The sequence below is a fragment of the Leucopleurus acutus genome (assembly GCF_964270905.1).
Source record: "Leucopleurus acutus genome assembly, chromosome: 19".
Classification (NCBI taxonomy): Eukaryota; Metazoa; Chordata; class Mammalia; order Artiodactyla; family Delphinidae; genus Leucopleurus; species Leucopleurus acutus.
The window spans coordinates 16270767-16412909 of record NC_139161.1 but is presented as its reverse complement, the minus strand read 5'-3'; the positions used below and the strand labels follow the sequence as shown (position 1 = coordinate 16412909).

The window sequence follows — 142143 nt, the reverse complement described above, 5'->3', positions numbered from 1 at the left end:
ATGTGTCCGGTGAGGTGCAGGACTGTGGGGTGGGCAGACGACCAGGGCCTTGCATGCTGGAATCTAGAGTTGCTCCAGTAAGAATGAGAGAGATGTTGGTCCTGATGCCATGTCTCTGTGGGTTGGGTTTTTGTCCTGGGACTGCCAAATTTGGGGAGACTTTAGGGCTCAGACATAAGTTGGTGTGAGTGTGTGAATATGTGTGGAGGAGACCATGGAGATGGAATTCATTTGAGTCATTTTGGTTTGATCCAAATTAGTTTTGATTTGGTCCAGAGTATTAGTTCAATGTTTATTAGTAATTAGCTCCAACTCAGCCCAGGCCCCAGGGACTGGCTGTCAGGCTGTGTAATTGCTTCCCTGCCAGGAAAAAAGAGAATGGGGCTTCAATGTTTGGTAAATACTGGGTTGGGGAAGAGAAATGGAATATTTTTCTCTTCAGTCCATCAGTTTCATTATTCTCAACTGCTGTCCCAGTGGATTCTGCATCCCCTAGACATCCTTGAAAATTCTGCCACATTTGGTATGGCTAGGGACAGGAGAAGAAATGCTGGGAGGGGTACCTGGGAGAGAGTCTAAGCCCTTCTCAGAGGAAAGTCAGCCATATCTGGATGGGCAGCGGGACTGCACCAGTCATGTAAATCCAGCCGTCTCTGACTTACTGCTCCGGCCCCAGTTTCTACCCTACTTTTCCCTACTTTTCCCCTACTTTCTGCCTTTAGCAGAAATCCATGAGCCTTCCCTTTCGGGGGCTCCAGAGACTTCATTTCCAGGTCTCCCTCTTGCTCCCTGCCCAGCAGCATCAACACTGGAGCCAATGCTGAATCTCCCCACTCCCTGGCCCCTCCAGCCCCATATGCACCAGGGGCCAGTCTTGGGAACTGCAGGAAGGGTAGGGAAAGCATGCAGGGTCTGTTGACATGAGTGAGTCACTCTGAGTGGGAGTAGATGACGAGGAGAATATGACTCAGGGAAGGGAATACAGTGTGGGTGAAGGCAAGGGGTTTGCACATTCTTACCTGCTCAAGGAAATATGGAAACTCAGGGGTGTTGGAGTGGGGGTACCCACTGATGGCTTGACATTCTCAGGTCTCTCTTGAGGTCACTCGTGTATATGGCATTGTCTTCCTGATCTTGTCCCATCTGCATTCTTTGGTGCTTCCCTGTGTATTTTGTCTTCATCTCTTTAGTCCTTCTTAGTCAGTGAGGTTGGTGAACCGAAGTCTCAGGGAATCTGTAGCCAATGACCCCCAAGCTACTGAACTGGGTGCACATCCATCAGAAGAAGATGGAGCTAGTGGCCAGTGTCCTGGCCTGAGTTCTGGAGCAGAGTCTGCCATGGAAAAAGACTCTTAAGGGTCTGTCTTAGTCACTGGACATAGCAATAGCCTGTCTGGGCCTCTCTTTTTGGAAAATAGGGCTAGGAATATTATCTTGGCTGCTATAAGATGTTGCCTTCCTTCTGTGGCCAGCACCTTGAAAGGAGCAGCAGGACAAAATAAACTGAAGAGGCCAAACTATACAAGGAAAAAGAGCAGGGGGTATTGCCACAAGCCACGCAGGACTGGCAATCACCTGCCTCAGGGCCTTTGCACATGCCATTCCCTTCAAATGGAAGGCTCCCCTCCCACCCCCAATATATCTGGGTGGCCAATTCCCTTACCTCTTTTAAATATTTGTTCATATTTCACCTTCTCAGTAAGGCTTCACTGATCACACTATTTTAAAATGTCACCCCACACCCAGCATTTTCTATCCTCCTTTTCTACTTTATTTTTTCCCCATTATTACTTATCACCATCTAACATGCTGTATCTTATACTTATTTCTTATGTTTATTGGATACCTCCTTCCACTAGAATGCAGGGTTCACAAGGGTAGGGATTTTTGTCGGTTTTAGTCATGGCAGTATCTCCTGTATCTAGAAAAGCACCTGGCATGAAGAAAGTGCTCCATAAATCTTAGTTGAATTAGTGAATTAACAAAGACAATTCTGAGTGCTCTTAGGACAAGTTATATGCCCAGCAGTGAGTTACCCACTGTAGGAGATGAAGTGGACAAGGTCTCAGAATGGGATTTGGGAGAGCTGGGCTTGAGCCCCAGCCCTGTTCCCCACCAGCAGTAAAGAGAAGATAAGGCAGCTCCCCGCATCCTCCCAAGTAGCTGTGAAACTCAGGCCCTGCGATGGAAGTAAAAGCATGTTGTAAATTATAAAGGGCTGCCTCTCATGGCCCCTCTCATTCTGGCGCTACCATTTTGTCTGGGGCTTAGTGATGGTGTCGTCAGGTGAGGATGGTGTAATTAGAGATTTCTTGGGGGAAGTGAGTCTTGAGCTGGGCTCTAAATGTACAGGGAACAACAGTGGCAAAGGCCAAGGGGAACAAGCCATTTGGGGTGGGAGAGCAGCAGGGCCTCTATGGAGATCGTTTCTTTTAAAGTCTTTTTTTAAAAAATATTTATTTATTTATTATTTTATTTATTTATTTTGGCTGCGCTGGGTCTTCGTTGTGGCATCTGAACTTCTTAGTTGCGGCATGCGGACTCTTAGTTGTGGCATGCGGACTCTTAGTTGTGGCATGCATGTGGGATCTAGTTCCCCGACCAGGGATCAAACCCGGACCCCCTGCATTGGGAGCGCGGATTCTTACCCACTGGACCAGTGATGCTAATTCAAGATGCAGGGGACTAGGGTAGCTTCTGCTGGGGCCACAACTTCTAAGGCTGGTTGCCCTGGCTGAGCTGTGTTCTACTTAAGGCATGCTTGTTACCAGGAACTGTAACTCACTGACTGCCTGGGTGTGTTGCTGTTTGGCAAAGAAAACAGGCAGCCTCAGGGCAGCAGAGATGGGCCTCAGAGGCTGAGCTGGAAGGTCTGAGACTCCAGCCCTTCTCCTGGGGCCCAGCAGACTATTCACTTTGCACAGAGCTATTTTAACTGCCCCTGCCTTCTCCCTGTGTTACAGCTTTTTGGTTGCGGTCCCCATTCCTGACCATGGTTTCTGTGTGTCTCAGTGATGTTCTCAAGAGAGAGCATTTCTGGTGCCCTTGAATCAGACTGTGGATGAAGCAGTCACTCGTCCACCGCTCATCCAAGCCCCTGTGGCCTGGAGGGGGGCGAAGTCACATGGCACATGGCTGGCGGGCGTATGGCTTCCCCTTTCATGTCAGGGGGCAGGGAGAATTGATTTAGAAAGGCAGTCGGGCAGAGAAGGCCAAGTGGCTGGGGCTGAGTACAAGTCCTCAATACCACTTTGCAGGCAGGGCTCCCAGGGTAGATCCTGGGAAAAGGAAACAGGGCCCTTCCCAGAGTGACCCTGCCTGAACTTTAAGCTTTACCTTCATTGTCGCATTACTCACTCACGAACCCTCAATGTCTACCTCTGCCCTGCCCACTTCTGCCCATGCCATCTCCCCGCCGGGCTCTTCTCCATTGATTGAAATCCACCCATCCTTCAAAGCCCAGTTCTGCCCCATGTCCTGCCAGAATACTTCCTTAGTCTCTCCGTCCCCTTGATCCCACCCCTGCTCTCCTTCCCTCTTACGGCTCTTCAAGAATGATGAAGCAGAAGAGGAATTGGATAGGAATTCGGGTCCTAGCTTGCTGTGTGATTTTGTCCAAACATTTTACCTTGTCTGGGTTTCTTCACTCAACTGGGGAGGTTGAACCAGATCAATGACTTTCAGTCTATCTTTTTCCACCCACGAGTGCACGTGCTTGCCTCTCCCTCTGGCTACTCCAGGACTACTCCAGGGGCTGTAGTAACACAAACCCTTATCCCCCTCTCCAAAAAGCTCATCAGAACGATGACCAAAAATGGCATTGCAGGGATGCCCTCGCATCTGTCCTAACTTACATCACAACATTCAAAGCTTTTGCACCTGATATTTAGGAATGATTTACTGAGCACCTGGGTCACTGTCTTGAGAAACTCCAGGCTTCCCAGGTCTCTCCACTCAGGGGCTAAGATGCTCTGATTCTGGCTTTCTGGGTGTGCCCAAGCACTGGTCTACTCAGGGAGAAGCAAAGCTGGGCCAGGGCCTGGTGTCCAGTGTGCATGCCCTTCACTGCCAGGGACCCCATTGCCACCCATTTCCCCCATTGCCACCTCCCCCTGCCTGAACCCCAGACTATGGCCAATGGCAGGGATAGTGGGTCAAACGTCCAGATTCCTCCTCTGGGCTCGAGCAGATCCAGCTCAACGTGCTCCCCAGCCCTGCTCCCTGGGGCTCTGAGCTGCCTTTTTCCATATCTCCACGTCCCTTTCTCTGGTCTCCAGTGAAGACTGCCATACAGGGAGACTGATTTACCACGCCTTGCAAAAGTTGAGAGATGATAATAGACCCCCTGCGGACGACAGGATGGGGCAAAGGCTGGCATGGAGAAGGCAGACTGCACAGAGGCTCCCACCCTGGCACTGAGCACTGCGGGCTGCGCTGGCTCCCACACTTCAGAGACACCCTCATCAAGGTCATTCCTACCTCTGGGTGAACAAGCCAGGCTCAAGGGCACTGCTGGCTTGCGCTGCGGGGGCCTCTAGGCAGCACAGAGGGCCTCCCTGGCGAACCCAGGTTGGAAATTTTTCCTGCTCTAGGCACAGTCCAGCACTGATTTCAGAGCCTGCATGTGTGCCTGCAGGTGCAGGGTGCCCTGTTCCGATGGAACTTAAAGCCCCAGGAAGGAGGAAGAAAAGTACACTTACTAGGACCTGGGGGGTAATGGTGACTCCTTCAGGCATCACCTCATTCGTTCCTCACTTCCCTACAGCCCTGAGCTGCAGGCAGCACTATTCTCTATATTTACAGGGACATCCTTCTATATTTACAGGGACATCTCTATATTTATGAGGGACATTGCCTACAACCCAGAGACATCAAGCAGCTGGCCCAGGGTAACACAGCTGGCCAGAGGCAGTGCAGGAATTCTGCCAGGCCCATTGCCCAAACCAGGGTGAGAAAAGCCAGGAACTGGAACCCCGTTTAGGGTGGACAGAACGGGGCATGTTTCTTCCTTCCCTTGCCCTGGGTGGGGGTGAAGACCCTCTTCCTGCACCAGCTCCCACTTGCCTCTCTTGAGACCCCAGCCAGGGCAATATCTTTTCTGTTCAAGAAGGAAGAGAATCCTCATCTCCTGAAGGCAGAAATCAATAATTTACGAACTACGGCTCCAGCCAGAGCAGAGAATGATTTCTTTTAAATGCTTCTTAAAACACAATATTAACAAGTCTTCTAATGGGTGAAAATATTTGAATTAGGGGAAATGAATGTTTTACGAGTTGGCTGGGGAGCAATCCCCGGAGATGGGCATGTGGGGAGGCAGGAGACAGTCTTGGATCGGGACTGGCTGAGCTATCCTGGGGCTCCAGGCCTGAAGCCACAACTCAAAGGGCAGAGCAGGTTCAGAATCAGGCCCAGCAAAGGGCCCCAAATGGCCTCCATCCCTGACATTTGTTAGGTGGTGGCCACGGGTGTCCAGGTCTAAAACTACTGCAGATTTTAAATTCTGGCTTCTTGGGACCTCCTCCCCTAGAATGGTCCTCCAGACCTTCCCGCCCAGGTGGCTGTAGGCAGAGTCACGCTTTATGGAATACTGTGTTACGTTCAACATATATTACTCTCCCGGCGTCACTGTGCAGCCGAGTATACTGCCCTGCCCTGCTGACTGCGGCTTTGCCGATAGATTGTAGCTCATCCAAGCAGAGGTCTTAACTGTGCTTGCTTGGATGGCTTGGCCTCTTGGGCTCCAGCCCTGCACCCTGAGAAGAGCATGCCTCGTGCAGCCACTGCTCCTTCAACCTGGGTCCCGGGACGAGAGACAGGTGGGGCAGAGCTGAATCCCACCACAGCCGGCCTGCAGACTCATGAGCTCATTGTTATAAGACGCTGAGATCTGGGGGGTGGTGTGTCACAGAATCAGCATCATCACAGAAAAGTGAATACACCTTCCCAGCCCCTCTGCCTCCACCCCCTTGTTGAAGAAGTATCTCCTTGCCCCTTTGTCCAGGCCCCCCATTGTCAGATGCATTCCCTTGGAAGAGTACCCACTTTCCTCCCAGACATGCTCCTACCAAAGAGGGCAAAGCAAGTTCCCCCAACTTTTTCCATTATGAAAGCCCTTTTACATCATCAACCCATGTCTCAGACCCCCAAGGTTCAGCAGTTTTATTTTGGTCACCATCAATTGGGACCAGATTGGGGGGAGGGACACAGTGTTAAAAAGGCAACTCTGAATTTGTTACCCTTTAAAATTGATTTGTTTTTATCCAATATAGCAGCAGTTTACAAACATTTGAAAATCAGTACACAAACAGGAAAGCTGTAGTATTTATTCTGTCATTGTTTGATACACTACAGATTTGTGGATTCTTTGCAATCTGAGACTCCGAGGTACCGGGAAAAAACGTGAATTTTACTGTAACATAGACCACTCACCAGCAAGCCCCTTAAACACTCTGGTTTTCAGTTTTCTCTTCTGTAAAATGGTGAGAAGCACACCTGTGCTATAGGGTTTTCCTAAATATTACGTTTGTGAAAACATTAGTGGCAAAGCACTTGGCAGACATGGGAGGCGCTTGGCTAATCTTCTTTCTGTTCCGTCTTTGCTGCTTATTTAGCCCTGTGACCTCGGGCCAGATTTAGAGCCAGCTGTGGGCCTCAGTTTTCTCATCTGCAGAAGGGGGAGCACATACTTATCTCCAAGTATTATTGGGAGGATGATCCAGAGTTCTGAATGTAAATGAACGTGGTGCACAGTAGGCACTAAACTCGTTTTCCTCTTTCTTTCTTCTTTGCCATCCCCACATATCTTTTTTCATGACTGTGTGCAAGTCACACCTTCTCCAAACAGCTTTCCCAAGACCCCCACTCTGCCCCGGAGCCTCCTTTAAGACAAAGCTCTTCTCCAGGAATGCATTCATCACAAGCTAAAGACCCAATAGCTGATGTCAGTAACAGAGAAGTCCTAATCACAAATTGATTTAAGACCCTGTTTACACCCCTTAACCATGATCATGTGTTCCTTTGACCTGCAGTCCTGAACCTTAATTAAAGCAATTAAGCGCGGGGCAGTGAGTGACAGTCTGGATTTCTCAGCCCTCTGCCAATTTCACACTTGCCTCCGCTACCCGAGGCCAGACTGGGTCAGCCCAGCTACACCTGGTGTTCATAACGTGGCCAGGCTCTCACCTAAGTGAGTTGATCACTCTTCAAAAGGGAACTGGAAATAGAATCTCACCAGGCAGGCACAAAACAAGGCAAGAGGAGTGTTTTGCTGAAGCAGGGACCACGCGACTTTTTTTTTTTTTTTTTTTTTAGCACAGACCTCCTATTTTCACATCAGTAACTGGGCCACAGTGACCTACATCAGCCTCCTAGGGGCTAAGATATGTTCTCCTCTCCCACATGTCCTCACTAATATCCTCTTACCCCGAACTTTGCTCTCTGTTCTGAGGACAGAGGCAGGATATTAATATTACTAATAGTTAGGATTGGCTCCGCATTCATTTGTGCCAGGCATGGCACTGAAATGTAGTTCAAAGTGTGGTGGCTAAGAGCTCCATTTCTGGGCTTGAGTCCCAACTCTGCTGTGTGACCTTGGACAAATTACTTAACCTCTCTGAGTCTCGGTTTTCTCATAAATCAAATGAGGCAGTAATAGCACTGGCATTTAGGGCTGTTGTGGGGGCAAAAGGAAGTAATGCTTATAAAGTGCTCGGTGCAGTGACTGGCACATCAGAAGAGCTCAAGATTTGTCAGATACCATTATACTTTGATGACGAAATGACTTCTCCCAATAACCTATGGACTAGCTGAACTTACACCTCTTTTACACACGAGGAAATGGAGACTCAGGGACGTTAAGTAACCTGCCCAAAGTCACACAGCAAGTAAGAGGCGCTGAGCCCAGCTCTGTGTGGCTTCAACCCTTGCTCACAGCCCTGGGAAGCCAGTCTGTGTCAACGAAGGAACAAATGCCTCCTGGGTGTCCAAGGTGGGATCCCATCTGAGAGCCCCATCTGGGGAAAAGCAGTCGGGCCGTGAAAAGACTGAGTTCAGAGCCACAGACCTCGGGGTTGACAACAAGCTCCATGCCTCACTGGCTCCAGGCCTTCACAAGTTCTTGGCATTACTCAGCCTCAACTTCCTCCTCTGTACAATGGGTGTGAACGCCTGCCTGTGGTGGTGATCGGTACACGCACACTGGGGGCAAGGTGGTGCAGCACAGTGCGTGGCACAGAGTGGATGCTCATGAAATGTGAGCTCCTCTTTCTGCTCCACTAAGGGTTTTGGAGTTGAGAGTCCCTGCAGTCACACCTCAGCCAGGCCACCTCCCACCCTGCTGATACATGGTGCTGGTCTTAAGTGAGACTGCAGTCCATCAGTTCCCGGACACTTCTGTGCTGAACGTTCACACAGCACAAGCTCGACTGTGGGTGACACTCTACCAGCTCTCTGGGTGACCTTGGCGAATTACTACTCTGTGTGACTCAGTTTCCCCACCTGTCCCATAAATGGTTTGGCCTAGATTGGGGGCCCAGTCAGCACATCTTGGATGGTGGGCTGCATCGGAATCATCTAGAAAAATATTTTAAAATACAAATTCCTGGCCCCATCCTCTGGAAGATCTGCTTCACTAGGGGGGGAGGGGGCCGGGGAAACTGTATTTTACTTTTTAAAAATTTTATTTATTTACTTTATTTATTGGCTGCATTGGGTCTTCGTTGCTGCACGCAGGCTTTTCTCTCCAGTTGCGGCGAGCAAGGGCTACTCTTCATTGCAGTGCGTGGGCTTCTCACTGCGGTGGCTTCTCTTGCTGTGGAGCACGGGCTCTAGGCGCGCGAGCTTCAGTAGTTGTGGCGCACAGTCTCTAGAAAACAGACTCAGTAGTTGTGGCTCGCGGGCTCTAGAGCACAGGCTCAGTAGTTGTGGTGCACGGGCTTAGTTGCTCCGCGGCATGTGGGATCTTCCCAGACCAGGGATCGAACCCGTGTACCCTGCATTGGCAGGCAGATTCTTAACCACTGCGCCACCAGAGAAGTCCCTATTTTTTTACTTTTTATTTTATTTTTTAAAGATGAAAGGGTGTTTTTTTAATGAAGTATAGCTGATTTACAATGTTGTGTTAGTTTCAGGTGTACAGCAGAGTGATTCAGTTATACATACCTATGTATCTTTTTTTTTCAGATTCTTTTCCCTCATAGATTATTATAAAATATTGAGTAGAGTTCCCAGGAATCTGTATTTTTAAATGTTTCCCCCCAGTGATTCTGTTGCTCAGTCAGGCATGGGAACCATCAGCCTAGTTTCTAAACTCCTTGTGGCTCCCCCAGGCTGCTGTTCCAAGCAGGGGCCACGCTGCCTCTCTGTGTGCTCCCCTCCCTCTGGTGCCACCCTGCACCCCAGCCTGGGCTGGCTGGTGAAGCAAGGGATTAGGACATGATGGTTGGAAGGAGGAATGACTTTCCAGGTCAAACAGGAACTTTGCCAGATGCCTTGGGGCAATCACATGCTCCCTGGGAACTGTTCCCATTTTCTACTGGGGATGAGGTACTTCTCAGCTGGGAAAATCCACGCCCATGTGGTTAGATTCCCTTCATTCCCCGCAGACCATCCCACCCCAGACACACATACCAAGGAATCGAATCTATCCAGGCCTTGACTTTGCCCTTGCTTTGAAACAGCTGGGGGTTTGGAATTTGCTAGGGCTGGGGTGGTGGGAGGGGCAGCTAGACTTTTTCATTAATTTCCGAGAGGTGGGTGGGGTCCCACGGGAAATGTTTTGGTTTTTTTTTTGCTTTTGCTTTTGAGAGTAATGGGCACCAACCATCAGAGTGGGGTTTTTTTTGTTGTTTTTTTTTTAATATTTATTTATTTGGCTGCGCCGGGTCTTAGCTGCCACATGGTAACGTAGGATCTTTAGTTGGCATGCGGGCTCTTTTAGTTGTGGCGTGAGGGATCTAGTTCCCTGACCAAGAATCGAACCCACGCCCCCTGCTTTGGGAGTGTGGAGTCTTAACCACTCGACCACCAGGGAAGACCCCAGAGTGGCCTTTGAAATAAGAAGACCAACACATGATGAGCAAGAAATAAGGGTCAATCATGACAGGAAAGCTGTTAGACTATGGAAAGAACTGGGTTTGGTTTTGTTTTCAATGATTTTATTTGTTAGAATCAGAACAAAATCCCAAACTTACAAAAACGGTTTCCTCTGAAAAGTGCCACCTTCAGGTCACACACTTAGGCCCGCCCCACAGGCAGCCACCACTCCACTTTCTTACAGATCCTTCCAGAGACGGTCTATGTCAATCAGTGCACGTAGGAGGAAATTACTCTTGTTCTCCCAGAAAAGGTAACATGTTATACACATCCTTTTGCCCCTTGATGTTTCCAGTTTACTTGTCTTGAAAATCTTTCCAGATTGGCACAGAGGAGCCACATTTTTTAAACAGTTTTGAGACAGTTGCTGGTATTCCATATTATGGACAATTCATTTAGTAAATCCTCTATTAACAATTTAAATCATTTTCTAACCTTTTGTTTTACAAGAGGTGCTTCAACACAACAGCCCTGCAAGTACCCACTTCTATGCTTAATCTGTGAGATAAATATTTGGGAGCAGAATTTCTGGGTCAGAGGGCATATGAATTTTTAATTTTGTTAGGGTCAAATTGCCTTCTTCAGAGATTGTACCAATTTACACTCTTTTATATAGCAATATAAAAGCGTGTTAACAAATATTGTTTATCTTTGCTGATTTGATAGGTGAAAAAAAGTGCTGTCTCCTTGTAGCCTAATTTGCTTTTCTTTCATGAGCAAAGTTGAGCATCTTTTCATGTGTCTGAGAGCTGTTTGTTCTTCCTTCCTTGTGAACTGTCTGTTTATACTCTTCACTTGCTAACTTTGCATCTGGAGTGCCGTTCCTTTTTCTTATGGATTTGGAGGAATCTTTACATATTAAGAAAACAACCCCTTTGCCTGGTGCTAAGAGATGCCAGCTTGTTGTTTGCTTGTGGTGTTCTTTCCCATGGCAGAAATTCTTGACTTTTATGTAGTCCAACTTATCAACCTTCTCTTTATGACTTCTAGGTATTGTATCACATTTTAAAGTTCTTCCTACCTCCAAGTTAACGTTTAAAATCTCAATATTATTTTTCTGGTGTCATTTTCTTTTTTTCTGTTTACGCCTTTGATGGGTATGACATTTATTTTAGTATAAGGTGTGAGACAGGGATCTAATTTTTTTTCCAGTTGTTCCATGCTATATAATAAACAATCCATCTCATCTCCAGTAATTTGAAACACGATCTTCACCACGTACAAAATTGCTGCTGCTGTCTGTTTTCCTGATAGAGTTGCGTTATTTTTTTCTGTTCCATTGATCTGTTTGTCTATTTATGTTGTTTTACTCACCATAGCTTTACACTGTTTTAAATATCCCGTCGGTATGAGCCCCCTCACTGTTCTCTTTTAGGTTTCTGCCTATTCTTGCTTGGTGACTTTTCTGTATAAACTTTAGAAAGAGCTTGACTGATTCGCAAAAGGAAGATGTTTCAGTGGTGGTGTGGGTGGTACGCCGCTTGCCCCCTCTGGTCCTGACATGGAGCGCCCAGCAGAGAAGACGCGATGGTGCCGGGCAGTTACGTGTGACTCCTTTTTCCTTTCTCTCCCTTACTCAGGTAAGGCTTTCTGGAGGAAGAGGAGGGGTAGCAGAGAATCTCAGAGCAAGGGATAAAAGAGGCCTCCTGGCACCACTTTCTGGGGAAGAAGAGACAGACCCAGAAGAGGCTTCTTGGAAGAGGAACCAAAATCAAAGCTGCAGAGAGGGTTCCTTGCGGAGATTGGAAAGGAGTGGGTGGGTGAGGAGCTCAAGGCCAGCTGGGAGGCCCTTGCCTGGCCGGGGCTGGCCTGGAATTGATGAAAGGTGTGGTCAGAGAGAGGCAGTCAGCCTATGAGTTAAGAGGCTGGCCTTCAGTGAGCCAGCTGCCCAGGCTGCCTGGAAGATGGGCAGAAATGGAACGGAAGCCAGAAACCCCAATGGCCTCTCCAGGCCTGTTGGCTCCCAGAGGCCCTGTCTCATGTTCCTTCTGGTGACACAGGGCCCCTCCCTCCAGGGGAACCATGACATGGGGTTTTGACTTGACTGCTGTGACCAGGTGGGTACAGTTACTCATGGAGAGGGATCAGGAGCTGGATTTTGAGAGCCTGTGATGGGGTTGTGTGTCCTGGGCTACAACAGAAGCACCTCGAGGGGATGTTGCAGTTTTATGAGAAGCTGTGATTCTCTAGACCAAAGAAGGCAGCAGGAGCTCAGTCCTGGGAGCAGGGGGTGTGGAGTCGGAATGCACCACGATGGGGAGATGGCTAGCACCGGGGAGAGAAGGGAGGCTGATGAGCCTGAGCTTGGGTCCCAATCACAGCCCTATCTTCTTCCGGGAAAGGATGGATGAGGAAGGAAATGAGTGCATGGGTGGAAATGAGCCCAGATGGTTCTCTGTCTGCCCAAGGCTTCACTCATTCCCAACCAGAGGAATTCTCACTCCGGGAAGTCCTCCCAGGGTGAGGACCCCCTCTGCCCCGAGCAGGCTGGTATACACTGCTGTAGACATGTGCAATGAGCTGCATTTGCCCCGCTGCAGCGGCCTCCTTCATAGCCCCTGTCCAGAGTGGCTGGGACCATCTCCTGCCTCTATCCATCCTAAAGCTGGCTCTTCTCTCTGCTCGCTTCTGGGCTAGGCTGGGCTGGGAGTAGAGTCCTTCCCTAGTCTCTCCCTGCCTGTAGCCAGAGTGAACCTTTAAAACACAAAATGGATCATTTCACTCCTCTGTCCTCAACCTTCCAACAGCTTCTCATCACTTTTAGAATAAAATCCAAGTGCTTCACCAGGGCCCACAGCAGAGGCTGTCTGTGCTCACTGAAGCCTCCGTCCTCCCCTTGGTCCTACACGCAGAGCTGCAGCCTTCCTCAGCCTCCTTGCACAGTGGGGGATGGGGGAGGATGGGGGCATGCAACTGGTTTTTGCCAATGGAATTCGAGGGGAGGTGACACGTGTGGCCCCCCCGGCTGAGGCAGTTGAGAGGGGTGTGCCCTCTCCCCCCTTTCCCCATCTGCCAGCTAGATATGGGGGATCCAATGAGGACTCTGAGAAGTTGATAGAGCCCCAAGATAGGAGGCACCTGGATCCCTGGGCGTGTGGAAGAAACACCCTCTACCCCAACTCTGATGACAGTAACTGAGCTGTTGCCCAAGCCAAAAAAAATGAACGTTTATTGTGTTTAGCCATTAAAACTTGGGTTACTATGTGTTACAGCAGCTGGCTTACCCTGACTCGCACAAGACCCGACACGGTCTGGCCCCCTCTGCACTCACCCGCTTCTCTCCCTCTCCCTCACTCTGTCCTGGCCACCGGCCTTCCTGCTGCTCCTCAGACACTCCAAGCTCATGCCCACTGCAGTGCCTTTGCCATGCATTGTTCCCTCCTCCTGGAATGTTCTTCTCCCAAAGGTTTTTTTAAATAAATTTTTAAAAAATTTATTTTTATTTATTTAGTTTTGGCTGCGTTGGGTCTTTGTTGTTGCATGCAGGCTTTCTCTAGTTGTGGCGAGCGGGGGCTACTCTTCATTCCGGTGCACAGGCTTCTCATTGCGGTGGCTTCTCTCGTTGTGGAGCACGGGCTCTAGGTGCGTGGGCTTCAGTTGTTGTTTCTGAACAAATATCACCTCCTCAGAGAGAGACAACCCCTGGTTACCCTTTTAAAGCAGCTCCGCCATCACTCTGCATCCCCTGACTCTGCTCTATTTTTCTCAGAGGAGTTATCGTTACTTGACATTCATTATCTATCTCCTCCTGTGTCTGTCTGTCCCTGGTGCCTAGAACAGTGACTGGCACATGGTTAAGTACTTAATCAATAGTCTTCGAGTGGAGAAATGAACAGTCTTCTCTCTGATTCTTTATGTATTTCATTCTCCGTTTTCTCATCCATAGAATAGGGGGTGCATGTTGAGGAGGACGATGCAGGTTAAGTGTGCGGCACAGAGACTACACACGGATGCCCCAGGAAGTGCAGTTTCTAGTGTCCTTAGGGATATAGAAGGCAGAGGCTGCAGAAAGAAAAGTTTGAATGGTGTGATGGCACCTGCCCTCCCAAGAGAGGGAGTGGGGCTGAGCCAGCAAGCTCGGGATCCTTGGCTCGGCCGCCAGCTGCCAACACTGACAGGCACGTGGAGCTTCACCAGTGCAGGTAATTGAACTAATGGAGTGAGCTGATGGGAAGGAGGGAGGTTTAGGCTGCACTTTAGGCGATAAGCCACAGAGTTGGCATCTGAGAGGCTGTAGCCACAGGTGGAAGGAATTCACCTGCCAGCCTTTCCAGCCTGCAGGGTGGTGACCCAGGGGCTCTTGCACTTGTGACCTGAGGGAGATGGACAACTTCAAGATTGCCCTCTGGTTGTTGGAGATGGAGATGGGCTTTCAAAGAGAGAATAGCACAGGTGAAGGCATGGAGTTGTGAAATAACAGAATAACGGAGTGCTTGCCAGTTAGGATGGTGAGAGGAAGGTGTCATTGGTGGCCCTAGGATGGTGGGTGGAGTCAGGAACTGACCTCAGAAAAGCCATGTGGGGAGGGCTGAGCGCTAGACTAGGAGCCAGGAGACCTGCCTTTCAAATCCCAGGTCCTCCATGAACCATGGATCCTTGAGCAGGTAATTTACTTCCTCTGTGCTTCAGTTTCCTCATCTGTTGAACTGAAGATAGAGCCCCTTACATGAGGCGAGGTGGAGAAGGAGGGGGTGCCTGTGCAGCTTGAAAATTGCAGAGTGTTTGGTTACTTGGACTGAGAGGTAGACAGGAACAGCTGAGACATTCTCCTGGGGCAGCTGTGGTGAGAGGGCTAAGGGTCAACCGGGAAATGACTTTGCTGAGAAGAGAGAGGGAGAGAACAGAGAGAGGAAACCCAAAATGGGCTGCAGCGGGGAGGAGAGGAGCTGGAAGCAGTTCCAGCAGGCGACCAGATGTGGCCAGTGGACAAGATTGCTGGTGTCTCATGACAGAGTCCGTCCAGCCGCTTTCTGTGGAAGCAGTGAGAGTGCAGACTGGGTCCCTGTGCCTGTCGGTAGGCTGTGCATCAACACCCTGGTGTCCCGCCATCTAGGTACATGGTAGGACTGCGTCCTCCATGCCTTTGAAGCGCTGCGTGACCACGTGACTGGCTTTGGGCAATGACAAGTGTGTGGACATGAGAGCATCACTTCCAGGTGGAAGCTTGAAGAGCTAAGTATGACTCCCCACGGAGGCGGACTCCATCAGCCCCCCACCCATACCCCCTGGACCTTTCTTTTACCTGCAGCGTCTGCATCTCGGTGCCTGAGCACTTTCTCTAGACTCCAAAAGACAGTCTGCCTGCATTCTCAACAGGCCCGAGCGCCCGGAAGTTACAAACCACCCCCCCCATCAGCCCCCATCAGTGACTGGGGAGTTGAGGTGTAAATACCCCAGCTCTCTCACCCCTCAGGTGGGTCACCCTTAGCAGGCAGGTTCCTCACCACACGCTTGGGATTTCCCATTGGGATTAAGTTCGTTCACCCACAGTGGCAGCTGGCTTCCTTTCCCTGCTGCATTTTCCCACTCCACACCAGTGTTCCGTGCACCTCCCAAATAAACTCTGTCTATGCATGTCTTTGTTCCTGGGTCTGTTTCTGGAAGGCCATGTTCCTCTTTCCTGCTGTCATGACAACCCCCCGAACAAGGAGAGAGTGGCTGCTTTGTCATGCCAGGCCTCGGGGCGCAGATAACTAGAAGCAGAGCCCCCAGTGGACTGACCGTGGACAGGCTTCAGGAGTAAGAAACCCAGGGGCCGCCATTTGTGCCTCTCACCCGCTATCCTCTCGGGTAAAAAGTTCAAATTCCTGGCAGGAAGAATCTGGCTGGCTAGCTCCAGTCAGATGTCCTCCTTTGCTCCAATTAGCTAAATCCAGGAGTGGGGAAGAAGCTGGGGCACTCTGGGGCCAGGCCTGAGGGTGGCCAGTTCCTGGAGAATGGGGAGGTGTGAGTCTGCCATCCACTCACACCTCCTCTCCGAAGGTCTTGCTGTTCATTTCTCCAGAGAGCAGGGGTCTCTGTCACTGAATTCAACCCTCACTGAGGTTCTAATTGATGTGTCCCAGGCACCAGGTGCCACAGAGACAATCCTCACACCCCTTGTTAAGACAAGGGGGGGTCCACCAACCACAGCATTGATCTGACTGAGCTAATCAGCGCAGTTGCACGTGGACAGAAAGTGCTAGAAGTTTCCTTCATCTGCTCCCCAGGTTCCTACATGGAAGGCTTCAGGTTTGTCAAAAATTCCAGAGCTGATTTTCATTGACTCATCATATTAAGATTCTGTCAGTGGAGGGGATTCCCTGGCGGTCCAGTGGCTAGAACTCGGCGCTTTCACTGCTGGGGCCCAGGTTCAATCCCTGGTCAGGGAACTAAGATCCCGCAAGCTGCGCAGTGAGGCCAAAAAAAAAAAAGAAAAAAGAGATTCCATCAGTGGAGTTTTTCCTGGAGACGGAGGCCTGCCCTTTGACTCAGCTGTGGAGCTGCCCACAGTGTTCCCTCAGCTCTGTCTCTCCCCCCACCGCCCCTCCTCTCCCTGGGGACTCCCTCTGGGTGCCTCCAGGCCCAAATATCCTCCTGCTCTTGGAGGGAGCCTGGCCAGAGGCCCTGTTGTTATTTTCACTCCTGTTCTCATAACAGTCCCTGTGGAAGGAAAGAAAAATGTCACCTAGATAAAGACACAGAGCATAAAGAAGAAGAAGACCGAAGAGCGACATGACATTTGGGAAAGTTTAGATAAGAATGGCCTGGGCAGGGCTGAGCTTGAGGGGAGGAAGGTCAGAGCCTGGGGGAATGGGGACGTCAGACGAATGACAGGGTGACAGGAGCTGTCTGGCCCTGGGTTCCTCTTTCATAATGATCAGAGATTGCTCCCTGAGCTCTGCCAGAGCGCTTGCTATATGCTAAGAAGCTTCCATTCATTGTCACATTTAATCCACATGACGACCCTAGGAGGGTGTTACTATTATTCATTCAGGGGATGATGGGGAAACTGAGGCTCAGGGAGGTAAAGGAACTTTCCCAGGGTCCCCTATCCAGCCTGGACACTGTCTGACATCCATCTGACACCAAATCTTACCCACCAAGGCCCTGAGCTACCAGGACCCCTCTGGTTTTCAGGTTCAGAGTAACTGAGATGTCTGAGATAGTAAAAAGCTTAACCTAAGCAGGTGAGACTTGCTTAGCGAGCAGTCCTCGTGCTCCTGGAGAATAGGGTGGCAAACTGGAAAGAAACTAGCTTGCAAGTCAGAAATAACAGTGTCCACCCTGGCTCTGCCTCTTACTATCATGTTACCTTGAGTAACTTACTGTACTATGGTGAGCCTCAGTTTTCTCATCTGTGAATGGACTCATAATACCTACTCTGTAGGGTGTGCTATCTGGCCCAGCTCAGGTACTCAGTAAGTGGGAAGATTGTCCCTACGTTATGGCTTCCTCGGCATCTTCTTCTCCAGCGTGCAGGGTTTCAGAGCCTCAGTACAGCCCCGATGACCTTTTCGCAGAACTTTCTGGTGGGGAGCCAGCTGCACACACACACAAGCCACCCCCTCCCCCTGGTACAGACCCATCTCTGCTCCAGCTTCTAGAAAAGGGGAGGGAGGGGACTTAACGGCTCAAGTAGCCAAACCACTGGCTGGGCAGAAATGCAGCCGGCCTCAGCGGTGACTAGAACCAGGGCCTCTGGGGCCACCAGGCCTCACTCCTACTGTCTTATCTCTGATCCCCTGGGTGTCGCCTCCTGCTCAGACACCTCCTCCCACGCTGCTGTTCCAAGGCCTAAGACTCCACTGAGGACCAAAGCTCTTCTCTCCAATTCCAGTTACAAACACACAAACAAGGAAAGACTCCAACTGGCCAGACTTGGGTTACCCATCACCTTCTCGACCAATCACTGAGACCCAGAAGCAGAAAAGGACCATGAATGCCCAGGCTTTGATCAGGTGATCACACCCAGACCAATCATTTTTAGCAAGATGGCCACTCCCATGCAGATCCCCTAATTAGAGCAGGAATGGACAGTTCTCTGTCCAGAAAAAAAAAGGGGATGAAAGGTTCTGGACAAATTAACACATGTCTTGTATTTTTCAAATCCGAGTTCTCTCTGCTTCTAATCATTTCCATCCAATACTGAAATTTACATCCTGCCACCTCCTGTCCCCTACCCTGGTGCTCAGGTCTCTGCTTTCTGCTCGCTGGGCACAGCTAGCCTGAACCAGCCTGGATGAAAAACCTGACAGGTTTTCCTGAGTTCAAAGAAGTCCTCCCTTCCTTTCAAGTGTTTTCAACGCCTTCCCTCCTCCGCTGTTTTAGCAATTTCACTATTGGAGATTCAACGCCTTCCGTCCTCCGCTGTTTTAGCAATTTCACTATTGGAGATTCACTTTTTAGCTTAATAGGGCTTGTTCCCATTAAAATGCACATCCTCTGTGAGCAGGCACTCGCTGTCTGAACAATTATCTCTGATTTAGTGCTAGAGGTTTTTTTCGCTTCTCCCTATTTGGGCAGGGGAAAGGAGAGAGAGAGCGTGAGAGGACTTGCCTGAGGCTGGAGAAGGGAAGAGATCGGATGCAGAATGAGGAAGCTGACCACTCTCCTGATTCCACGAGTCTATCCTAGGCGAGTCCAGGTGCCTGTCTGGAAGCCTTGGCCATTCCTATTTCATCTTGGAGAAGTAGCAGCTATTTTTCCTTTTTCCCCCTCTCTCCCAAGTTTAAATTTATTTATTTACACCTTTCAGTCTTGAGATAATTGTACCTTCACGTGCAATTGTAAGAATTAATACAGAGGAATCCCACGTGCCCTTTGCTCAGTTCTCCCCAATGGTAACATCTTGCAAAAGCATACAAGAATATCACAACCAGGATACTGACATTGCTACAGGCAAGACACTGAACATCTCCATCACCACGAGGATCTTCATGTTGTTATTTCATAGCCACATCTACTTCCCTTTCCACCCTACTCTCTCTTTAATGGGTGTCAACCACTATTCTGTATTCATCTCTATAATTTTGTCATTTCAAGAATGTTATAAATGGAATCATACAGTGTGTAACCTTTGGGGATTGGCTTTTTTTCACTGAGCGTAATTTTCTCTGGAGATTCACCCAGGTTGTTGTGTGTATCAGTAGTTCATTCCTTTTGATTGCCTAGTATTTCATGGTAGGATATGCCACAGTTTAACCATTTCCCTTTGAAGGACAACTAGGTGGTTTCCAGTTTGGGGCTATTATAATTAAAGTTGCTGTGAACATTTGTGTATCCGCTTTTGTGTGAACATGTCTTCATTTCTCTATGCAAAGGAGCTGGGACTAATTATTCCAAAATGATTTTTTAAGTTACATATATACAATATACATTATTTACATTGGATATATTATTTATATTATGCAATTATTTTGGAAGAATTTTAGATTTACAGGAAAGTTGCAAGGATAATATAAACAGTTCCCTTATGCCCCTCATTCAATTTCCCCAAATATTAACACCTTCCATTACCATGATACATTGTCACAACAAAGAAATGGCATTGGTACACTACTATTAGTAGTATTTGGATTTAGTATTTATTTGGATTTCACCAGGTTTTCCACTCATATCCTTCTTTCTGTTCCAGGAGCCAATCTTGGATCCCATACTGCATTTAGTCATGGTTTAGTTTTATGGTTTTTGCACTAAGGCCTCAGGGATGTGGCAGAAAGCTCCTGTGGAGGTGAGGTGGGGAGATGAGGGAGGCTTTAAAAAAAAACTATGGTATAATTTACATCCGGTAAAATTCAGCCTTTATAGTGTACATGTCTTTGAGTCTTGATAAATGCACACAATCATGTAATCATCACCACAATCATGACACAGAACATTTCCATCACCCCCCAAAATTCCCACCTGCCCCTTCATAGTCAACCCTTCCCCCATCTTCAGCCCAGACAATCACTGATCCATCCCTACAGTTTTGCCTTTTCCAGAAAGTCACATAAATAGACTCACACGACATGTAGTTTTTTGGGGTCTGGTTTCTTTCACTTAGTAAGATGCACTTGAGATTCATCCATGTTGTTGCGTGAATCAAAACTTCATTTCAGGACTTCCCTGGCGGTCCAGTGGTGAAGACTTCACCTTCCAACGCAAGGGGTGCGGGTTCAATCCCTGGTCGGGGAGCTAAGATCCCACACGCCTCGCCGCCAAAAAACCAAAAACATAAAAGAGAAGCAATATTGTAATGAATTCAATAAAGACTTTAAAACTGGTCCACATGAAAAAAAAATCTTAAAAAAAAAAAAGACTTCATTTCTTTTTACTGCTGAGCATGGGTATCCCATTGCATGGATATGCCAGTTTGCTTATCCATTTACCAGTTGAAAGATCTTTGGGGGGCTTTTTGATGATTATGAATAACGCCTCTATAAACATTCATGCACAGGTTTTTGTATGTATATAATTTTCATTTCCCTTGGGTAAATACCTATGAGCTGGATCGCTGGGTTGTATGGTGAGCGTATGTTTAACTTCATAAGAAACTGACAAATTGTTTTCAAAAGTGTCTGTACCATTTTGCATTCCCCAAAAGCAACGCATGTGAGTTCCAGTTGCTTCACTCAGCCAGGCTTTGGTATTGTCCAGTTATTATTATTGTTGTTGTTGTTATTTTAGCCATTCTTTTTGGTGTGAGTCAAGAATTTTATAGCCCTTCTTTCTGTCTCTGCTGCCCCCCTCTCCCTGCCATGGGTACCAGAGAGGAGGGGGTGTGGTCACAATCCGGAGAATGCAATTATTTTGGAAGAATTTTAGATTTACAGAAAAGTTGCAAGGATAATATAAACAGTCCCCAGAGCCAGAGAAACAGAGGACTGGCTCTCAGAATTCCCCTGGACACTAGAAAGTTCAGGACTGCAGTTTTTAGGAAGGCATGACCATCAGCAAGTATGTCAAGGAGAATCAGGACAAGGGCTGAGGTGGGAGGGGCACTAGGGCACAAGGCTGGCAGTGAAGGGCCTGGGAGCATCAGTACAGAGTGGCAGGACCTGGAAGACCTAGCCTGTCCACTCAGGGCTTGCTGGTAGAGGGAAAGGGTCTCCTGGGGCCCAGGGTAGGCCCCACGGTCTCAGCACCCTCCCACTGCCCTCCGAGCCTCCCAGCCATTTCCTACAGAGAGAACTGAAATCTCCTGGGATCCCAACCGGCTTGAGAGGGAGAGGGAGGGAGCCTGGGAACCAGAAGCCTGGCTTGGGGCCCAGTTGTGTGACACCTGAATCTTGGGGAAGGTGGCTGAGGGGCCAGGCCACTGGAGCCTCCCAGGACAGCTGGGGACAGGGAGGGGCAGCTCAAGTTTCATCACTGCTTGGTGTGTTACCTGGGCCCTGACTGGGCAACAGAATAATGCCAGGTCCTGGCCCCTGAGGGGTGATACCTTTCACCAAGAAACTGCCGTCCTTCCACGCTCCACAGGGACTACTCTGGCCCCGACTTTGGGTCCTGTGGCCTAGAAGTAAAGAGACCAGATTTAAGTCAGGTCCCAGGACATAAGCCTAGACACTCAGCTCTGGAGGGGATATGTGGGGTGTATATGCGCCTCTGTGCCACATGCGTCTGCAGCATGCAGAGGGTGTCATGTGGGGGATGAGTAGCCTCCAAATATTTGCTTTCAGTTTATTAGCTGTGTGACCTTGGACAAGCAACTTAACCTCTTTGGGTCTAGGTTTCCCTAACTTTTGACTCAAAGGTTTGGTGATTTTCAAATTTCACTGAATATCAGCGTCACCTGGGATTTTTAAATTAACTACAGATTTCTGGGCTCCACCACAGACTTAATGACTCAGCATCTCTGGGTGTTTAACAGGTTCCTCAGGTGGGTTTTTCTGTGGCCAGCGAGGCACTGATATCTCTAGAAGCACAGCCCAGTAGTCCAGTAAGTTCAGCCTCGGGCAACCTCTGTCGAGAAAAAAAAAAAAAAAAAAAAGGTCATGAAGAACCTAGGGGCAGGACGGCAATAAAGACGCAGACCTACTAGAGAATGGACTTGAGGACACGGGGAGGGGGAAGGGTAAGCTGGGACGAAGTGAGAGAGTGGCATGGACATATATACAGTACCAAATGTAAAATAGATAGCTAGTGGGAAGCAGCCGCACAGCACAGGGAGATCAGCTCGGTGCTTTGTGACCCCCTAGAGGGGTGGGATAGGGAGGGTGGGGGGGAGGGAGACGCAAGAGGGAAGAGATATGGGGACATATGTATATGTATAACTGATTTACTTTGTTGTAAAGCAGAAACTAACACACCATTGTAAAGCAATTATACTCCAATAAAGATGTTAAAAAAAAAGAAGAAGAAGTTATGGAGGCCGGTCCAGAGAGAGAGAGGAGCCGGAGAAGGGGAGCCAATCAGAGACCAGGAAGGAGGAGGAGCCAGAGGGAGAGCCAATCAGAGACCAGGAAGGAGGAGGAGCCAGAGGGGGAGCCAGTCAGGAGAAGCAGATGCTTCAGGACTGGGTTTTGATGGGGAAGGAAGATTTAGTCTGTGTAGAGAGACAGCTGGGCTAGGAGCCCAGGAAGAGAAGTTTCTGAGAAGAGAAGCCAAAGTAGTTTGGCTGTTACTGTCTGGGTGTGGCTTCTCGCATCACGAGACAGTAAGAAGGGGACCACCTCTGGGTTTCAGGAGGAGAAGGACAGGAAAGGGCGGGCAAGGGGGCACCTTCCTTGTCTGCTTGGAGACTCTGAGCAAGTCTAGGAGAAGCTGCCTCTGCCTGGAAGGACACTGTAAACCCTGCAAACCCCGAATAGCTCCTGGGGCATAAATGGCTGCTTGGACCCTGGCCAGCCACCCCCTCTGTACCTGACTCGGTTTGGAGGACCCAAGAGTCCTGGTTTGCTGCTTCCTGGCTTCGTGACTATGGGCAAGTCCCTGAAGCTTTCTGACTCCGTTGCCTCATGTGTAAAATGGGGATAATAATTACAACTGCCCTACCCCTCATGGCATTACTGCGGGCATCACCTACGATGAGGGAGGCAGTAGCGCTGTGGGACCGGCAGCCTGGGAGTGGGCACTATTGGAACCCTGGGAAGGAAAGGATTGGCCTCGCTCCTGTGCCCCGTAATTGGAATGTCCGTGCTTAAAATAAAATCACACAGGCCAACTCCTTGTAAATTGTTATACAGTTACAGATCATCTCCCCTTGATGCCCCACAATTACTATATGAATTTGGTGTGATCCTTCCACTTAAAAATATTTGGGCCCATGGAAAATATACAGTATTTTGTGAGTGTGTGTGTATGTGTGTGGTTCATTTCACATAAAGAGTGTCACAATGTCGTATCATTCAGCAAAATGCTTCTTTTAACTCAAGATTTTATGTCTGAGATCTAATTAGGTCACATCCTTTTATCCGACGTGTAGCATTTCACTGCGTTTCTCTCCCACATGCTGTTTGGCCTGATCGCAGAGCTTTCTTGTGCCTTTTCTTGTCTCAGGGCAGCCAGATGGGCTGCCTTTAGCCAAGCCCAGCAGGGTCAGTAAGAAGCCGGAGGCTGTCGAGGAAGCCTGAGGGTGAGTCGTCACCTCCGAGCCTGGAGAGAGCATCCTCTGTGCCTGACCCTGCTGGTTCATCCACAGCCAGCGGGAAGGAGAGCGAGAGTGAGCTAGAGAGAGAGAAAGAGAGAGGGAGGGAAATAGAGCTGAGGCCCCTGCTGCCAGAGAAGACCTTGGGTGGCCATCCTCCCATTGTAATAGCACTGCCCCCTACCCCTTCAGACGAGGGTCAGGGACCTTTGTCCGGAATCAGGGCAGGGGACATACTTTGTAAGACCCAGTGCAAAATAAAAATGCAGGACACCTGTTTAAAAAGTATGAAGACTGCATTGACCCAAAGGCAGCCTCCTTCTAAGTGTGGAGCCCTGTGTGACCCTATGGAAGTGCTGCCTGAAACCGTCCCCCAGGGTGTTGGGAAGAGGGAAATTACTGTCATTTCTGAAGTGCTCGGGGACTTTGAGCGCGATCACACGGAACCATGGCAGCCACTGCTCCGAACAGGTTGGGAAGAAGCTCTGATTTGCTGGAACAAATAGACGCCTCAACAAAAAAGAGGCCTCCATCCCCGGGACGGAGGCTGGGGAGCAGAGAGGGTGCAGAGCCAGCTGGTAAGTCAGAAGGCCCGGGCACAGATCCTCCCTCTGTCCCTGTTGCGCTGAATGACTGTGGGTTTGTTGCTCAGCTTCTCTGTGCCTCAGTTTCTCTATCTGTGATATGGTGTCCATTAGGCAGGATTGCTTTGAGGATTAATCCTAACACTCTACCGAGAGCCTCAGAAGAGTGCCCGGCGTGTGGTGAGTACTTAGTCAGTGTTAGGCACTCTTTCCTAGAAAAACAGAATTGGGGGTGGGGTGGACAAAGACGGAGGGAGCCCTGGATTTGGAGTGAGGAGCCCTGGGTTCCACCCTCAGCTCTACTACTGACCACTGTTGACCAAAGGCAGGCCACCCTCCCTTCTGAGTCTCACTAAAATCCAAGGGGTGTGTGTGTGTGTGTGTGTGTGTGTGTGTGTGTGTGTGTGTGTGTGTGTGTAGGGGGGTGACATGTCCCTTCCAGCTTTATCATTCTGTTTCCAAGGGAGCCTACCACTCCCTCTCATTGGTTTATTCAGTTATTTATTTTTCTTCTAGATTTAAGAAGTTCTTCCTCTTATCTGACTGCAAATCTTTCTGCTTTGGTTAAAGTCCGTTTCTCCTTGTTCTGCCCTTCATGTGAAAACAACTGGTCAGTGACCCATTTTATAGACTAAGAAACTGAGGCACATGAGCCATCTGCTCTCCAGATGGAATAATCCCAGTCCCTGTCTTTGATTTCTCCTTTCATTGGCCCTTCACTGCATCCCCTCCCCAGGAACCTCCACCTCGTCCCACATTTAGAGACGCACACAGGTCGCTCCTGTGAGCCAGGCACCGAGCTACATCCCTCCCTGCGTCTTCCTGTTCAGTCCCTCCTCTGTAAGGAAGCAGATCTTGTTCTCATGTTTATAGCTAGAGAAGCAGGCTCCTGGAGCCTGGACTGAGAGGGTCCTTTGTGGATGACTTCTAAGACCCCCTAATGCTGTGAGGCTGAGCCCCCGTCCTGTGGGGCCCATCCTTCCCTGGAGAAAGTCTTCCCCTCAGCAGTCATGATGGAAGTTGTCCCTGCTAAACCCACCCTTGGGCACGCGCAGCTCTGGGCATGCCAGCTGCAGCTGTGGCCCCTTCGCTGACACTCAGGAAGACCCATGAGAATGCAGACATCTGTGAGAGACCTTGTCGGGGGAAATCCTCAAATCCGGGCTTCTCTCCACAAACCAGGTCAGGGCCCCCATCAGCTCCAGCACTATTACAATGCAGTTTGAATATTTATCGGTGGGGATTGTTTAACGTACATCTCCCCCTAAAATACAACTCTTGGTTGTATTGGGTCAGGGGGCTTGGCTCGTTCACAGATGCCTGGCGTGTGGAAGTGCTCAGTAAGTGTTCCACAGGTGAGCAAAGGATCCACTGTGATTTCTTTAAACTTCTGGTAAGTGTTGGCTTTTCACTCTTACTAACAAACTCCTAGAGGCACAGCTCTGACAGGATCCCTATGACCTCATACCCATTTAGAAAAGCGCTGTTTCTGTATCACGTTGTGATGATACATTCATTTGGTCAGTATGTACTGAGCACCTACTAAGAGCCGGGGCCCCGGGGAGAGAGCAGGAAACTAGCCAATGTCCCTGACCACATGGAGGTCACATCCTAGTGCGGAGACTTTTAAAAAGCAAACACCACTCACGGCTACGCGATAGGGTTAGGCAATGCTTTATGCTATGGAGAAAAATCAAACTGGGAAAGAAGACAGGAGAGGGGTGGGGTGGATGGGGTCCTATTTTAGACCGAAGGGTCCATGAAACCCTGCAGAAGAGCTGGTATTTGAATCAAAGCTGCCACTGAGAGTGAATCAGGGGATTTGGAGCCTCCCAGGTGGCCAGGAGGATTCCAAAAGAATTCCTTGGAGTCTCAGGCTCCTGCATGAGCCAGTGGGGACACACTCTGCTCACCATCAAAGTGAATTAGAAACTCATCCGGCTCAGAGCCTGTGCCAGAGTCATCCAGACAGCAGTGGCCTCTTTCAAAGAAAAGAGTTTACCGAAAAAGAGGGCAGCATGGCATCCTGATGAGGACCGGGGGCTTTAGAGTGTTAGGCAGAAACATGTTGAAATCCCAGCTCCAACAAGATTAAGTTTCATGTCTTAATCGCCCTGTGCCTCGATTTCTTCATCTGCGAATGGGGCTAACAATAGTGTCCCCCACCACAGGGTTGCTTGTTCAGAGAACTAACCTGGGTAAAGCGCTTAGCATTCTCTTCGCTCCCGGTGAGGCTCTTCTCACTCATTCATTCCACAATTCTCCCACCTCCTAGTTGCCAGGTACTAGGTACTAGGCTACCCAGAGGAGAGACACTTGAGCTGTCCAAAGGTGGGACAGAGGGAACACCCATCCAAGAGGCAGAGCCCTGGGCTTTAGGCTGCCATTCCTACCTGAATGAACTTGGCCACGTTGCTTTGTCTCATTGGGCCTTAGTTTCCCTGACTTGGCAATCACTAGGTAGTCAGTGGTGAGGCCTGCCACCTCCAAGGACCCACCACATTGGCCAAGGCCCCTCATGGGGACGTGGAAGGAGCAGCCTACACAGGGAGCAGAGGGTCCGAACATACCTTCACAGGAATAGGGCATACGGGGCATGTTCAGCAGCACTGAAGGTGTCGGGAGTTTCGAGGGAAGCTCCTGAAGGAGAAAGCCACCGGGGAGGTAGCCAGCGGGGTCAGATTGAGGAAGAGGACCTCACGGGGGAGAAGGGACTTGTCTCATTTCTTCCCAAGTCCTGTTTTCCCTTCTGGTTCTGGGAGTACTTATCAAGCGTATTTTGGGGCTCCCATACTTTGGGCACGCCCTCTCCTCCTTTCCAGCCCCCTCTCCTCGGAGTGCCTCATTCCCTGGTACTGTCCCCTTCTGATTCCTCCTCCTTCCCTCCACATCAAAACTTACCCATCCTGTGTACCTCTCCCTCAGGGCTATGGGGAACTAGGCTCTAAATAGTGTTCATTCACTTATTCAAAAATCTTCCCACGAGTTTTGTGCCAGGAACTCTTTGGGCACTGATAACATAGTAGTGAACAAAACGAACAAAACCCCTGCCCTCTGGGAGCTTGCATTCTAAAAAGTTAAGGGACAATAATGATGTAGTGCAGCATCTTGTTAAAATTCGGTCTCATTCAGTAGCTCTGGGGTGGGGCCTGAGAGTGGTCCAGTGTTGCTGGACCACAATTTGAGTGGCAAGGGTTTATGTGTTATCCCTTGCAGGGGGATTAAAAACTGGAAGAGAACTCCCTGAGATGAAATGATGGCGTTCTCCCTGGAAGAGAATTCCCTTATCCAAAGGAATGGCTATCTAATAGTGGAGCCCTGGATTTGTATAAGTGGTGGTAGGCAGGTACCTGAGGACATATGGCGGCTATTGGCCTGACCTTATGGGTGGCTGCTTTCTTTGCCTGTGTAAAAGGCTGGCTCAGCTTTCCAGCTCTGGCTCTTTAGGTCCCCACTGCTCTTGTTCAGCGAGGTTGTGGGTGAGAACATCTGGAAGGGATTCCCTGGAACTGGAGGGAATTTCCAGGCAAATGAGGCTCTGTCACCCCAGCTGGGAACACCCACCCCTGCCATCTGCTCCAGACATCATTACAGAGTCTGTGTGAGAGGAATCCGGCCGTTTCCAGCCCCTCCAAGGGAACATGCGTGTCCTGCCTGGGGCACATCAGCAGACTGCCCCTGCTGCTGCTGCGGCCCTGCTGGGAGCCCGGGTTCCTGAGCGCATGAAGCAGGTCCCTTTCCTTTCTCCCTTTCTCTGCAGGGAAGTAAGGTGCCTTGGAATTCCAGAGATGCTCTGAGTGTCTTTCCAAGAATAGTGATGGAGGGAGAGGCTGCCCTGGTTGTCAGAAGCAGTGCCGTCAGGCCAGAATTTTCTCATCCTCATGAGGCAATGTTGGTCTGACACCCTCTGTGCTCTGCCTTATGCGACACCTCAGTAATACCCACTTCTGTGTGCGGGTGGCCCTGTGTAGCAGGGGCTTTACAGCTTGACCTCATTTGATCTGCTGGAAGCTCTGTGAAACTGTTCTTATTCTCACCTTCATACAGATAGGGACGTGGCATCTCAGAGAGATCAGGTTACCCACAGGAAGTGGCAGAGCCAAGATGTGAACCCAAAGTCATCCAACGCCAAGGCCCAGTGTTAACCCCTCGGCCATATTGCCTCCCTACATGTTCCGAGAGCAGGTGCTGCCCCAGAGGGACGGCAGGGCTGGGTGGGAACTCACCGAGCTGAAAGTCTAGCCTCTCCCTCTCCTCCAGCCCCACGGGCAGCTCCTTGCCCAGGGCTATGGGTGGCTGTATCCACCACATTTGTCACATGCATCTGCAAGAGACGAGGCAGCACTTGTTAATGAGAGTGACAAATGACTGTCCTCAAGCCTGGGAGTTACTCAGCACCAGAGATGGGTCTCCAATTGTGACGTCTTCATTAATAGCACATATTAGAGCAGAACGCCTAACCCAAACCAGGAGGCCCAGGTACGCATTCGGGAACTCCCAGGGGACTCCAGGGATGCTTGCCCGGTCACAGGGCAGCAGGGTGGGGGAGCCAGGGCTTGGGGTCTGCTCTCATGGAGGGAGTCTGAGACTGCAGTGTCTCTACCCTCCATCCCCAAGCCCCACCGCCATCAGAGGATATGGGGGGGGGAGTGAGTACCATATTGATGCTAAAGTTGTTATTTTCTTATATTCCCCTCCCACCACCACCACTGTCTTCCACTCCTTCCTCCTAGCATGGATGCCTCTGGCCCGGGAGCCCTGTGCTGAGCCGGCAGGTGGATTAACAAGCCTTGATGTGTAGAACTTGTGCCCAACCACGGTGAAACAGAACCTCCTGCCCCTCCCAGCTGGCTGGGACCATAAGACTAAACAGGCAACACAATCGCTCTGTCTTCACCTGCTCCGCTGCCCTCTTTGTCTGCTGTGCCCTCAGCTTTAAACCTGAGCCGGGCAAGTGTGATCAGGGAGAGAGGGCTCCGTGACCACGATTGGCCGGAGATTAGGGGCCCCTGAGGAAGGGCCTTTGTTTCTGTATTTTGGTTTCACAGCTTGGGGAGATTGGAGATAGAGTGCATTCCCTTGAGCAGACTGGCTGTGAAGGTTCTATAAAAGCCAGGCAGCCTCTTGCCTATAAATGGAGGACAGACATTGTCATTTTATGGGGCTGAATCATCTCCCCTGTGGGGGAGGGAAAAGAAGACAGGCCTAAACTCCCCCCTCCGAATGAGGCAGCTGTTGGGGTAGGGAACAGGGTCTCGAGATGTTTGGAGATGGGTCCTGGCAGTGGACTGGCTGTGTGTCTCCAGGCCGGTGAGCCACCTCTCTGGGCCTCAGATCCCAGAGGGAGGAATGAGGGAGTGATTTCGGAAGATGAGGGCGCAGGGTGTTGGTGAGAGACGTAAGAGTGACTGGGGAGGTGGCTGCAGGTTGGAGGGAAGAAGGAAGGGGGACTGGGAAGTAGGTGGCGGGAGAGACAGGACAGGCTCAAGTGTGCTGTTCGCAGAGACTGGAGGGCCCCCTTCCACTGGCCTCCTCCTCTATCTCCTGATTCTTCCTCGTAGCCTGGGTGCTGCCGTGCTGAGTTGGCAGATGGGTTGAGTACAGGACTTGTGCCAGCCACTGTGAAACAGACGCCACAGGCCTCCAAAATCCTGCCCATCTCCCTGCCCATGCAGCCCTCCCCCACCCCACAAGGGGGACTACTCAACCTCCATCTGCAGGGTTGCCCCCTCTCCAGGCTTTGCTTCTGACCCTGTTCCCAGATTGAGGGTCAGAGGGTCCATAGATTCAAAATCAAGTCACCTCTTACCTTCTTTTTTCCATTGAAACCTGACCTTCATCCTGGGCCTGGTTCCAGGCATGGGTTTGGATCCCAGCTCTACAGCCTTTAGGTCTACAACTACCTTCTGCCCTGAGTCCCATCTCCCTCTTTTGTAAAATGATTATAATAATAATGCCTCCCTCCTAGGGCTCTTGAAGGATTAAATGAGAAAACCAGAGGTCCCAGCAAAACGCCCAGACACGGTAGGAGTTCCTCTCCCGCACCTCTCCTGATCAGCTCCTTGGGTTACGTGGCTAAGTGTGCTTGTTTATAAAGGCCTGGCCAGGCAGCGCACAGCTAAGGTGCACGGAGAGGTTCCCCGCTGCCGCTGTCAGCAATAAGGGTGAGAGCGTGCCACGGGCTGTCACTTACTGACTGCTGTAGACGGCCAGACCCATGCCCTGCAAAACTGTAATCCCCACATCAAGCTCTCAAGGAGGGTTTTATTATCCCTGCTTTGGAGATGAGGAAACAGAAGTTCTATCTTCTTAAACACCCTGCCCAGGTCCCAGGGCTAGTGAGAGGTGGAGCCTGGATTCGAATCCAGCCCCCATTTCCAAGCTGGCTGAGCTCTCTCCATCACCTCACTCTGTGAGACAGTGTCACTCAAGCGATGGGTGGCTGAAGGCTGATGGGCCCAGGTGAGGAACATCGATGGTAGAAGCAAAGTACCCCAATGTCAAGGCCAGGGCTGTGAGGAATGCCCAGGTGAACAGAGACCAAGGGCAGGGCAAAGGGCCCCTGGGACCCAAGATCAGATCCTGGACTGGATCAGAAAACAAGCAGACAGAAACCCAAGCAAAACAACACCTGGGGACACAGCCGTGACCGTGGGAGCAAAGAAGCATGGGGAGGCCTCTGTGGTGGGCCGCGGTGGTCAGTGGGTGCTCAGGGTGGGGGGCTTATGCGATTCCTTCTAGACACATTTGTCCAATCTGACAGCGGCCAGCAGGAAAAACTATTTAATCTACAAAAGCCCCGTGTATAGATATGACCCACCAATGTTTCAGGGAGCCCCCAATCTCTTCGTGTTTCCAAACAAAGCTATTTCTCCCAGAATCCCACAAAATGGCCAGGTACTTGGGCAGACTCGCCCAAGGTCAAAGACACTATTCCAGGTATGAATTTGATTGTTAACCAGGTGGTGCTCGAAGAGGCTCAGAAATCAAGGTGGGAGGGCTTCCCTGGTGGCGCAGTGGTTGAGAGTCCGCCTGCCGATGCAGGGGACACGGGTTCGTGTCCCGGTCTGGGAAGATCCCACATGCCGCAGAGCGGCTGGGCCCGTGAGCCATGGCCGCTGAGCCTGCGTGTCCGGAGCCTGTGCTCCGCAACAGGAGAGGCCACAACAGTGAGAGGCCCACATACCGCAAAAAAAAAAAAAAAAAAGAAATCAAGGTGAGAAAAACTCCCTGGTTGTTATTACTCAGTACAGCCCGGGAGGAAGAAAGAGCTCTTTGTGGAGCAATGAAAGGGATCCACATAGAGGCAAGCCCCTGCCCTCCTGAGCAGAAATCATCTTTTCCATCACCAGCTTCTGCTGTGCACGGCCCAACCTCATTGTTCCCCTGCATTCCGCCAGGGGCGAGAAGAATACAGTTGGATAACATTGCTTTCTCAGTGCAAGTGCAGGTATTTCTACACAAGGACCTGAATGTAGATCTATTCTAGCCATCTAAATATTACTGAGAAATATTCTGACAAATAATTTCTTTAAAGGTACTGCTGTTCCCCTCCACTCTTTTTGTTGTTTATCTTTTTTTTTTCTCCTCCAGGCAAGGGTATAATTCTCCACCACAATTTGCATTATAAAGCCACAACAACATTGAATTGAAATGTAGCAGTGGAGGCCTGGTAGGCAGAGATGGCATGTGGCAAGAGCATAAATCCAGGTGGCCACCAGCACATACGGCTCCTCCAGACCTGGCCTGCCATGGTCACGGTCATGCCCCCCCCCCCACCCCGCTTCCTGGTCGTTCTCCTCCCCCTCTGTCCACCCCAACCCTCTGTCCATCCCACCACTCTGTCCTCCTCCTCTGTCTGTCTCAGCACCACAGCTATGGTGGTGAGTCAAGGAGACCTCTTTCCACACCGGGGGTGGTGGGGCAGGATACTTAATAAGGATGTTTCTGGGAGCGCTGGGTGGCGGGCGGTATAAGGCTGATGGGACCAGTTGAGGAGCACTGATTTGGGAAGGGGAGCACCCAAATAGTCAAGGCCAGGGCTGCAAGGCAATAAAAGAGGCATCTCAACTCTTTGAGGGCTTATGTTCTGGCTAAGTAGGCAAGACGAGCTTTTCAATGTGTCACCGAGGCTGTGGGCTCCGTGCAGAAGGCAGTGACAGTAAGAGAAGCTTGTTGGGCTGATGAATGTGGGCGAGCTGGTGAAACACACAGCTGCCCTACCGCGGTGGGTGGGCCTGGTGGTGGGTAACTTGTCCCCAAGGTGGCTGCCGCCTACACCCTCCTTTTCTATGGATATGTGCCATTCTCCCATCTGCACCTCTTGAAGCTGAGCTCTCCTTAGTGATTTGCTTGACCTGTAAAATGTGGCAGAGACGACGCTCAGGATTTCTCACCAAGATACCGAGAATCTTGCAGCTCCTGTCTGAGCCTCTAGGGACTTGCAGCCTTAAGCTGCTGTGTGAGACCAATTTCCCCGAGGCTGCCATGCAGTGAGGAAGTCCAAGGTGCCACGTGGAGAGACTGAGCCAGGCCACCTCCATAGGTTCCAGCTCCCAGCCCTCTGAGTCACCTGAACTGCAGCCACGAACACCCTGGAGCGGCGATGAACCATTCCCTCTGTGCCCTGTCCAGCTGTCTAAATTCCTGACCCACAGAACTGTGAGACATGATAACCATAAATTGTTTCTTCAAGCCACTGAGTTTTTGGATTGTGTGTCATGCATCAATAAATAAGAACCTGGGCAGGGGGTATGTGTGTAAGTGCCAAGTATGTCTGTCGACCCAACCATCCCTCTTTAAGACAGTACCCAGGACTTCCCTAGTGGTCCAGTGGCTAAGACTCTGCATTCCCAATGCAGGGGCCCAGGTTCCATCCCTGGTCGGGGAACTAGATCCCATGTGCCACAACTAAGAGTTCACATGCCGCAACTAAAAAAAGATCCCGTGTGCCACAACTAAGACCCAGTGCAGCCAAATAAGTAAATAAATAAAATATTTAAAAAAAAAAAAAAAGACTGTACCCATCTCCTCTGCTCCCCCAGACCTCCACCGCCATGGCCCTCATAAGCCTTGGAACTCCCACCCCCAGGACCAATCCCGATTCCTACCAAATTTCCTTCTAGAAGCCCAGTTTGAGAATTAATTTGCTGCTTGGGGAAGAGGTAGGAAACACTGGGGGAATGGCAAGGATTCCGTGTGGCCTGTCTCTAAGGTAGTCCTGATGGACTGGCCGGTGGGACGGGAAGCAGTGGGAGTCTCGTGTGCACAGTGGCTATGTGATTCCTCGATGGAAATGATTCCTCAAATGAAAGCTCGTTCTTGCCTCCCCTCCAGAACTCCTGTCCAGTGTTTCCAGCCCTCAGCTGGACTCCTCAGCACCTCCCTCAAGTCCCTCAGACCCAGCACACCCCAAACCAGAGCTTTCTCTAAACGCACCCTTAAGGCTATTTCCCACCCTGCCCCATTTCTGGAGGGAAGCAGACGTCACTGGGCCCATCCAGGTGTGGGCAGCCAAACCTCCAGGGACAGGACCTGCCCAGCGAGAGCTGGGGCCAGCAAGAGTTTTCTCACATGGCTGGAAGTTAGTTCTAGGGACCCCAAGGCGGGGGTGGAGGGAGGCTTCTGGCTATGGGCCAAAGTGGGAAGACTTGTGGCTAAGGAGCTGGGCAGAACCCAGACAAGGTCATAGGGTTCCTCCTGGAGAGGAAAGGGGTCCTGAGGCTGTGTCCTGGGGGCTGGGAGATGCCCACAGGCAGCTACCAAGGCCGTCTCCAGTCTTAGGATCCCCTCTGCCCTTTCGGCCTCCTTCCCTCCCACTGCTTCCGGAGCAGCCATCAGGAAACGCTGTGGCTGCCTACTTTCAGGGTTCCTCACACCCCTCCTGTCCTTTCCATCCCCCCGTCAGACCCCGGTTCAGCTTGTCATTGCCTCATCCCTCGCTCTGGTCTCCCTCTGGTCCCCTGTCCCCCACCCCCCCTCCAGCCCAGCCATCCCCACCCCGAAGTCACTCTTCTGAAGCTCCGTCTCCTCACAGCACCCCCCTGCTAAACCTCCAGTCGCTTCTTACTGCCGGTGGGATGAAGCCCCTCGGTGGCCCAGTGGTCCCAGAGCCTTGACCACTGCCTGTCCTTCAAAGGGTCCCCACATGAGCTCCTGGCTTCTGCCACTCTGGGCTCCCTCTGGGCTCCTGACCCCCTCTGTGCAGTAGGCCCCTGCCTTTGCAGACCCTAAGCCTGCCGGGTCTTCAGGTCTACGGTCTGGTCTGGTAGCCAGGTTCCCTGCACCCCCACGGCTGTTGAACGCTTGGAGCTGTCTAGTGTGGTTGAGGAACTAAATTTTTAATTTCATTTACATCAATTTAAGTTTTAAAAACGGATGGTGGATTCAGTTATTGGAAAACTTTTAAGTACGTTTGGAACAATTTGGGTATGTGAACCTACTTTTTCAACTGTACATTTAACGAAATCCAAACGCAGATCTAATGTATCCAGTGAAACACACTTGTGTCTGAATTTAGCATCTACGTTGGGATGTGCTGTAAGTGTAATATACACGTTGGACTTTGAAGATTTTGTACAAAATTTAAAAAGAATAAAGTATCTCAATTTTTAAAATTGATTCCAAATGAGATGATCGTATTTAGGGTATACTGAGTTGATACAGAGAGCAAAGAGAAAAAAATCTTTGGTTTCATCGTTTTTTTAACTTTTAATCTGTGGCTACTAGAACACTTAAAATTATCTATGTGGCTCGAAGTCTATTTCTGTCGGACGACACTTATGTAAGCCCTGATCTAGCGCTTGATTGACAGCTTCAGCCCCGCCCAGTCTCATCCTCCCCTACAACCTCAGGCTCAAATGCCAGCGCCCTTGGGTTTACGGATGGCCCGCACCTGGCATGCTGATCTCAGTAGGACACACACGTTTGCAAAGAACATGCGTGCATTCATGAGGTGGTGTGCACGTGTGTCCCTACCCACGTGTATGTGTGTGCATGTGTGCATCGAGACCTCTCCACGTTTTCAGTGTGTAAACACCCGGGAGGGCCCCCTGCATGAAGGCGTTCCCAGGTCAGTGTCTGGATGGGAGCCCAGTGCCTATGGGGAGTTGATATGGGGACAAGGCCTTGGGCGTGAAGCCTCAGGCTGCTTGTCCACCCCCGGGGGACGCTGGAACAGACAGCATTTCCTTGGCAAGCTGATGAGAATGTCGTGTAGGAGAGAACCCAACCGCCGCCCTGAAAGCAAGATAGATGACAGCTCCTTCTCGCCCCTCGCCAATGAAGCCCGTCACTCTATCACTGGAGAGGAAATTAAATTGGTCTGGCACAGTCTGCTGTTCCCAAAGCCAATTCGGTCATTGCTGTGTAGTGCGTTATGCACTTCTGGGTGGCGTCTAATTGATCATTTGGTTTACAGATAAATTTCCAGGGTACAGCCTGTGGCACTAACCACACCGTAGGAAACCAGGAGGATGTCCTTGTTCTAAAGATATGACACAACCCCGCCCTCCATCGTCCATTCATCCACCCATCCATTCATCCTCTGAGTCACTCAGTTATTCAGCCAATACATATGGAGCACCCACTGTGCAGTGGGCAGCGTGTAAAATAAAAAGAACTGTGAGGTGAGAGTCTGGAAAATCAGATTCCAACACCAGCCCTTGGGTAGGTCTCCACGCTCTTGAAGCCTCAGTTCTCCTCTGTAAAATGAGGGGGTTGGACTAAAGATCTCAAGGCCCCTTCCAGCTCTGGCACGTCAGGGATCAGGGCCGATTTTCTGGGCAGAGATTTCTCACTTCCAGGTAGAGCCCAGGGGCTGCTTCGACACTATAGTGGGATGAGGGGGACACAGAAGGATGCCAGGGTCATGGGCATCACTAACCCCCACAGGCTGAAAGCCTGATTTACAAGAATGGGGGGACCCAGAAATATAGAAGGTTTAGCTCAAGGGGGTATTTGTGTGTTTGGTTGTGGTACCTCAGGGATTTGCAGGCACCAGGCGGAGTAGCAGTGGCTTAGTGTGTTTGGGCTGCTATAACAAAGATACTACATTCTGGGTGACTTAAACAACAAACATTTATTTCTCAGTTTTGGAGGCTGGGAAGTCCAGGATCAAGTTACCAGAAAATTCTGTGTCACAGACGATGGTCTTCTTGCTGTGTCTTCACTTGGTGGAAGGAGTGAGGGAGCTCTCTGAGGTCTCTTTGATAGGGGCACTAATCCCATTCATGAGGGTTCCACCCTCGTGACCTAATCACCTCCTAGAGGCCCCACCTCCTAATACCACCACATTGGGGACTCGGTTTCAACACATGAATTTTGCGGGGGAGGACGCATACATTCAGTCTAGAGCAAGCAGACTCTGGCATTAGTATTTTGGAGACTATGGCTTGTCTTGTGATGTGCCGTAGCCCCTGGAGCACATAGGGTTGCTGGAAGCCCTTTCTGGTTCCTAACCACTTCCACAGGCAGCCTGTGTCTTTGGGCAATTCCAAGGCTCCCCTTTCTTGCACCAAATAAGTTTTCACCATTTCCTGCCCTGTCTTCCCTGCTTCCCTTCCACCCTGGGCTGGTTTGGTTTCAGGGTCTGCTTCTCAGTGCTCCACATGTTGGCCGGAAAGCCCAGCCCTGGCGCTCTGAGGCATCTCGACCAGCTGGCTGTCCCCGGCTCCCAGGACCCATTCCAAGCCCTCCTAGGAATCCTTTGCCTCAGCCTGGCTGATTGGTGCAGATTAACGGAGACGTGCTGATCTGGTTACTGAGGGCGCTAAATTTCCACCACGAAAGTCAGACAAGGCAGAAGCTTTCTCAGATCCCTGTCTGCGTACCATCAGTCTTCGTAATGAAGGTGCCTGATTGCAGGCTGGCTTTTAGGAGGGCGGAAGCACAGGGACAAGGACGGGGAGAGGCGAGATTTGTCGCTGAGCTTTGCCTGCTACGATCCTGCCCGCAAAGAGCAATTTCCTCGGGCTCCTCCTCCAACATTCAAAACCTGTCAGAAAACCCCTAAACCAAAACCACAACGATGATGGCATGTTGGAACAACCCGAATTCAGAAAAAAAGGTGGGAGGAAAAGCGGGTGTTGAGAGTATCCATACTCACCTCCCAGAAAAATATCTCCCCCCAGCTAACCTCCTCTCTTCTGTAATTTAGACCATGAAGGGGCTCTGATTTCTGCTGTGTCCCCTGAGCCTAGCACAGTGCCTGACATGTCATAGATGTTCAATAAATATCATTGAATAAATGGATTTCTAGCCCTAGGATTACACTGAGATTTCTTGGTCATAAACCAATTCAGAAGTGGCTGACGGCATCATCTATTCATTCAATGAGCATTTGTTAGGCAGCTCCAGGCTCCTGACACTGTGCCAGGTGTTGGAGACTGGGATGACTAGACAATAAACCAGTCAACAATAACAGTAAGCTCCCATCCTGCACCGAGCCCTGTGCGGGGCTCTGGACATAGAGAAGTGAGCAGGACAGATATCCCCACCTCCACGGAGCTCAAATGTTCCCCTCCACAGGAGACAGACAATAACTAAGTACATAATTAATAAGCAAGATGATCCTAGATTGTGTAGGTGCTGTAAAGGAAATCTGTAAGTGTTGTGATAGAGAGCAGCTGGACAGGGGCAATCTAGGGACGGGCTCTCTAGGACCTGAAGACTGAGGAGAAAGAACCAGGAAAGAGCATAGCAAGTGCAAAGGCCCTGGGCTGGAAACAGCTCAGTGGGTTTGAGGAACAGAAAGGAGGTCAGCACAGTAGGAGTGCAGGACTGAGGGGACAGCAGGGCAAAATGAGGTTGGACAAGTCGTTGCTCTCCAGTGGGAAAGGCAGACAAGCAAACACTCAGAAAAGAATGGTGGATGTGGCAATGGAGGGGGGGGAATGTAAAGAGAAGCCCTGAACTCAGCCTGGAGGAGATAACATTGGCACCAAGTCTTGAGACTTCACCCCCCACATCTCTCTCCAGTCCAGTGTGGCCTTCCATCCTTCTATCTTCATGGACCTTGTTCCAAATCCCTCCCTTTGCTTGCTAGGAGCAGGGTGCCCTGGAGTGGTGTCAGCTGCACCCTGCTCCAGCCCAGCGGAACATCCTCTGAATGATTTCCCTGCGCTGAATCTCCTCCCAGTCTCTTCCACTGTTGCAGAAAACTGCTGGAGTTACCTGGGGCGAGCAAGTTTGGCAGATGTACTGCGTGGGGTGATATCGCCAGCATGGCGAGTCTCTTCCTTTCATCTCCCTGGTCTCCCTGGAGGTTTTACTATCATTGAGCCTAGCACCTAGCAAATAGCTCCTTTTATCTGGCTGGCTTTCAACTTGAGACACCCTCTCCAGGGGCCTTGCTTGGCAACAGCACTCTTTGGAACTACCGTCCTCAGAGTAGGGTATGCCAGGTGCTTGAGTAATGATAATAATAATAATAATAAATGATGTAATAAAAACTGTATCATCAGCTCCCCACTTATTAGGGTCTGGGCATGCCAAGCACTCTGCTAAATACTTTTCATGTAATTCTCACTACCACCTTATAAGGCAGGTGTTGGTATGAGGCTCAGAGAGGTTAAGTAACTTGATCAGGTTGCACAGCAAACAAGAGCTGGAATTGACATTAGACCTAGGGAGGTCCAGTTCCACAAACACTTCCTATTGGTTCCAAGCTGGCTGCATCGGAATCATCAGGGGAGCTTGTTGGAACTTAAGATTTCTGGTCCCTCATGCTCAGAAATTCTGATTCTGTAGGTTAGGAGTAGGGCTCAGGAATCTGGTTTTATTCGTTGGTGTTTTTTTTTTTTTAAGCAGGTTCCCTCAGGAGATTCAGATACAAGGCCAGGTGTATACAGGTACACCTCCTGTAGCTGTCCACTTAATCTTCATCTTCATGAGTAGAAGGCAGAGAGAGGAAGTGGGTTGGGGGAGGGGGGGTGTCCCTGAGGGGCACATCTGACTCCGCGGCCCCTAGCTGTCCTTTCTCCAGTCAAGAGCCAGAAACCAAACCCTTCTCAAGCTCACCTCTTTCTCCCGCAGTGAGGAACAGTAGGGAGAACACTGTTGAGAACAGATCGAATAGAAGGGCTTTCAGGGATCACAGGAGGGACTTGGGGAAGGGTATCTAAAGCTGGGAGCCAGGCAGGTAAAAGGCATGAGAGAAGGTGGTGAGGTGATCTGTGGGGTCACTGGTCTACCACAGTGATGGTAGACCAGCATGACTTTTCAATCACCGAAAACATTTTTTTAATAATTTTTTTTTTTTTGTCGCGTGTGCGCGGCACGCAGGATCTTGGTTCCCCAACCGGGGATCAAACCCACGCCCCCTGCGGCAGAAGCGCAGAGTCTTAACCACTGGCCCTCCAGGGCAGTCCCTGAACAAATTTTTATTAAGCAGCAGTATGAACTAATACGTCACTGGAAAGGTGTCGTACGGCAGAGAGGAGCATAAACGCTATCCTTGCCCCAAGCCTCCATCCCAGCGCCTAGCATTTTTTTGGTCCATATTAATCTTCCTAGACAATTTTGTCACAAGAATAAAGATCTTCAAGTCTAGTGGGAGGGCAAGTGCAACATCAGGAATAGCAGAAATGACTATTGGGACCAAATAAAATTAAGTGTTAACACATGGGACTGCATGGATGGACCTTGGGGACACTATGCTAAGTGAAACAAGCCAGTCGCAGACAAATACTCCATGATTCACACTTACAAGGTACTTAGAGTAGTCAAATTCGCAGAGACAGAAAGTAGAATGGTGGTTACCAGGTGCTGGGGTGGGGGAGGGAGAATGGAGAGTTGTTTAATGGGTAGAGTACCAGTTCTGCAAGATGAAAAAAGTGCTGGAGGTTGATTGTATAACAATGTGAATGTACTTAACACTACTAAACTGTACACTTCAACATGGTTAAGGTGGTAAATTTCATGTTATGTGTATTCTACCCCAATTAAAACAATTTTCAAAAATTTTTATATAAAAATAGTTGTGTTACATTGTGTGTGGGGACGGTAGAGGTTGTTAGTTTCCCTCCAATATCCATTCACCCCTTTTCTTTTTCTTTTCGGCTGCACCACACAGCTGAGGGTCTTAGTTCCCCGACCAAGGATTGAACCCAAGCCCCAGCAGTGAAAGAACCAAGTCCTAACTGCTGGACAGCCAAGGAATTCCCTTTCTCCCCTTTCCTAATGGAAAGAAATTTTAGGGAATTCCCTGGTGGCGCAGTTGAGAATCGGCCTGCCAATCCAGGGGACACCAATTCGAGCCCCGGTCCGGGAAGATCCCACATGGCGTGGAGCAACTAAGCCCGTGAGCCACAACTACTGAGCCCACGTGCCGCAACTACTGAAGCCCGCGTGCCTAGAGCCCGCGCACCACAACAAAGAGTAGTCCCTGCTCGCCACAACTAGAGAAAGCCCGCGCACAGCAACGAAGACCCAATGCAGCCAAAAATAAAAATTAATTAATTTTAAAAAAAGAAAAGAAATTTTAGCTGGGTGCAAGGTCACCCAGAATAAATATTACATTTCCCAACATCCTTTGCAGGCAGGTGTGGCCATGTGACTAAGTTCTGGCCAATGGATATAAGTGGAAGGGTCCTTTGGGAGCCTCTTGGACTTCTTTAAGAGATTGCACCAGTGCACCCTTTACCCCTCCTCTTTGTCCCTTCCTCCACTGGCTGCCAGGAGCATGGGGGCTGCCATATTGGAGCGTGAAGTTGGGAGTCATGAGCGCATGGAGCTCACACCTGGTAGAGCAATAGGGTGTGAAGCCCTGGAATGAAAACAGCATATCAACCTGGATCTATCGGCACCGACTTCTGCATGAGAAATAGACTTTCATCTCCTTCGAGCCGCTGCTTTTTTTTTTTTTTTTTTGTCATTTGTACTCAAACTTCATCCTAATAAAGAGAAGGGTAGAATGAAAGATGGTGGGAACAGAAAGGACCATGAGGGTTAGAACATTCAAGGAAGGCTGTATGGGTGAGGTTGGACCTGAGCTTTCCTGATGGATAACGAACGGGCTGCAAGATGAGTAAGGTCTGGTCCACATCCTCAAGGAGCTGCCTGAGTAGTGGAGGGAACGGACATTTATACCTTATCTATAGTCAGGGCCACTGCAATCAGCTGACATTCGAGGAACACTTGCCATGTGTCGGGTCACATGCATGAACTTTTATATTTAATCTTCACAACAGTCCTATGGTGTCAGTACTGTTATTATTATCTCCGTTTTTTCAGGAGGAAACAGCTGGTGGAGGTTAGGCAGCTCATGAAGGTTGTACAGAGCAGTGGCAGAGCAGGGATGGTGACCCAGGCGGTTTGATCCTTAACCACGTAACTAGGCAGAGTATAAAGGAACTCAACAGAAGGAGGATTCATGGTCATTTGTAGGGATTTGGAAAACTCTATGCAGGTGGTGACATTTTTTCTGAGCCTTGAACGGGGCATGGTGGGGAGGGGCACTCTAGACTGTGGACACAGCAGAGGCAGCGGCGTGGCAGGGAGCTAGTGAGGGGTGCAGTGGGAGACGAGGCTGGAAAAGGGCTCCTCCTCCAAAGGGCTGGAAGGAAGCCGTCTCATGGGCCTGAGAGTATTCCCAGCAGAAAGGCTTGAATTATAGAAGACTTGGACCTGGGATGATGGGTCTTCCCATGATTATTTTTTAAAAACCAAATTTGGGAATCCCCTGGTGGTCTGGTGGTTAACACTCCATGCTCCCAGTGCAGGGGACCCAGGTTCAATCCCTGGTCAGGGAAGTAGATCCCGCATGCCACAACCACATGCTGCAGCTAAGACCCGGTGAGCCAAATAAATAAATAAATAAATAAATATTTTTAAAAAGCCTAATTTTTCTTGTGAAGAAAGAACTGGACAGGTGCGACGGGGAGTAAAGCACGTGAATTTCTGTCTGGATAATTAGTACTCGATGGCTTGATTCGCATGGCAGGCAGAGGAACTGGGAAAGGCTTTTTTAAAAGCAGAATTGAAAACTGCTTACAAATGTCCATGGAGAGTTCCAGGCCATGGATTCTGAAAACTAAAGTATTTCCAGAGAGGCTAAGGGAGGGGCCAGAGTTAATTTAAGCAGAGATTGATAATAGTTTGTTTGACAGAAGGCACCCATCTGTACTCAGGGGTTGGGGGTACTTTAAATCTTGCTCCAAATGAGATTTTATTTTAAATTTAAGGGACAAAAGGAAGGAGTTTGATAAGCATTTGTATCATTGTTTTAATGTTGCTGCTTTATGAAGAAAAATCTAATTACAAATAGAAATGTGTGAGTTGTGGTAGCCCCTGAGGAATAACCCACCCCCTGACTTATGCTCTTTGGGGGTGTCTACTTGATTTGGGGAATGGTGGCCAAAGAGAAATTAACCAGCCCCTCCAGGGCACAGTCCTGCCTCGCCAATGCCACGCCCATATCAGGAAGAGAAAATGGGTGGCAGGATGGGGGGTGGGAAAGAGAGTTTGAGTGAGGGAGGCGTCGGACTGGGGAGAAGCCTGCCCTGCAGATGGGTGGGAATCAACAGCCCCTACCCCCCCACCCCGCCAATGGGAGAAACTTTAGGTTCTGCAAAGTGCTTTTATTTTCTGTGATCACAACTTTCCTGTGGAATAGGAACAGCATCCACAAAGTGGCATTATCCTCGTTTTGCAACAACGTGAATCCCGGAGAAGTGATGTGGTCTCTCCAGGTGGTGCAGGAATGACCCCCAATGTCAGGGAGGGGGATGTGGGTGCAGGCGTCTGAGCAGAGGACTCATGACTGACAGAAGTGGTACGTGATCCAACCCCATCTGGATTGTGGGAGGGAAGGGGTCAGGCAGGGACTGAAGCCTGGGGGAGCTTCCTCATCCCAGTGTCTTTCTCATGCCCCTCACCCGCCCTGGGCACCCGCCTGCACCCAGTGGACAGACAACCCCCTTCCTCCAGGGGACTGTGCCCGGCTGCCCACGCAGAACCATTATATCATAGCATTTGCAGCCAAGCTCCCTGTCTCCACATGCATCGTTCTCATTTTTCTTTTTTAAAACATCAGAATGAAATTTTATTTTAAAAAAATCAATACCCATGACATAACCCACGGCAGATAAATCAGAGAAGCTTATGTTTCACGGTCTGAGTGCCTTTTGCAAGGATTCCCCAGTGTCCCTTCCACTCCCTTGCCAGAAACTTTCTGTCATGGGGTCTCCGATGAAGCCAGCCCCACCCTCCGGTCTTGCCAGCAGCTTTGCTCAGCAAGTTTTCTCTCCTCTCATTATACCTCTGTTCCCCAACCTGGCTGATTCCCCCCAGCCCCAGGCAGGCCAGCCTCCTACAGACTCACGCCCCTCAGCCTCAGTTCACCAGCCTCTCCAGCAGTCCCGCCCATCACTGCCTTCAACACCTGCTGCGGTGTCACCTCCTCCAAGAAGCAGGCACTTTGGAGTCAACAGCCTCTGGTCTCCTCTCACTCCCTGTGTGATCTTGGGTCCACAGCATAACCTCCCTGAACCTCAGGACCTCAGTTACCTCAAGGGTAAAAATGTGGATACCGGCACCTCTTTCATGGTATTTTTGAGCTAAGAAAATTACCTAGGGTATGTAACAGCCCTTAGTACGTGCTCAGCACTAGTAAGCTCTCTGTAACGCCTGATTCCTTTCTCTGGGCCTATCTGCGCCCTGCTCCTTCATCCCACCTCTCTGGGCACTTAAACGCAAGAGTTTATCCTGGGAACAAGCATCCTACCCTTTCCCCCTCGGTTTGGTGCATCCACGGTGGTGGGCACTGAGCTCCCCTCTAGATGGTCAGAGCTGGAGTTCTGTCTGTCATGAGCACACAGTGCCTGCCCTAGGGAGATGGGACCAGAAAGGCAGAGGAAGGAAAGGAGGGAGAAGGGAAGGGAAAGAAGGAAGGGGGAAAGGCAAAAGAAAGGATAGAGGGAGGAGAAAGAAAGGATTCTTTCCTTTCCTCCCTGGGAGCAGGGAGGAAAGGAAGGAATCCTTTATCAGCAATAGACGTCTGGTGAATCCCACAGTGACTGGTACAGAACAGGGGCTTGAAGCACTTTGAATTGGATGGGTAGATGGATGTGGTTAGATGGAGGGAAAGAAGAGAAGGAGGGAGGAGGGAGGTAGGAGGAGGTGGGAAGGAGGAGGGAAGGAGGGAAGGAAGAGAGAAGGAGAGAATGTGGCATTAGTCTGTGTTCCCCTGGTCTGGAGCCCCCTTCCTGTCCAGCTCTGCTCTCCCTTGAGGCAAGATGGGGCTTCCAGGTACGAGACCTTCTCTCCAGAGGCCCTGTGCTGCCCAGTAGAATCAGAAATGCCCCACGGCCAGGTGCAGCGAGGGGCCAGGGACAGCAGCTGCCAGACACAGGTCTGGCTGGTGAAAGACGCTTTCGCCTTCCTCCTCGGCTTTCCAGCTAGCCCGCAGCTCTCCATCCTGGGACCGTACTGAGGGGCAGGCCTGTTTAGCATGCATGGGGCCTCCGGCCTGGCTGTAGGTGGGGAGGGAAGCAGGCCGAGAGCCCTCTGGAGATACTGGGCTTGTAAAGGCCTGTCTGGATGGATGGATAGTCAGCTGCAGCATGTGCATGGCAGGCAGGGGCTGGGAGCCAGCCCAGGCCTCCGTGGAGTGCCGGAGTCCGCGCTCACCTGGAAATCTCCAGGAGAACCTTTCCAACTGGATTCCATGGAACTCTTCAAGATGAGGAGAGGGAGGAAGGGAAATCCTGTCTCTAACCCCTCCCCAGACGTTCACAATGAAGTGAGTACAGTAAAGGGTCTGAGGAGTCCCATAGCAAGGGAGACTGTTTAATTTGAACTCTTTGCTTCCCAAACCTTTTCCATCATGGAAACATTTTTTTCCCCCTGCGGGCACTGAATTTACATCTTGAAGATACTACAGTTTGTAGGATGCAGTTTGGAAATGCTGAGGTGGCCTGGGGAATAGAATTTTGGCGCTGGACTTACTGAAAGGATCATTGAGGTCCCTCTGGAAAACTCCTACCTATCCATTGAAACCCACTTCAGATGCCCTCAGGTTCTCTGTGGTGTTTCTCTACTCCCCGCTCAGGGAGAATTAACCAGTGTGTGCCCCATGATGCTCACATACCACTTTACTCTGTTCCTTTTTTTTTTTTTTTTTTTGTGGTACTCGGGCCTCTCACTGTTGTGGCCTCTCCCGCTGCGGAGCACAGGCTCCGGACGCACAGGCTCAGTGGCCACGGCTCACGGGCCCAGCCGCTCCGCGCACGTGGGATCCTCCCCGACCGGGGCACGAACCCGTGTCCCCTGCATCGGCAGGTGGACTCTCAACCACTGCGCCACCAGGGAAGCCCTGGAGTGGGTACTTTTTGTACTGATGCCTGGAGGTGGGAACAGGGCAGAACGGAAGTGCCAGAGGTAGTTTCCTTTTAGGGAGCTTAGCATCGAGTTACCCCAGACATGCTTCTGGACCTTTTCTAGGGCTCAGCAGCTGGGAGGGATCCTGCAGGGGCAGATGATCAGGTGTCAGCCTGGGGTAGGGCAGCAGGATGGGGTGAGGGGAGGAGTATTAAGGGAAAGAGGACTGGGCTTGCAGAAGAGCCACGTGCCTTTGGTGAAGGAGTAGGGCAACAGGACACCCATGTCTCTGGAGGAATCATACCCTCACACCCCCACTAGGATAACGCTGAGACACGCATCCCACACAGGCTCCCCAGTTTCCTCCGTGGGCTTAAGCTCCAGTCACCACTGGGGTTACGTGCTCAGCTTCCTTCCCCACTCCCCTACTAGAGCTTCCTGGGATCACCCCCCAAATAAACTACCTGCTCTAAATCCTTAGCCCAGGGTCTGCCTCTGGGAAAACCCACCCTAAGACAGTGTAAATTTTGCAATCTATCTGGAGGATGATTTGGCAATAATCAAAATTATACATTTGGCAAGTATCAAAATTATAAATGCACACGTTCATGGGCCATAGACATGAAATCTATCCTGTAGATATACTCTTATAAATGCCAAAAGATTTATGAACAAGGTTATTTTTTGGCTGCTGATAAGAGCCAAAGATGAGAAACATCTAGATGTCCATCACTGGGGACAAGATAAGTAGACCATGGTTCATCTAACACATGGAATATTATGCAGACAGGAAAAGGAATGAATGGGGACAATCTTTATGGGCTGATTTGGAACAATCTCCAAGATAAATTAAGTGGAAGGAAGCAAGGTACAGAAAATCATGTTTGTATGAAACAAAATCATGTTTGAAACAAAAAGAATATACAGCCATAATTGCTTGTTTATGTAGATAGACAGGCGATCTCTGTCAGGAAACTGATAACCATGGAGCCTCTGGAAAGAGGAATTAGGAGGCTGAGAGCAGGGAAGGGAAGGAAATTTTCAGGCTATATCCTGTGCACCTTTTGATTTCTGCATCATGTGCAAGCTCTGTGGTAGCTATTAAATATATATATATATATATATATATATATATATACACACACATACAATTTAAAATAATTGTAAAGAATAACCATATACCTGGATGCCTGATCACAGAGTTTTGCTATAATGATCAACCCAACTTTAGCTCGTCTCAGGAAAGTTGAACCCATGGCCAGCGGCGTTCAACCTTCCTTTTCTCATTTAGCTTTCCCAGAAGGTGGTTCTGCGTCATTAGTCCACGTTTCTAAATAAGGAAAGTAGGCCTGAGTCCAGTCTTCCCCCAAGATACCGAGAGTCCAAGCCGTCCTTCCCCTACCCCTTACCTGGGATGACAGAAGCTTCCTAAAGCTTCCTGACACAGGGAAGTGTGCAGCCCTTCCTTTATTGAGCTGTTTGCAATGCAGAGTGCCCTCTTTGGAGAGGATGAGGAGAGGCAGGGGGCTAGATGAAACGACCTCTCCACGTGGGCTCCTTGTGGGCAGACGCCATGTTCTATTTCTATATTCCAGAGGCTTGCTGCAGCACTTGGTACATTTGTTGAGTGGATGGATGGATGGATGTCTTTTTGCCCCAGAATTCCAGGTATGGAGGAACAAAGGGGGAAAGGACCCCCTCCTTCCAGCTCCTAGGATCCTAGGTCAGTAAGCAGAGCTCTGGAGTTGAAAACATTCTGCTTAAAATTCCAGTTTTGCGGGCTTCCCTTGTGGCGCAGTGGTTGGGAATCCGCCTGCCAATGCAGGGGACATGGTTTCGAGCCCTGGCCTGGGAAAAGCCCACATGCCGCAGAGCAACTAAGCCCGTGTGCCACATCTACTGAGCGTGCGCTCTAGAGCCCGCAAGCCACAACTACTGAGCCCACGTGCCACAACTACTGAAGCCCATGTGCCTAGAGCCCATGCTCCGCAACAAGAGAAGCCACCACAATGAGAAGCCCACGCACCGCAACAAAGAGTAGCCCCCGCTCACCGTAACTAGAGAAACCCAGCGCGCAGCAACGAAGACCCAACTCAGCCAAAAATTCAATATAAAAATAAATAGATAAATAAATAAAATTTAAAAAAAAATTCCAGTTTTGCTCCTCTGGCTGCCATGTGACCTTAGGTTACTCTCTTCACCTGAGCCTCAGTTTCCTTATCTATGCAATGTGCAGTGGACCCAGAGTCCTCCTCTGCAGAGGATTAAATAAGATTCTGTCCAGGTGCCCCCAGTGTGTCTGGCACAGAGTGGGCTCTGCTAGGTGTTTGCTCTCCTCGCCCCCCCCCCCCCATTTTGGCAGAAGAACAACCAGCACCAAGACCAGACGTTGTTGCCTCTGCCTGCATCAATCACTCTCATGTCAAGGGGGTCCTCCTTCTGTCTAACTGACCCATCCTACTATAACCCAAGTCTGCAGCCTCCTGTACTGTGGTCCATGGGCAAGAGTGAAAGCTGTCAGCATGGTCCCCACAGTAGGCTTTTCCAGATCTGAAGGCACAAAGAAAGTCAAGGTTGAGTCTTGCTGACTGGGGGCGCAGCAGCCCCAGCCCCTCCTGCTTGGCCCGTCTGTTTTAACTTCTCTACTTCCTCCTGGGCTCAAGGACTCTTCGCACAAGGTCAGCTGAGGATTGCCCAGGGTTCCAGGGCGCAGCGCCTGCCCCTTCTGCACCCCACTCCCTTCCCCTCCACCCAAGCAATCAGCAAATAGCTCAGATTCCCAGAGCTGGGAGATTGAACCCGGGCATGGAGCTGATGAGCTGCATTTTACAATAAATCTCCGCAATTAGACCCTTGCAAACATCTTCACTGTCGCTTCCCTGATATACGGCAGGGAATGAGCTTAATGTCCCTGGCAACCAATTCTTGGACTAAAAATAGTTAGCTTGTGGGTTCACCTTTCCTTGTTTAACATTCTGTCTCTGCTGGGGCCATGGAGGGAGTGAGACTGGGGTCTGGGTCCTTCCCTGGAGCTGGGCCGGGTGTCAAGGGTTAACCCAGTTTTAACCAATGTGACTGCCAAGGAATTAGCCAGCAGGGCAGGGGCGGGGCCGCCTTCTTTGACGGAGGGGAGCCAGGCTGAGCTGTTTTATTTTAAGCGTGCAGGCTTTTTGAGCAGGCAGCTACCTTCCCAGAGGACTCGTTAGTTGGCCTTCTGAAATACCACCTCTTCCTACACCATCACACTCCCACGCACCCCCCAGCAGACACCACCATTCAGTGGACCAAGAAGGGGTTCTAATCCGCTGTGTCACCTTGGCCTGGTGCCTTCTCTCCGGTTTGCTGTTTCCTCATTTGCAGAAGGAGGGATTAAATGAATCCATCTGTTTATGTATTGGATTTTCAGATATCGTGGAGTCACGGTTTCCAGTATTTTGTCCCAAATGTCCTCAGAAACATCAAGCTCCTGAAATGCCAACACCTCAACGTGCAAACTCCCTCAGGGACCATCAGGCAGATTGCACTAATTTTTCCCCTGGAGGGAGAAAAACAAAACAACTTTAACATTACCTTTAAAGTCCTGTCCAGAGCTAAAAATTCTAAAATCCCTCTGTCTTAGAGCCACTTGCCAACAGTAAAACACCAACTATCCCCATAAAACAGCTTGTTCGTGAAGTCTTATCAGTCAGTCACATCTTAGTATAAATCAGCCTATAAAGTCCTTTCCTGGAAGAGGAGGAGCATGGAGTCTTGGGGTCCCTCATGGGGCTGTTAGGATACTGAAAGCCTCGCCTGGCTCCCCACCACCCCATATGAGAAGCCCCCATGTGGAAGCCAGGGGCCTCCACCAGCTGTGGCCCCAGCCCACCTGTCTAACCTCAGGACCTCCCAGTCACGCTCTGCTCCAGTGTCACAGGACTCCCTGGAGCAGACCAAGCAGAGTCCCACCACTGGGCCTTTGTTCACAATGGTGCCTCTGCCTGGAATGCCATTTCCCCTTCTCCCCTCTGTCCCCACACCACATTTCTCAGTTGGTGGAAACCCTACCCATTTTTGAAAGTACAAATGCCTTTTGTGAAGGCATTCCCTGTCCCATGGCGAAAATGAGTCCCTCAGGGTCCCTCGTCCACCGGCATTTGGAACCATGCAGTATGAGAGACAGAAGAGCCTTAGGGACCATCTACACCAGCATTTCCCAAAGTACTTTGACTGTGACCCATTATAAGAAATCTGCTCCATGTTGTGACTCATAAAACATACATAAGTGCACATATGCACACAATGAATACATGTATACACTCAACTATAGACACATGTAAACACACACAGATACAAAATACACACATGTACACATACCCATGTCTTTTTTTTCTTTTCTTTTTTTTTGGTTGCATTGGGTATTCGTTGCTGCATGCAGACTCTCTCTAGTCGTGGCAAGCGGGGGCTACTCTTCGTTGCAGTGCGCAGGCTTCTCATTGCGGTGGCTTCTCTTCTTTCAGAGCGTGGGCTGTAGGGCGCGCCAGTTTCAGTAGTTGCGGCTTGCAGGCTCTAGAGTGCAGGCTCAGTAGTTGTGGCGTGTGGGCTTAGTTGCTCTGCGGCATGTGGGATCTTCCCGGACCAGGGATCGAACCCGTGTCCCCTGCATTGGCAGGCAGATTCTTAACCACTGTGCCACCAGGGAAGTCCCCTCATTTCTTTATGTACTACTTATCTCTACTATGTGCAATGCTCTGATTCTGATATAGTTGCTTTCCTTTTTTTTTTGAATTCTGGTTCTGACTCACTAAATTTATTTCACCATCTTGTAATGGATTGCAAAACCACAGTTTAGAAAATGCCGACCTAGTTGAACTCCTTATTTTACAAATAGAATTACCAAAGTCCAGAGAGAGGAAGGGACAAGCTCGAGGTCACAGGGCTGGCTGGCGGCAAGACCCAGACCAGACTGCAGTTCTGTCGGCTTCACAGGGGCGACCTCTTCTCTCACACAGGTTGCAGCTGTTCCTGCAAGATTATAAATCCAGGAGGAAGAGGGCGTGTCCCCAGCCACCCACCCAGCCCCTCCCCCTGTAAATGTCTCGTCCACAGTAGGCGCCTAATAAAGGGCTGCATTGGAATAATGATGAGAAAGTGTCTGGGAAGTCAACGACGGCCCTGCTGGAGCGAGGGGTTAATAAATGCAGCAGCCTCGGCTTGGAGACCAGGTCAGCTTTAGCTCATTAGTGGGACTGGGCTTTCCCAGGATTTCGGAACGCTGAAATTCGCGGCGGGGAGCAGAAATCCCGCTGCTGAGTTGGGGTGGGGGCGGGGAAGCCAGGAGGGAAGGATGGAAGACGGGTGGCGCCCCATGGGGAGGGGATGTTGGAGGGACGGTGGGCGGGGGCGCGGTGTCAGGGCGCGAGCGAGAGGGAATCTGAACAAGCTCCAGAGAGAATGGAACTCAGTCTCCTTCTGCCTCGTCTCCTCCTGTCATTCTGGGAGAAGTGGCTCAGCTCAGGAGGTCGGAGAGGCGAGGCAGGGATGTGGAGAGGGAGAGATGAGAGAAGGCGAAGACGCAGAAACGAGCAATTTGGACACAGTTAATATCAGACGCTACGCTGCTCAGGTAGTCACTTGAGGCTTCCCACAGCCCCTTCCCCCTCCACTGCCAGCCACACTCCACCCCCGCCAGAGCTCAGCCACCCTGGGAACGGGGGTGCCAGTGGCTCATCCACGCACCAGAGCGCCCCCCCCCCCCCCAGTCCGTGGGCCTTGTGGGAAATCAGAGCTGGGGGCTGGGCAGCCTGGGCGGGACGAACACTCACTCACGGACCACATGAGCCACGTTCTCGGCCTGAGATAGACTTGGAGTCTGCGAGCAGCGTCCTCAGGGGTCACCTGGGCCCACCTCCTGTGTACCTACACCCCTGCGTACCTGCGATCAGCACAGGCTAGAAAAGGAGACACGTAGGGTGACCTGGCAGGAGCAGGGGCCTGGCCACTGGTTTATTCATTCATTTGACAAGTATCTAGAGCTCCTGCTGCGTGCTGGGCCCAGGGCTAGGTGCGCCGGAGTGGACTTGTCAACAAGGCGTAGAGCCGAGGGTGGAGCAGGGAAAGCAGACTCTCGACAGGGGTGTTTTGAGCGGCCAGGGGAAGACCAAAGAGCTGGCCTGGGGTGCTGGTGAAGGCTTCCTAGAGGGGGTGAGGTTTAAGATAAAGTTTCCAGAGTCCAGATGAGGAGCTGACGTGTGACAGGTGGCCTGGGGGGTGCCCCGTGTCTGCGGTTTGGTGGGGTCGCCTCAGCCCTGTGTCTCAGCCTCAACTTTGCCGCGCTGGGAACTTTGTTATTTTAGCCGTCTCCAATGGGACAGAGCTCGGTGGGACTGACTCACGATAAACAAACCTTCCAGAGACTGAGTCACACATCAAAATGGCAGTTTGTTTTTCTGTAATGGAAGTATATTTGGCAAACTAAGCCTCACTGGCAGCCTACTTTAGGGCTAGAGACCCATAGTGTGAGTCTCAATGCGACATCACACCAACTAAGGCACTTGGGCAAACCTTTAATCCTCTGTGCGTCTTGGTTTCCTCATCTGAAAATAGGGATAATCATGGCTACCTAGGGTTGTGGTGAGGATTAAGTGAGCTATTGCATGTAGAAGTGCCTCATTTCTCTGTGAGAATATCTATACATGGGTTAGTGATTTCTTAAATTTGTATTTATCTTTTAATAGATGGTGAACGCACATGGTACAAAAGTCCAAAGGTACCAATGGATTTAAACTGACAAATGAGTCTCCTCCCTGCTCCCCACCCCTGCCTCAAGCATCAGCTACCCAGTTCCCCTCATTGGAAGTAAAACAAATAATTATCATGACTTAAAAATTTTTTTTAAGTCAAAAAAATTATGACTTTTTTTCACAAAGATTTGTGTTATATTATAAAAGTAACTCATGGATTTAAAAATAATCCAGAGAGAATACAATGAATACTTTTTCTTTCTCCCAAGCCACCCAAGCTCACACCCCAGAAGTAACTATGGTCGATCGTCTTGTGTTCCTTCAAAGGATAACAATTATTGCTTGTTCCCAATGCACCTTTCAAGGGAGGGTCTGCACAGGAGAGGTTACAAACGAGAATGTGCTGGATTAGTCAGGAGGTGAGCAGAGGTGGTAGGAAGTTCTCAGGAGACATTTCTGTCACTTTAGGGCCGTGGAATGAATTGCCTTTCTCCACTACGGGGAGATTTATCATCCATCCACCCACCCACCCACCTACCTACCCATCCATCCATCCAACCCTTACCAGCTGGGCCCTCTGCTAGGTGCCGTGGGGAACACAAGGATGAATGAGTGAAGTATGCTCTCCTCTCTTGCATCATCAGTGGGACAAAAGACATAGATCCATGGATTTATACAAGTCTGAAAGGGACAGGAGTGGTACCTTAATATACCACCTGCCACCACTACCCTTTCATAAACAAGGAAACTAAGATCCAGAGAAGAAGTGTGACTTGCCTAAAATCACACAGCAAGTAAATGGCTGGGCCAATGCTGAGAGGCAAGTCTGGGGACACAACCCTATGTAAGATGGGAACTGATGGAGGAGAGAAGTGGGCCTGGAGTGGCAGTCCAGGAGAGAGTCTAGCTGTCCTAGAGAGGGTCAGGGCACTCCAGGCAGCCAGCAGAGCTTGAGGAAAAGTGCCAAAGCAGGGAGCTTGGCAGTGTCCAGGATTCATTCCAGCTCCCTCAGGATGTTTACAGGGGAGGACCCAGAGCAAGGCGGGGAAGGCAGGTTGGGCAGAAGTTCCTTGTCCGGCGAGAGGGGCTCATCCTTGGGAATTCAGCAGCCATGGGCCCAGACCCCTAGAGCACCGCTGCAGTGGGGTAGTGCATGGCTGTCTTCTTCAGCACAGCTGGAGAGGAATGGGCAAAGCCTGGTCTTGCTGCTTTTTGTACTGGACCCCTCCACCTCTTGCCCTTCCCTGCCCCATGACAATATCCTTCCAGTGAGGCTTGGGGAGACCCTCAGTTCTCCTTCTGACACCTCTACCAACCACACCTCCAGTTGGATGCCCTGTGCTGGGGTCTCTGCTCGTTTGTTTTGGGTTGTCTCACATCCCTCCTTCACCCTTTGCCCTCTGGGTCCAGTCAGGCCCCCTGGGGAGGCCTCACCATCCCTCCAGTTCACTAGGGTTACATGCAGAAAAAGACTCATTGTGCAATCACGTTTGCAAACTCAGCTTCTGAGCAGCCTGCATCGATCAAGGGCTTAGCAGGGAAATAAATGGCCCACCTGAATCTAGATAAACGAGAAGGGTTTATTAAATGGACTGTTTACAAAACTTTGCACAAAATGGGGAAAGCACAGTGTTTCCTGTAGTTAACCACGTGCAGTATCTTGGGGGACAGGGGAAGGTTACCAGAACCCTGAAGGAGAGTCATGGAGAGAGGCTGCCATGAGAGCTTGGGGACCCTCAGTCAAGGGACATAGCTAGCCCATGGCCTCCCCACAGGGAGAGAGCTGGTGGGTTAAATACCCCAGCTCACGCTCCTCCCTTCCTCTCATCTTCAGCCAGGGCTTCCTATTGGCTAAATCCAACTGGAAGTGGGAGGGTGAGGAAGCCCATTGGTGCACTTCACACCAGTCAGCCCTGGAGTGCACGGCAGGTAGGGAAAGGTGGAGGGTGGGTGTAGAGGGGCAGTTGGGAGATCGCTTGCACAGCCACCATGGCCTCCTTCATCTCTGACACCCCTGCTCTTCCTTTGTGCCCTCCCGAGTCCTACCAGGCTCTGTTTCCTGTGAAAGGATCACCTACCTGTCTCACAGGCAATTTCCCCTCTTCCTCCCCTCTTCTGCCTCATGACTCAGGAGCCCTCTGTGCTTCTTTCCCACGTGGCCTGCCAGTAGGACCCAAGACCTTCAGCCTTTGTCACCCCTTTCCCCTGACCACATCAGGATGGAAACATCTGGCCAGCCTCAGGCCAGTCCTCTCGTGCAGTAGGGACTCGGGAAGGAGCGAGCGTGAGACCTTCTTCCGGAACAAGCTGCTGCTGTGTGTGCAGTGGATTGAGCCCTGGTCAGCACTTCTTTGGCTCAGGCCTGACTGGAGGTGCTGGCTCCCACCCAGCTGAGCCACGGGGGCTTGGCCAGATGGCAACCGGCAAAGCTGAGGCTGGTTCTGAGCCACAGGCCTCGCTTTGGAAATCAGGCAATGAGCGGCCCGTGGAGGCTGCATACCATAGGCACCTCAGGTCAGGGGTGGCATGGCCCGGCCCCCAGCTCAGCTGTGGCTCCCTAAACCTAAGCCTCAGGTCTTCCCGAGCCTTACAGGGGCTGTGGGGCATCAGCTGGGCCTGAGGAAGGCTGTGTGGTACAGTGCGGAGCACAGGAGGCTGAGAGGCAGGAGACTGGGCTGTGTCCAGCTCTGCCCCCAACACAGCTGGTCTTGGAAAAATTTCTTCTCTCCTCGGCAGAACCCTTTTCCCAAAATGAGATCTCCCGTAGAACTCCAGTATCTAAAACTGGTTCAAACAGAAGTGCAGCCTGAGAGCCCCCTAGCCAGTCTCCTTACCACCACCTTCTCCCCCCACCCCATCTCCAGCATCACTCCTTGGAGAATCTTTTTAAAATCTTGGGGTTGCACAGAAAATGATTTGGAAACCCTGGCCAATACACTCCCTGAGAGGTCTCAGACAGCTCTAACGTGCTGTGAAACTTTAAATACATAAAAATAGACAAGGACTTCCCTGGTGGCCCAGGGATTAAGGATCCGCCTGCCAATGCAGGGGACACAGGTTCGATCCCTGGTCCGGGAAGATCCCACATGCCGCGGAGCAACTAAGCCCGCGTGCCGCAGTTACTGAGCCTACACTCTGGAGCCTGCGAGCCACCCTACTGAAGCCCGCATGCCTAGAGCCCGTGCTCCGTGACAACAGAAGCCACCGCAATGAGAAGCCCACGCACCACAACGAAGAGTAACCCCCGCTCTCTGTAACTAGAGAAAGTCTGCATGCAGCAACGAAGACCCAACGCAGCCAAAAATAAATAAAAACTAAATAAATAAATTTATATAAAAATAGACAAAATGTTACCATAACCTCCCATGAGCCCATCACCCAGATTCAATCATTAACAACTCATGGCCAGCCTTGTTTCGTCACTATCCCCACCTGTTTTCTCCCTTCCTCTATTACTTAAAAGCAAATCCCAGACATCATGTCATTTCACCTGTAACTATTTCAGTTTGTGTCCCTAAAAGATTAGGACTCATTTTAAGTATACAACCACAATGCCATTATTGCACTTTAAAATATCTAATCAGAATTCATATTTCCAGTTGTTTATTTATAGGGTTTTTGTTTATAGTTTGTTAGAATCAGGGTCCAAATGAGGTCCACATATTGCAGTTGGTTGATAAGTCTCTCTTTGTCTTGTTCTATGAATTGTAAGTGGCCAGTGAAAGTCAGGGTGGTCAGTTTTTGTGGGCTTCTCTGGGGGCAGTGAAGACATTCCCAGGGACCTTGAGGGAGAATCTGTTCAGTCCTGAGCCTCTAAGGGAAGAGGCGGGAGAGAGTGAAAAGGCCACACAGAGATTCAGTTCTGTGGTTTCCCACCAAGAAGCTGTAACTGCCTGTTTGCAGGGGGGGGGGGGGGGCGGTGAGGTCAACCCCCAGAAGAGGGAGTGCCTCACCAGTGATGTGAAGGACCCAGAAGAATATAGATGCCTACAGAGTCTTCTGCCCTGGAGGCAGGAGCCTGGGGTCTAATCCACTCCTAAAACTGACCATTAATTGAAAACATTTCCTTTAGCATCTCCTGAGACACGGGACTTTGCCAGAGGCTGAGACTGTTGAGATGGATGGGGAAAGTCTGCCCTCCAGGAACTCACAGCTCTTCAATGAAACAGATAACATTGTATATTTAACCTCTAGACTTCAATTAGGGATCTGTAAAATGGAAATAATAGCACCTGACTTATTAGACCAGCAGGTTTCTATGAGAACCCTCCGAGTTATAAATGGGATTTTATGAATAGGAAAAAAGGGACAAACTATACCTATAAAAGAGGTGGAGGGGAGGGCGGGCAGGGTGCTAACCTGGTGGTGGGACAAGGAACATTCATGAAGACCCCAGAGTCCTCTCAAGTCCTGGCTTTACCAACTACCAGCTGGGTGGCCTTAAGCAGGATGCCCCCACCATTGGTGTTACCCCAGTGTTTTCCCTGGAGCCTCAGTGTTTTGGAAATGATGGAATTCAGGAAGGGTAGAGTGGGAAACCCTTGCTCTCTGGTGATTCTCAGACAGAATAGAATGTCTGGGTTTGGATCATAGCCCCATGGAAAGCCAGGGTTTCTGCTGTCCATGGTACCAAACTCTTGTCTAGGTTTCAGTGCCCCAACCTCAGCACTGTGGGTGTGTTGAAAGAGATAATTCTATGCTGTGGAGGCTGTCTTGCACTTTGTAGGATGTGTAGTGGCATACCAGGCCTCTACCCACGAAATGTCAGTAGCTTTCCCTCAGTTGTGAAACCAAAAATGTCTCTAGTCTTTGCCAAACATCCTATGGGAGACAGAAGCGCTCCCAGCTGAGAACCACTGGTCTAGGCTAAAGGGATGCTACTTCTCTGTAAAGATATGTGAGTATGTGCCCTTCCTTTCGACTCCACACTTCTGACTGGTGCCTCTGATCTGTTTTCACGTCCAGAATGTTCCCAGGGTGTGAACACTTCTTATTTCAGCGCACCTTTCAAAAGTTCTTTTAGCGGGGGGAGGGAGACGCAAGAGGGAAGAGATATGGGAACATGTGTATATGTGTAGCTGATTCACTTCGTTATAAAGCAGAAACTAACACACCATTGTGGAGCAATTATACCCCAATAAAGATGTTAAAAAAAAAGTTCTTTTAGGGACTTCCCTGGCAGTCCAGAGGTTAAGACTTCGCCCTCCAATGCAGGGGTGTGGGTTTGATCCTTGGTCCGGGAGCTAAGATCCCACATGCCTCGGGGCCAAAAAACCAAAAAACATAAACAATATTGTAACATATTCAATAAAGACTTTAAAAATGGTCCACATAAAAATAAAATCTTAAAAAAAGAAGTTCTTTTAAAGACAAACAACTTCAATGGCCCTCTTGGCCACACTTAATGCATGCAAAAATATGGTAATTGTGGCCAAGGTAAGCACATTTGCCCTTGATTGATACAGACTCAGTCTTGGGAGGAGGAGCGGGTAGGTCACCTGATGAGCCTCTGTGACCTAGCGGCCCACCTAGCAGACAGTGTCTGCGGTCAGGCTGTGTCGTGTAGCTTGCCTTTGCTCCTCCCTTTTGTCTGTCGACTGGGGAAAGACTGGTCCTAGAACGTCATTTTTCTGGAGCCAGGGCCTCCTTTAGGTGATATCACAGCTCCCTGCGGGTCTAGGCTCAGGTCACCCCTCCACAGTACACTGGGAAATACCTGAACAGGAGCTGAGGTCATGGGGCTGGAATCCTGCCGTGTGACCCTGGGCAAGCTATCAACCTCTGAACTCATCCGTAAAGTGAGGCTATTAATACCTCCTCCGCAGGGTTGTTACAAGGATTAAATGAGAAAATGTTCGTGAAAGAGCTGTGTGGCAAAAACTGCCGCACACACCCTAATTCGTACTGTTATTATCTGTTGTTCTAAACGAAAGAATGAATAGTATCACCCAGTCACTGCACCCGCATCACCTGTCCCCATCAGACCAGTCTCCTCCCCTGTTCCATACCTGTGCCTCTGGCTGTATCTCTAATGGACGCTCCTGCCTTGAAGGTCTCCTTCTCTCTTCATCTGTCCACATCCACTTCCTTCAATATCCAACTCCTGGGACTTCCCTGGCAGTCCAGTGGTTAGGACTCCAAACTTCCACTGCAGGGAGTGCGAGTTCGATCCCTGGTCCGGGAACTAAGATCCCACAAGCCTTGTGGTATGGCAAGTGCTGGGTAGATCTACGTGGATGAAGATCAGGATGATGACAATAATTTATAAGATTTTAATAATAAAAACAGCTAAGACTTTTGAAGCACTCGCTCTGCGCCAGGCACTGCACTAAGCACTTTACATGAATTAGCTCATTTACTGAATGCCAGCAGCCTACATGGAATTGAACATCTGCCTCTCTGCTTGCAGACCCCAGCACCATATCACTTACCTGGTAAGTGATCACTTACCTTCCAGACCCCAGCACAATATCACTTCCCCATTGGCCCCGAGCAGAATTAATATGTCTCCCTCCATGCTCACGATGCCTGGTTTATTACTGACCTAATTTCACTAGCTTTCAATTATTCATTAGAGTGGCTGTCTCCCCTTCCAGTCTGAACATCTTGAGGGCTAAGGCCCTGTTTATATTAATCTTTATTAGCTTCAGTGTCCAGTGGTGACTGGCATATAGTTGCTGCTCATTAAATGTTTGTTGGATGAAGACGCAGATGAATTGAGTAATTAACACCATCTCCCACGATGTTCATGCGATTTTATAAGCTTCTCCCTCCGTGAGGCCATTTTCAGAAGCATTCTAGTGCTATCCAAGCATGATCTGCCTGCAAACTATTTGTTGCCAGTTGTAGGTGCAGAAATAGAGTAAGCATGTAAAAAAATTTAAGCAATTTTAGAGTAGTTTTAGGTTCATTGGATCTAATAATTTTAAAAATTGAGCTTTTCTTTTGTATGTCTTTATTCTTTTTCTTGCTTTTGCTTGATTTAATTTTTAAGTCATGAGATCAGAAACTGTAATAGATTACAGTTACTGAGCTCTTATGTTCTGAATATTAGGCTTGTATGTCTTTATTTTTAATAATTCATTCCCACTATATTTTGCAATGGTATCATTCTGCAACAGATTAGAAATTTAAAAATCAAGAACTGGTTCTTCATCACAAGTGGTCTGAGAAATACAGTTCCAGACCATCGACCTCACTGGGATGCCCATGGTTAAGCCAATGGCAGAGGGGACATACTCAGCCCTCCCTCGCTGGGTCCCACCCATCACGACTTATTCTCATATCTGTTTCTCCTACTGTTTGGAAGGACGTGGCATTGTCTTTTAATCCTGTTTGGATTCCTCCTTATTCCTCTTTTCTTCCAAATCTGGCAGATTCAATGGATGAAAGCTGACTCCGGTCTGGGCTTGGACAGGAAAGGGAGAGGGCAAGGGAGGGGTCCAAAGAGAGTTTGGGAAGGGTCTGGCTGGGATGGAGCAGAAGGTGGTCCTGAGGAGGGTTGGAGAGGTTGCTAAGGAGACCGTCCTGAGCCATCAGGGCTGGTTGGCTGGAGCGGCTGGGGTTGATGGGGGGAAGGGCAGCGAAGGCGCCTGAAGGTGGAAGGAAGCAATTTCAGGACAAATGAAAGGGGACGTGGAATCCTTTTACAGAAGGAGTGTTAAACCTGAGGCTTTCATAACCCCCCTGAGGTGGTCAAGGCCAAAACTATAAATAAGTAGGTCATGGAGTGATACAGGAGGCCCCCTTCTCCTACCCAGGGGTGGGGGCAGTGTGGAGGTTAGGTCAGTGAAATCAACACAATCAACTGGATGGGGAGAGAAAGGGGGATGAAATGTGCCATCTGTAGATGCCCTTTTAGCGAGAGAAGGTCTGAATCCCAGGCCAAAAAGGCCGGAAGAGCAAGACTTGATTACAGCCTGATCGATGGCATTAGCATATTTAAAGATCACCTCAAGGAGAGAACAAAGGGGCTCCGAAAGGGGAAATGGTGTTTATTAAGCAGAGAGAAACAGAATCTGGAAATCTGGAGCTGTCTGGTCCTTGGAGAGCCAGCTCCAAGGTCAAGCAGGGCTGGGGAGAAAGGGCTCTGCGGGGCCTGGGCAAACTTCCCTTAGGACCCGCCAGCTTCTTCTCCTCTGATTCCACAGTCCATCGCTGCTGTGACCTTCTAATCGAGAATTCAGCTTTCCATAAAGAACTGCCTAGAGGGAGGGACCACTCTGCCCATTTGAGCATCTGGTCCATTCGGTGATGGTTATGATGATGATGATGATGATGGTGGTGGTGATGATTACAGCTAACCTTCACTAAGCCCTTGCTACGTGCCAGGCACTGTTCCAAGCCATTTACAAATATTAACTTGTTTAAATCACCCAACCTGTGAGGTAGGTAGTCCTACTTCCATTTTTTTTTTTGTTTTTGTTTTTTTTGCGGTATGCGGGCCTCTCACTGCTGTGGCCTCTCCCGCTGCAGAGCACAGGCTCCGGACGCGCAGGCCCAACGGCCATGGCTCACGGGCCCAGCAGCTCCGCGGCACGTGGAATCCTCCCGGACCGGGGCACGAACCCGCGTCCCCTGCATCGGCAGGCAGACGCTCAACCACTTTGCCACCAGGGAAGCCCCTACCTCCATTTTATAGATGAGAAATTTGAGGCAGTGTTAAATAATTTTCCAGGTTTATACAGCTTGTAAGCGGAACAGCCTAGACTCAAATTCAGGCCGACTCCAGAACCTGCACTATACTGGACTACCCTGCATTTAAGTTTTGCTGAAAACAATGAATTGGCAATCTGGTTGGTGCGTCCATCTCTTTGGGATTGGTTGGGATGAGTCTGTGCCAAGATCAGCACCGCCAGCTCTGGGGCACTAACCAAACAGGGTTTTTTTAAAGACTCCGGACTGTGTGCTTCATTTAGAAAGTGCTACCCAGTGTGGCTAAGCCAGTGTGACCAGCTGGTTTCCTGGGCACGACCCCTCCCCCACTTCCGAGCCCCAAACCCCATCAGGGTCCAGCCCTCCGGGCACTTTGAGCTGAGAATCAGGAGGTTGCGGACTAGGCTTACCAGTTACGCCACTTTGGGCCGGTCACCACCTGTCTGTGCGCCCCAGCTTCCTCGCAAGACCTCTTAACAAAAACTCCCTGTCTAAATGAAGAATCAGTTGGCCCCATGAATGTGCTGGCTTTTGCTCAGTGTGCTGAGAAGTGGGTGGAAGGAAGACGGCCGAAGGTGGAAGGTGGGCGCGGCAGGGCACAGAATCCAGGGCGGTTAGGTTCAGAGTTGGCTTGCAAAGCCGGCTGACCACCACTCCGGGAGCGTGCTCCGCCCGGAGCGCTCCCGCTTCCTCGGGAGGGTCTGCGGTTGCCGCTGCAGGCCCAGGCTCAGCGGGGTAGAGTCACTTCTCTACCTCCCCCTTCGGCTCTGGCGGAAGGAAGGAAGAGATAGAAGTCAAAAGTTCTGTCCTCCTGGAAGAGCTGGAGGGGAAAGTCTAAGGGGCTGGGGGAGGCGGGAGCTGCTTGCCAGGGCTGGGGGCGGGATGAGGGGCTGGATGGAGGCCAGGATGCCTGGCGGGGCGGCTGACCCTACCCTGAGGGCTCGGCCGAGAGGGGGCGCTGTGACCTCCTCCTCGCCCAGCCTGTTGGATTCCTAGCTGCTGTCCCTTTCGTAGCGCAATGCGCGCTCGACTTTCCCCCTCCGCGGCGTTCAGAGGCCGGCTAGTCCTGCAGGGCACCGCCATCTCCCCTGGTCTTGGGGTTCCCAGGTTAAGCTCCTTGCCGGGACCAAACTGGGCAGGCGCTTAGTTTGTACAATGAATGAAGGATGAACGAACGAATGAAAGAAAATGAATGAATGAATGAATGAGAAGGGTTCCTCCCTCAGAGCTTTCGCGCCTCAGCGCGCACCTGGCGTGCCAGTTCCAAAGGCGCGGGGGGTCTGGACCAACACCTCGGCCCTGCTGAGGTGGGGGCGAGGGGACCTTCCGGTCCGCCGCAGGGCGGGAACTGCCCGAACGCAGTTCCCAGCTTCACCAGCTTTCCGCGGCGCCTCTGCTCAGTCCGGGCTGCCCTATTCCCCAGCCTCCAAGAGCCTCGCTCTTAGAGATTCACCTGAGCCCCCCAAGTCCCCTCAGACTCCCTCGGACTCCCCAGGCCCCAGCCTGAAATCCGGCGGGAGGCGGGAAGCTGCCTCCTCTCCCGCCCCCGGCCCCCCACCCCCCAGCTTCTCCCCGGGCTGCGGCGGCCGCCAGCGCTGCCAGCGCGCCCAGCCGACTGCCGCAAACCCGGGCTCGGGGAAAAGGGGGTCAGCGCCGCGAGGGCGCGGGGAGCCGGCTCCGGGAAGGACAGGGGGCAGAGGAGGCGGGGCGAGGGAGGGAGCAGAGGGGCGAGGCGCGGAGGAGGGACCGGAGGGGAGGGGACGCCCAGGCGAAGGGGCGGGGAGCCGAGGCGACTAGCGGCGCGGACCGCGGGGGAGGCGGCGGGGGCTAGACGGGCTCCCGGCGGGGGAGAGGCAGCTGCGGGCCGGGCTGAGTCAGAAAGCGGCGGCCGGACTCGCCCGGGAAGGGGAGAGCGAGAGCCCGGCGGGCCGGGGAGCGCGGAGCCGGGCGCCTCAGCCACCCGCGGCGACACAGGAGCCTGGCCGCCCACCCACGCAGCCCGAGCCCTCACCCGCCGGCCGGCCCCTCTGGGATGTCCGAGGGACCCAGGCATCCAGGACGGTGACCGAGCGAGCCCGAGGATGGGACGGCGCCTGCAGCTCCGGCTCGTCAAGGTAAGAGCGAGCCGGTCAGCCCTCGAGCACTGCGGGCCCGCAGCTCCGGGCGCGCAGAGCTAGGTGGGCTATGGGTGTGATGCGGATGACTAGATGTCACTGAGCAGAACTGTGCCCAGGTCCGGGGTCGGCCGGGGTTTGAGGAGCAGCCCAACTCCCTGCCTCTGGACCTTTGGAGCCGGCATTGGGCGGGGGGAGGAGGGGGACGACACTGGCGAAAAAAGAAATCTTTGTGGCGAAGCTGCCGGGAGGTGGGCGTGGGGTGGGGGGGTGTCAGCCCCCCCCGGGTAACCAGCTCAGTGAGGGGAATCGCTCTAGGCTGTGGGAACCGACGCAGGGTTCCCCCTCCCACCCTCCCGGGTAGACTGGGGTCCCGAGACAGGAGGCCCGGCAGAGGGGTTCCCCATCCGCCCCAGCACCGTCTCATCAGGTCCCCCACTCCGCACGCCTCCGCCCTGTTCCTGGGAGCTCCTTCCTGCCCCTGCAAGTCTGGGGAGATAAATGTCCCCGGTGCCTGCGAGCCCTGGATCAATATCGCAATCTCCGGGGTGCAGACCGAGCATCCGGCGGTAGTTACCGTTCCTCCGCCGCCGCCGGCTCGCCCGCAGGAGCACGACGCTGGCTCTCCGAGCCTTTGCACTAGCGGGTCGGTCCCCGCGCCTGCTCGCTCCTGCCCGGGCTCTGGCGACGCGATTCCTGCGTCCGGAGTTTAGGAAAGTCGTCAGACCGCACGTCCACAGTCTGTCCGCTGAAGTTCTGGGGCGGCGGGGTCTGCCCCGGGGCCCGGGGAAGGGCTGGGGCGTCGACACCCGGGCCCGCCGCTAGTGACAGCTGCCACTTCCTGGTGCCGGGCGATTCCCAAAGCGGTTCGGCTTGCGGGGTGTAGGCAAGGAGGCGGCAGCGGAGGGAGGGGTGGGTGGGCCTCGGCGCCGCCGCGGGGGACGCCAGCGCGGCTCTTGCCTGACCCTCCGCAGGGTCAGTGGGGACCGCCAGAGCACAGACACCAGCTTGACTGGATTCAGCACTTTTACAAGCTATTAACTTCAAAAGAACTGAATGGATTGGGGGGGAGGGGTGCGGATTGACTGAATTTCATTTTTCCATCAGTTATTAAACCAACTATACGTATATCAGCACACAAAGTGGTTTGAGTTAAACCACCAAGATTTAAAAATGCAACAGCTGCCGGCTCATCAGTTGAGACATTACTAGTTACCGAGGCTTTCTCCATTCTCTCCCTCCCTCTCCCGAATATATATAAGTTGGTTTTAAAAAATGACTAAGGGTTGGTCTGGTTGAACCCATAGCCCCTCCCCCACTCCTAAACTGAGGACTGGGGGTGAACCCAGAGATTATTTTCTGGGTGATGAAGGAGACCCGGGGAGGGAGAGAGGAGGAGAGACATCCAGAGAGCTTGACTAGATGGCACTGAGCGGGTATATTTTCCAAAAGGCTAGAGTGTAGCAAACCTGGGTCTAAATTCACAAATCAGTTAGACCAAATTCAGCGTTTTAAATGGACTCAAAGGATTGAACTATAAGTTTTTGTTTTTGTTTTTGAGTTTACGTGGTAATAGGTAAATGTTCTTTCTCTGGCCTTTCTTAGAATCATGTGCAAATTTCTGCTTAGAATTATGATGCTCTTCTAAAAGGAAAGACAGTTTTTTTTTGTTTTCCTGTTGCTGTGTGTGTGTGTTTCCTGCTAGGTGGTGAGATGTGTGCCCTTTATGTCTGGCCTCATGAACTCAGTAGGTGCTCAGTAAACGCATACTGAATGAGTGAGAGGCAGTGAATGAATGCGCAGCTAATGTGGTTTCAATTAAAAAATTGCTTTTTCTTTTATTCATGTGGCATATACAGCTTGTTGGGTAGTGTTCTACCTGCCTTGCAAATATTAAGTCATTTAGTCCTCATAACAGTCCTGGGAAGTAGGAATTATTACTGAGGCACAGAGAGGCTAAGGAACTTGTTCCTCACTGATCCAGCCAGTGAGTGGTGGAGCCAGAATTCAGAGTCAGGTACTGTGGCTCGAAGGCTTTGCTTTGTTAGCTTTTATCAGAAAATCTTTTAAGCCACTAAAATCTCACCCTAGACTTCTGCCAGATGAGAGAGAGCGCAGGCGGTTTTGTTGGTATCAAAGTCTGAATCTAGGTGGGGTTCATCCAAAATCCGGTGCTGTCCTCAACAACTCAGCCAGGGTTGGGAAAGGATCCACTCTGGGGCCCTTACCATGGACCTCACACTGTACTGGTTACAGAGAACTGGGGGAGAGTGTGTGTGAATGTGTATGAGTGAGAATGTGTGGGTGCATGGGAGGGTGGTTGTGTATGTCAGTGAGGGAGAAATGATGTGCGTGTGAGTGTGCGTGGATGCCAAGGAGACAGGTGAAATATTGTCTCTGCCCCCACGGGAGGGCCAGGGACCGACCACCTCCGAGTCACCTACCCACCAGCCACAGCTCCTCGCGGGGAGACCCAAGTGTGGCTCAGAGTGGTGGGTTTGGCTGAGTGAAGAGTGGAGAAGGCAAGTCCTGGTGGGCTACTAAAGGAAAGTGAGTTCTGCGAAGAGAGAGCTGGTTTTATTGCTTTTGTCATAAAAGCAATCTAGCAGTATTACACAAAGTTTGAAACCCAGAGGGGGAAATTATTACAGTCTCACCCTCCTAACACAGCTATTGTTGCCATTTAAAAAATAATCCCTGGGCTTCCCTGGTGGCGCAGTGGTTGAGAGTCCGCCTGCCGATGCAGGGGACACGGGTTCGTGCCCCAGTCTGGGAGGATCCCACATGCTGCGGAGCGGCTGCGCCCGTGAGCCATGGCCGCTGAGCCTGCGCGTCCGGAGCCTGTGTTTTGCAACGGGAGAGGCCACAACAGTGAGAGGCCTGCGTACCGCCAAAAAAAAAAAAAAAAAAAAAAATCCCTGCAGGCCTTTTTTTCAAGTGCATGTTTGGGCACAGCTGTGGCCACTGGGCCCCTCACTTACTGTCACAACCCAAGTCTTTCCCATGTTATTCCGGAGCCTCCAGAGGGAGATCGTCAACATCTGCATATTCCCTGTGAGGGGATGCTCTTCTGCCACGTCTATATCTGTGCACATTTGGGCCATTTCCAAATTGCTTCTTTGACAAATAATATGGAGCCGGGTTTTGAGAGGAGCATGGGCAGGAGGGAAAACAAGGGCAAACAAGTGAGCCATGGGGTGTGGGGACTATTGGCATGGCCACAGTCCAGGGGCAAAGTAGGAGAGGGGGGCTGACAGCCAGGCCAAGCCGTCAGGATTTGATATGTCCAGCTCTGGGGAGAGGCATGACTTGGGTCCGTCCAGTTCTTAAGGAGGGCATAGATTTGTGGAAAAGCAGGACACTGACCAAGGGCCGCTGAGGACAAGCTCAAGTGGAAAATCCATTTCTCACCCTCTCTAACATTTGCATCCTCGGAGAGCATCAGTGGTGTTCAGCTGCACAGAAAAAGGAGTTTGGAGGGTCGAAGGTGCCCTTGGCAACACCCCAAGTGCCCGTGGTGCTTACAAGCCCATGGGCCTGAGCCCCGGACATGATGTGACCTAGAAGGAAGGGGTTAGGTATAGGGCTGATCATTTTAGAAGCTATTGGGTTGGAAAGACCATCAACCTGGGAGTTGGCAAACCTGACATCAGTCACACCTATGCCTCTAATTAGCTGTGTGACTTCAGGTAGGTTACCCTCCCTCTCCGAGCTACCGTTTCTCCGTAAACAGGGGTATTTGACTAGATTGTCTTTTACCTTTCACGTCTCTGTGCAAGATCTGTTTCCAAAAACACTCCTTAGGGCCACAACCTCATATGAGAAGAGTGGGGTGCAGCAGAGTCAATTCCCAGGTCTGCCCCTTCCCAGCTGCAGGACCTCAATACTTGGACCCAAGTACCCTCTCTGAGCTTGAGTGTTCCCAGCTATGAAATGGAGGCAATACCTAACTCGAAAGGTTGAGGTAAGGATGAAATGAGTCAATACACACACAAAGTGCCTGGAACAGCACCTGGCACAGAGTTTGCTTTCAGAAAAAGTTGCAAGGTGCCCGCTCTTCAGAGAAAATGAGATAATGCAGGAAAAAACAACTATAGGAAAAGCTCTTGGACATTCAACATGTAGCGTTTTTGCATCTTTCTCCCGTCATAGAACTGGGCCTAATAATCAACTGCACGTAATAAGCGTTTCACAAATGTTAGTTGGCTGGCTGGATGGTGTTATCATCGCTGCTTCCTTCAGTTTAGTATTGCATGATCAGAGTGGACCCGTTGCTGTTCCCAGGAGGTGCAGGTGTCCTGTCCAAACAGACTGAGAGATGCCAAAAAACGATCCTGGCAGAAAAGCCACCTCTGATGCAGAAAAGACTGGAACTGCCCCCCTTAGGCCCACTATGGTTATGTTAAAAAGAAAAGAAAAGAAAGCAACAAAGAGCCAGTGTAGCACCTGGTGATTTGGAGAATCCATTGAGGGTGGGGCCTTGTCTGGTCTGGAGGAGGGCAGGCTGTTAGCAGGTGACCTGGGGCCTTTCTTGTTTCCTCCTCTGTGTAAGGAGAGGGTGGGGTGATCTCTCCCAGCTCTGACTCTACCTAACCATTCATGGCATCTACAGAAGGAAGAGTGAGCCCATTTTGGAGCTAAGGCCAAGTCTTAGATGCAGTTTTATAGTCAAGAATGAATTTGTTAATTACAAATGACTCCTGTCTACTTAGATCCTCAGGGGCCCCTGTCAGGAGAGTCCCTTGAAAGTAACATCATCAAATCCTTTTTAAATGCTTGTCTTCCAACTTGTCGCTCTCGGCCAGCCAGCCCTCACTCCACCCAACGTGGCAATCAGCATCTTCTTGTGTGGGTGGGAACATCAGGTGAAGCAGATGTGAGCTTGAAACCTGACTCTGCTATGAAGCTAGGTTATCACTTGGAACCTCAGTTTCTTCATCTGTTTAAAAAAAAAAGAGGAAAAATAGTATCTACTTTATGGGATAAACATAATGACTTCATGAGATGTCAAGTGTGAAATTAAGCACAACTGCACATTGTCCGGCACACAGTAAGTGCTTAATAACTATTAACAATAGTAGTCACTTAATAAACCTCTACTGAATTTTATCAGTCCAAGGAAGAACAGCAAAAGGAGGAGTGGTGAGGGAAAGGGAGGTGGAGGAAGGAGTACTTAGCAATGTAGAATCTCCTCCTGCCCCAGGGTCCTTTTCCTAGACCCTGGGGAGAAGGGATGGGGCCGCCTGCCATCAGCCAAGCTCAAAGGGCAAAGGACAGAGGTGCCTGCTGTTGGCCCTCTGAACAACTCTGACATGTGAAAACATTTGGCATTAAAAGTAGAGACATGGGGACTTCCCTGGTGGCGTAGTGGATAAGAATGCACCTGCCAATGCAGGGGACACAGGTTCGATCCCTGGTCCGGGAAGTTCCCACATGCCACGGAGCGACTAAGCCCATGCACCACAACTACCGAGCCTACGCTCTAGAGCCCGCAAGCCACAGCTACTGAGCCCGCATGCCACAACTACTGAAACCCGCACGCCTAGAGCCCGTGCTCCGCAACAAGAGAAGCCTGTGCACCACAACAAAGAGTAGCCCCTGCTTACCACATACAACTAGAGAAAGCACGCACGCAGCAACGAAGACCCAATGCGGCCAAAAATAAATAACATTAAATCTTTAAAAAAAAAAAGTAGGGCTTCCCTGGTGGCGCAGTGGTTGAGAGTCCACCTGCCGATGCAGGGGACGCGGGTTCGTGCCCCGGTCCGGGAAGATCCCACATGCCGCGGAGCGGCTGGGCCCGTGAGCCATGTCCACTGAGCCTGCGCATCCGGAGCCTATGCTCCGCAACGGGGGAGGCCACAACAGCGAGAGGTCCGCGTACCGCAAAAAAAAAAAAAAAGTATAGACATGTAAGGAGGATAATACAAAATGATTAAGTCACTGACGCAAACAATTATTTTAAAACAACTAACTAGATTCCATTAAGCAACAGATTATTAACCATTTCTTTTCAGAGTAATTGGTGTCAACTTCAACAAAACTGAGAAGCTAGAAGGCAGGAGGGGAGGAAGGGAAGGAGGAAGATTTGGGGAATACGGACATGCACTTCCTCTTCTGTGAAATGGGTGTGTTGAGATGCAGTTCTGGGAGATGGGTCCCATGTACACAGAACCCCCGACTCAGTGCTTTAGCCGAATGTGTTTTTTGGCAACTCTCCACCCAGGAGCCATGAATCCATTTCAGGGACAGATGAAGATGTTTGTGGGTGCTCTTTCTTCCCTATAAACTCAAGCAATATCACAGTCCCTCCCCTGGCCCCGCTGGTCCCCAGGGAGCAGCCCCAGTGAGGTGCTTAGAGATAAGGTTTGTGGGGTGCACACCTGCCCCCCCTTCACCTGTCAATCTGTTCCCATCCTCCAGCCAATCTGGCCGGGAGCCAGGACGCCTAGGTCAAAGCCCAGGACAGAAACTGGCCAGACTGGTCCAGCTGCTTCTGTGCCTGAAGAACCAGGGAGACGGGGGTTTGTTCTAGGCTGACCGACTACAATTTGGAGCCCACCCATAGCGAGTTTTAAGAGGTAGTGAGGCTACCCGGAGGCACAGTGGGAGACTTAGTTGAACCTTTCAGCCCTGGGAAGTCAGGCCTTTGGGACAATGTATTGCTCAGTACCCCTGGCAGGAGCATGGAGCCGTAGAGCTGGAGGGGAGGCTGCCCCGGGTGATGGGCTAGGGCAAGCAATGGCTGCGACATTTCCATTTACAGCAGGGTTTCCCCTGCTTTCATCCGTGTCTCCCCAGCCTCCTTGGCAGGATGTGTGAAGGGCTCCGTGATTTCCAGAGATACCAGCTGCTCCTGGAGCAGCCCCGCCACTGTGCGGACAGAGCTGGCTGGGGTAGGGAGGGATGGCCAGGGATGAGGGGCTGGGCTGTGTAGGCTGGAGACGGAAACCAGGCCCAGGAGGGCTTTGGCTACCCTGGGGAAGGGTCGAGGGAAAGCCCCGGGCTGTCTAAGGGACAGAAGGCCCACCTGCACTGAGAGCCCCGACCCCACAGTCAGAAGCAAAGGCCCAGCTAGGTGCCCATGGGCCTGCTCAGGATAGATGATTTTATTATATATAAAATATGGACATGCAGAAAGACAGAAAGAAACCAAAGGTGATGCAGAGACGGAGACCACTGGCTAAAGTTGGCATGAGAGAGAGAGATGAGGACAGAAGGGCCTGGAGGAAAGGGAAGGGAGGAGGGTGGAAGGGAGAGAGAAAGATGCGATAGCAAGAAAAAGACCTGCGTGTCTTTTTTGGCTGTTCTTTTTAGTACTTTCCCTTTAGCAGCTAAGTGAACGTGTGCCTCTGGTACTGAGGCCAGAGATGGCCTTTACTGGAAACGCCCCTCTCCTTTCTCTCTTTTTTTTTTAAGAGTTTCTTTCTTTGTTTTTTTTGTCTGCGTTGGGTCTTGGTTGCTGCTTTCTCTAGTTGCGGCGAGAGGGGGCTACCCTCCGTTGTGGTGCGCGGGCTTCTCGTTGTGGTGGCTTCTCTTGTTGCGGAGCACGGGCTCTAGGCGCACGAGCTTCAGTAGTTGCAGCACATGGACTCAGTATGTGTGGCTCACGGGCTCTAGAGCGCAGGCTCAGTAGTTGTGGCACACAGGCTTAGTTGCTCCGCAGCATGTGGGATCTTCCCAGACCAGGGCTCGAACCCGTGTCCCCTGCATCGGCAGGCGGACTCTCAACCACTGGGCCACCAGGGAAACCCCAGGAATGAGCCCATTCTTGGCTCCCTCCGTGGGATCTTGTCTCTCAGTCTACATCCCTACCCTCTAGCTCCCTAAGGGTGGGTGTGGGGCAGACTTTGGTGTCTTTCTCTCCAGATTGCTGGGCCCCAGTGACCTCACAGTGAACACCACTGCCAGGCTGTGAAACTCCGGGCCCATGCAGTGGCACCTGTACATCCCTGAGAAGCAGAGCATCCCTGGGGGAGGAGAACTGTGCCTAGAGCTGAGGAAGCAGGAGGCCTGGGATTGGGGCCGGCTCCGCCACTTCCTGGCTGGGTGACCTTGGGCAAGTCACACAACCTCTCTGGGCTTGGTCTTCCTCTGGACCATGATGGAGAATAAAGGAGGAAATGCCTGTGTGCTGAGGGACCTGTCCCCCCTGAAGCTCAATGAGTGGGACCTGCTGCCCTGCTGCTTTCCCTGGTGAGGTCCCTCCCCCAGCCTCCACTCTGTCCCCCATCCCCCCGACTCCTCCCCTTGCCACTGAGCCCAACTGGTACTCAAGACCCTCTTCCTCCATGGGGCCTTCCCTGATGAGCCGGCCATCGTGTGCTCTCCTCCAGCCAAAGCAGGGCTTCTCAAACTAGCTGTAGGGAAGGCCCACGTGGGTCTTTCCAGTCCACGGCATGTGGTCCTGTTGTGCATGACGACCGTGCAGCCTGCATCCCGTGACTCTCCTGGAGAGCTGGACAACATCTGAAGTGGTCTAGACCCTGTTCAGTGAGATCACAGCCAAGACAACTTCGTATCAGCGTTTCCAGATGCTCACTCTCAGTAATGAACAGTCTGCAGTCCCGCACAGTCCCCACCACCCTTTCAGCAGCGCTGATCTAAACCCCTCCTTTGGGGCCAGGATTCATAGCCCAGAGTCTCTGGCTCACTTTTCAAGGGAGTCTGGCTGCTGGCCAGCCCTGTACCTGGGCGCCTCCTGCTGTAAGACTCGGTGCTGTAGCAGCTGGGCTGGGCTGCCGGAAGCAGGAAGAACCCCTGTCCAGGAGGGTGGAAACCTTCGGTTTATTCAGAGCCCTTACCACCCGGCAGATTCTGGGTGGGCCCCTTCCCTCACTTCGTTCTCACTCATCAACCCGCACATTATCACCCACCGAGGTCGGGGCAGGGGTTGGGGAGACAGATGACAGTCACAGAGCTCTGGTGAGACACGGGAAGCCCTTCCTCTGTGGTGGGCTCATCCCAAGGCTCACGGGACTCAGCCCCACGCTGGTTCTAGCCCTCGTCCCTGGACTCACCCAAGATGAGGGAGCACGACTTCTCCAGGGTCGGCTCTGCCTTCTGCCTCCGAGGAGCTGGCCCAGGGGGCACACTGGGCAAGCCCTGGTTCACGGCTCCAGGAAAAGGCTGCGTACGTGCCCTGCCTGTGCTGCTTGATCCCCAGCGTTGGCTGTACCCACAGGTGGCCACCTTCCTGCTTCGTCTGCATCTCCTGTGCACACCCTCCAGGAGGAGGCCTGGGGGCTCCAGGACAGCAGTGAGGGGAAGGACCTCCCATCTCCCCACCTGGCCAGGAGGGGTCATTCCCAGCAGTCTCCTGCCTTTGGGCTGAGGCTAGGAGGTGGGGGAATGCGGGGTCCAAGGCCACAGGGTGAGATCAGGGCCTCTTCCTGTCCTGCAGGCTCCTCCCTCATGTCCTCTCATTCTTTCCAGCATTCTCCTTCCCATCACCATCTTCCTTCCACACTCCCAACTTCCATGATGGGCAGGCAAGTGAGCGTTTTCAGAGCTGGGAAGGAGCTGCAAAGCCCTCCACCCCAGGGTTTCCGCTGCTCAGCACCGTTGCCATTTGGGACCAGGTAGTTCCTTGCTGTGGGGCTGCCCGTGCATTTGAGGATGCATCTGAGTATCCCAGGCCTCTAGCCACAAAATGCCAGTAGCTTCTCCTAGCTGTGGCAACCAAAAATGTCTCCAGATGGTGCCTCGTGTCCCGTGGGGGACAAAATTGCCCCCACTTGAGAACTACTGGGCTAGTGCAGTTCCCCTCAATTCTGGTGACCCTTCAGAATCACTTGGAGAACATTCAAAAAACAGAGAGGCTCCCAAGTTTCCCCTCAGGCCTGCCGAGCCCAGCTCTCTGAGGTGAAGCCTGAGAAACAGAATTTTGTGTCTCTTGGCTGCCAGGCGTTGTCTGAAACTTCTGATTTTGGCTAATTCACTTCTTTCACAGACAAAGAAACAGGCAGGGCCATTGCCCCGCTCATGGATGATTAGACGGCTATTCCTAGTCTCTGCCCTGAACCTCCCTGCTCGCTGGGGTTGGGTGGTCCAGCAGCCCCCTCTAAACCACCCTCATGGCCTTGGAAGGCAGTCACTTGTCCAGGAAAAGCAGCCTCAAAACCTTCCGCAGTTTTCTAACAGAAATTAATTTCCAGCCGTCAGATCATTTCACTCTACCCCCCACCCTGACCCTCTTCACATCCCTTTTAAAACGCAGCTTCTTAAAGGACGTCACTTTGCTGCTGACACTGAAATCTCCCTCACTTTACACTTGTCAGAGAGCTGACTGAGCGAGAGCACAGCTGATAGTGGCACCTGCGTGGCTGGCGTCTCCGTGCTGTCCCCAACCTCGGCTCTGTCTCTCCGAGTAGCAGATGCCTTTCCCACCCCCTCAGGGACCGGTTCCCAGCGTCTGGGAGCAGCTCACAGCTCACAGCTGAGCAGTTCCCAGGGTCAGGGCTGGATCAGAGCCCTGGTCGGGCTCCATTCCCTTGCGAGAACCAAACTCCACCCTTCCTGAGCCCCCAACTGACAGGGCCCCACTGGTGTCTACCCCCCAGTTCCCACTGCCAGCTTTCGGGGATCCAGGCTGTGGCCCGGAGCTAGAGGTCAAGAGGCAAAGTAACCTGTCCCTCCTCCTTTGGAGGATCCATGCAGTGGTGGGGCCTAAGAAGGGAGGCCGGACAGGCAGGGAAACAGGCTGACCTGCCCAGGGGTACAACGCCAGGATCGGAGCATCTGTATGGTGGGTAGATAGTAAAGGCTCCACTTCTTGGGGCTGAGAAGGATTAAATGAGAAAAATCACAGGGTCTGGCCCTGTGCGAGTCTTCAGTCAAAGCTGGAATTTAGAAGAAGAAAGGAAGGAAGGAAGGAGAGAGGGAGGGAAGAAGGGAGGAAGGAAAAAGAAAGGAAGGGAAGGGAAAGGAAGGGGAGGAGGAAGAAAAAATGGAGGCTAGGGAAGACTGAGACCGGCGGAGAGCTTAAGACCAGGAGAGAGAGGAAGATGTGTAGGAGGGACACCGGGAGGCCGAGAAGGCACGAGCTATGAGAAAATGTTAATGAGTGAATCGAGAGCGAATCATATCAAGAGGAGGAGAGAAAGAATGTGTGAGCAGCAGAAAAGGAGGCTAGACCAGGATGGGAGGTCAGCGGTGTTCCAGGGCACTGCCCGCCCCCCACCTCCCTTCCCCGCTCTCAGCAAATCTGCATCAGCGACAGTGATGCAAACTTTACTTTCGCAGGTGTCTGCTGGCTCCTGGGAATGGAGTGGTGGTGGAAAGTGGGTGTGCACACCCTGGGTGGACAGGCAAACCAGTCAGGGGGCGCTTCTGGAGAGACAGGCCGAGTCAGGAAGGAAGCAACTTATACATACATAGTCGAGTAATACTAATCACTACCGTTGGTTAACGGCTTACCGTGTGTTTGGACCTGTGCTGTGTGAAACGCACCATATTGTTGAATCTCTCCAAAAGTTTTAGAATATAAATACTTCATCCCTATTAGCGCCATTTACAGATGGGGAAACTGAGGCTCAGGGATGTTAAGCGATTTACCGAAGGTCACATTGGTAGGAGGGGGCAAATAAAAGATTCCAGTGTGGATCTCTCTGGCCTCAAAGTTAAAGGTCTGAATTTCTACTCTCCTGTAAAACCTGGAGTCAGAGCATATTCAGACCTGGAAAGGAGTGTAGGGAACACTACCCTCCTCATTTCACAGGTGAGGAAACTGAGGCGGGGGGGGGGCAAGGGAAGGAGACTTGTCCATGGTCACAGAGCAAGTTTGCCAGATTCGGAACAGGAGCACAGCCCTGCACTTTCCACCCCAAAAACACTTTTTCCTTCAGCACAGCCTCCTGGAGTCCAAGGTGGAGATCAATGCAGGAAGGAAGACCAAGGGCAAAAGAGAGCTCCTGGTGGGCAGGGGGAAGAGATGCAGGAAAACGTGAACCCATCAAAATGTCCAGGTGCGACCCCATGGTGAGAGGGGACAGAAAATGAAAACCCATCCATGCATTCACTCTGTCAGTCATTCATTTATTCATTCAACAAACATGTATGGGGGCCCACTCTGTGCCAGGCCCCACTAAAGGTACAGAATTAGCCAAACACAGACCCTGCCCTCAGGGAGCTTATAACCAATGGGACAGCATATCTGGGACCCTTGGAGGGGAATGTGTGAACTCCAGAGCTGGGGTGTCTCAGGTCCTCACTGCCCTTAGGGTGGGTGAAGCAGGTTTCAGCTCTGCTGTGGGGCCTCGTTGTGGGAGCAGAGGAGTGAAGTAGCAGGGAAGGGGGCAGGGTGTCTCCTGAGCCCAGGGCTGCAGGGAGAAGACCTGAAGGTGGGAGCACCCAGGTGTGCCCCACTCCCTGAAATGTAGGCGGGAGATCTTCCTTCCCATTTTTTCCTCTCTGCACAACAGCGATTTAAGTTAATTAAGTGGAACAATAAATTCTTTCGCAACTGCCTAGAACAGAATAATCTTTCACTGCTCACCCACTTTGGGGAAAGCACAGGCTCTTTGCTTTGAGGTGGCGACAGGCTGTGGCTGTCCTGGGGCAGGATGGGGAGAAAAGGGTGGTTGGGGGCAGAAGTCCTGGGCAGTTAAGAGGGCTGAGAAAGGACATCTAGCATCACCACCCTCTGTCCCAAGTCTGGTTTTACCCTGGCTAGTCTTTAGAGCACCTCTGCGTGGATTAGAAAACGCCCCCCCCGCCCGAGGGTCCCGGCTCTGCTGATGCAGAGCCTGCAATTCTAGCCCCCAGAGACCTCTCCACTTGGCACCTCTGTGCAGGGCAGAAATTGCACAATTGCCTGTGGGCTCTGTACCTCCCCTGTACTGTCATTCCGTCACTACAGATATATCCCCTGTAGGCACACAGGCTTCAGAAGAGTTGATTGTGCATATGTTCTATTTCTGCAAACCAGATCCTCATTTTTAAATCCAATGGGGAGCCAGCTTTCTAAAGAAATCTTGATTTATGATCCCTCTTCTTTTTCATATTTAGATTTTTTTTCTCTTGGGTTTGCTTAGAACAGGCTATACCTTGAAAACCACATCTCTGATAAAGGGTCACTATCCAAAATATATAAGGAACTCATACAACTCAATAGTAAAAAAAAAAAACCCAAAAAACAAAAACAAGCCCCACAAATAATCCAATTAAATCTGGGAAATGCAAGTAAGAAACACAATAAGATTTCACCTCACATCTGTTAGAATGGTTATTATAAAAAAGCCGAGATAAGCGGCAGGGAGGATGTGGAGAAAAGGGAACCCTTGTTCACAGTTGGTGAGAATGTAAATTGGTGCAGCCACTGTGGAAAATAGTATGGAGTTTACTCAAAAAGTTAAAAATAGACTGCCATATGATACAGCAATTCCACTTCTGGGTATGTATCCAAAGGAAATGAGATTATTACCTTGAAGAGATAGCTGCATCCCCGTGTTCATTGCAGCATTGTATACAATAGCCAAGCTGTGGAAACAACCTAAGTGTCTATAAATGGATGAATAGATAAAGAAAATGTGGTATATACGTACAACAGAGTTTTTTTTTAAATTGGAGTATAGTTGCTTTACAATGTTGTGTTAGTCTCTACTGTGCAGCAAAGTGAATCAGCTCTATGTATACATATACGCCCTCTTCTTTTGGATTTCCTTCCCATTTAGGTCACCACACAGCACTGAGTAGAGTTCCCTGTGCTAAACAGTAGGTTCTCATTCGTTATCTATTTTATACATAGTATCAGTAGTGTATACATGTCAATCCATACAATGGAATATTATTCTGCCATAAAAGGGAAGGAAATCCTGCCATGTGTGGATTGAACCTTGAGGGCATTATGGACGAACCTTGAGGGCATTATGCTGAGTGAAATAAGTGAGACAGAGAAAGACAAATACCATATGATCTCACTTATATACGTGGAATCTAAAAAAGTCGAGGGCTTCCCTGGTGGCGCAGTGGTTGAGAATCCGCCTGCCAGTGCAGGGGACACGGGTTCGAGCCCTGGTCTGGGAAGATCCCACATGCCGCGGAGCAACTAGGCCCGTGAGCCACAACTACTGAGCCTGCGCGTCTGGAGCCTGTGCTCCACAACACGAGAGGCTGTGATAGTGAGAGGCAAATAAATGAAAAGTCGAACTCAGAGAAACAGAACAGATTGGTGGCCACCAGGAGTGGAGCGGAGGTGGGGGAATGGGTGAAGGTGGTCAAAGGTACAAACTTCCAATTATGAATGAATACATTCTGAGGGTATGATGGACAGCATGGTGACTATAGTTAACGATACTGTGTTATATATTTGAAAGTTACAAAGAGAGTAGATCTTAATAGTTCCCAACACACACGCACACACACACACACACACACAATTGTAATTACGTGAGATGATGCATGTATTAACTAATCTGATTGTGGAAATTTTTTTGCGATATATACATATATCAAATCATTATGTTGTACACCTTAAACTTATACAATGTTATACGTCAATTACATCTCAATGAAGCTGGGAAAAAAAGCCACGGCCCAGAGCAAAGCAGACCCAGGATGGTCAGATATTCGGGTTGTGGAGCCAGGGGACCCCAGGACCCAAGAGGAGTGGGCCTTCCTTCCTCGGCCAGCAGACGGCAGTGTCCACTGGGGGTCTTGCCTCCCAGGGAGGGTTGCAATCTTGGCTTCACTGGGGAGCTGGGGGGCCTCTCTGTGCTCCAAGTCAGGACCTGCCACAGTCTCGTGGGCCAGGGAAGGCAGCCAGGCTCAGGTTCATCCCCAGCTACTGAAGTTCCTCCACTGAGCCGGTGCCTCCGAGGTCTCACTTCCCCTCTCTGGGCCCGTTTCCATACCTACGAATGATGAACTGACCGGCTGTGACCAGCTGATGCTCAGGAATCCACCTTGGCACTCCAGGCCTGAAGGACCCACCGCAGCCCGGTGTCTGGGCCCTTCCACAGATGGCCTGGCCAGCCTCCTCAAGCTCAGGACCCTCTCCTTGCCTGGAAAGTCCTCTCTTTCCTTCTTACAGTCTGTGCCCACTCGGCCATTCTCAAACTCACCTCCCCCAGGAAGCCTGCCCACACCATCCCCTTGTGCTGAGCCCTCCTGTAATCCCATGGTCCGCCTGTGCTCAACAACACCTTGCCTTGCCATTCTCCTTTTAGTGTGTGTGTGTGTGTGTGTCTGTGCATCCTTCCCTGCCTCTTCTGAATTCTTCTCCTTTTTTCCAAATCAAGGAGTCCTGGACTCCTTGAATGTAGAATCCCAGTTCAGCAAGGGGCTCAGTGAGATCACTTAATCTGGTGGTTTAAAAAAACAAGAGACAAAAATCAAAACAACTTTCCTCCTAAGCTGAAAAATCCCTTTTCAAAGGAAAGCTTACAGAGAAGGCAGAACAGTCTGACAGAGTGAAGGAGAAGGCCCTGGTCCTGCTGCAGCCCCACTCCCCAGGGCCTGGAAGGAACACCAGGACCAGCCTGCTCTAGTCCAACCCTCTCTGTAACCAAGGAATATTCAAGGGCCCAGAGTGACCAAGTCATGATAGTGACCCCATGGGTGCTTCTAGAAGACTTTAAATTTCAGAAAGCATCTTCCTCCTTTTCTCCCCCCTCCCCAGGTGAGCTGCATCCCTGGGATGCAGGAAAGAAAGATCACATTGCCCAGAGGGGCCAGGTGACTCGCCCAAAGTCACACAGTTAGTAGTAGCAGGATTGGGCTCAGAACGCAGCAGAAGGGGGAGGAATCTTGATGAAAGATCGCTCGCAAATGCTGCAGCTGTGGTTCTGCCCAAGGGCCAGCTCAGTCCCTGGCTCCTAGGGAAGGTTTTCTTGGGGCCTCTGAGGGCTCTCCCAGGCTGAGCATCAGAAGGTGTTGTGTAGGGGAGGGAAGGCAGGCCCCCGTCTCTTTGCTCCTCATGCATCTGGGGAGATGAGCGCGGCCCCTGGTGCCTCCAGTGGCCCTTCAGGATTCTTGCTGAAAGGTTAATTACCAGACCATCCCATCAAAGGAAATTGCACTTCTGTGCCTTAAAGACCAAATGGAGCTTCAGCAACATAGTTATTTATGGACTCTAATAAGCATTTTCTGGGTGTGATTAACCTTTATGCCAAAGTCACACTGGGAATGGGGATGGCAGCTTCAATTCTAGCCACGCTGTGTGCTGGCTGGGGGTGGGGGCATGAACAGCTGCTGGAGCAGCCTGGAGCCGGCAGGCAGCTGTCACACTCCGGCCCGCCCACCCCGCCCTCTCCGTGGCTCCTGCGCCCTTCCCTCCCTCTCTCTCTGCCCATCGCTTCTTCCCGTGCCCTGCCCTGATCCATCCCCCTCCGTCCTTCATCCACTTGAAAGACAGACCTGATCACCTGCTTCCTGGGCCCTAGTCTCCACTCAGCTGCTAAAAACAGTTCCGTGACCTTGGGCACCTCAACTATAAAACCCCTGTAAAATGGGGAGCATGGAACTTGCTCTGTCTGCTTTCCTCAGCACAGTGCCCCTTCCGTGTCAGCCACCCCTGGGTCCCAGGACGGTCAGTTTATGTGATGCTGTGATCGAGCCACAGCACGCCCTTGACCTTCTCAGAGGTAACATTCCGGCTTTGGCTCTCTGGCAAGTGGAGAGATTTGCAGCTGAGGTGCGGGTTTTATTTGGGGGTTCGGGGCTGCCAGGCTGGCACACAGAAGTGAGGATCTACTTCGTGAGTGAGCCTAGCGCCTGCCAGCTTCAGATCCTCAGTCCCATTTTGATTTTCTCTCCACCTCACCAAGTCCTGAGAGCTTGGTTTGTCAAAAACGGTTCTGAAAGGAGAGCCAGCGGCTAAGGCTGATGACAGAGGGGTCCAAGAAAGTGGCGATTCTTAGGTCAAAACCACTTTTGGTTTACTTTGAGAGAGGATGACATGTCCAGTTTGGTGAAGCCCAGGCCTCTGATGTGACCCTGCTCACCACATGCTTCAGCCATATTTTTTGGAGTGCTAGACCTCACCACAGAGTGAAGGAAGCTCTTCACCCTCCCCAGGAAAATGGTCAGCATTACACGCAACATTCTGCCTTAAATTACAGGCTTTCATCCCCTCCCCTGCCTCGTGTGTTTGTAGACACCAGATTAAGAATTCACAGCTTTAGCAGAACACAGACAACAACCTTGAAACTTCAGGGGCTTGTCCCTACAGTGCAATACTCTCCTGTTGGTGGAGTTGGAAAACTAGTGAAAGTTGAAGAGGAGATCAACGTACGGTAGAAGGAAATACACAGGAAAACTCTGGACTTTTCATGAAACTGTGATTCAGGAATAAGCCAGGAGCCTTGACAAACCCTTCCGCAGAGCCAGAGGTGTCACAGGCCCAGATTCTGTACAGAGCCAGCATTTCCTGAGAGGAGAGATTGGTTTGGGAATTTTAAGAAACGTTTTTCTGTGCATAGTGCAAAACCGGCCCTCTATTGGGAGAAAATGACTTTGTGAACCAGCACATCCAAGGAGAGGTAAGGGTCAGGGTTACAGTTAGCCAGCCAAGGACAGGCTCCATCCCGTGGCATTTGCTTTGGATTCATGATGCATCTGCACGCGCCCTGCTCCTCTGTGAACCCCAGGACATTCAGAGGCGAGGCTGAGACCTTCTGGCTGGTGTGTTTGCCATCTAATTAGAACCCTGGGGCGTAAGTGCATTGCACTGAGGCAATTCCGTGCATTGGGGACTAGTCTGAGTTCTCTGATTGCCAGGGTCTAGCGCATGTACGGAGGGGACCTGGGCACATTGACGAGGGACCGAGTTGCTTTGCTTTGGAGGGTCGGGGAAGGTGCTGCCGCGGGGAGGGGCTCTGGACCTGGCGTTTGAGGACTGCAGACTTCACCAGGTGGGCCAGGGTGATGAGGGGGCAAAAGTGTGCGGACACCAGCAGGACCCCACGTGCTGGGGAAGCAACAAGTAATTCAGCGCGAATAAAACGTGGTGTGCTTTCAAGGAGAACGTGAAAGACCAAAACACAAAGCACAGCTTCAGGCTTAGAAGGACAGCGATGGAATGCCAGGCAGCAGGGCTGACATTTTCACGTCGGGTGTTACTGGTTCCTTTAATTTGCCTGCGGCTGAGCTGCCTCTGGGAGCCCCATTTCCACGCTGTGTGTGTACACGTGTGTCTGTGCTGGGAGGTGGCAGAGGCAGGGGTGGGTGACAAGCCGTGGGTGGGGGTCTCTCGCCCCTTCTAGAAGAGGCCTCTGGCCATCCCAGCTGACTGGCCCTCTCTGGGGACAGCTCAGAGCTGGGTCCCCGCTGCCTGTGCTGAGCCGAGCAGCAGGTCTGTCAGCGAGGACACAGCTCTCCGCTCCGCGTGCCGGAGCCAGTGGCGGGCCTGGTGGCTTCCTCCTCTCTCCGCTTCTGCGTTCTGAAGTGGAAAAGGAGAGTAAAGATAGTTCGCCATCTCTCCGGGGACGGTGAAGTTTAATTAGTGATTAATAAAGTGTTGGAAGTTCCTTGGGGCCAGAGAGATGAATGGGTTTGTTCTAAGCACTCCCGAGTCCCGGGAGCGAGTTAGCTGACCCCAGCGCCGTGGGCTGAGGCCAAGCGCTGGGCACGGGATGGGGGTACAGGGCCGGGGGGTGGACCTCGGAGCCTGGAGCTTGGCCCAGAGCAGAAAGACCCCTATGATGTGACAGGAGGAGTGTGCCAGCGAGGGGATAAACGAACCCACTGCGGACTCAGGCACAGCACTGAGGGGACAACGTGGGGGAGTCATCGGGGTCAGGGGGGGCTTCCTACAGGAGGTGTGGGTGGGACAGGTCCTGACCAGGAGCGGGGAGCATTCGAGTCCATCTTGGGTGGGAGAGCGGGGAGCAGGGTCTGTCTTTGTCATCAGACGGCACGAGTGGGCAGGTCGTGAGGGTCTGGGGTGCAGGGTGGAGGCCAGTTTGGGAAGAAGGTACGGGAGCAACAGGGTCAGGACTTGGGTGAGGCAAGTGAGGCACTTTTCTCAAGCATGGAATTGAAAGAGCTGCCCCAAAGTGCAGTGTCAAGATAAATCATATTTTAATATTATCACTGATTTTTCCTTCTACCCGAGGCTCCAGGATGGCCCAGCACTGTTAGTGATCCTGGCGTTTTAAAAAAAGCTTTTGATATGTTGTTCATCATGGAATTTTTTGCATTAATTTAGAGTTTAAAAAAATATTGCATTAAAATATTATGTATCTTGACTACCGAGTTTTCTGGTGCCCCCCCCCTTAAATTTTGCACTGGAGGTGAATGCCTTGGTCTCCTCACCCTAGTCCTGGCCCTGCAGTTGAGGTCTGCGAATGTGTGCTGCTCGTGTTGGCCACCACCCCGGCTCTACTCTAAACTACAAACTTGCTCACGTGGGACTCGGACAAGTCCCTGCCTCTCTCACGAGCTCATTTTCCCCTGTGGAATGGCTAAGGCTGCTTCCAGATCGAAGTGTCCCTGTCTGAAGCTCTGCAGTGAATTTTGCAGAACTGTTTGGAAATGGGCTGGTGCTGAGACACCATGGCAGGTTGGGGGGCAGTGGGGAGGAGAGGAGATGGTCCCGGGGAAGGAAGGAAGAGCAGAGGAACAGGGGTGGTGATGCGGAGAGCAGCCTCCCATGAGGTCAGGGAGACAGGGCTCTGCTGGTCCTTGGGCTCTCATGTCCTGACAACTGGAGGGGGGGCTGGTTACAATCCTTCACTACCCCAACCCCCCACACGCTCCTTAGTCCTTCACAAATCAAATCCCAAGGGAAACAATACCTCGCCACCAACCCCTGACTAAATAAGAATCACCAAGTTCAAATCAATCAGCATGACCTATTGAGTGCCTCTTGTAGACCTGAAACACAATGTAACTCATTAATATATTCAGCAAATTAGAATGCAATGAACAAAACAAAATCTCTCCCATCTCGGGTCAAGCTGTGCTGCTCACAGAGGACTTCTACCTACACTGCGTCCTGTAAGCCTGGCAGAGTGGTGGTGGGGTGGCTATTACACCCATCTTTACAGGTGAGGAAATCGAGGCACAGAGAGGTCAAGTAACCTGCCCATGGCAACACAGTGAAACTGGGGCTGGATGCCAGGTCTCTTTTGACTCTGAATCCACAGGGAAGGTGTTGACCTTAAGGGAGGGGACACAATGATTATGTGCGGGTGTTAGTTGAAGAAGTGGGCAGCCCTCTAGGTGTGAGACCCATGCTACTCTCCCCAGGTGGGCTGAAATTTTGGAATCAGAGTGACACAGAGTCCCCAGGGAGGGTAAGAGGCAAAGATTCTCCCTGGATTAGGGCAGGCATCTTTCCAGACACATTTATCCCTTCACCTCTCCGGGCCTCAGCTTCCTCATCAGGGACAGCCAGCCCCACAGAGAATGAAGTACCGTCGCGGATATAAAATGACTTGGGAAATGGTGAGGCACGATCTGTAGTGACCAGTAATTAGCTGGGTGGGGACGAGGGCCCGGGAGGCAGCTCATTAAACCACAGGGCCTGAGCTCCTGCAGCTGGGGAGGGAGGGAGGCTCACTAATGGGGGTCTTCTGTGAGCCCATGCGGGTGGGGGGGTGCTCGGGGGGGGGCAGGTGGGAGGGTGTGGGTGTGGGTGTGTCGGGACACGCCTGTGCCACCCTTGAGACCCCGTGAGGATGGAGGTGACTTGCTCAGGCAGAGCCTCTCTGGAGGCCCCCAGCCCTCAAGGAGAAAGTTCCCCTCTGTCCTGGGAACCTGGGCTCCTGCTGTCACCTGCCTCCCTTTCAGGCCCCTCAGAGAGCAGGGCAGCCCCAGACCTCGTAGGCAGAGAAGACACGGAGGAGGGGGGAAGGGAGGCTGGGCCGGTGGGGGAGGGGTGTGTGTCTGGAATGAGACGTGTATGAAGGGGGCAAGAGGGGCAGCAGGAAGCTCCAGGCCAGACAGCTCATGACACAGTCTAACTGTGTCCCTCACCTCCCTGTGCCCACAGGCCCTTCTCCTCCTGGGGCTGCACTCCATCTCCGCCTCCCTCCAGGACCAGCACTGCGAGAGCCTATCCCTGGCCGGCAACATCTCTGGTGAGCACCCCCATCTGCCTCTTGCAAGATTCCAGGTCCCCACCCCCCCCACCCCCAGGGCTCCCAGAGCCTGCACACAGAGCCATGCCCTGGGGCAGGAACAGCAGAGAGATTTCCCCTCTGGGGCTGCAAGCAATCCATCGTCTATCCACGGAGTGCTGTGTCGAGCGGGGTCCTGAAGGTGGGTGTAAGTGTGGTGGGAGAGAGAGCTGCGATTAGGTGACAGCATCAGCCAGGGGCACAGAGGGGCTCGGGGCAGGCGTGCCAAGTAGCTATCCTCCCTGCTTTGGGGTGGACCGCAGGGGAAGTCGCCCCAGCCCTTGCAGCCGTGAGAACCAACAGAGCGGAGGGCTGGGCTGACTCAGGCATCAGTGAGGAAGAAAACCTGCTGTTTGCTGCTGCTAAAAATGCCTGAAGCATAATATGTAGGGCGCTCTGTGTGGGGCACTGTCCGAGGTATTTGAGATACAGCTCTTCCTTGACTTACAATGGGGTTACGTCCAGATAAACTTATCATAAATTGAAAATATCGTAAGTCAGAAATTCATTGAATACACCTAACCTACCGATCAGCATAGCGTAGACTAGCCTACTTTGAAATGCTCAGAACACTTACATTAGCTACAGTCGGGCAAAATCATCGAACACAAAGCCTATTTTATAACAGTGCTGAACATCTCTTGTAATTTATTGAATAGTGTACTGAAAGTGAAAAGCGGAATGGTCGTCTGGGTACAGAGGGTTGTCAGTGTGTCAGCTGTTTACTCCCATGATCGTGTGGCTGACTGGGAGTTGCTGCAGCTGCCGCTGCCAGCATCACGAGAGAGGATTGTACCACATACTACTAGCCTGGGAAAAGGTCAAAATTCAAAATCTGAAGTGTGGTTTGTACAGAATGCGTATTGCTGTCAAGCCATCGTACAGTCGAAAAATCATTAAAGTCGAACCATCGTAAGTCGGCGACCATCTGTATATTCACCCAGTTTTTACGACCTCCTGAGGCAGGTGCTGTTATCCTCCTTTTACACATAAGGTAACTGAGGCACAGAGCAGAACTAGTAAGTGCTGGAGCTGATTTGAGCCCAGGAAGCCTGGCTCCCAGATACGTTCTTTATCACCGTGCTCTACCCCTCCTCCATAGAAAATACTGCTTAACTGCAAATATTACTAATACTTGTATAACTTCACCATTTACAAAGTGCTTTTGTATAATAATCTTATTTCACCCTCACAAGAGTTTAAGATGAGATATTTGTACAGATGAGGAAACTGAGGCGTGGGAGAATTCGGTTTTTGGGCTCCTAAGGCCATGCCTTTTCTAATTTGGGGTGTGGTCCTTGAACCCTCATCCTGGTCCCTTTACCCAGGGTCCTGGGGATGCTGCTGCCCAGCGAAGGTGGAGAGGTGCACCTGAGGGTCTTTGAGAGGCTTGTTCTTTGGTGATTCATTTTCCTCTGCAGGTCTCTCTCCTTGATTCAATCCAACTCATTAACTGAGCACCTACTGTGCGCCGGGCCCCATGTTCCCTGGGAGAACAAAGAGGAGCTCACAGTCCGGTACGGGAGTCAAGTGCATAAACACACGTGCTATGAGGCGCAAGGCCCGCGCTGTTGGAGAAATGGCCACCACGTGCTAGCAGGGAAGCAGGGAGTTTCTGAACCTGGGCCTGCGGGGAGAGGAGGCTTCCACAGCTCCAGGCAGCTGTCCCCTGGCCTGCTGTTCCCTCAGTAGGGTAGGGGTTGGGGGGCGAGAGAATGAGCACCAGACCTGGAGCACCGACTGGGTTCCCATGCTCATAGTGGCGCTCAGTCTTGTCCTGTGTGCCCTAGGGCCCCCCCACCGACAGCCACAGGGATGAGTGCGCCTTTGACTCCCTTGAGCCTCGCTTTGCAGTTATAGAGTAGGGTGGGAGGGCTGACACCTGCCTCAAGGATCTGTTATGATTAAATGCACTATGTTTAATGGCAATATTTCACAAACTGTAGAGTGCCATACCACTACTGAGTATTGTTTATTATTGTCGGTAAGAGCAGGCTTTTAAAGTGCTTACTGTGTAGCTGCAACGAGGGGCAGGAACTTGCCATGAAGTGCTCACTACAATGGAGGTGGCAGGGAGGTTAGATTGGGGTGGTGTGAATCCAGGAAGCCTTCCTGAAGGAAGAGGTTTCAAGGTGAGTCTCTGAGAGACTCTGAGCAGGGACTGGCAGAGAAGAGCCAATGCTCTGAGCCGAAGCTAGAGTTGACTGAGGACTAGCAGGTGGGTTTGGTGGAAGAACAGGGGAGGGGTCGGGAGGGGAGAGCAGTAAGCCTGGGGAGGTCCTGGGAGCCCAGAGCATCTGCCTGCAAAGTTGGCTAAGCTGGGCCATGAGGAACAGAAAGTTCTTGAGCAAGAGTCTGGAGAAAGATCGGGAGGGAAGAGACCTGCTCAGAGGCCTGGCCTGAGAAGAAGCTCCCCCCCAATCCCAGCCCCTTGCACGGCGGCCAGGTCAGTCTCCACTGACTCGCTTATTGTGCTCCTGCGCAGTGACATCCCTGAGCCCACGAAGGTGTCACCTGTCCTTGGAGGCAGCAGGCCGTGATGAATGTCGTTCATTTCCCCATGACTTGTACTCTGTGCCCCTACCCCCAGCCCAGCCCAGCCTGCCTGGCTTCAGGGCACGCAATCCATCACCCTCCACAGCAGCCTCTGAAAATGGGCTGTTTGTCTTCAACGCTAAGACCTGCCCAGACTGATGGGCACTGGTAGAGACAGATGGTGAGGGTGGGGTGGAGGGACTGAGACAGATGGATGGGCGTCTGGCCGGGGTGGCTGGCACTGAGCTGGGGCCTTTGGGGGGCCTCTCACATGCCAGGAGCAGGGAGAAGGTGGGTCCCCAGGGCTGAGGCTCCATCCTGTGGCAGATCACAGACCTGACAACTCATAAAATCATGGCATGAATATGACGATGCCAGAAAGTAATAGAATTATTGACCCATGACATCAGAGATAAGTGGAATCATAGCACTGACAAGGACCCAGGGTCATCTCCTGTCTGAAGGTCATGAATGATAATAATAATTAATGTAATAACTAATAATAACAACTAATGTTTACTTAGTGCCTATTGTATGTTAGACACCATTCTAAGTGCTTTAATCTCATTCACTCATCAAACAATACTGTTAGGAATTTTATTTTACTTTATTTTATTTTTGCGGTACGCAGGGCTCTCACTGTTGTGGCCTCTCCCGTTGCGGAGCACAGGCTCCGGACGCGCAGGCCCAGCGGCCATGGCTCACGGGCCCAGCTGCTCCGCAGCATGTGGGATCTTCCCAGACTGGGGCACGAACCCGTGTCCCCTGCATCGGCAGGCGGACTCTCAACCACTGCGCCACCGGGGAAGCCCAGGAATTATTTTTATCATCATCTTACAGAAGAGAAGCGTACAGCTCAGAGACGTTACGTAATTTGCTCAAGTACACGTGGTTACTAAGCAGCAGCCCCAAGATTTGAATCAAATGGCCTGATTCTGGACTTTCCCGCCACCATGTATGTGGTCACCTGGAAAGTCGCAGTACCCAGGTCCCACTATGGTCAGTCCTCCAGGGGTGCAGAGACGCCCTTGCAGTTTCCCATACCTATACTGGGTTTACACACAGCTCCCAGTATTCCTCAGAACCTACTATGTGCCTGACACCGTACTAGGTGCAAAACTGAAGAGCCCACAGACCCACAGGACCGGAGGCTCCCACCCACTTGTCCTGATGACTCACACACCCTACAAAGGCCTCTTTCTCTTCTGCCCAGCCAAGGAGAAGACAGTCCAATTACAAAGTGGCTGAGCAAAGAGCAGGACTGTCTGCCTGGCCTCTCTATGCCAGGTGACACAGGCAGAGCCCCTGCGCATTCATCCCAGCAGCACCTTCCTGGAATGAGCAGGCATGTGTGTTTCAGAGGCTGCCCTTGGGCCCCTTGGCGCAGCCTTGGCTGTCTCCCTCCTGGGCTTAAACCAAACAGGGGGATGGGCTTCCCAGCTGCAGGGCTGCTGCCACGTGCCCACCTACCCTAGTTCATTCAGAAGCCCCCGATGGGAGACCCGACATAACTGGGGACAGGAACCAGGTTCCAACCTTTCTTGGAAGTTATCTGCTATGGAAAGATCTGCTGAGTACATTTGGACCCTGAGCCTGATGGGAAGGGAACTATATCATCTATTTGGGGGAAGAAACCACCTTCACAGGGTGGTGGCCACCCTCAAAGGGTTCTTTTCTGTTCATTAAAGCAGTCCCCCCAGGACTCTGACTCAGCAGGTGTTTTTCAGAGGCAGGTGGGAGCCCTTCCTACTGTTCCTCTCTCCTCTTCCCTCCATTCGCAGGGATCTGGGGCGGGCTGACCACAGTGCTCCCATGAACACCTGGAGTGTCGGCCCCCATGCATCTGCTTTGCGCATGTGTGGGGAAGGAGGAAGATACAGGACCAGTTTTATGGGTTACTTTTGGCTGCACCCACCCCAGCCCCAGAAGAAACTCTGTGGGGATCTAGCTGCCCCATGAGTGAGGGGGGTGAGCCACCAAGCGACAGGAATGTTACTGCCTCAGACACACTGAGCACACACCTGCCTGACGGCCTTTGTAGCTGCTCTTCCCTTCAGAACCCTCTTCCCCCAGGTAGGCACACAGTTACCTCTCTCACTTCCATTGGGCCTCTGCCTAAATATTAGGACCAAATTAAAATAGCACTCCTGTCAGTCTTTATCTCCTTACCCTGCTTGTTTTTTCTCCATAGCATCTCTCACTGGTTAACAGGTACGTCTGTCTGTCTGCACACACAACCCCAACCCCCAATCCCGTAGACTGACAGCAGGGCATTTTTCTTTATACAGCAGGTTCCTATTAGTTATCTATTTTAGACATTAGTGTATATATGTGAATCCCAATCTCCCAATTCATCCCACCCCCACCCCCGCTTTCCACCCTTGGTGTCCGTACGTTTGTTCTCTACATCTGTGTCTCTATTTCTGACAGCAGGGCATTTATTTTATTCATTACTCTATCCTCAGCTCCTAAAACATTTTTTAGGTGGTCAGTAAAACTTGTTGAATAAAGAGCAAAGTCTTTATTTCTCCCCACCTATTACTTCACTGAGCAGGAGGGGATCCTGGTGACGGGTCTGCATGGGGAGGAGTTGGGTCCTAATAGTAACTCAGGCTTCGTGCTGCTGGCTGGTAAGTCTACCTGGCTATTTGCAAGGCTGGTTTACTCTGGTCCAAACTGCTTCTCAGCCCAGAACTATGCTACCCAAGGGGGAACGTAGCCCCCAGGAGAGCAGGAGAGACTGCACATTTGTATCAGTGGGACCTGGAGAATCGCAGTCCAACAGCCCTGAGCTCTAGGTCCTTATAGCCCCCATGCTGAGTGACACCAGGACTTCCTTTCCTTCCTTCTCCCCTTCCCAACTAGGAAATCCAGTCCCTCCCCACCCACAGCACCTCTGAAATTATTTTTCTCTGTACCTTGTTCTCCTGGCTTTCTGTCTGCTTCTCCCTGTTTTATTCTCAGTGTCTTTTGTCTTCTGTTTCCTCTCTCTCCCCCCTCTCCTTCTCCCCTTGTCCCCTCCCTGCTTTTCTTCTCCTCAAAGTGATGGAGTGAATTGATTGGGTGGCATGAATTTCATCAAGTGCCCTTCACATTGCCTGGTACAGAGTAGTGTTCAACAAAGGCCGTTTCCCCCGGCCCCCCAAATCCTGTACACCCTTCCTTTCCTCCTCTTTTCCCTCCCTACCTCTCTCTTGTCTGTCTACTCCCTAAAACCAAGAGGCCAATTCCGCTTAGAACTTTCTAGCCTGTATTTGCGCGTCGTAGCCCGGTCGCCACTCCTGATTGGCCCTGTGCCTCTGGCCGCACCCCTGCTTGGCTCTTCTCTCCCTCGGACCCCGCCCACCCAGTCTCTGGAGCCCAGGCCAGCGCGCAGGGGCCTTTTCTTTCGGAGGGAGGGTCAGCGTTGTCCCCTGGCCGCTTGCATTTAGTTTCTCTTCTCCATTCTTGCAGCCTCTCTCTCCCTTTCTTCCCGTCTCGCACCAAGACTTTCATTCCCTCCAGGATTTTCTGGGCTCTTCATGTAAAGGTCATGTCTGATGCAGTGTTCCCCCGCACCACCTCCACGCAGCCTCCGGTGAGCGTCGAGGGACGGGAGGAAGGGAGAGAGGGAGGCACTACCGGAGGAACCCAGGACACAGAGACCAGTGCACCCAAATGCTGAGAAGGCCAGTTGCCCAGACTGGGGACTGCTGTGGTGCAGTGGGAAGAGCCCTGGGCAGGCGTCAAAACCCACTTCTGCCTCTTAGTGTCTATGCGACTAAGGATAAGCAATTTGCTCGGCCTCAGTTTTCCTATCTGTAAAACAGGGAGAATTAGCACCCACATTGGCAGATGGTGTGAGACCCATAGTAGGTGGTATGGAATCCTAATCTGTACCACGGACTAGAGGCAGAAAGCTCTACCCTGCCCATTCCCACCTGCATATCCCCGACCGGCCGTGGGTGGGGTCAGGCCTCTGGGCATTGGCTGGTACCTGGTCCTTGAGACCAGGAGGGCCATTGGCTCAGCAGCCGGTCCCTGCCTCGGCTGTGGCCTGGTCTTGGCTCTGGTTGGTGCCCAGTCCTGCCCTGCCCTCTGTTCTTTTCTGAAGGGACTCTGGGGAACTCTCCAGGGCAGGGGAGGGAGGGCAGATGCTACACTGAGAGTGGGCCTTAGGCAAGTTCCAGGTACCACTTGTGACATTCCATTTAATCTCCCAGTGCCTAGCTCAGGAGATAATGTGAATGAGTGAGTGAATGAACAACCTCCTGAGGAAGGTTATGAGGTCAGATGGTATGTGTAAAGCGCCTAGCAGGTGCCTGGCACACAGTCAGCCCTCAGTAAGTACTGCCCCCTTTCCCTGCTGCCTCTTTGACTGTTCTCCTCCCTGTATTGGCAAGCAATGTGCTGTCATAGAAAGAACCCTTGATTTAGAGTCCCAAACACCTGGTTATGAGTCTTAGTTCTTTCACTCATTGACTCACGACCCTGGGCAAGTCACTTACTTCCCTGGGCCTCAGTTTCCTCATCTGTAAAAAGGGAATAATGAATCTGTAAATTAAAAAAAAAAAAGGGAATAATGACATTGCAGGGTGAATGAGGAGCAAACAAAATACATGAAGAAGGCCTTTGGAGAAGCAGAGCACGGTCCGTAATACTATCCCTCCCTCCTGACGGCCACATGCCTCCGTTTCTCCCCTCCTCCAGGCTCAGCACGACTGGCATGACCCATGGCAGATTACAATCTCAACCTGATTTCCTCACTCCCCTACCCCCATCACCTCTCTGTGATGTCATTCGTGGGGGCTCCACTGTGGCACAGGGCTTGGCCCACCCCTGCTGCCTCGCTGGCCGTCTCCTCGTGTCCATTAAGCCCCAATCCAGATTTCTTTCTCTTTCAATTAAACCACTTAGCCTCGAAGCCTTTGGCCCTTGAGCACAGATTTGCACACACATCCTATGAATAGCTTTGATTAGAAAGAAAAACCAGAATTTGGTACAAGTGTTGCTCAGCACTGCCCTGCATCCAGCAAGCAAGGGATGCCAGTCTAGCCCAATGCTGTTTCCTGAGAGACTGGGCACAGGCTCAGCTGGGGGGAGATGGCAGGCGGGCCCCAGCCAGGGCTTAGCAGCTGCTGATGCCCTGGACTGAAGATGCCACCCCTTCATTGGCTTGTGGCTCTCCCTGGCTTGTCTGTACACTCTATGGCCAGTCTCAGGTTATTAACCTCTCCCATCGTGATGGACACGCTGGGTCTCCACAGGACTGGTGTGCCAGCCTTGAGAGGAGAGGGGCATGGAAAGTCAGAGAAAGAAGGGGCAGCATCAGGAGGGATGCCAGGACTGTCCTCAGCCCAGCCCCCACCCATTGGAGACCAAAAACCCCCCGCCTTCCCAGAAGTGTTACTGTGGCTTCAGCTCTGCTCCAACACACACACACACACACGCACACGCACGCTCCACTCCAAAAAGCTCTTAATTAAGGGCAAACATTTGGAAGGGGATTTTGACATCCTCTCTCTAGTCCAGTTGTTTACATCCTTTTCTGAGTCACAGACCCCTTTGAGAATCTAATGAAAGCCATGGTGCCTTTCCCAACTGCATGTATAGAACAAATTTTTCATTTAATTTCAAAGTCTTTATGAACCCTTAAAGCTTCCAGTGGACTGAGATTAAGAATTTCTGATCAGATCCAACTACTTCATTATCGATAAAAAACTAAGGCTCAGAGAAGGCAAGAGACTTGCCTACAATCACACAGCAAATGAGTAGCAGAGACCAGTCTGAAGCCAGGGTTCCAGATTACTGATTCCTTTCCACTCCCCGACGTGGTGTCTCCCTCCCTTTTTTCTCCATGGTCCCCTTCTCAGTCAGTCCTCTCCTAGGTCCCAGCACAGACCAGAGCACGAATGTTCTGTAAAAGTGGTTATCAGGTGAGCTGGAAGGTGGGCCAGCTTCCTTTAGCTGGTTCCTCCCTGCAGGTCCAGAGCAGATGTGGTTTGGTTCTAGAGACATGTGAGGGAACTGGGTCAGGGGTTGGCTGGGTCTCTTCCGAGCCATTCCAGGCTGTGAATTCTTTTTTTTTTTTTTTTTAATATTAAATGTGGGTTTTTTCTTTTTCTTATTTATTTATTTATTTATTTACTATTATTTTGGCTGCATTGGGTCTTCATTGCTGCACGCAGGCTTTCTCTAGTTGCGGCGAGTGGAGGCTACTCTTTGTTTCAGTGCGTGGGCTTCTCATTGTGGTGGCTTCTCTTGCTGCAGAGCACGGGCTCTAGGCACGCAGGCTTCAGCAGTTGTGGCACTCAGGCCCTAGAGCACGCGGGCTTCAGTAGTTGTGGCATGCAGGCTCAGTAGATGTGGCTCGTGGGCTCTAGATTGCAGGCTCAGTAGTTGTGGCGCATGGGCTTAGTTGCTTCACGGCATGTGGGATCTTCCCGGACCAGGGATTGAACTCATGTCCCCTGCATTGGCAGGCGAATTCTTAACCACTGCGCCACCAGGAAAGTCCCATGCTGTGAATTCTAAGAGCTGCGGTCCAAGTAAAGGGCCAAGAGAAGTGTCCTCGGGCTACAGAGCAGGGGACCTGGAGCACGTCCAGCCTTCCTCTAAATGCCAGCCAGGATCTCAACTTTTAACACCACCTCCAGCCATCTCTGTTCCTCCTCTGCTCTGGAACCCACATTGTCTCCCTAGTGCCATAGCATCAAATTCAGATTCCTTTCCCTGGTGTCTCCTCTTGAGAAAAGGAGCTCATCTCTGCACTGGGGTCATTGCTCCTGTTCTGTCCCCAGATGGCTTGTGAATGTGGCCCAGTGGGGAGGGGGGTGGGACACTGCAGAGGGGACGTTGCTCTGCCTCACCAGCCGTCTCTGCCCCCAGGACTGCAGTGCAACGCATCCGTGGACCTCATTGGCACCTGCTGGCCCCAGAGCCCCGCAGGGCAGCTGGTGGTTCGACCCTGCCCTGCCTATTTCTACGGTGTCCGCTACAACACCACAAGTAAGGGAGCCCGTGGAGGGCAGACCATCTCCTGGGAGGTGGGACAGGATGGGGAGAGCTTGGGACTTGTTGGAGGTGGGGAAAATAATAATGACAATGACAATAATAATATCGCCATTCATGAGTACAACCGCCATTGACCAGTGGCCAGCTCTGTGCTCTGCTGGGTATTCTGCTCATTACTACTGATGCTCACGATACCCTGGAAGATGCTACATGTGACTATGTTATATAACTAAGGCCTCCGAGGCTCAGAGAGGTTAGGGAAGTTGCCCAAGGTCAGCAGCTGGTAAGAGGTGAAGCTGGAATTTGCATCCGGGTCTGTCTGATACTTTCTTCTGCAGTTGACAAACTGGGTTAACGTTGGCATGAGCCATGAGGTAGGGCAGAAATCATCAGAAAGCCCTAACTTTGCTCAGAGAGGATACCAGGCCTATCCAGGGCCCTCCAGCCACGAGATGGGGGGACTCGGAGTTTTAGATCCGTAGGCAGGGGGCTTGTCCTTGCGTGTAGGCCCACAGGTGGGGTGGGGGTGGGAGACGACTGCCCCGGGCAGGGTTTGTTCAGATACTTGATCCGCGTGTAAACACCCTGCTCCCTTGGGGCCCTGAGCCTCCACCTCCAGGCTTTGCGGCTTCTTGCTATGCCACCTGTCACCCTCAGAATTAATTTGCTCTCCCCTGTCAGTGCCTCACAGCCCCTGCTTATCAAGAGAGCAACAGCTGCAGGCCAGGGGCCCGGAGCTGTCTGAGGGCAGGGTGGGGGGTTCCTTGGGTGGGCCCTTGGGGTCTGGTGGGCCTGAGCTCAGAGCCCCCCAAGAGGTGACAGAGGGGGACCACAGACACCAATTGTGACCTTTAACACAATTTTCCTCTCGTATGGCCCTCTGGCCCCTCCTCTGAGGATGGAGAAGGCTCGATGACGTGGCTTCTTAAGACCCTGTCCAGCTCAGAACTCCCAAATTCCTTCTCCTGCCCCTCTCTTTTTTTTTCCCAGCTGGATTAATGGGGTTCGGGTTGGGGGCCACAGCCAAGGAGGGGTGGGAGGGCCCTGGGGAGGTGCTGGGACTGGGCGGGAGGCTGGAAGAGCCAGACCATGCAGCTTCGTGTGTCTGCAACCGCACCCTGGACCCCAGGAGGAGAAGAAAGCCTGGAGGAGGTGTGGGGAGAATGCAAGTAGGAGGAAGGGCAGAAGGACCTAAAGGAGAGTTTATGTATCCTGCCAGCCTCTAACTTGGGCCCATCGTAGTTGGAAATGCAGGCAAAGAGGCTAAAAATGCCCAAGGTCACAGGCTTGGAGGCAGCGCCGGAACTGGGGAGCCAGTGCCCTCCGGCTGTTCCCCTCACCCGGCTGGGTGCCCTGCCCTGGAGCTCCCCGGAGGAAGGCAGCGTTAGGGCTGGTGCTTGCTGGGGCACGGGAGGGCCGCTTCCAGGAGGAACCCCCCCAAGTCCCCTCACCAGAGCACCAGGTCCTGTCAATTCCACCTCCAAAGTGAGTCTCATGTCTGACCCTCCCTGCCCTCCATCCCCAATGCCACTGCCCCGGTCCAGGGTACCCCAATCTCCAACCCTAGTTTCTCATCTGACCCTGTCACACCCTTGCTTGGAGTCAGCCCTTCTGTGGGTCCCCATTGCCCCCATGGTCAAGTCCACCCGCTAGCTACAGTCCTGCCTACCTTTGCAGCCGGTCCCGGCCGCTCCCCATGAACTACCCCCACTCTCGTCCCCAAAGGTGACTTGACGTGCCCCGAATAAACCTTTAGTGCCTGGGCACATATAACTCAGTTGGGCAGCCCTGCCATAAGTGGAAGCCAGGAGTCTTGGGTTCTAGTCCCAGCTCCACCTGCACGCTGGTTAAGGAACCCTCTGCACTGGCTCTCCCCGGGCCTCAGTTTCTCCACCTGCAGGATGGGTGGTGGGAGGTTTGGGTGAGATGATCTCTCGGCTCCCTTGCGCTCCCCTCTGTGATCCCAGGAGAGGAGACGGAAGAGGTGATGGTCACTTGACGTGGGGGCAGGGCTGGAAGACTGCCCTTTCCAGGTGCCCCCAGTGCCAGAATGATGAGGAACACCCGTGTAATCAGTAGCGACTGGGAACCCAGAATTGTACCTAATCATTTAGGCGCTCTTTAATCCATTTACCGACGAGGTGCTGCCAGGACCTCTAGGCCTTCCCCTTAATGGCCTCCTTCCCACTGCATCTGATCTTCAAAGGAATGGGAAGCATTTCCCAAAATATCCATTTTCCCATGACTCTCCAGGAGGACTGCTCAGCTCAGCAATTAAAGACAAGGAAGTCGCCTCCTCCCTGGCAACGACTCGCGGCTTGTTGGGCCTGTTTTCTTGCAGGATCGCCTCCTGTAAGCCTGCTCCCTCTATGACCCGGCCTGGGAAGGACTCCAGGCTCCTGCCCCACCTATGGGATTCAAAGGGGAGCTTGAGCCAAGGGGATGCCTCCCGGAATCCCCGCCAGTGCCCCCTATGATAGCGACAAGCGACATGTTCTGAGTCTTAGGTAAGGTTATAGAAATATAGCTCCAAGGCAATAATGGTAAGAATAACAGCTCACACCACAAGCCAGGTAGAGCTCCAAGCACCCTGTACGTGTCAGCTAAAAATGCCCCTCAACCTTCGAGGTAGGAACCCTTGTTAGGACCATTTCTGTCTTGCAGATAAGGAAGCTGAGAAGTCGTGGGACTCATCCAGGTTCACACACAAAGCTAGTGGCAGCTGGTGGCAGGATTCGAACCCAGGCTGTCTGGGTGGAGAGCTCGGAACACGACAGTATACTGCCTCTCTTAAGGCAGCAGCTCCCACCCCTGCCCTCATGCCCCTTCGCACCAGATCTCTGACCCCAAGTCCCTTTCTTTGAAGACACTATGGAGCAGCCTCTGGTCCCAGGCACCTTCCGTCCATGGCAGACACACTGGTTTCCCCTGCTTCCGTGCCTCCCCACAGGCGTCCCCGAAACCCCAGCCACCGAGCCCTCAGCCCCCTGGTAGCTTTTTCCTCATTCAGCAGTTAGGAGGGAATCGGCAGCACCTTCAACTCTGCCCAAGGGCTCAACTCTGCCGAGACTCAGGTCCACTGGCAGGGAAGCTGAGCAGAGCTTTAAAAATCCATTTAGCCTCAGTTCCCCACTGGTGTGCTGTGCGAGAACAGCCTCTCGGCAGAAGGGCCGACGGGCAGCGTTAGAGAGGAGGTCTCAGCCCGGCAGCCCTGGAGGCCAGGCTGGGGCTGCCTCTCCTGGGGAGGCAGCCGCAAACCCACCTCCCACCCCATCCTCTCCCTCCTGTGTGGTGCTGCCAGCAGAGAGGCAGGTCCCAGGCTGGACGGCCTCTTGGGGATCAGCTGGTCCAGCCCTTCCTCGTACACGTTAGGAGAGGGTCCTGAGAGGCCAGCTGGCCGATGGCACTCACGCAGTGGGGGCCCCCGTTCTGCCTCTCTCGTGGCGCTCTGCCACTGCTGGGACTGGGACTCAAGCAGCTTCCGCAACCTCCTTCGGCCCTGCTGGGGGGGTGATGTGAGGTGAAGGTCAGTGTGAGCCATGGAAAGGCTGCAGCAGGCGAGGGGCTCCGGTGGAAATGGCTCAAGCCTCTTCCAGCCAGTGCTTCCTGGTGTCAGGACCAGAATTTACTCAGGGAAACATATTTAGAGCTACCGATGCCTGAGAGGGGTACAGGGTGGAGCAGGGTGACCTCCGCCAGCAAAGAAGAAAAGACTCCAGATTTGAATCTCCCTTGGACCCCACCCTACTGGGTTTCAGGGCCCTGGTGTCCCCGGAGGGCGGGCAGGAAGGAGGGTGTCCCAGAGCCCTGAAGCCAGGCCTCAGTTCAGACCACAGGCAACTCCCAGTCTCCTTAGAAGGTGACACGTTCTGGCTTCCAGGCTGGTGACTGCTTGGACCCCCCACCCCCACCCCTTCCCGGGCCACATTCCTGCCTTTTTTTCCCAAGTGCCATGTGCCAGGCTGGGAGCCAGTTGGAGCGGCTCCTAATTACGAAATAATTGCTACACGAGACCTACTCCCATGACATCCCCCAGCACGTCTCCCATCTCCTGCCACCTGTCATCTTCTGTCCCGAGAGACCCCCACCACGGATGCTCCCACTACGTGACCCTCCAACATAAGGCCTGCCGTAGGGCAATGCCACCCTGGGGACCTTCCCTAACAGCTGCCCTGTGATCCCCACCCCCAGAGACACTGCTACCATGTGAGACCCCAAAACGGGAGATTTCTCAGAAGGGTGCCCACCGTGTAATCTGCCCCACATAAGGGCTTGCAAGGAAGCAGGAAACGGCCCGGTGAGCTGGTCAGGCCTCTGCCCGTGGGCCAGTCCCATGGGCATGATTGTGCCAGCCTGGGTGGGCAGAGCCATGGCCCCGTGGGCACGCATTGGGGTCACCACTGTACCTCTGTGGGGGGCCAGTGGGCAGAAAGAGGCAGGAAGGTGGAGGTAGTAAGAAAGCTCCTCCCCCCAGCTTCACCCCAGAGCCCCCCAGCTTCACCCCAGAGCCCCCCAGCAAGCCGGCTCCTGTGCTGGCCCAGAAGGACAGTTAGATGGACAGTCGAATGGACGGACAGATGCTCAGTTACTCTTTGGGAGAGGAGCCACGGGTCACTTTGACTCTCTTCTTTTTCCAGACAACGGCTACCGGGAGTGCCTGGCCAATGGCACCTGGGCCGCCCGCGTGAACTACTCGGAATGCCAGGAGATCCTTAGCGAGGAGGTGAGGCTCCGAGCCAGCTACCCTGTTGAGGGCTGGGCCTGGGCCCCCAGCACGGCTCTGTGCCTGCTACCAGCCAGTCGGATGGGAGAGCCAGAGGCTGGTGTCTCTGCCCTGCAGAGAGAAGCCAACTGGGGAGGCAGAACTAGGCCAGCCCGTGAGTGGGCATCCTCAAGGGAGGGTGAGGCCAGAGGGCAGCGGGCAGGCTCTGACAGCGGCGAGTTGAGTCTCCCTCCCTCCCTCCCTCCTTCCTAGCTCACTGGGACCGGTTCTCATCCGTTTACACCCCACCCACTGGAGTGACACATCCAGGTCCAGCCAGGGTCCTGCGTTCGAATCCGGGATGTGGGTGGGAGGAGCCATGGAGCTGGAAAAAGCCCTTGAAGAGCCTTTCAAATATTTAAATGTTTTTGAGAAAGACGTTGCTTAGACGCAATATAAAATTCAACAGGTGCAAATGGGAAAACAAAATAATCTCGCTCCCAGCCCTGTCCCAGCCACTGGGCTCCCACACCAGAGGTCACCATTTTGCCAGTTTCTTAAGAGTTCTTCCAGAGGCAGTCTCTGCATAGGCAAGCAATTATGTATATATATTCTTTTTTGTTTTTCACCCAAACGTTGCCTATTATACACTTCGTTCAACACCTTGCTTTTTTCATATAATCGTCCGTCTTGGCGATTGTTCCGTATCAGTACGTAAAGAGCATCTTCGTTCTTCTATTTTACATTTGCATAATATCACATTGTACAGATGTTCCATAGCTTAGTTAACCAGTCTTTATTCTCATCTTTGCTTATGACAAACAGTGCCGCAGTGAATAAGGGTGATGTTTGGCAGACGCACGGGCATATCTGTCGTTCTGTGTTGCTGCTACCTCCGTCCCCCTTGTCTCCTCCCCGACATCTCCACCCACCCCTTTGGCGGGTGCTGAGGAAGGTGGGAGTCATGGAGAGGGAAGAAGGAGTGAGCAGAAAGGAAAGGGCAGATGGGAGATGCCCCCAGTTGTCCAAGGGCCCCAGGCTGCTGGGGCGTGGGAGAGAGGGGCTGGTCTAGGCAGTTCCAAGAATTCCAGTGCCTAAAAGATCTAACCTGGAAGGGACCTTGGAGACCCTCCATCCCATCTTGATCTGCCTGGGGATAAGAATCATCCCGCGCGCTTGTTCAAATACAGGGCTGCACCCAACATCCGATAAACTCTCCAAGGACAACCTGGGAATCTGTATTTGTAACAAGTGCGGGGGAGTGTGGGGGAGGGGTGATGGGGAAAAAGTGAGAAACTCTGATCTAGGGTAACCCATTCACCTTACAGCGAGGGAGACTGAGGCCCAGAAAGGGGGAGTGACTCACACAAGGTAACACAGCCAGCGTGAGGCAGAGCCTGGACCCCGGGCTTTGGAGGCGCCTCCCTTTGCCCAGAACCAGGGACCTGGTGTGCAGTGAGGTTGATGGTGGGAGAACAGCTCTCCCCACCTAGCACTCCGCCCATCCCCCCCCCACCCCACGCATGCCTTGGTTAGCCGCTCCCCCCAGGCTGCCTGGCCTCACATCACTGAGATACTGGGGCTCTGCTGTCTCCTTGTAGAAGCTGCAAAGGTAGGGCAGTGCTTAGCCCAAAAGAATGACACGCTCTTTAGTAGTTCTGCTTTGGCAGACAAAAGAGTTACTTGGGATGCAGGGCGAGAGGCTTCCTGGCATCCAGTGTCACACAGGCCAGGCCATATGGTCCACCCCAGGCCAGGGGGGTTGGCCCAGCTCCCCTGTGACCTGACCTGAGCAAAGATAGCCCCCAGGTTGCTAAGCATCTACATGGTGAGCCAACCCCAGAAGTCCAGGGCTGGGGAGGAAGGAAGGAAGGTTCCCATGTTGGGAAACGTAGTCAAACCAGAAGAGATGGGCTCGGGTGGGGCTCGGGTGGGCAACTCCTTACCTAGCACACAGCGGAGTGGGGAACTCCTTACCCAGCACACAGTAGAGGAGGCAGGAGGATGGGAAAGGCGGGTCAGTGTTGTCTGCGGCTCTTAGGACCGCAGTTCACGCCCGGAGAGGGACGGTGTCGGGGAGCACAGCTAAGGCAAGAAGCCTGCAGCCCCTCCGTCGCACCCCACCCTGCGCTTTGATCGTCCTGCTGGGTCTGCAGGGCCTGAGGCTGACGGTGTGTCTCCAAGGGGAGGTCAGGTCTCCAGCCTCCTGCCTTAGGACAGACACCCCTCTCCCACCCCAGAGAAGCGGGCGTCTGTCCCCTTCTTGGACATCACCAAGCTGGAGACGTCACAGCTGCCTTCAATCTCCCTCCCTGCATTGGCGCCTCCTGAATGTCAGAGGACATTCACGGGCCCCCAAATCTCTCCTGCTCTAATTTAAGCCCCTTCCTTCTAGTTGGCTGATGGGGGACACTCAGCAGCCCCCCTTACCCCCAACACCCTTCAAAGAATCAGGGGCAGAGGCCCTTCTCCACTCTGCAGCTCCCACCCCTTCTGCCTGGACTGGGGTCTCTCCCTCTCTCCACCAGCGGGTTGGGGGGAGAAGGCGGATTAGGGGGCACCAGCTTCTCATCAGGCCCCTCTTAGGCAGTGTAACGGGAACAGCACCGGCTTTGGAGGGGTTCGGATTCTGGTTCCAGCACATGTGCTGTGTGACCCTGGGCAGGTAGCTCAGCCTCACTCAGTCTCAGCTTCCTCGTCTGTAAAAGGCCGGAGAGCCGTTCAGTCTGCCTCCTGGTGGAGGGAGGGCGGTGTCCGCCTGCGTCTTGGCCTGTAGAGGGCGCTCCATCTATCCGCCACCCCTCGGCCTCATCACCTGAGCTCAGGGGAGGCTGTTGTGTTCACCAGAGAGGGGGGATGGTTGGGGGGGGTCACCAACCATCGGGCACCCCCGATGGGGTCACGGGCACCCCCGTTCGTCTGGTTGCAGGGCTCACCCCCACCCGGGCTGCCCCGCCCACCCTTTCCCCGGCAGCCCCCGCTGGCCACTTTGCCTAGCACTCTGGGTAATCAGTTAATTTAATTAGTGAAAATGCCATCCCCTTCTGCCAGCCCCCAGCCTCGCCAGACCCCTCCCCATTCCCAAGACTCCCCGTCCCCTCCTGGAACTACTGTGAAAGAGCAAGAGGAATGTCGCCAATTAACCGAGCAGCCGATTTCTCAGCTCTGGGCCCGGACTCAGCCCTAATTAAGCATCAGCGCCCCAGGAGCTGCAGATAATGGATTCGCAGAACCACTGCCTGTGAAATGAGACTTGTGAGGGCGCCCAGAGGCCAGGCCAGGGAGGAGACCTGCCCACAGCCATCACCAGCAGGGGACGGGCGCCCAGCGGGGAGTTGCTCCATGCATGGCCCAGCCCCTGCAGTGACCCCCACCCCGGCACCAGCCTGCACCCTCCCCCCACACACACTTGTCTCCCTCCACTGCAGAGACACCCCAAACTGCCCCAGACAGCCCTCCCGTCCCCCCACCGCTCCCTTGACACTTGCACACACTCTGCTTCCCTCCCCTACACTCTGCTGAGCTCGGGGAGCCCTGGCCTCCGGCACATCCTGGGAGGGCACACACTTTGATGGGACATAAAAGGGGCTCTGGGGGTGTGGGCTCATGGGCCGGCGTTCACTGCTTGCAGAGGGCGTTGGTTCGACCAGGGCTTCTGGAATGCTTAGGAATCATCTGGACTTCTTGCTAAAATGAAGATTCTGACTCAGTGGATCTGGGGTGGGGCTTGAGGTTCTGCATTTCTTAAGATTCCTGCAAGCTCCTAGGTGATGCTGACGTTGCTGGTCTGGGGACCACACTTTGGGGAAGCAAGGGGCTGGAGTGCCCAGGGTGGGGTGAGGGAGTAGCTCAGGAAACCCAGGTGGAGAGGGAGAGCCTCAAAACGGGGTGGATGGGGGTGGGAGAGAGGCTGGGGCAGTGGGGACCAGGCGGGGAGAACCCATCATGCCATCCTGAAAAGGCATCAGGACAGGTCTGACACTGCCACCACTTGGGACCAGGTGTGCCTTGCAGAGAGTCTGGTCAGAATTACTTATTGGATTCTGGTCCGTGAGGGTGCAGAGGAGTGGCTTCTGCCCAGTGCACACTGTGCCACCCTCTTCAGGGTACTTACCTGCCAGTCTCTGGTCTCCAGACTGGACAAGGACAGAGTGCTGGTCAGGTCCCCAGGGACTGGCTGTGTCCATGTGACCTTCAGGCATCCCAGCTGCTTCTGCAGTTAACGGTGGCTTTCTCTCAGGAGGTTACTGACTGTCTCTCAGGGTGTCTCTGGGTGTCTCTTAGGATGTTGCCAGCTATTCTCTCCGGGTATCGTTGAACACCCCTCAGGGTATCACTGACCGCCTCTTGGGGGCGACTGGCCATCTCTCCTGGTGATGCCGGTCATCTCTCGGGGTGGCACTGCCACCTCTCCAGCAGTCTTCTCAGGCTCTTGCGGCACCGTAACCCCCCAGCTGCCTTGCATGAGGCTGATGTGGCAGCTGAGAAGCAGGGCTGGGAGCCAGCCTGGGCCCTGCAGCTCGAGGAGTCAGGCAAACGTGGTCCCCTGCATGGTTCGGCCCAATTCTCCCCGCTCAGCCTCAGTGGAGAAAACCCCTCATGAGCCCCCCACCTCCCCGTAGAAGCTCCCTGAGAACTCTGGGCCCAGGACGAAGACAGTGCTTCTGTTCTCAGTCCTTGCTTATCCCCCAAGAAATGCACCGCGGGAACAGAGGAAGGAGGGTCTTTAAGGCCACGCAGACCTGGATGCCGATGCTGGGCCGATTATGCAGCCCCTTCACCTGGAGAAACGGGGACAGAAGGACACTCTCAGAGGGCAGTTGTGAGAAAGAAAAGCAGTGATGTCTGTAAAGCCCCCGGCGCAGTGCCCGGCATGCAGTCGGTGCTTAATAAATGACTCATGCCACCCCAGACCAAAGGACCCCGGCTCAGCCTGCTGTGGGGAGCAGTGAAGGGCCTCCCTGCACACTCTGCTCATCTTGCCCACCTGGGCCTGTGTGTGAAGCTGGGGCATCACACCGTTCTGGGCTCCACAGACTCTGCCATTACCCAGGGGCTTCGCAGCATGGATTTGTGGAAAATTTAATAAGAGGAAATTAAATGTCAGTTCCAGACAGGCTGGATGTGTGCATATCTGCTGGAGTCTCTGGACTTGGCATCTACCGCCAGGCACTCAGAGATGCTACCCCGCCGCCCCCCGCGTTTATATGATGGCACTGAATACCCTCTGCCCCTCCCGCCCTCTCTCCCCACTGCCATTTACACCTCGCTGGGTCTCAGCGCTCCAGAGCCTGAGCTGCTAATGTGATTTCCTGTCATGTTCCTGAAAGCTTCTTCCAGGAAAACCAGCCCCTAGAACAGAGCTGCCTGGGCCTCAGAGCTTCTTCGGTGAGGATGCCCCTTCAGAAGGGGGAGAGCGGGGGCTGGGAGAGCAGGGGAGCGAGGGCTTCACCCCTTCTCAGATGCCTGTTAGGTGTCCTGCTTCAGAGGTGCACCCCTTGTCCTTGGGTGGGTGAGTTTAGGCCTCAGTTTCCTCATCTGGAAGATGGGTAGGGCTGGACTTGATCCCTTGGGACCAGTTCTGATGCCCGTGGATTCTGTAATTCCGACAGGAGGGTCCACGGAGAGCCAGGAGCTCCGGTGGCTCTGAAAGGGTGCACAAGTCTCCTGCGAGCTTGTCTTTTTCTCAATACTTGCCAGTTTCCGGGCATCATCATGCCCGTGCCCCACCCCAGAACCTGGAAAGGGAGAGGGAGGGAGGGGTTACCAGGGACCCTCCCCTCGCAAAAGCCAGTGCCTTTCCAACATCCATTTTTCCTTCCTGCACTCGACACACAGTTCCCAGCGCTCCACCGTGTGCCACCCTCTGGCTCTTTAGCCCCTGCCCTCTTGGGACCTACAAAAGGGTGAAGGGGGCCTTTGCTCTCACGGGGTCAGGAGTCTGCAGAGAGCTGGGCCCTGGAGACCCCAGTCCACCATCATGGGGTCGGGACCCGTCTTCTGCCTCAGCATCTTGTCAGTCTGCACATGAAGGTGAGAGGTGGTTTGAAGCTGAGTGACCTTGAACGAGTCCACGTACTTTGGGGGCCTGTTTTTCTGCAAAATAAGGTACAGACCCCCTACTGGCTCTTCCCCCAGTGTTGCCTTGAGGGTTTGAGAAGATAACAGATATGAAAATACTCTGTAGGGAATTCCCTGGAGGTCCAGTGGTTAGGACTCCTAGCTTTCATCACTACCGAGGGCCTGGGTTCAATCCCTGGTGGAGGAACTAAGATCCTGCAAGCCGCGCTGCGCGGCCAAAAAGAAAAAAAAAAAGGAAAGAAAATACTCTGTAAGCGGGAGGGCTTCCACACTCATGGAGCGAACTTTGATTGGAAAGGGGCCTGCCGCGTTTCCCAGCTTCCATCAGTGTATGAAATGAATTAAGTAATAACATTGGGAACTTTGTTTTAGTCCTGGGAGAGGACCCCACTGACTTCAAGCAGACCCCCCTGGGCCAGGGGTGGGACCCGGGAAGCAAGTCATAGAGCCTAGAGAGGTTGTTTATGGTTTCTAATGATTCTGTGGACGCTAACCCACGGCAACGGCCCTTCCCCCTCCTCGCTGAGAGGAGCGGGCCTCAACTGCAGGGAGGGATTTAGGGGTGATGGAGAGCATGGTGGCTCAACTCAGAAACGGGAGGAGGAGAGAAGTCCTAGAGGGTTGGTCTGCACCACAAGGGCCACCTGGTGTTGGGACTGAATGGAAACGTGAACATGAGAGAACATCCGTGAGCCGTGCATGCGTGTTTGTGCGCACAGGGTGGGGAACCCTATGTGATATGGAGATTCAAGTTAACTGGCAATTTTCCCACAGCACGGAGCAGTGCACAGAGCATGGGATTGGGGGACAGACAGACAGACATAGACTCAGATTGGACGGCACTGCTCTAGGGCAACACCTCACGCATAGCAGGGGCTCCGGAAGGGACAACTATTGTTATCATGGTCCACTTTGTCCCAGGCACCTGTGGGGGTGGGCTGTCCTGGCACATCCAGTGGGCACAGGGGCGCAGCTGTGAAGGAGCCTCACCTCTGCCCCTCTCTTCTGCCTCAGAAGAAGAGCAAAGTACACTACCACGTTGCCGTCATCATCAACTACCTGGGCCACTGCATCTCCCTGGTAGCCCTCCTGGTGGCCTTTGTCCTATTTCTGCGGCTCAGGTGAGGAGACCCTGGCACTGTCCCCGGCCACCCCCCCCCCCCCAGGCCTTGAGCAGCGGGGAGAAGTAAGATACAGGAGGCAGCGGTGGGCTGGAGGAGTCCAGCTCCCTCACCTCAGTGGGAGCAGGTGACAGATACAGATGTCCCAGGTCTCTCGGAACCTCTGGCAGGGTCACTTCTGCAACGCTGCCCAGTGACTGCAGAGGGGAGGGGGATGGCCAAAGCCCAGGCTCACCTGTGTCACCCACACCCAGGCCGGGCTGCACCCATTTGGGAGACCAGGAAGGTGGAGCCCACTTTGGGTTTGAAGCTGCCTGGGCCCAGCACAACTGCCAAGGATGCAGGTGGCGGTGCCAGCCAGGTCTGTGCCAGGAATGGGGGCTGCCAGCAGGGGCTGAGCATCAGGGCTGAAAGCTGGGAGGGAGGCCTATTGCTGCAGGCCTTTTATGTTTTCTGAGCCTCAAACTTGGAGCTACAGGGAGGGAAGAGTGCTCATGGGAGAAGGGGCGTCCCTAGCAGCCAGCAGCCCCTGGTCCCTGCAGCATTGGCCATGTGGCAGGCTCTGCCCCGGAGCTTAGGTCTGGGTGGGCCACAGTTAGGAAGGGGCCTGTGGGACGTCAGGAGAGCCGCCGCTGCCGCCTCCCAGTGTGACTTAGGCAGCCCGCCCTGCTCGGAGCCTCGGTTTCCGCATTCATACGTCTGGGCTGGAGTGACGCTGGTGACCTAGCCGTCATCTCCTCTCTCCTCCTCTTCCGCCTGTCGCCCGCCCTCCCTTGCCGCCCACAGGAGCATCCGGTGCCTGAGAAACACCATCCACTGGAACCTCATCTCGGCCTTCATCCTGCGGAATGCCACGTGGTTCGTGGTCCAGCTCACCATGAGCCCGGAAGTCCACCAGAGCAATGTGGTGTGTCCTGGAGGGGCAGGCCCAGGGTCAGAGGAGGGGTCTGGGTGGGGCTGCCTTTGCAGAGGAGGGACTGGAGCCAGGCCTTGGAGCCCACAGCACAGGAGTGGATCCTGGGGGGTGCCCCATCCTGCCGGGAGGAGGCACCAGGCTGCTCCCTCCCATCCCCCCTCCCTGGTTAACCATCACCTCTGATGGCGCGGGCGGCAGGGCTGGTGCAGGCTGGTGACAGCCGCCTACAACTACTTCCACGTGACCAACTTCTTCTGGATGTTTGGCGAGGGCTGCTACCTGCACACAGCCATCGTGCTGACGTACTCCACCGACCGGCTGCGCAAGTGGATGTTCATCTGCATCGGCTGGGGTGAGCGGGCCAGCCTCCCGCCCTGACCCGCCGTCCTCTCCCCACCCACACTCAGACCGGCCGGCTGGGGGCCTGAGACTGAGGCCAGGTCGGGGTGGTGGGGTGTGCACACAGCCCTCCGCCGCTACTTGGAGGGCAGGGACGATGGGAACATCTTAAAGGAGGCATGGTAGGCCAGTGAGTACCTGGGGAGTCCCTGCCCGCCTCTAGGCCCTGGGCTGCGCTGGGGTCTTCCAGGCCTGCATCCCCCAGACTCCACCGACAGGCCCTGTGACAGCCGGTCTCTCCCCCAGGTGTGCCTTTCCCCATCATCGTGGCCTGGGCCATTGGGAAGCTGTACTATGACAATGAGAAGTAAGTCACCTCTTCTTCACTGTCCTCAGGGCCCCCTGAGCCCTGAGATCCAGGCTTCCAGCCCCGCTCTGCCTGATGCTCCTCAGGGACCTTCAGCCATGTCACCTTCCCTGTCAGGGCCACAGTTTCTTCATCCACATAGGGAGGGTGCTGGGGGTCAGATGCAAACTGAGTCTCCCTAACAGTGTTCTGCCTGAGGTGGGGCTGGACGGGCAGGTCCAGGCTCTTTTATCTGTCTCGGGCTTTCACCACAGGCAGAACAACCTAAAGGTTACTGGCAGCCCCTGGAGCCCAGCCACCCAGGTTCTGAACTGTGGCTCCCATCATTAAGTAGCTTTATGACCTTGGGCTAGTTACTACAGTGTGCCTCAGTTTCCTCATCTGTAAAATGGGCATCCTCATAATAGTGCCTCCCTCAAAGTGTGAGGATGACACGAGTTAATATATGTTAAGCATTTAGAATAGAGTCTGGCACATAGTAAATGTCATATAAATGTTTTCTATTAATAAAGACTTGTTTTAACAAACGATTCCATTGATTTAATAGGAACTGATCCAGACAATCTCAGACTCCTTCCAGCTCTAAAGTCCTGAGGGGCTGTTCTTAAATGGAAGTAGGTGTTCCCAATCACCCCTGAAAACTGCACTTCCGCTGCAGTGGTTCTCAGCCTTGACTTGGGTTAGAATCACACAGGAAGCTTTAAAAAGTACCGATGCCCAGGTTTGACCTCCAGAGAGTTGGATGTTATTGGTCTGGAGTGTGGCCTGGGCACCAGGATTTTTTAAACCTGCCCAGGTGATTCTAATATGAAGCTAAGATTGAGAACCACTGAAAAAGAGAGGCAGAAAAAGTGGACATAGATGGCCAGGGGAGGTGCCAGGATCTTCTTTGCCAAAGTGGCCTCAGGAACCCCCTGTCTGGCCGGGGTTCCAGGTGGCCTCCATCACCATGGCTATTCCTCTCCACCCCCGACAAGGAGCCTGGAAAATTATATTCACGTTTAGGAAGGATCGAGGTGATCCCTCCTGACTCCGGCCCAGCCTGGCTGGCGCTCTCTGCATTTGCACAGCCGGTGGTATGGGGGCCTGAACTGGGAGTGGGGGGGCAGCTGACAAGCAGGACTGAGGGCTTGGCAGTGATTCCAGAATGGTGGCCTGGGTCTCAGAACAGGAGCATTGTAAATCCTGGGCGATGGAGCCCGTGCCTGCAGGTGTGAAGGTGAGTACAGGGAAGGAAGAACAGGTTTCCAAAAGCTGCGCAGTGTGTGCGTCTGGGCGCATCTTGGAGCAAAAAGGGTGGCTGAGCACAGAGGAAGTTTGGTCTGAGCGTCTCTGGAGCTCCACCTTGTGGTAAGATTCCGACACTGCAGCAGAAGGGATCCAGGTGTGAGACCTGAGAGAGACTGCAGGCTCTGGGGCCAAGGACTGGACCTGGCCCCAGGACAGCTTGCGTTAGGTCTGCCCCGTGTTTTTTGAAAACTTGAATTGCTTCCAAACTTTGAAAAAGTCAAGAGGTTTCACATAACAATCTCAGTTTAGGGCTTCCCTGGTGGCTCAGTGGTTGAGAGTCTGCCTGCCGATGCAGGGGACGCGGGTTCGTGCCCCGGTCCGGGAAGATCCCACATGCCGCGGAGCGGCTGGGTCCCTGAGCCGTGGCCGCTGAGCCTGCGCGTCCGGAGCCTGTGCTCCGCAGCGGGAGAGGCCACAGCAGTGAGAGGCCCGCGTACCGCAAAAAAAAAAAAAAAAATCTCAGTTTATTGTTTATGGAAGCAAGCTGAGATCTAAGTACTGCGGATCTGCATGCCCGAGGGTCCATCGTCTCTGCACAAGGACATGGGACTTCCTATGTGCCTCATCCCAACCCACCCCCCAGAGCTCCCTAGATCTTGCTGGAGGGAAACTCAAGAAGACGAAAAGCAAGTCTGCCTCTCACGACAGGTGGAACCTGTAGAGTCTCTGCCTCTGGGTCGTTCAGGCTGCCATTAAACAAATTCAGAGATTGTTAGCTACTGAGCGTCACTGCATGACATGTACAGGGCAAGGCCCCCCTCGTGGGCATGCACCAGAGACACAGTGGGGACTGAGGCGAGCAGTGTGTGTTGGACCCATGCCCGTTCTATTCAGTGGTCTTTTCCCCAATCCCCCTCCCTGCCACAGTGCCTGCTTCCAGCTTTACATCTCAAAGGACGCTATCCATTCTGCAGATGGAAAGCTATCTTGACCTTCTGCCGGGGTTGGAATTGGGGCACCCAGATCCTGGCTTTTGGCTCCAGTCCTGGCCTGACCAAGCACTGTTCCTCCCTCATGCCACTGAACTGGACCCAGGTGACCCTCCTCCTCTCACCTCTGTGGCCCTCTAGGTGCTGGTTTGGCAAAAGACCTGGGGTGTACACGGACTACATCTACCAGGGCCCCATGATCTTGGTCCTGCTGGTAAGAACTTGGGTAGGGGACAGGAGAGAGGGGCTCAGTGGGGAGGGGCAAGCCAGGCTTACAGTGGACTAAAAGGATCCCTCTACCTAGAAGTGGCGGGCAGAGGGCCAGGAATATATAAGGGCTCATGAAGGTGGAGGGAGAGCAGCAAGGGGGCAGAGACCAGACCTGGGACAGCTGAGTCCCTGCCCTGTCCCCCACCTTCCCTCCAGCATCTTGCACACACCCATGCCCAGGCCATCCCACCGTGTGTCAAATTACAGATCAATTTCATCTTCCTTTTCAACATCGTCCGCATCCTCATGACGAAACTCCGGGCATCCACCACGTCTGAGACCATCCAGTACAGGTAACCGGACCCGCCACCCCCACCCATGGGGCGCTTCAGAGATCCCAGCCTTGGACCCGGGTGTCCCCCCAGGCCTGAGAGTCCCTCCTGAAACCCCAGCTCCCCTTGTCCCAGACATTCCGGGGATCTGCTACAGCCCTCCCCCAGACCCGGTCCTTCTCACCAAGCCGGAGGCCCCAGCCCCCTCCCGGGTGGGCTGTGACTCTGGGCCTCCCCCCCTACCCGCCCCACCCCAGGAAGGCTGTGAAAGCCACCCTGGTGCTGCTACCCCTCCTGGGCATCACGTACATGCTGTTCTTCGTGAACCCCGGGGAGGACGAGGTCTCCCGGGTCGTCTTCATCTACTTCAACTCCTTCCTGGAATCCTTCCAGGTACAGCCGTCCCCCACCCCAGCCCCTCGCTCCAGCCCTGACTGCCCCCTGCACCTCTTCGGGTGGGAACTCTTCCAGGCAGGGGCCTGGAGGAGTGGGAGGCTGGGGACAGAAAAGGGTCAGCCCCGAAGCTGGATGGGGCCGCACCTGCCCCCGTGCCTTGACCCACCTTCTCCCTCCACGCCAGGGTTTCTTCGTGTCTGTGTTCTACTGCTTCCTCAACAGCGAGGTAAGGACCTGGGGCCCCAGGACTCGGGACGGCAGGAGGCCTGCTGGGACCAGAGACTGTCCGTAGCCTCCTCCTGCCCGAGGTGGCAAGCCCACTTCTTTGCTCTCATAGGCAGTAGGTGTGGGAGCCAGAAGCCGGGGCTCCAGTCTCATCCATGAGTCTGTGAAATGGGCTGTTGAAAACCAGGAAGCGGAGCCCTGGGACAAGGGGTGTATGTAGTTTGAGGGCAGGAGATGTGTATGGGTTGAGGGTAGAGATTCTTCAAGGCAAAGGCCATATGACACCTTTGGGTGGATTTGAGAAAGGTACCCCTTGCTCAGAACGCTTGAGAAAATTGTCCTAACAAATATGCGAAGCAACAATGTTGATGATGTGAATGTTGCCACCTCCGACGTGGCGCCCTGTGCACGGCTCCCCTGTATAGCTGCTTGTGGAAGCCCTGGGGGAGGGAGGGGGGTCCTGAAACCCCGGCTCAGACCTTGTGCTCTGCTCTGTGCCCACAGGTCCGCTCTGCCATCCGGAAGAGGTGGCACCGATGGCAGGACAAGCACTCGATCCGCGCCCGCGTGGCCCGCGCCATGTCCATCCCCACCTCCCCCACCCGTGTCAGCTTTCACAGCATCAAGCAGTCCACAGCAGTCTGAGCTGGAGGGCCGTGGAGTGGCCCCCAAGATCCACGGCTGGGGAGACGGTCGCCAGGCTCAGCTGGCCGCCCTGTCTGTGGAGGGGACCAGCTCTCTCCCACACCCTGTGCCCCCGGGAGTAGCTGGCTGGCACTGAGAGCCCGGAGGCCCCTCCCGCACCCCTAGCTGAGCAGGAGTTCCAGGCCTCTGAGAGCAGTCTGGGCCACGGGATGAATGGAAGATAGCCTATAGGCCTGCGCTGGGCCCAGGGCCTCTGGCTCCCCTTTGCCCCAAGAATGGAACAGAAATGGAGTGGAGATGGAGAGCAGGGAATCCAAAGCAGCGTGTGGGTCCCTCCAAGAGGTGTTTGCGTCCAGAGCACAAGATGGCAGCCCATTGGAGACCCCGGGATGTCCTCAGCGACTGTGCGGGGCCATCCACTCCTCCAGGAGCATCATGGGAAACTCTTGTGACAGCGTTCAAGCCACCGTGATGATGCCTCCAGGCCTTAGCAGTGCTTTCCAACACCACTGGGAACCAAGGCCATGTTGTCAGAAGCCCTGCAGACATTGTTAGAAATCAGGTGGCATCAGACATCAGGCCACATCACCGAAACCCTCCCAAGCCGCCGGAAATTCATGTGACCCTGTGGCACTGCCACCAGAAACGCCCTGCCTCGCTGCCTTGCACCCTTACTACCCCACAGCCCACATGGGTTCCCCCTCCTTCACCTCCTGCCCCAGGTGTCTCCCCCTTCGTGAGATGATGGGGAGGTGGGAGGGTGACAGAGTGTCCTTGAGCAAAAGCCAGTGTGTGCCCCAGCCAAAGCCAGCCTCCCTTTGAGGGGCAGAGAATACTGGGGGCCACCCAGCCTGCTGTTTTCAGTGACCTGGCCTCTGGGGCAACCCCTCTGCTGGTCAAAGGGACCCTGTGGCCCTTGGATGACCTCATTGGGAAGCATCATTAGCTAAGCAAAGATAGAAGAGGGTGGGGCACTCAGCCCCCCTCTGCCTCAAGTTCCCCAGAGCAGGACAAGCGGCTCCTGGGGCAACCAGCCAGCTGACCGCTTACACCCCTGGTAAGGACACAGCCACATCCAGAGATACTGGATAGCCGGAGCAGGGCTTTGGGGGAGTGGGGCTGGGAGATGGGGGTGGCCAGTGTAAATAATAGTGTTTCTCTTTCAACCAGCACTTGTGAAGCCTGGTATGTGCTAGGGCTGGGTAGGGAGGGTACCACAGAGAAATGGAGGCCACTTTCAGCCTTTAGGGTCACCGTGTGGTTGGGAAACCAGTGGCACTCAGACACACGCCAATGATGGGGCGCTAGGGGAGCCCCTGAGGTCCAGGAGAGGACTTAGGAGAAGGGCATGGGTCTGCGGGGACCAGGTAAGGGCAGCTTTTGTAAGGGGGCGAGTCGTAGGGAGAAGGTGGCGGACACCACGGGCCGGGCACAGCTTGAGCACAGGTGAGTCAGTGGGACCAGACCAAAGTGTGTCCCAGCCTCAGGGGAGGAGAGAAGCTGGGAACAGGAAGGAATTAGGAAGCAGGGGAGGCCAAACAGGCTTGAATGCTGTCTTAGCATGGAAACCCCAGAAGCATACCAAGAAACAAGGCTTTGAGAGCCAACTCCAGGGTAGGGGCGCACACGCCCGCCACCGTGGGCAGCTGCAGGCAGTCCTGCTGCGGAAGCTGGGAGAGCCGGGTGGGACCCAGACCTGCGTCGTCCCACCTGAGGGGCGAGGGATGTGTATCCACCAGCTCCTGGGGGACAGTAAATCCCTGCACCTCCTGCGGAGTCCGGGAGAGTGCCGGGCACAACGTGGGCCACGTCCTCCGGGCAGGAGGTGGTTGGGGCACAGACGCTCCACCCAGCACACTCAGGCCCGGGCCTTGCCTCTGAGTCTCTGACCCGGAAAGAGGGCCACGCAGGGGTGTGTGTGTATGCACGAGTGCATGCGCACACATGTGCACACGGGTGCGTGTGCTATCAGGACACCAGGACAGACAGATGACCGCGGTGCTGGGAGCCCCGCAGCTTCGACTGGGGCAGGGGAGGTCCAGTGGGGGAGGATCTGACTGCTCCCCGAGGGAGGAGCTGGGGCTGTCCCTGAAGACCATGTGGGGTACCCTGCTCTGCTAACTCCCCAAGCGCTGTCCCCTTAAGGAGGGAGATGGGGGGACCAGCTGAGCAGAGGAAGCCATGAGAATAGGACCAGGGGCACCAAGACGGAGATATGCTGACAGCTTCCAGAGCAGCTGGGGTGGGACAGCCGCACAAAGGGTCCTAGCTGACAAGGGGGACCAGAAGTGACTTGCGTCTCAAATGGCCACAAGTGAGGCACCTTTCTCAACGTGGCCTTCCACCCAGTGAAGGAGAAGTGAGAAAGCAAAGGCATTTCATGGACAGTGTTGGGATGTGGGGGGCTGGGGGCATCCCAAGGACAGAGGAGCCTGAGAGGGGCTGGGGGCGACGGTGAGGGGGCTTTATAGGCAAGGGGTCTTGAAGGGGCCAAGCTGGGGCGGTGCCCCTTTTCCTGCTTGTGCCTCCGGACTGTTTTAGCTGATGGGCGCCCTTTGCATGCCTACTGTGCTCTCAGCTCTGTGGGCGGGTGCAGGCGAGCAGCACCTCCAGGACGTACGCCACACAGGCTGCACAGCTCAGAGCTGCCGGCGCTGGAAGGTCGTGGGAGGACATCCAAGGCGAGGCTGGGGCGCATCACAGAAGCCGCAAGGGGTCCCTGGGCCGTGGGCGCTGTTTCAGATGAACCTCAGAATCCCTCTCGTCCAGAGACTGTAAGGGTGGAGGGGCTGCTGCAGCACAGCCGGAAACAACTGGGCTGCAAAGAACTGCAGCCCCTCCTGCCAGGGGCAGGTGTGCCGAGTTTAACCCTTCCATGGGCTGCAGGGCAGGAGTCAAGGCAGGCCCCCGATGGGATTTCTGAGTCATTCTGCCCTGACCTTCGACTTGTGGGTGGGTGGGAAGGGAGGTCCCTTGGGGCTGTGGCTGTGTGATGGGCCAACAGACACACATGTCACCCCACTGTGGGAAGGGGCCGAGCAGCTGCAGGGTGGAGATCACTGCGGGACAGGCCCCTCTCTCAAGCTGGGAAGAATTTTTCTCCATGCCACACTCAGAGGCTGCAGTTCCCTAAAAGTTCCCCCACCTGAGCCCTTTTCTCCTTGGGTCCCTCCCTCATGGGCACAGATCACCAGTACAGGAAAAACCACCCTGTGGGGTTTGGGTTTTCCAGTTCTGGCTCCCCCCTCCTTGAGTGTGAAGCTATAGCCCCTGCCTTGGGGTCCTCGGCTTCCCCCGCAAGGCCTCCTCAGTCCCCCTGCTGCTGATGGGACCCAGACTGGGACCCTGACAGACACCCTGGGACCGGAAGTCAGGGCAGAGGGTGCAGATCGAGGAGGGAGGGAGGTTTTGGAATCCAGATAATAATTAATTGAGGACATTTGTAGATTGCTTTGCAATCCACAAAATCCTTTATAGCATTCACGGAAGTAGGGAACAGAACCAGCCCATTTTACAGCCGAGAAAACTGAGGCCAAGCGACTCCCCTGAGATCAAAGGTCTCTGGCTCCAAATCCAGGCCTCTTTCTACCCCATCAGTTGACTGAAGTCACTGGGCTTGGGTTTGGGGAGGCCAGGACTGATAAAGCAGCTCTGGAGGGAGGGGACAGCGAGGAGGCCTCGGGGATTCAGATCGGGGACGTGTCCCAGGCAAAGATGAAACCGGCCCAAAGACGGCCCGGCCAGTGTCTGGCTGCTGAGCCCAGCTGGGTGGGAGCGATGAGGGTTCTGTATATCCAGCAACCCCTTCCCCACCTTCCCAACATCCTGCTCCCCTCCACTCCTTAAAATGATGCTTAACTGCAAGCAGTACAGCCCAGGTCACCAGAAGCCTCTGTGGGTCTCCCTGCCCAGCCCATGTGAGGGTGTCACTGGCCTCCAGCTCAGGGGTCTCTCAAGCTCATCTCATCCAGCCCCCTGACTTCAAACTGACCTGCCCACCCTTGGTTCAAACAGAGGGGGTGCTTCCTACATTTCAGCAATACTATCACTGACGCTCACCGGGAGCCCCCTTGCTAAGCCCCTTACATACTGGTCTCATCTACTCTTCATACCACCCTATGAGGAAGGAGCTGTTATCCCCATTTAACATATGGGGAAAGCAATGCCCAGAGAGGTTGGGACGTGCCCAGCAGTGGCATGGCTGGATGTGAACCCAGTCTGGCCTCACTTGGCCCCCACAGTGTTTAACCCCTGTGCAGCAGGAGTTCTTTGCAGAGTTCTCCTCCCTGACCCACTGCTCCGTCCAGTCCTCTTCCTACGGAAATTCTTCAGTTTCTCCAATTTTGTGGACGAACGGTGTTCAGAGACAAAGCTGGATGCAGGCGTTTGTGCCCGCCAAGCGTGGCCTCAGGTGGGCCCACTGCCTAACCCGCCAGCCCAGCCTCCAGGCCAGTCCCAGACTGCCTGCCTCCCGGCGTCCCCAGCCCTGTCCCTGCTCCATTTCAGAGCATCACCTCCTCTTTCCTACCTTCCACGGCCCCACTACCCCGCAGACCCTGCTGGGCAGGCTTGGGTCAAGAGAGTCCTGGACCAAGTATAGTTTTCAAAGCTCTCGGTGTGTTGAAAACACCAATGAGATCATCATTTGGAAATAACTCCAGAGACCACCTTTGGCCATCAGGCTGCCACCCACCCCCTCTGCCCCTCCAAAGGGTCCAGGACAGATGCCTGCTGCCCAGCCTCATTGCCCACTGGTCCAAGGCAGGTGGGGGCAGAAGCAGCGTGCTCCTGCCTCTCTTGCTTTCATTACTGGGGTTTCGGGGGAAGGAGAAGACGGTAATCTGATCCCTTCTCGGTGTCTGTACCATCTCTAGAACATGCAGCTAGGACAGATCTGGGCCAGGAAACAAGGGCAGTGCACGGGCCCGGTGAGCTGGGCACCATCCCACACTTCCTGAGCAACCCCACTGGGCTGAGACCCATTGCCTGGGACCTGCTGCCCTCTCTGCCCTGAGTGGATAAAGATAAGTGTTCCAGGTGCCACCTACATCCCCACACAGAAGGCAGAGACACTGCCCCTGGCCTGCCCTGGACAGTGACCCTGAGAGCCCAGGCCATAGCTAAGGGGGGAAGTGGGGAAGGAACAGAAGCTTCAGATCAGGGGGATGCCCTCAAGGAAAGGGGTGGAATCTGGGGAGGGCGTAGGGGAGAGTGGGTGATGCAGAGTCTTAGAGCAGAAACACAGCCTGGGGAGTGGGCGTCGGCCACTTGTGTGACCACGCCTACCAGGGCATCCTGCAGGGCGTGGTCAGGGCACCATGCAGCCACAGAGAGGAGCAGTTCCATGGCTGGGGGCTGGGGGCTGGTGCTGGGAGAGGGGATGGGGGGATCTGGGGAAGCAGCAATTGGACAGACACCCAAAAGCCTTCTGTGAGCTGGGTCCCAGGAAGAGCCTCAAAGGAAATGAGCCTCCAGAGAATTCGTTAAGCCCAGGCCACCAGGAGCCTAAGGGTAGATCGGGGTGGGGGAGAGGCAGGAGCAGGCTCTGGGGGGCCCATGTTTTTGAACCCCAAATGGGGGCATATGCTGGTCTGATTGGGTCCAGAAGAATTACAATGAGGCCTGTCCTGAGCACAGTGCCCTGGAGGGGTCCGGAGCCGCTCCTTGCTTTGTTCCTTTGAAAATCGTGGTAAAACACACACAATATAAAACTTACCATTTCATCCGATTCAACATATTAAATACACTCACGGTGCTGTGCAACCATCACCTCGATCCAGTTCCAGAACCTTTTCATCACCCTAATGAAACCCCGGACGCATTGAGCAGTCACTCCCCCTCCGCCCCTCCCCCAGCCTCCAGCCACCACCAACCTGCCTTCTGTCTCTACAATTTGCCTATTCAGGAAATTTCATAAAAGTAGAGTCATGTGATATTTGTCCTTTTGTGTCTGGCTTCTTTCCGCTGCTTCATGTTTTCAAGGTTCCTCCACATTGTACTGTGCATCAGAACTTCACTCCTTTGTAGGGCAGAATGATACTCCATTGTACGGGTAGACTACACGTTCTTTATCCGTTCATCAGCTGAAGGACATTTGGGTTCTTTTCATCTATTCCAAGTTATTGTGAAGAGTGCTGCTACAAACATTCAAGTACAAGTTTTTGTTTGAACACCTGTTTTCCATTCTTTGGGGTATATGCCCAGGAGTGGAATTGCTGGGTCATATGGTAACTTTCTGTTTAACTTATCAAGGAACGGCCAAGTGTTTTCCACAGTGACTGTACCATTTACAATATTCCCGCCAGCAACATACGAGAATCCCAATTTCTCCATATCCGTGCCAAAACCTGTTATTATCTGTTTTATTTTATTTTATTTTATAATAATACCCCAGTAGCTGTCTTAGTCTTTGGTTTTTTAAAAGACCCAGAGACTTCTCTGGTGGCACAGTGGAAGAATCCGCCTGCCAATGCAGGAGACATGGGTTCGAGCCCTGGTCCGGGAAGATCCCACATGCCGCGGAGCAACTAAGCCCGTGCGCCACAACTATTGAAGCCCGCCTGCCGCAACTACTGAAGCCCGCGCTCCTAGAGCCCGTGCTCCGCAACCAGAGAAGCCACTGCAATGAGAAGCCGGCTCACCGCAACGAAGAGTAGCCCCTGCTCGCCACAACTAGCGAAAGCCCACACACAGCAACGAAGACAAAAAAAAGAACAGGGCCTAGAGTCTCCTGGACGTGGTGGAGCTGTCCTTGGAGGTAGGGCCTGAAGGACAAGAACGAGCAGCGGGTGAGGCCTTGGGCCAGAGATCAGAGCTGCAGTCAAGCCGTCAGGGAGACGGGCAGGCCCCAGGCAGTTCCCTGGACAGGGCAAGACCTAAGGGTCATGTCCAGTGTGAGAGCTGGATCTGGGAACCGGGGCTGGGGCCCATGGGGTGGGCTTCTGTGAGCCTCGGTTTACACATCCGTGAAGTGGGGGTATTCAGGTAAGTTTAAGCTGCTGTAACAAAGAGACTCATAATAAGCCAGTGGCTTAAGGAAGATAATGTATCTAACAGTCCGCGGTGAGCATCCCATGCTCCATGCAGACATCCAGCGACCTGGCTCCTTTCGCTCCCTTTCTCCCCATCCCTTAGGACAACGCCCTCCTCTCCATAGCCAGTGGCCTGTCCGTGACTGATTTGTGAGAAAAGGAAAGGGATGGACAAGGAGCCCCACAGTCTCTGTCTGGGTCCCCGAGGGACTCACATCATTTTCTGCTCAATTCCATTGGTGAGAAATGGCCACGTGGCCATTCCTAAATCCAGGGGAGTCTGGGAATAAAACTCCAGTCATGTGCCTGCCCAAAGGGGCGTGATTTAAAAGACAGCTCGCCCAGAGATAAACCCATGCACATATGGACGCCTTATCTTTGATAAAGGTGGCAGGAATGTACAGTGGAGAAAGGACAGCCTCTTCAATAAGTGGTGCTGGGAAAACTGGACAGGTACATGTATAAGTATGAGATTAGATCACTCCCTAACACCATACACAAAAATAAGCTCAAAATGGATTAAAGACCTAAATATAAGGCCAGAAACTATCAAACTCTTAGAGGAAAACATAGGCAGAACACTCTATGACATAAATCACAGCAAGATTCTTTCTGACCCACCTCCTAGAGTAATGGAAATAAAAACAAAAATAAACAAATGGGACCTAATGAAACTTCAAAGCTTTTGCACAGCAAAGGAAACCACAAACAAGACCAAAAGACAACCCTCAGAATGGGAGAAAATATTTGCAAATGAAGCAACCGACAAAGGATTAATCTCCAAAATTTACAAGCAGCTCATGCAGCTCAATAACAAAAAAACAAACAACCCAATCCAAAAATGGGCAGAAGACCTAAATAGACATTTCTCCAAAGAAGATATACAGACTGCCAACAAACACATGAAAGAATGCTCAACATCACTAATCATTAGAGAAATGCAAATCAAAACTACAATGAGATATCATCTCACACCAGTCAGAATGGCCATCATCAAAAAATCTAGAAACAATAAATGCTGGAGAGGGTGTGGAGAAAAGGGAACCCTCTTGCACTGCTGGTGGGAATGTGAATTGGTTCAGCCACTATGGAGAACAGTATGGAGGTTCCTTAAAAAACTACAAATAGAACTACCATATGACCCAGCAATCCCACTACTGGGCATATACCCTGAGAAAACCAAAATTCAAAAAGAGTCATGTACCAAAATGTTCATTGCAGCTCTATTTACAATAGCCCGGAGATGGAAACAACCTAAGTGCCCATCATCGGATGAATGGATAAAGAAGATGTGGCACATATATACAATGGAATATTACTCAGCCATAAAAAGAAACGAAATTGAGCTATTTGTAATGAGGTGGATAGACCTAGAGTCTGTCATACACAGTGAAGTAAGTCAGAAAGAGAAAGACAAATACCGTATGCTAACACATATATATGGAATTTAAGAAAAAAAAATGTCATGAAGAACCTAGGGGTAAGGCAGGAATAAAGACGCAGACCTCCTAGAGAACGGACTTGGGGTTATGGGGAGGGGGAAGGGTGAACAGTGACGGGGCGAGGGAGAGTCATGGACATGTACACACTAACAAACGTAGTAAGATAGATAGCTAGTGGGAAGCAGCCGCATGGCACAGGGATATTGGCTCGGTGCTTTGTGACAGCCTGGAAGGGTGGGATGGGGAGGGTGGGAGGGAGGGAGACGCAAGAGGGAAGAGATATGGGAACATATGTATATGTATAACTGATTCACTTTGTTATAAAGCAGAAACTAACACACCATTGTAAAGCAATTATACCCCAATAAAGATGTTAAAAAATAAATAAATAAATAAATAAAATAAAAGACAGCTCGCAGCCTCGTGCTGGATGGGTGTAGTAATACCTCCTTGCAGGGTGCTGTGAGTACAGGTAAAGAACCTGGCACTTAGTAAGAATTCAATAAAAGTGCACAATATCACTGAGGTCAGGGCTCCCAGGGGCCTTGGAAACTCTCTGGTCTAATGTCCTCATTTCTCAGGCACAGAGAGGAGAGGCCTCTGCCCGGGTTGCCCAGTGCGTAAAGGGCAAGGTGGTTCCAGAATCCTGTCTGGGGTCCTCAACCCCATCCTCTCGCCTCTTGTTTCAAATTCGCTGGTCCAGCTCCACTGGGAGCCAGGCAGAGTAGGGGGACCCAGATGACCTCTGCTCCCAGAGGCAGGGCTGGGGGACAGGATTCCGAGAGGCTGCACGGCTTTGTGACTCCATAGGTGTGGCCCTGGTTTCCTGGATGGAAGACAAAGCTTCCGCTCTGTGACTGAGGGCCACACCCAGCCCCCAGAGGGGGCAGCGGGCTGTGGGCAGCTGCCACACGGGACGCGGCAGTAGGTACCTGAGGAGCATGGCGTGCCCGGGCTTCCTCCTCTTTCTATTCCTCTTCCTCTTTGCCAGCACCGTGGCCCGGGGGGAGCGTGCTGTGGTCCACGTGGTGTCAGACAACTGGAGCAAGGACTACTGCGTCCTGTTCCGCTCCGACTATGTCACCCTGCCCCGGGACCTACACCACGCCCCACTCCTGCCCCTGTACGATGGTACCCATGCACCCTGGTGCCCAGGCGAGGACTCCCCCCACCAGGCCCACCCCGGCTCCCCCAGCCAGCGGCCCCTCCGCCAGACCACCGCCATGGTCATGAGGGGTAACTGCAGCTTCTACGCCAAAGGCTGGCTGGCTCAGGCCCGAGGAGCCCACGGGCTGCTCATCGTGAGCCAGGTCAGCAGCCGACAGCGCTCAGACAGCACCCCGGCCACCCAGGACCGCCACAAGCCCCTGCCAGACCTCACCATCCCCGTGGCCGTGCTCCGCTACACCGACATGCTCGACGTCCTGAGCTACACCCATGGCGGCGCCGGGGTCCGCGTGGCCTTGTACGCACCCCCAGAGCCCGTCCTTGACTACGACATGGTGGTCATCTTCATCCTGGCTGTAGGCACCGTGGCCATGGGCGGCTACTGGGCCGGAGTGACCGAGGCTCACCGGCTGCGGCGGCGCCTGGCCCAAGGGGGAGGGGGGCCTGGCGGTCAGAACCAGCAGGAAGCAGTGGCAGCCCAGCAGGGGCACAAGCAAGAAGACGCAGCAGTGGACTTCACGCCGGCCATGACGGGCGCAGTGGTCGCCGTGTCCTCCTCCAACATGCTGCTGCTCTACTTCTTCTACGACTGTTTTGTCTATGTCCAGATCGCCATCTTCGGCCTGGGCGCCAGCACCGGCCTCTACAGCTGCCTGGTGTCCGTGGTGCCGCGATACCGGTGGCTCCTGCCCGGCCGCCGGGCCTGTCTGCAGCTGCCCCTGCTGGCCGGCCTGTGCGTGGTGGTGACGGTCCTCTGGGTCGCCTACCGCAACGAGGACCGCTGGGCGTGGCTCCTGCAGGACATGCTGGGTGTGGCCTACTGCCTTTTCATCCTGCGGCGTGTGCGCCTGTCCACCCTCAAGAGCTGTGCCTCCCTCCTGCTGGCCCTGCTGGCCTTTGATGTCTTCTTCGTCTTCGTCACGCCCCTGCTCACCAGGACCGGCAACAGCATCATGTTGGAGGTAGCCTTGGGCCCCGCAGACTCCTTGAGCCACGAGAGGCTGCCCATGGCGCTCAAGGTGCCCCGGCTGAGCTTCTCGGCCTTGACCCTGTGTGACCAGCCCTTCTCCATCCTTGGCTTCGGTGACATCGTGGTCCCCGGCCTCTTGGTGGCCTACTGTCACCGCTTTGACGTGCATATCCGCTCGCGGCAGGTCTACTTCATAGCCTGCACCGTGGCCTACGCTGTGGGCCTGCTGGTCACTTTTGTGGCCATGGCACTCATGCAGATGGGCCAGCCCGCCCTGCTCTACCTGGTGTCCAGCACCCTGCTCACCAGCCTGGCCGTGGCTGCCTGCCGCCAAGAACTCACCCTCTTTTGGACTGGCCAGTGCAGAGCCCAGACCCCCGCCCGGCTGGTGCCAGGGCTCTGCGGTGCCCCTTCAGTTGGCTCTGAGCAGAAGCAGGAGCACGCAGCAGATGTCCACAGAGCCAGCGAGCTTGCGGGGGCCACTGAGCACCTGGCAGGGAACTTAGACGGCGGCCTTGGGAAGGACACGGCTGAGATTGTCACCATATCTGAGGATGAAGCCACCAGTCCTGAAGGCCACAGTGACAGCTCTGAGGGCTGGAGTGATGCCATCCTGGAGGCTGATGAGCTGCCCTGTACCCACCCTGCGGCCTCAGAGGAGCTGACGCCACTGATGCCACTCATGCCGCCGCCCTCGGAGCTGGGCCACACCCACGCCCAGGCCCAGGCCCACGATGCTGGCCTGCCCCGGACAGGGCTCCACAAGAAGAAGGGCCTGGAGGTAAAGAAGAGCGTGTCAACCCAGGCTCCTTTGTGAACCGGGGACCCCAGGACTCGTGCCTCTAGACTATTGCAGAGCAAAGCCATGTGTGGCACAAAGAAATCGGGGCATTAAAGATATTCCATATCTACCCAACAGAGCCTCTTTGTTTGTTGGGACTCTAAGAAAGTGGCAACCGCGGAATAAGTCCATGCAGAGACTGGGGGGCCCTTAGGACAGGCCCCATCTCCCCCTGCAGCCCAGCCCCGGCCTCACTGCCCAGCTTTTTCTCATGCTCAGGTCCAATTGAACAATTACTCTTCCTTGATCACACCACGTCCTCTCCCTCTCTCTTTGCACATGCTTTTCCCTCTGGCTGAGACACCCTTCCCATCCCAGACAGATATATCACAGCCCAGCTCCCTCACTCATTGGAGAATTTCTAAGCAGCCTTCAAGTGTCAGCTCACTACCACCCTTCCTGCTAAGCGTCCCTGCTCTAGGCGTCCTGGACAGCAACACCACGCCCAGCACGTGCCTGCTGTCAGCCACCCGCTGCATCCACAGACACCAAGTGTGTGCCTACTGTGTACACCACCCTGTGGTGGGCACAGAGGGAGACTGCTGTCCAGCTGGGGGAAGGGTGGGGCATGGAGAACAGACAAGAAACAACTTGAGACTCATCTCAAAACGGGGATGGAGAGGTTGGAGCCGGAGTGGAAGAATTTAGGAGACCACGGCTCTAGTTCCCGTGCTTCCTTCTCTGACCCTGGACGATGGACCAATCTCTTAACCCCTTTGAGGTTCAGGAGTCTCATCTTCAAAATGGGACCTATACCATGTCCACCTGGAGGCAGGGTCATGGACAAAATGACCTCTTGAGGACTCCACAGTTTCTTTAGTTTTGTGGTGTGTTTATATGTTGCTTAAGCAGAGCAAACAAACTCTGGGGTGAGGGAAGGCTTCCGGAGGAGGCTATGGGGGAGGGGCAGTGTGGTTAGAGTTCTGGAACCCGCAGCCTACCGGAAATTCCAGCTCCACCACTGACCTGTCCTGTGTCATTGAGCAAGTGATTTAACCTCTTAGTGCCTCGGTTTTCTCACCTGTAGAATGGGATAATAATAGGACCTACTGTGGGGGTTTGGGGGAGGTATGACTGCATTGGCTTATATACGAGGGCTGACGCAATGCATGTAGGGAGATCGATATGAACGTTAGCTCTGTGTATATTACTCCCCTTTGTGAAAGGAGCTGAAAGAATCAAATCCAACCCCTACAAGCCTTTGGGTTCTGGCCCCAACTTCCTCCCCTCCTCCCCTCCAGCATTCCTGCTCTTACCACCACCAGCGAGCACACACCAGTCCCCGTCATACACACCTTCCCTCTGCACACCCCAGGACCTTCCCACGTGCTGGGTCCTCTACCTGCAACTTTCCACTCCTCCTACCCCCAGAATCGGGTCTGGCCAGTTTCTTGTCCGTCCAGCCCTAGCTCAAACGCCCCCTCCTCATGGAAGCCTACCTTGATGACCCTTCCTAAAGCAGCCCCTGGCCTCAATCACATCACCCTATACCCGGTTCATTAGTCTTCTCGTCTTCCCCCAGTCATGTCAGCTTGGTGAGGGCAGGGAACCCTCTGTCTTGTTCATCTGTGTAGAACAGGGCCTGGTATGTAGCAGGTGCTTGAGTTATATTTGTTGGAGGCATGAATGAATGAATGAATCATTGAATGAATGAATGGAATAAATGAACCAATGAATTCTGGGCAAAGCCTGGCCACTGCCTGGAGTTCTGACCCAGACAATGAAGTGAACCTGGGCGAGAGAGGCAGCCCTCCTGGGAATCCTCACCCACCACAGCCTTCCAGACCATGCCCTGCTGCAGCCACAAGAGTGTGAGCCAAGGGTAGGTCTGGTCTCAACCCACCTCACTTCATTCTTAAAGCTGGTTGTAATGAACGAATGCATGAATGAGTTGCTCCAGCCTGAACACCACGAGCGAACACCCCAGGCTGCCTCCCTGGGGTACTGCAGGGCCTTGGTCAGTGTGGAGATGAGACTCTGAGGGTTCTGACTGGGCCCTGGGGGTGGGGAGGAAGGGGGCCAGGGAAAGGGCATCTCAAAGGAAGTCCCACTCACTGGGGACGAAGCGCAGCCCCCTAGGCAAACAGCATCTGAAGGCCGGGTCTGAACAAGGGCAGAGAGAGGAACCCGGGCCAGGACACTGACCGGAGAGGTTGGCAGCCCCTTCTGCTGGAGCCAGCGGCCATCTGGGCTGGACAGAGGGGCCTCCACAGGCTCTGGCTCACCTCCAGCCAGGGCGGCCTCCCCACTGCTGACCTGCGTCACTGGGCCTGCCAAGCGTGGGCTATATCCCTCTGCCAGGCCCAAGGGGGAGGGTGAACAGAGCTGAGGCCTCTCGGTCCCCCTCACCGCCTGGGGGGCAAAGGAGCCCTGCTCTCCCAGGAACTTGCAGTCGGTGTGGCTCTGAGGACGCTGGACTGGAGCCCCCTGGGCAGGGCGATGCCTGCCTCCACGGAGAGGATGCTCATGGGAAGCCCTCTGCATCCCACCCCCCGCCATGTCCAAACAGATTCACGGAAGAATGAATCCAACTCTTGTCCTCACTCTTCTACCCAACAGGGGCTAACATTCAGAGACTGTTCTGTCTATAAAGTGGGGGCAATGATACTGCCTCCCTCGGGGGTTCTGGCACGTGTTAAAGCATCCGGGTAAGGAGCCGAGCCTGGGCGCCCGACATCTTGTAGCGCTGCTGTCGCTGCTCTTCTCTGATGACCCAGCATCCCCTGCTCCTGCCCTGACTCCAGAGCCAGGATCCTCTCTTAGCTGCGGGCTGTGTTTCCCTTTGCCAGTCTGCTTCCCAGGGATTGGGCCGAATCCAGGTGGCTGTCACCTGTCAGAGGTGCCCAGAGTTGGCAACCCGCATCTGAGTGCCAGAGGGACACAGAGTACTGCACATGTGCATGTACACACACACACACACACACACACACACACACACACGGGTACGTGCAAGTAGGCATGCACACACATCCGTACTGCACCCTCGGGTAGCTAATGACAGAGCAGTACAGTGGGACCAGGGCCTGACCCTCTTCCCCTGGGCTAGCAGAGACGGTGGCAGGCAAGCCTGCGCCCCGGTCTGATGGCTCCCCCGCCCTCACCTGTTCCGTCCTCTGCTGCTTTTGCACTTTGAACCCCATCTCAACATCTGCAGAGCCCATCCTGTGACAGGTGAAACCTAAGATGGGGAGGTGGGGAATTCCCTGGCAGTCCAGTGGACTCTCTGGTCAGGGGCCTAAGATCCCACAAGCTGCGCAGCACAGCCAAACCCCCCTCCCCCACCCCCAAAAAAACAACACTAAGATGGGACCAGGGCAGGAATGAACTCCTGAGCCATGCCCAGGGCTCCAGGTGGCCCAGTCCCAGCTCTGGGGCTGCGCCGTGTTCAGGCTGCCCGGCATTTTTCTCTGTGGCCTCATTTAATCCCAGCAAGAACCCCATGAGCTGAATAGTCACAGCCTAGTTGTTTTCTAGTTGGTGAGAAGTTTGGTACCAGAGCTTTTGGCTTCCCTTGATAGGGAGAACCAGCAAGGACCCAAGAGATGCTCTATCCCACAGATGAGGAAAGGAAAGCCCAGAGAGTGTCAGGAGCCGCCCAACATCACACAGCAATGGGACAGCATAAACAGAACACAACTCCGGTCTTCTGCCTCCCAGCCCAGCGGCTGGGATCAGTTCCCATCCTCAACACCGTTCCTCTCTGCACACCCCGATCTGCAAAATATGCCTCCTCCAGGAAAACCCAGGGTCTACCCATTCCTTTGCCTGTGCCCCTCAGGACGTTCAGCCCTCTATCCTCTCTGAGAAGTAACTGTGTGTGGAAGGTTTGTGATTCACCCTCAAGCATCTCTTCAGCTAGCACAGGAGGACACAGCTGCGCTCTGAGTCACTGAGACTTGGATTCGAAGTCCAGCATTGCTACTCACTTGCCGTGTGTTGCTGGACAACTGAAGCCACCCCTCTGTGTCTTGATATCCTCATCTGTAAACTGGGCTGCAAAGGTTTACACTGTGGGTTTGTCGAAAGGATTAAATGAGGTGAGGTATGTGTTCACACAGCTAACACGTGTTAAGCACTAATGATAGGCTAGATACACATGTTATTACCTGATGCCCAGGTTTCAGAGCAAAATTTCCAGGACAGCACTTGTCACACCTCCAAATGCCGTCTTTCCCAAATCAGCTTACGATTCTTCCTGGCTGAGCTCCCAGAGGGGGTGTCATCCTCTTCCCTTCCAAGGGTTAGGATGTCCGGCCATGCCCAGTGAGGTGCGGTGTGAGGGTGGGTGCCTGGCGGCGAACAAGGGCACCACCACATAACCAGAAGAGGAATCCCTCCTCAGTTAGACTGAAACGCGGAAGGTTTTGTGCCTTTTTTCCTGCAACGCTGAACTTTGTGCGCTCCTGTCCTGCCATCTCCTGGTCAGTAATGTAAGAGCAGGCGGGCTCACACTCCAAAGGCCAGGGGCATTCCATCAGGGAACTTTGGAATAATTATAGTCAGGGGTGATATTCAAAAACTGTATAATAAACTACCCATCAGCAAAGTTCTGGAGTCCCTACGGGGCCCAAGGTTAACTCTTTAGAAGCTGGCTGTGAGGAAGGGGAGGTGTCCTGGAGAAGGGTCTGAGAGTATTGATATTTTATGAAATGAAGTAGCCCCAAGGCAGCATCACAAGCCCCGATGCTTGAAGGGTCCATGCCCTGGTGCTCACCCCACCCCCACAGAATCAGGTCACCTTAAATAAGTGACCTCATTGTGAATAACGAGTTCTGTGTTCCAAGACCCCCAGGACGTGGACCGTTGCTAGGTGAGGGGGACTCCCCATTTTGTCCCCTGGTCCCCCCAGTACTTGTTCTTGTAGGCCCACAGATGCCCCTTCCCACACACAGCACAGCGATTATTCATTGTGTTTGTGAGCACGTCCCTGCCCATCACTGGTTTACTTTCCAGATGCTCAGTTTTATCTTTGGGAATACCTACTCTTCAGCCTCTAGGACTCTTGGCTAGAGTTCTTCCAGCCACATAAGTCTGAGTCCAGGTCTCACATCTCACCTCTGAGCCTGCCTAGAATTATGGAACACAGTCTCAGAGAGACCCCAGGAAGGGGAAGCTGGAAAGGAAAACTGAGGCTCCACTGGGAGAACCCTGGGCTGCTGACATTGGGAGGAGTAGTTCTGAGAAATGCCTTTAAGTGGCTTCCCCAGCCTCTTAAGGACTTGAATGGTGCAAAAGACTTGGGGGAGGATGGTGTATGAGGTCTGAGTGAGGGTGTTGGCAGAGCCTCCAGGGACCTTTCAGAACTCTCCGTAACTGAGGACAGAGAGTGAGAGCTGCCTGCCCGAGGTCACACAGCAAGCCACTGACAAGGCGAAGGTAACTAAGAACCTGGAAACTAACCCAAGAACCCTTCACAAACAGGAAGCTCTTTCTGGAATGCAACTGCTTGCCTTTCAGGGATTGTTTCACAAGGTCCCAATTTCCCGCCACATTCTCGGTTTTCTTAAAGCAGGAGGCTCTTGGATCCAGAGAGCAGAGAACTTCTCTGGGCAAAATCCTCAGCCCCTCATAAATCATCCTGGGCAAAGCCTGGCCACTGCCTGGAGCTCTGACCCAGACAGTGAAGTGAACCTGGGCAAGAGAGGCAGCCCTCCTGCAAATCCTCACCCATCGCAGCCCAGATTGTCTTCCCGGCCATCCCCTGCTACAGTCACAACCGTGCGAGCCATGGGTGGGTCTGGTCTCAACCCACATCACTTAATTCTTAAAGCTGGTTGCGATAAATTGAATAGTGTTCCCTCCAAAAGACAGTCACGTCCTAATCCCTGGAACCTGTGAATGTTACCTTATATGGAAGAAGAAAAAGACGACTTGGCAGGTGTGATTAAGTTAAGGACCTTGAGGTAGGGAATCTGTCTTGTATTATCCAAGTAGGTCCTAACTGTAATCACAAGGGTTCTTATAAGAGGAGGATTACACACACAGAGGAGGAGAAGGCAATGTGAAGATGGAAGCAGAGCTGAGAGTGATGTGGCCACCAGCCAAGGATTGCCGGCAGCCCCCAGGAGCTGGAAGGAGCAAAGACCAGATTCTCCCTGGGAGCCTCCAGTAGGCCCCCTGGCCTGCCGACCTCTTGCTTTCAGGTCAGTAGTCCTGATTTCAGACTTTTGGCCTCCAGAACTGTGCGAGAATGAATGTCTGTTGTTTTACTCCACCAAGATTGTGCTAATTTGTTACAGCTGCCACAGGAAACTAGCACACCGGTCAGCAGGTAACCCTGACACAAGCTGCCTGAGTGCCCAGCCCTGTGCTTGAGAATTAAATGTCTCACAGAGCAGACGAGACAAAGACACAGCCCCACAGCAACACACCTAGTCCTTCCCGCCGGGGAGAGCCGGGCACCCGTAGTCAGTGAAGGAGAGACCGGAGTTGGGGGTCTCCGTTGCAATAGCCAGTGAGTGTTTCCCAGTTCCAGCTGCTTTATCAGCCTCCAGGGGTTTCTTTTTATCGTGATTTTATTGTGCTTTGGAGAAAAAGTGGAGAGCACAAGAAAGTAGAAAAAAGGCACAATTCCTGTTAAACTTCGGTATGTTTCCAGGCAGTCATTTTTTTCCCCATTCACAGGTTTTTATTTGTGTGTTTCACTTACATAGTTATTATCAAAATGGATATATACATTGGTATTCTGCTATGAATATTCTATGTACCTTTTGAACCTTTATTTGGAACGGGCTATGTAGTATTCCATAGCAGATATAACTTCATAGACTTCACATTCTCTTTATTGGATGTTTGATCTGTTTCCTACAGCACCGTGAGGAATATCTTTGGCAGTAAGTTACTTTCCATGTTTTAGGAGATTTCTGTAAGATAGATCTAGTAATTTTACTTCTGGGAAACTAGGGGTATGAAAATCTTTAAAGATGGTAATGCATTTTGCTAAATTACTTTCCAAATTGTGTGTGTGTCAACTTACCCTCTGCGTGTGCTGTAAAACACGGAAGTAACCATTTTACCACACTTCCACCAGGATCTTTTCCAATTTGCTATGATGAAAAACAATATCACTTTCAATTTGCATGTCTCTACTTAACAGTGAGGTTGGACTTTTATTTCCACACTCTGGTTTATTAACAGAATACTCTCCACTCTCGGGCTTAGCACGGTGTCCAACCGGTCGCAATTTCCTGTTGATTCTATGCTAGGAAAACCTCTGGGATCTATTTTCTCCTTCCCATTTTTACAGGCTTATTTCAAGATGTCACCTCTCACCTGGGGATGAGAGGTCATTAGGATCCTTGAGGGAAAAAAAAAGAGCACAACTATTCTTGGTCGTGTCCTTCTGGCTGAAAGACCTTGGATGCCTCCCTCCTGCCTGTCAAACCAAGCCCAGCTCCTCGGCTTGGTGTTTAAGGCAGTCCGTGATCAGCCTTCCCTACAGCCAAGCTTGCCTGGCTGTATCCCCCAGCCACCCTGTGTGTGTAGCCCTTCTCACAGGCTCGCCCAGCTCCGTGCCTCTGATCCACCTTCCACTCACTTGGAATGTGCTCTTGCACCTTCCCCTAATACCTATGCACGCGTATATCCAGAGATTCACGCCACACTCTCCAGCACCCCTGTGCAGGGCCCTGTCCAAGGTCCTGGACACAAACATTACCCGGGATGTCGTTTCTGCCTCAGAGGGTTTCACCGTCAGGAGTGGGTGGATGAGGGCATAGATTCATACATTCTGATTCATTCAGGCCCTTTGGCTTCAAGGAACAGGAACCCATTCAAAGTATATCAAGCAAAAAGAGGAGCTTATTGGAAGGACACGGGATTTCTCAGAGCACCAGGGCAAACAGCCCAGTTGGGGCTCATGGGAATTGGGAATTAGAGAGCTGTCAGAAAGCAAAGGCGTCCTCTGCCTCTCCAGGCTGTACAGGCTCTGTGCGTCCGCTTCCCCTCTTCCCCTCCCGAGCCAGCTGCCTCTGCACACTCGTGTTTGCTCTTGGCTCCTCGTGGCACTGGTCCCAACTCTGCATCGTGGTCTCTACCCAGGGACCACCACCCGTGGGCAATGGTCTCCATCCAGACACCATTCTGATTCTCAAGAGAAGGACTCGGCTGGGCTTAGATTTACTCTATGTGGTCGGGGTCTTTTCATCGGTTGTTGGTGAGCCCATGGGCCCTTGATTCAACACCTGCTCCTGGTCCAATCAGCTGCGGCTGGAAAAGGACAGCGAGAAGAGCAGGGTCAGATAGTACAAAGGGTTGTCAGAATCTGGATTATATCACGATCCCAAGGTGAAGCCTCTGCTTATTAAGGTCTAAGAAGCACTGCTTTAGAGCAAGGGCTCTCAAAGAGTGATCCCGGATCCAGCAGCAGCAGGCTTGCCTGGGAACTGGTCAAAGATGCAAATTCTGTAAATCAACTATACTTCAGTTAAAAACAAAAATCGGGCTTCCCTGGTGGCGCAGTGGTTGAGGGTCCGCCTGCCGATGCAGGGGACGCGGGTTCGTGCCCCGGTCCGGGAAGATCCCACATGCCGCGGAGCGGCTGGGCCCGTAAGCCATGGCCGCTGAGCCTGCACGTCCGGAGCCTGTGCTCCGCAACGGGAGAGGCCACAGCAGTGAGAGGCCCGCATACCGCAAAAAAGAAAACACACACACACACACACACACATACACACACAAATCATCCAATGTCTTCTTAACCAAACAAAGAAACAACCAAAAGAAATGCAAATTCTCAGGACCCTCCCCAGGGCCTGGAGGGGGCCTGGGAAGGAGCTGGGTGCTTCCCACAGGTTCTCAAAACAAGCCCCACCCCCGCCCTCTGTTTTCCACAGAGAAAATTCCCACCTTCCTTCCATGGTGAAGAGCCAGTGCCTTGCTCTCCACCTGTCCCCTGTGGGGCTGACAAAGACATACCACCACACAGGCTACTGTGTATAAATGAAACAGGCTGATGTTTGCTTATGCTGGTCAGAGGCGGGGCATCCCTCCCTGCTGTCCTCACTTTCCTACTCAGGCAACAATGGATGATTTCTGTAGTCCCTTCAAGGATTATGGGTTTTGATGGCCTGGTTGGTTCCCAACTATATTAGTTTCCTGTGGCTGTTATGACAAATGACCACAAACCAAGTGGCTTAAAACAGCAGAAGTTTATTTTCTCACAGTCTAGAGGATGGAAGTCTGGACTTCAGGTGTCACCAGGGCCACGCGCCCTTGGAAGGTTCTGGGGAGAAGCCTTCTTTCCTTCTTCCAGCTTCTGGTGACCCCAGGCGTTCCTTGGCTTGCGGCTAAATAACTCATCTCTGCCTCCACGTCCACATGGCCTTCTCTTCTCTGTGTGTCTCCAATCTCCCTCTGTCTTCATCGCGTGACAATATGTGTCATTGGATTTAGGGACCACCTTGGTAACCCAGGGTGACCTCTTCTTGAGGTTCTTAATAATTACATCCTCAACCACCTAAATGGGAAAAGAATTTGCAAAAGACTAGATACATGTATATGTATAACTGAATCACTTTGCTGTACACCTGAAACTAACACAACATTGTTAATCAACTCTACTCCAATATAAAGTAAAAAGTTTTTTAAAAATTGCATCCTCAAAGACTCTTTTGCCTAATTAGGTCACAATCACAGATTCTGGGTGGACATATATTTGGGGAGGGGGGCACCGTTCAACACACTACACCACTGGCCCTGCCAACTATTTGGGACCAGACTAGGGACAAAGGGTGTCTCCACCCCATCTCCTTCCTTATCTAGAGTAACCACAAGTGACAAGATTTCTGTTTAGCCCCATTTTAGAGCCAGAGGGAGAAGAATATCGAGACACAGCCCCCCTCCTCAAGGAACTGATGGTTGGGTGGAAGGAGAGCAGCCAGAAAGGGCGCCACCTTTGCACCCCCGCCCACGGCAGTGCCCACCTCGGCCTGCCATCTCCCGTCAATTTCCGGAGCTGTGGCTGGAGGATGAGAGAGTGGCCTAGAGGGGGCTCGGAGCGCCCTGGGCGGTGCTCTGGGAATTGCAGGGGCCCCAGCGATACCGAGACGCACACTCCTTCCTTCTGCAGTTTCCATTCTGCCAGGGCAGGAGGTTTTATGATTGCCAGGACAGCCATTAAAGAAGGAACAATCAGCCAATGGCACGTTCTTGGGCCTTGGCGGCCAGCGTTCTCTGCAGCCTGCCTCAGAGGTAGATGAGAATTTCCAGAAAGCAAGCTGGTGTCCAGAAAAGGCCCATCCCAGACGGCCTCTAATGTCATTAGCCCAGCGATGATGAGTGAAATGAGGTACAAGTGAGCAGCCCTGGCCCCACTTGATTCTCTGAGGGATGCTGCTAAGAACATGGCCTCCCAGCTGGGGACCACAGAGCATGGACCAGGAGAGAAAGGAAGCCATTGAGAGGCAGGAGAACTGAGGACAGGGTGTTTGTAGTGGAAATAGGCAATCGATAGACCTGGGTTTTCATTTCACTAATTAGCTGTGTGAGCTTAGAAGAGTTCTTAAATAAAGAGCCTCTGCAAATCATTATAAAAAGACAAACAATCCAAGAAGGGAAAAAATGGGCAAAGAATTTTGAACTGGCGTTGTACAGAAGAAACACAGATGGCCAAAAAAAAAAAAATACAAGAAGGTGTTTGATCTTTCTAGTAATTAGGGAAACAAAACTTAAAACAACCAGAACACAAGTGAGAAAATTGGTGATATCCGAGTAAAGTCTGCTGTTTATTAAATAGCTTTGTACCAATGTTAATTAATGTCTTAGTTTTGATCACTATATGAAGTTATGTAAGATGCTGACATGAGGAGAAGTTGGGGGAAGGGACTATAAGAACTCTGTATTTTCAGAACTTCTCTGTTAGCCTAAACTTATTTCAAAATAAAAAGGTAAATAACAACTACTACAACAACAGTAACAGAGGTATCACTGTCTTCCCAACACAGGGGCAAGAATTATAAAGATTAATAAGACCCAGCATTGGAGGTGGTGGTGCTGAGAAGCAGGCTGTCATACATACCGTTGGTGGGAAGGTGATTTGATACATCCTTTTTGGAGAGCACTTTGGAAGCATTGATTACAATTTCATTATGAGTTCCCCTGGACCTGGGAATCCCATGGCTTGGTATTCAAGGTACCCAAATCCTTGCACTTGTATTCAGAGAGGCATGTCCAATGGTATTCGCCACAGCCCTGTTTCTAATAACCAGGGGCAACCCAAATGCCCAAGAGAGGAAAGGTTAAATGATATAGTGCATCTAACCATGAAATACTATGCAGCAGGTAGAAAGAATGCAATCCATCCACGTGAACAAAAGTGAAAAGGTTTCCAAAGCCAAAAAGTAGAATTCCACCGATGTGAAGGAAAAGTCCAAATAAAGCCGTACATTTCTAAACGTACATATACAAAGGTATAGCCTGACCCAAAAGTCAGGAACAGCAACCTCTCGACTGGTCAAAGTTCCCTCTGGAGAGGACAGTGGGGCAGAGATTGGGACAGGCACGGGTGGGTGGGGCTGCGCCAAAGGGGGCTTTTTTTTTCCGTATTCTCTGAATGTTTAACATGAAAGCTCACGTATTACTTCTGCAGGTTTTTAAAATAATTATTTTTAAAACCTGCCCGAGTAATTTAACCTTCTCTGACCTGCAATTTCCTGGTCTTTAAAATAAAAGAGTTAGTAATACAATGTTATATGTCAATTATGTATGTATAAAATAGAAAAACAACAAAGATATATTGTATAGCACAGGGAATTATAGCCATTATCTTATAATAACTTTTAATGGAGTATAATCTGTAAAAATACTGAATCACTATGCTGTACACCTGAAACTAATATAATATTGTAAATCAACTATACTTCAATTAAAAAATAAATACATAAAAATAATAAATAAAGTGAAGGGTTTGAGTTAGGGCCCCTCCGAGGTTGCTTCCAGCTCTGAATTTCTTTAACCGGAAACTGAGGCTGTGTCCTATGCTGCCCCCTCCCTACACTGCCCCCCAACACACACACACCTGCTTCTCTCCAGTCCTCACACTTTCCAGTTCATTCCTGACTTAGGGCCTTTGTGAGGCCTCCCAGACCACCCAAGATAACAATGAGGGAGGAGAGAAAGGCAGCGCCAGACCAGAGAGGGCCTGGCAGACCCAGGAAAGGAGTTAGGATTTCAGCATCCGGCAGGTAGGAAACCTCAAAAGGGTTTTAAATGCTGGGGGTGGGATAGGGTGGGAGGCGAGGAGGGGGAAGGGGGAGGGGTGGTGTGAGGCTGCCTCCACCATCTCATCAAAGCCAACAACAGTCTAAGTCTTGGTAGAACATGAAATATAAGGTAGAGCCTGGCTTTAAGCAATTGGGAGCCAGTCTCAAGGTAAACAGAGCTTGAAGAGAAGTGAAGGGTCAGAGTGAATCTATTTCAAGTGAGTGTCCCCTAAGTCCCTTCACACTCTGCAGTACAGTGTTTTTCATCTCCTGAATACGTAATGTCCCTCCCAAATTCACTTAAGGCATAGACTGTCCTGTTTTGATGTCTTCTCAGATCCTTGCGCTGAAACCCAAATTCATTCTCAAAAATGTCTCTCAACACCATGATATATCATTCCTCCCCACTTTCTCTCTTTTTGTCTCTCTCTTTCTCTCAACCTCTGTTTTCCACCCATCTTCTTTTCGCCAGACTTCCTAAGATTTTGGCCCCTTCTCTCTCTTTCCCCACTTGGTGAGATTTGCCATCCTTTGATAAACCCTCTTTCCAGCGGGACTTTATTGCTGGTCTAGCCTGCCCTTCCCCAATGGCTTTTGGGCCTGGCCTCATCTTCCATGCTTTGGCTCCACGTGACTTTCCAAGGCTGGATTCACCAGGCTGAACGTACAGAAAATCTTCCAGGACTCTCTCCTTCTTCCTTCTTTCCCTCAAGTCCAGCCTCATGAGGTACAAATGGTTAACTGCAACTCCCTTGGATGTGGGGTTGTGGGTTCAGAACAGGCTACAGGGAAGGCAGGGGAAGGTCCAGGTGGGGACTCAGACCCCTTCAGATCTCTCCCCTTCCTGTTTCTGTTTCTCTTGGAGGGACTTTCTCCACAAGGCTAGAACCCCGGCCACCGGAGAGGAAGGGAGCCTCTTCCTCCAGTTCCGACTAGAAAGAGGCCTACGGGTCAGCCCCGTCTGGATCAGGTGTCCAGTTGCAGGACCAGAGGGGTGGACACCATCACAGGGGCCTCCGATCAGAACCACATGGTTCCCCAAATAGAAAATAGTAACAAATATGACAAACATTAATCCAACTCTTATATCAACAATCACCTTACACATCAATGGTCTAAATGCACCAGCTGAAAGACAGAGATTGTCAGAGTGGATCAGAAAACATACTGCATGATTCCAACTAGATGACATTCTGAAAAAGGAAAAAATTGAGGAACCACTGCAAAAGCAGTGGTTGCTTGGGGCTGTAGGGGAAGGATGAACAGGTAGAGCGTAGAGGATTTTTAAAGCAGTGAAAAGTACTCAGTATGGTACCATCATGACGGATACATATCTTTATACATCTGTCGGAACCCGTGGAACAGGGGTCTCCAACCTTCCGGTACCAGTCCAAGGCCTGTTAGGAACCCGGGCTGCACAGCCGGAGGTGAGCGCGCGAGTGAGTGAGGCTTCACCTTCCGCTCGCCACCGCTCGCATCACCCGCCTGAACCATCCCCCACCCCCGTCCGTGGAAAAATTGCCTTCCACCAAACCGGTTCCTGGTGCCAAGAAGGTTGGGGACCGCTGCCTTAGAATATACAACCATAATGTAAACTATGGACTTTGGGTGTTTATGGACTTTGGGTGTCAGTGCATGTTCCATCAACTGTAACAAATGTACGACTCTGGTGGGGGTGCTGATAATGGGAAAGGCTGTGTATTTCGGGGGGAGCAGGGAGTATATGAGAAATCTCTGTACCTTCCCCTCAATTTTGCTGTGAACATAAAACTGCTCTTTAAAAATTGCCTTGGGCTTCCCTGGTGGCGCAGTGGTTGAGAGTCCGCCTGCCGATGCAGGGGACATGGGTTCGTGCCCCGGTCCGGGAAGATCCCACATGCCGCAGAGCGGCTGGGCCCGTGAGCCCAGCCCACATGCCGCTGGGCCCGTGCGTCCGGAGCCTGTGCTCCGCAACGGGAGAGGCCCGCGTACCGCAAAAAAAAAAAAAAAGTGCTAGAAAAAAAAAAAGAGAACCACATGGTTCCCATGCACAAAAGGGGCATTTCTCCTAAAGAAGAGGACATCCATGCCCTAGAAGAAGGGAACAAGTTTTAAGCAGAGAGAACAGGGGGTGTCCACATTGCCCCATGTTCAGCCCAGGGGCTGGCCTTGGTAGGTATGAGGTCTGGTTCCTTAGCAGCAGGAAGACCTTGGGAGACCTGGCTGGCGTCTCCAGCTGTTCTTGCTTTACCTTCTCCACCCAGATGCTGCAGTTGACAGCAGGTGGCCAGAGCGCACTGACTCCTGACTCCAGCGGCCCCTCCTCAGGACACCAAACACCTTGGATGCTGGCAACTCTGACTTTTTTAGGAAACCAGCCCTATCTGGAAGAAAGTTATTTTCTATTTTAAAATGTCAGATTTGGAATGTCAATTTTCTCAGAAAATGTATCATTTATATACAAAGGATGGGCCCACGTTTTCCTCCAGGGTGCTACTTTTCAAAAAGTCAGAATCTTTTAGAGCTGAGAGGCCCCTGGAGGGTCTTTTATTCCAACCCAACTCATTTTACAAATGAGGCAACAGGTACAGAGAAGTCAAGCGTTTTACCCAATAATACCTGCTAGTTAGTAGCATTGGCAATAAGGAATCCTAATAATTAATCAACACTCAGGGTTTCCATGTGATGTTTGCAAACTATTTAAGAAAAAATGTAGTAATGAGAACTTAACCTGGACAGGTATGCTTTTTTTTTTTTTTTTTTAAGGCTTAAAGTTTAAGCCATAGGGTTGTTTTTTTTTTAACTACATGAATATTAAATTGAATTTTTCTCTTTTGTGCATTTATCTACAAAATGTTTTATCTTTTTTGTCAAATGGTAATGAATCTTAGCTTCACATTTCTTTGCCATTTACCTCCACCTCTGGAATCTCGGGATCTAGAAGCAAACACTTCGGGGCACCAAGGGAATTAGGACAGAAGACTTCTTTGTAAAAGAGTTGCTTTAGTCATTGGTCACTCTTTCTGGTTTATCTAGTTTGAATATTCACATTTGTCTTCCTTAAAGAGACACGCACCCCTATCGTTATCATGTTTGGTACAATTTTTCTTCTCTAGCCTGTTCATAATTTTGATTCCACACCCCAAACCCAAAGTCATTGGCCTGAACTTACAAGAAGAAAGTAGTTATTGTGGACGAATATGCAAAGCTCGTGGGCCCTGAGATGCTGTTGGTGGACACAAAAGCCCCTCTGTGACTTTGTAATAGCCGGTCCCCCACATCACACAGAGAAAGAAAAAGGGCACACACTGTGCTCACGCTCTGTTTCACCCTCTTGAATTTGTAAACAACTGAAACATAACACAAACAAGCCGTTTCTTTTTTTAGCTTTGCTGGTGTTCTTAACTCAATAAAATGTTTGTTAATTAACTTCATGAACTTTTTTTTTAACCCCAGATTATCTTGGCATTTGAATGGACTCCACTGGCTGGTTTGAATGGGATGGTTTCTTTGAATATGGGTTGATTTCTGCGTATGCCCTTGTAACAGTCAGAATAAGCTAGATTATGTGCAATAACAAAGGATACCCGAATCTCAATGGTTTGACAGAAGTTTACTTTCCTCTCACGTTACATGTCCCATGAGGATCAGGAGGGAGCTTGCAGTTTATGGTAATCACTCAGGGGCCCTACCTGAAGGGGGCTTCATCTTACCTGTGCTTCCGCTCACCTCAGTGGACGGAGAGAACTCCGGAGGGACTCACGCAAGCAGTCAAATGCGCCAGCCTGGAAGTGACACCCATTGGTCTGAACTAGTCACGTGACCCTGCACATCCGTTAAGTCCATTGCCCTGTGTGCTCACCAGACCTCAGCATATACACACACCACTCACAAGAACCCCACCTCCGTACCGTGTCCAGGGAAAAGCCTCTCTAAGGAGAGCCCAGTGCCGAATCAACTGGTCAAACATTTAAGTACCAATTATGAGCAAGGCCTGGGTGGAACTAAGGAATAAAGACAACCAAAGTCATAGAAAATTTTCACCTAATTTTATGGTACATGAGTTATATTTCTTTTTTTTAAACATGTTTATTGGAGTACCATTGCTTCACAATGGTGTGTTAGTTTCTGCTTTATAACAAAGTGAATCAGCTATGCATATACATATATCCCCATATCTCCTCCCTCTTACACTTCAATTAAAAAAAAAATTGACGTGTTCTTCCATGAGGAAAAAAGTCATAGAGGTGCTGCTGATATCTACCAGGTAGAGGCCAGGGGTGCTGCTACATGTCCTACAATGCACAGGACAGGCCCCACAACAAAACTTGTTGTCTAGAGTTCTTCCAGGCACATAAATCTGAGTCCGGGTCTCACACCTCACTCCTGAGCCCACCTAGGATCATGGGACAAAGTTGATTGTCCCACGGTTGCCATGGTTGAGAAGCCCTGTATTAGAGTAATGCAAAATTCACATTCTGAAAACACAAAACAAAAATAAATCCCCAAACCAAAACAAGCAAAAGTCTGCCTTGAGTTCGGCCCCTGCACGTTGGATTAGCTGGGAGGTTGTGGTTCCCATCGCTGAAGCCACATGGACATCCATTAGATGGGCTGCAGCTGGGCCCCGCATGGGGTGGTGACCAGATCCCACTTCTGATAAGTGCTTACAAGTGGCCTTGACTCTCCAAACACTTGTTAGCACTCCTTCCCAGCAGTGAGGGCAACCAAAAATGTCTCCAGACCGTGTCAAATGTCCCTGGAGGCAAAATCTCCCCCAGTAGAGACCCTGTTTTAATAAAATTTTCAAGTTTGCAGAGAGTACCATTCCAGGTGTGCTGCAGAGGAACAAACCCTGGACCGGGAAATGGAGGGCCTGGTTTTAAACCCAGCTCTGCCATTAATCACTCAGGGTTTCCCTCTTTGGGCCTATGCTTCCCTATCTGTAAGGTGAGAGGCTCGAACAGGACGATTTCTAAAATCCATTCAGAGCGTTCTAAGGCTCTAGGGCTGGGGTGCTGGAGTTTTTCATTCTAATACTTTTCCAGTCATAGCCTCACCCTCTCCCCAAAGAAACAGTGGAGTGAGGATTTCAGCTGCACGGTGACACAGTTCATGTGACAGGAGGGGGCTGATAAAGGGACCAAAGAACGTGGAGGGCTGACAGCCAGTGGGGTGGCTGGGCAAACAGGAGGAGAGGGGAGAGGCAGCGGAGGTCCTGAAACCACCAGAAGGCAGTTGCAGCGCTGACTCTGCACTAAAAAGTCATCTGCGATCCAAGGAATAAGAAGAGGAGGCAGGGGCTGCTGAACGGTTTTTGGAGAAGTTGAGATAAATAGCATGCAAAGTACACAGAGAAAAGAGCAATGTACCAAAAATGGGAGGGAATTGTGTGTGTGTGTGTGTGTGTGTGCCTGTGTGTGTGACTCAGCTGTTTCCTTGCTAATGGCAAGAGAAATTGAACAATTTCAATTCAGCTTGAATCTGCCTGTGAGCTTTAAAAAATCATAATCACGGGATTATTAGATTTGCTGGTCTTTTACTGGCCTCTTGACTCTTGTTCGGCTGTAATCAAAAGACAGGGGCGAGGGCTTCCCTGGTGGCGCAGTGGTTGAGAGTCCGCCTGCCGATGCAGGGGACGCGGGTTCATGCCCCGGTCCGGGAAGATCCCACATGCCGCGGAGCGGCTGGGCCCGTGAGCCATGGCCGCTGAGCCTACGCGTCCGGAGCCTGTGCTCCGCAACGGGAGAGGCCACAGCAGTGAGAGGCCCGCGTACCGCAAAAAAAAGACAGGGGCGAGAGGAGGAAAGAAAGAGATGCCCCCTTGCTCCTTGCCATCCACATTTCCTCCTGGTCCATCTCAGAATCCAATCAAGCTTTACAGTGAAGTTGAATGGGAGTGAGAGGTATTTAATAAAAGGCTGTTCTGTCTAAACAATGATTCAGGACTTTTTGGAAGCTGGGAGAGACGAGCTGAATGGCCCACTCCAGGTTCCCTAAAGAGGGTTTATGCACATTTTTTGTCTTAGGTTTGTACCTGTTCTGTTTTTTTCTAGCCATATCGACACTTCTCTGGATTGCCAATAAGCTGAGCTCTCAGCTCTGCTGTATCCCACAGCCTGCACCTGTTTCTCAGAAATGTTTCACCCAGTTCTTCTTTTATCCATCTGGTCTACAGGCCTCTCATCAGCTGTTTATGAAGCACCTACTGTGTGTCAAGTACTGTGTTATGCAGTAAGGTGAATAAAATACAGTTCAGGCCTTCCAGGGCGTCACACTCAGATGGGATAGACAGGTACACAAGCGATCCCCTGCCTCCCAGTGTGGTAAGTGGGCCTCCCGGGTAACACCCGGCCCTAAAAGGCAGGTCTCAGGGGAGGCCTTCTGAGGAGGGGGTATCGGAGCTAAGTCTTAAAGGACAAGAGGAGGGGGTATCAGAGCTAAGTCTTAAAGGACAGATAGGAGCTGTTGAGGCAGAGATGAGAGAATGATCTAGGCTTATGAAAGGTTTGAAAGCAAGCGAGAGTTTGGTGATTCAATGACCTGTAAAGAGTACAATGTGACTGGATGGTAGGGCTCAGCGAGGACCCAGGCTGCGTTTGCCAAGCCAAGGCAGTGTGTGGCTGTTTCAAACCACCTTATTGAATATATGGCATTGGTTTATTAACATTGAGCTCACAGCCAACAGCCCCGTAACTCGTGCCCGCATGATGCTTCCCTAATGCACATGTTTTCTCCATGAGGCGCATCACAGCCTTCTTGTGCTTAGAAACATTAGAGCCATTTTAAACAGCAAAATCAGGGAATTCCCTGGCGGTCCAGTGGTTAGGACCCCGCGCTTTCACTGCCGAGGGCGCGGGTTCAATCTCTGGTCGGGGAACTAAGATCCTGCAAGCCATGTGGTGTGGCCAAGTAAATAAATAAAATAAAGGACAGATTTTTAAACAATAAAAAATAAAAGCGAAATCACCAGCAAAACCCACAAAACTAAAGAAAGCATGGCAAAGCGTGGCACTAGATAGATGGAGGAAAGGACACTTGCTTACAGGGTGAGAGCTGAAGGCAGAAGAGAGCAACGCCTTGCTAGACCTCGGCTGGGAACGTGCGAAGTTGGACCAATCACATTTTTGGCCCCCTGCACATATCCACAAATGACCACAAAAGTGCCACAAGTATTGATTTGGGGGGGTACAAATACATTTAGGTAGTGGGCAAATTCACAGATATGGAGTCGTGAACAATGAGGATTATCTGTATTTCAAACACGTAAATATGAACCCCTAAATTCTCGGTACTGCCAATTACCACTGTACTCAGTAAAATATTTTGATTTCTC

At 52.3% G+C, this 142143-nt stretch overlaps 2 protein-coding genes across 4 annotated transcripts; both read left to right on the top strand.

The window, feature by feature from the left end:
- Positions 1 to 63004: 63004 nt before the first annotated feature.
- CRHR1 (corticotropin releasing hormone receptor 1) lies at positions 63005 to 111180 on the top strand (the record flags this gene model as incomplete). Of its 3 annotated transcripts, XM_082860337.1 has the most annotated exons (13): positions 63005 to 63037; positions 83973 to 84060; positions 93502 to 93621; positions 98265 to 98350; positions 105425 to 105531; positions 106318 to 106438; positions 106646 to 106799; positions 107093 to 107153; positions 109514 to 109586; positions 109850 to 109935; positions 110172 to 110307; positions 110495 to 110536; positions 111040 to 111180. In XM_082860337.1, 13 exons carry the CDS (start codon positions 63005 to 63007, stop codon positions 111178 to 111180), a joined length of 1248 nt encoding a protein of 415 aa, XP_082716463.1. The 3 variants fall into 3 exon arrangements, with proteins under 3 accessions (XP_082716463.1, XP_082716465.1, XP_082716464.1); XM_082860339.1 differs by lacking the exon at positions 93502 to 93621; XM_082860338.1 differs by lacking the exon at positions 110495 to 110536.
- Positions 111181 to 120594: 9414 nt separating this feature from the next.
- Positions 120595 to 122607, top strand: SPPL2C (signal peptide peptidase like 2C; the record flags this gene model as incomplete). Its single annotated transcript, XM_082860896.1, has 1 exon — positions 120595 to 122607. One exon carries the CDS (start codon positions 120595 to 120597, stop codon positions 122605 to 122607), a length of 2013 nt encoding a protein of 670 aa, XP_082717022.1.
- Positions 122608 to 142143: the final 19536 nt, after the last annotated feature.